This window comes from Schistocerca americana, chromosome 2 (genome assembly GCF_021461395.2).
Source record: "Schistocerca americana isolate TAMUIC-IGC-003095 chromosome 2, iqSchAmer2.1, whole genome shotgun sequence".
Lineage (NCBI taxonomy): Eukaryota > Metazoa > Arthropoda > Insecta > Orthoptera > Acrididae > Schistocerca > Schistocerca americana.
In genome coordinates, this window is record NC_060120.1 from 268,436,376 (window position 1) to 268,580,554 (window position 144,179).

Below are 144,179 nucleotides of genomic sequence, written 5' to 3' on the forward strand. Positions count from 1 at the left end.
TCGACAGAACAGTCAGTTAACGCAATAAATACATATGTAACGGCTATGGTTTAGCGCGTTGTCTGTTACGCGCATTAGAACCAACGTCATCGGTAAAAATTTTAATTATAACGTATCAAACAAAAAAATAATGGCGATATCTGTCAGATCGGAAAACTGGCATGAGGTATTACATTCGCTTGAATACTTCAACATCCATCCAGAGGACGAGGAATAATATGTATAAAAGGCAGAAAGAAAAAAAATATCAAAATATTCCATAATTAAATGACAAAATAATATATCAGCTGCTACAACCGCGAAGAAACATTATTTATAGCTGCTCTTTGAGCAGGACGTTTATAAGTACAAGCGCTTTATGACGTACATCCCAACCGATTCAATGTATCCATCGAGGCTAGAGGTCGTGCTGCGCCATACTCACAAAGGGAGCTCAAACCGCGATATTATTCATCAATTTGACTCAGCATTATCATCACCGAAATAAGATGACATACCCCCTCAACGCAGTAAGTTTCATTTAGTTTCCTCCTCCACTTCTTTTGCCCGCATCTCGTGGTCGTGCGGTAGCGTTCTCGCTTCCCACGCCCGGGTTCCCGGGTTCGATTCCCGGCGGGGTCAGGGATTTTCTCTGCCTCGTGATGGCTGGGTGTTGTGTGCTGTCCTTAGGTTAGTTAGGTTTAAGTAGTTCTAAGTTCTAGGGGACTTATGACCATAGCAGTTGAGTCCCATAGTGCTCAGAGCCATTTGAACCTCCTCCACTTCTGGGTTTTTCATTTTTCTTGTCCGGTAGTGTATCTCTGTCCTAAACAGTCTTTTGGTTTTGGTAATATTTAGGTATACATTCTGGAAAAATGTAATCTAAACGTCATTTATCGACTGCTTCTCACGTATAACGTTGTAAAATAACGTTATAACTTCCACGATATGTACTCCAGGTTGGATGTAAGATTCTAGATTTAAATGTTACAGAAGTAAAAGAACAATCTTCCAATACTCTTGACGGAGATAATCGATATTTTTGTCTCATCTACATCTGTTGTTCCTTCTGAAATGGCCTCATTAAATTTTAGACATACAAAATCCCGCATCCTGCTATAAAACGTATAGGCACTGGACACTGGAGCCTGGCAAACACTCGTTTATAGGTGTTCTTGATCTTCCCTTTTCTATGGCGTGTCGGTAGCATCATTCGTGAAAAACACCTGCGTTGTCTTCCGTGGCGTAGTAGCCGATGTTGCTTCAGTGTTTGACACTTTACGTAGGAGTTTTCCGTTAGAAATATCTTTCGTTCGTCCTCGATGAATTTGCTGTGCTGTCTGGTCGGGTGTGAGAACGGAGCGTTTACGAGGCTGCGCTGCTCACGTAAGACGTATTAACAGCTTCGCTCTGCTTCACCTTGGACCGCTCGCATGTTTCCGCGGTCACGCGACGAGGCTTTTTTAAAAGTCCCATTCGCCAAATGATCCACTTACGTACATGCGGGACTTGCAAAGTAGTAAAACACACAGCAGCGTCAAAACCGGGTGGCGTCTGGCACGTGACAGTCGCCTGGGGCAACGGTGTTTGATGAACAGCTCGCCTCGCGATTACGCTACGTCACCGCCCCGCTGAAGGTCGAACCACTCGGCGCGACTTCCTTATCTGCTGTGTCTGTGCTGGTCGCACATCAGACGCAGTAAGCAGTAACGGCTGCGGCTGCCGTGAGGTCAGTTCACGGCTGCGGCAGCCGAGTAGCTTGCGTCGCTGGGACGGCGCGGCGGCGAGTTGGTGAGTGAGAGACGCAGACGTTGCCCCGCCATGTGGCTGTGGTACAGTCTGGTGCTGCTCGCAGTGGCTGCCGCGTTGTTTCTCCTCTACCTGTACTCCGTCAACCAGCACTGGAGGAAACTGGGGATCGCGCACCCCAGGCCGCAGCTCTTCTTTGGAAACACCCGCCGCCTGTTCCTCCTCAAGGAATGCCTCCCAGAGGCGCTGGACCGCGTCTACCACCAGCTGGAGGGACTGCCGTTCGGAGGCTTCTACCTCATGACGAGGCCGTGTCTTCTTCTGAGGGACGTCAACCTCATCAACAGAATCTTTGTCGGAGACTTTGGACATTTTCACGACAGGTAAAGTCTCGACCAACAAATGAGCGACTGTAAATTAATAGTTTTTTTTTTATTTAACCAGTTTCCTGAACAGTATAATTCAACAACCTCTTACGATTTCCTTCCTTGCGTCAACCTCTTCATCTCAGAGTAACATGTCTACATCTACATACATACTCCGCAATCCACCATACGGTTCGTGGCGGAGGGTACCTCGTACCACAACTAGCATCTTCTCTCCCTGTTCCAGTCCCAAACAGAACGAGGGAAAAATTGATTGCCTATATGCCTCTGTACGAGCCCTAATCTCTCTTATCTTATCTTTGTGGTCTTTCCGCGAAGTAAGTTGGCGACAGTAAAATTGTGCTGCAGTCAGCCTCAAATGCTGGTTCTCTAAATTTCCTCAGTAGCGATTCACGAAAAGAGCGCCTCCTTTCCTCCAGAGACTCCCACCCGAGTTCCTGAAGCATTTCCTTAACACTCGCGTGATGATCAAACCTACCAGTAACAAATCTAGCAGCCCGCCTCTGAATTGCTTCTATATCCCCTTTCAATCCGATCTGATAGGGATCCCAAACGCTCGAGCAGTACTCAAGAATGGGTGGTATTAGTGTTTTATAAGCTGTCTCCTTTACAGATGAACCACATCTTCCCAAAATTCTACCAATGAACCGAAGACGACTATCCCCCTTCCCCACAACAACCCTTACATGCTTGTCCCACTTCATATCGCTCTGCAATGTTACGCCCAAATATTTAATCGACGTGACTGTGTCAAGCGCTACACTACTAAAGAAGTATTCAAACATTACGGGATTCTTTTTCCTATTCATCTCCATTAATTTACATTTATTTATATTTAGAGTTAACAGCCATTCTTTACACCAATCACAAATCCTGTCCAAGTCATCTTGTATCATCCTACAGTCACTCAACGACGACAACTTCCCGTACACCACAGCATCATCAGCAAACAGCCGCACATGGCTATCCACCCTATCCAAAAGATCGTTTATGTAGATAGAAAACAACGGCGGACCTACCACACTTCCCTGGGGCATTCCAGATGATACCCTCACCTCCGATGAACACTCACCATCACTCTGGGTTCTATTACTTAAGAAGTCTTCGAGCCACTCACATATTTGGGAACCAATCCCATATGCTCGTACCTTAGTTAGGAATCTGCAGTGGGGCACCGAGTCAAACGCTTTCCGGAAGTCAAGGAATATGGCATCCGTCTGATACCCTTCATCCATGGTTCGCAAGATATCATGAGAAGAAAGAGCGAGTTGCGTTTCGCAGGAGCGGTGGTTGCTAAAGCCGTGCTGATGCATGGACAGCAACTTATCTGTCTCAAGGAAATTTGTTATATTCGAACTGAGAATAAGTTCGAGAATCCTGCAACAAACCGATGTTAAGGATATTGGTCTGTAATTTTGAGGATCCGTCCATCTACCCTTCTTATATACAGGCGTCACCTGCGCTTTTTTCCAGTTGCTCGGGACTTTACGTTGGGCAAGAGATTCGCCATAAATGCAAGCTAAGTAAGGAGCCAGTGCAGTAGAGTCTGTAAAACCCAATTGGAATCCCATCAGGATCTGGCGATTTATTTATTTTCAACCCATTCAGCTGCTTCACAACCCCAGGGATGTCTATTACTATGTCCTCCATATGGGAATCTGTACGAGACTCAAACGGCGTAATGTTAGTAAGATCCTCCTGCGTGAGGATGTCTTCAATTATTTGTTGAAAATATTCCAATCTCCGTCTTTCTGTCCTTTGTTTGCCCTCTACGCACTTCCTAGTAACTGCGACGTTATCGTCTCACACATTAACTAATGTCTTTTCATTCTGTCACGTGTTCTGCAGTTGTATTTAAAGTAGCTGCGATTCGAGGCCGTGCATGCTGGATTACTCCCGCCAGCGATGCACTAGCAGCTTTGCTACCATTGTCGATTCCCACTTTGTTGCCACTTCGCTGCGCAGAGCATCATGCTTGCTAACTCTCTAGTAGAAAACTTTCCCGGATGCGAAAATTTCTCCTGTTCCGGCAAGAAACGGAAATAGAATCCTAATTAACATTAAGAACAGATCTTTGATCCTCTTACACACATTAAGATACGTTAGTCGTGCATTATTTCCACAACGCTTTTCACAGGTTCAAACCTCCATCATCAGGATTATTTATTTATATTAATATGACCTACGTGTGTAGTCTTAACGATTTTGGAGAAACCTGTGGCACTGTGCAGCACAGAACCAAAACATTGCTCCAGAACATGGTTCTATTGATATATTTCACCAAAAACTGAACATTAATGTAAAATTGCAATTAAAAGGAGTAAAATAGAATACCTCCAGTGATCACAGGATCCTTTCACAGTCTTAACACATCACTTATAAACTGCCACTCATTGTCGACAAAGATGGTGTCGAAAGAATGACTTGCGCAAGGAAACAGCATAAATAGAAATATAATTTCAAACTAGGAATAAAATAAAGCAAAAAGAAAACCATTATTGCGGAAGCTATTGGGAGATAATGGTGTCTCAAAGCATTGAAACGTGTTGTGGAAATAAATTAAACAGTAATCTGTTACAAAAACGTTTTGTTTCATTCGATATCAATAACAGTCCTGCCAAAGCCTTAAAAATATTGATTTAAAAAATAAAATAAAATAAAAAAGTCCATTTTCCGCAGCTGGTACGTAGTAAACACAATGCGATAGGAAATTTTGGAAAGATACTTTGTCTATCTATGTAACTGGAAATTAATGAAACGAAAATTATTTCAGTGGGTTCAACAGTTTGTGATATATAAAGTGATGAGCTTTAAGTTATTTACCAGACAGAAAAATTTTCTACGTTAGAAAAAGCAAAACTTCTGTATCTTCCTCTAATTAAAGTGAAGGACATATATTTTATATGCTAGGAAACACAGTAGAAATCTGTAACATGAATACGTCTTGTTATCTTTGTTTTGTTTTTGTGGCACATAGAGACTTTAAAGCGATTTTTATCCCCGCAGGGAGCGAAGTGCTGTGCCGACAGGACGGTGCTCGCAGATACAACGTCACAACTTTGTTCCTTAAACGTCAGATGCAAACTAATTTAAATTACAGTGTTCTCCACGTAAGAGTTTCCTCGACGATGCTACATAGCACCATGCCATTTGTTATCTTATCAGTCTACTTAACTGTCACAATAACTCGCTAACACCACATTTCAATCACTTAAATATCTCGATTCACTCCTTCAAGTTTTTTTGCATACTCTGTCATGGACTTTCACATAATGCTGTGGACCAGAGGTTCATTCTCAGAGAGTTCTTTCTCAAATCAAGGCTCATGCATTATACCAGCAGACTTCTGCTGGTGACGTATGTTCTCTTCTAGTGTGCGTCTTATGTCCCCCACGGCTTTTAGTGCCTTTTTCTGTTTATCACTTTACTTGATCGTCAGCTTAAAATGTTCGCTTACTGCTATATTCAAAATCTTATTACCAAACGAAAATCGTCGCCTTCATTATTCTTATCAATTGCGAAACAGTGATGGAGATATACAGCATCCTTGCCTATCTCCTTGACTCCCTTGTTTATGTCATCTCTGACGGTGACTGCTTCAACTATTTACTCCTTTGATATCAATTATGGTATATTCGTCTTTAAATAACGTATCACTGTATCAGGAGAGATTTGTTTCACGCTAATCGTAATTCTCTCTTTTGTATAACTAAACGTTGTCCTTCATCTGCCGCTTCCCTACGGTCTGTTCCTGTCTTACCATCTCTTCCTCAGTCTTCCCATACTTCTCTTTCCTCACTGCTTATATGCCAACCCTAGTTTAGGAATTCTTTGTGACGGCCTAAGAAGTGCTTGTTCTCTCTGTTTTTCTTTTTTTCATTGCATTTCCTTTGGCTTAAGGGTTCCATCCCTAATTCTTTCCTTATTGTTTCGTTTTTAATTTTGTCTTATTTAGTGCAGCCTTTCACAAATATTAGAAATTGTATATGTTTCTCAGCTTCTCAATTTCCACATCTTGTAGTAAAGTGTATACTGTCATGACTTTCAAAAATTTCAATTGTTTTCCTTTCTTGTTTTATCCTTAAGTGTTCATCTTGTTGCGCCACATATACGACGGTGAATGTTAATTTCTTTCTGTACATCGATATTTTGCTCATCTGGTAAGTCACATCCTAAATAATGGGAACGGGCTACACATTCTACCGCTTCATTATTGAATACTATTTTTGTTTGTGTTGAATGAAGATTGTAGCTTGCGCTTATTTAGTTTAGTTTATGCAAGCCATTGGTAATTTATCTTCGCTGTCTTGTATAATTACTTGATTATCTGCAAATAACATCGCACTGATATGTTTACTCCTCGTTATAGTTATGCCTTATGATATTCTGTCTGTTTTCTGTTCTCTGATCATGTCATTTTCAAAGATATTGAATAATGTTGGTGAGAAGCTACGAGTGTGTTTAACTGCTTGATTTCCATGTATTTCATGTGCTATCTCTTTATCTGTGACAGTTCTAATTCTTGTGCTCATATACAGCCATGTTTCGAAATGGGTCGGCTCTTCAGGCATTCCTCGTTTTTCCGTTATCGCCCATAGCTCTTCTCTGCGAATTCTGTGAAACGGTTGTTCTTGGTTCAGAAATGCTAGGTGAGTTTCTAGATGAGATTCCCGTCTTTTCTATATTATCTGTTACGTTGCGAAAACACCATCTTTGTGTGACCTTCTATTTAGGACACCTGCTTATTCCTTCACTGAAATTATATACAAGGAATTTCTGAGCCTTTCATTTATTACTTTACTGCAGATTTTGGAAGATTTTTCCAAAAAAACGTATACCGCTCTAGTTGGATGTATTACTTCTTCCGTTTTTCTTATGTGTGCTGAAGTGACCTTGGTTATTTTCCATTCCTGTGGTATCTCATATTTTACCCAGCGCTTGTTAAAGGTATGTAGCATTCTTAATTGTAGCCAAATTCCTCTGTGGTTGATTAATTCTGAATTTGGTCTTTATTTTCAATTTTTTATAACTGTCTTCAATTCCATCAGGTATGTAAGTCTATTCCTTGGGACAGTTATTTTTTATCTTGTTCTTTGGCTTGTGGATTGTACCCTAGTCCTTCATAATATTTAATCCAGTCAGACTGTTGTATTCTTTGCTAGTCTACATGCTATTTCTCGTCTCCCATGGATATCCATAGATATTATGTTCATCTCTGCTTATAAATGTGTATACTGATTTTTGTATCGCTTCCTCTTCATTCTTTCCAAGTGTTATCGCGCTTTACCTTTCAATAATTTCTTTAAGGGCGGCATGTTAATCTCTTAGAAAAACCAAAGTTTTATGGAATTGATGGCTTTACACATCATACTTAACAAAGAGAGTGCAAAACGGTGTGCCCAATAATTCAGATTATGTTGAAAGGTAGAATATTTTAATGACTGGGAGAAGAAGTCCACAAAGGGGGTCCCACAGGGTTAAATTTTGGGTCGAAAACTGTTGATTGCACAAAAGCGAGCAGTAGTATCTGGTGTTCACCCAAGTGTGTCATGTAGGCACCTTTTCAAGGAGCTAATCATTTTAGCTAGGCCGTCATAATAGATATAATCACTAATGAAATTGGTCAGAAATAATCCAGCACAATTTGAGATGATCAAAAAATCCTTACCTACAACACTGCAGTGAAAAATAAACTTTCTAATCCATTGTTAAAGCTTCCTGCGGCTCAGAAAGAAGTTCAGTTTGCCACCACAAAAATATTTGATTATTTGCCCAACGACATAAAATGTCTAAAATCTTTTGAGATGTAGCAAAGTAAGTTTAAAATATAATTTGAAATCATTTCTCCAGGACAACTCCTTCTATTGCATTGACAAGTTTCTTCTTAAAATCTGGTATCCACTACAAAAAAGGTAGTTACATGAGTAGACTGCAAATGATAATGTATTCATTAATGTTTAACATTAATCATGTATACACACCCTGTAAACTGACTCGTTCCACGCCACTTCGATAAAAGAATCGTTCAAATGGTCTATGATACATGTAATTAACAAAGTCCTCACACTTTCATTGTGAAACTTCGTATTTCTGCTTTTTCCATAGATTTGTAGAACTATTTATTTTACTCTGTATCAGGCGCGGCTCGTACCTAAAATCTCTGTGGTGGAGCTGCTCCAAAATATACGTTAAAATACTCAGCTTCGTATTACGAAGTTTGAATTATCAGAACGTATTTCGCATATTTTCCACACGGATTTTAATATCACCGGTCAACGTTTTTGAACCTTGGACATGTGATATCAAGCAATGGTTTTCAAAGAGGTAGTAGCTATGGTAAAGGTTGCTCCTTGAAGTGCCGCTTAGTTCTGTGTAGAAGAGGATCGGCGCGTGCTTCTAAAGAACACAGCTTTTGCGGGCTACCCGTAGGCTGTTATCTTTCAGCCTAAAGGTGTGCTACCAACCTCCACACAATTTTCACGTGCAACTGCTTGCATTGATAGAGAATGAACAGAATTGATAAAACTTTGCTAACTAACCCCTGTCTCTGCATATCTCTCTTAAGCTTTGACGAATAATTAATCGACGTTTAGTATTGTTGTTTTGATAGTGTTTCAGATGGTGTTTTTTGTTTCTGCTATTGCCTACTTAATCCCCTGTTAGAATAAGTTTGAAAATGTCTCGCTAGAGTTAGATGCGGTAACATAAGTTTCACCAACTAATGAGTGTTTACGAATGATTAAAGGAAAACAAGCGCGAAGTATGTTCCTTTCATTTAGTTTCTACTATGTTGTGAATAACTGTAATATACTACGAGTCAGAAAACAGCACAATAACAGTTCATTGTGCAAATTATGAGAAAAATATTGAACATGAGCATTGGATGAAAGTGAAGGAAATTGGGGCACCACTACCCCATCTAAACTTCAGTCAAGTACTGGAACAAAATTCAGGCAAGGCTATACAGGCAATTTTAACACTGCAATGTACAATGCAGTTGAGCGATGCTTCGGATGTGAAGTGAAAAAAAGATTTTTCTGTTTCACTTGCCCAGTTACAAATAGTACTGATAGCACCTGGACTGAGAGAGGTATTAAAATCTTTAAAAAATTTCAAGCGAAGCTAAAAAAACATAGTTTCAGTGAAAAACAGTTAAATGGTTTAAGTCAAATTCCAATGCTAGGGATAGTGGACATTAAGTACCAACTAGTAGCGCTTATCGCCTTAATATAAATATATATAATGAAAATGTGTAAACAATCCGTATTATATTGAGTAAACTGACAGACTGCATTAAATTTTGCAGCCAATTCCAGCTTGCCTTAAGGGCACTGACGGAACAGAAAATCCCGAGAACCCGGGAACCATCTGTATTGTAATTAATCTAACGTCAGAACAAGAGCGCATTTTCTAGCTGCACCCTGAAAAATCATAAAATAGAGTTATCTTAGGCCTGCCCAAAACAGTTCAACATGAATCCCCTCAATCAGGTTATGAGGTATGCCTCAATCTTATCTGAAGTGGTCGAAGACGAATTTCCTCGCTGTCGAAGTTGATGGAAAATTTTGCATATCTCATCCTAATAATTCGGTATGAGCTACAGACGAAAATAAACGAAAGATTTTATATCCATTGTACGACCAAAACGTTACAGTGCAGACGATGTACCGGCAGCTGTTCTCTGAGAGCTAGAGGTAATAAAGCCAATGAGACGCCTGAAAAACGATCTCAGTGTTACGATAGTGGTCCTGTTATGAGGGGCCACAAAAGTCGAGTTGAAATAAGAATTAAAGAGATGTACGTAAATGCTTCCTGGATTCACTAGTATGCACGTAAGTTAAATTTAATTGTTGCGTGTTGTGTGATGGGCAATGAGCAAGTGCGTATTTTCATCAGCAACTCGGAAGGAATTTCTTCCCTTTTTCCTCATCTCATAAACTCAAAGCCGTTCTTGGTTAGACAATGAAGAATCGTATTCCTACCTGCCCTCAGCACATCAGTTGGAATTTAAAAGCGACGAGCGTAATCACAGTATTTTAAATACCAAAAGAAAGTTGTTGAGTGCATGGAAAATATTATTGATGATAAGGCCAACGGCTATAGCACTCCAAACAAGGCTATGGACCTGAAGAGTTTCCTACACGACGAAGATTTCCTTTTACTTACATTTTTAAAATAAAGTCATGGCTCATTGTGACATTCTGTTGAATCAACTACAGTAAGAGAATACTGATGCAGTGAACACAACTTAATATGTATCTCACTGTGCAATTTCCGTCCTGACTGTTAGGTTCTCACTTGACACTGACGATCACTGGGAACAGGAAGAACTAGCAATAACACGAGAACGTTTCCCTGAATCAAGAACGATGTGTGCAAAAGGGGTATGCGACCACATCATGACAGATCAGTGGTCGATAACACGAGAACGTTTCACTGAATCAAGAACGATGTGTGCAAAAGGGGTATGCGACCACATCATGACAGATCAGTGGTCGATTCAGTTTGGTGTTCACTTGTCACTTGTAAAGCTGTTTGAACCAAGACTGAAAGAGGGTCGTTCCCCACCACTGATCTTACAGCATACGCTCCATTTGTAACTGACACACTTTGTGGGAAGTGAATACACTTAGTAGATTGAGCAGTGCCCAGAAGGAATGCGATGAAATGGGTGCTTAGAAAGGCCAGCCACAGTGTCCAACACCACTTCGCAACCCCTGATAGACTTCTTGAAAATCCGCTGCAGCGTGTCAGGCGTTACTTGTTCAGTTGCGAGTTGGATTCCGGCTCCCTGACCTCCTACAGAACAGTCTAAACCTGACATTTTCCTTCACGGTGTAATCACGACTAAGTCTGTAAGTCTTACGAATAAGATTGGACGAATTTTCGAGGCTGTAGAGTACTTTCTGATATGCCCTATAGTTTGGCTGAGCCTTCCCATTTTCCTTTTTAGATTTTATAGCTTTATTATCGCGTCGAACTCCTGTCATTCCAAACCAAAATCTTTTGTCAGCAAATGACCATTATAATCATTTCTTAATTATAGGTCTCCTGTCTTGTGAATACAGATTGTATGCTTTTAATGTAGTGGTCTCCGTTGGTTTCTACGTCCTCGTGCCGCTGATCACTGCAGACTCTTCCATCAATTAGAGGCAATTTCCTGTCCCAGAGGGTAGAAGGTGCCCCGTACCTCTGTTCAACTGTGTGTGAAGTCTTATGGGACTTAACTGCTAAGGCCATCAGTCCCTAAGCTTACACAGTACTTAACCGAAATTATCCTAAGGACAAACACACACACTCATGCCCGAGGGAGGACTCGAACCTCCGCCGGGACCAGCCGCACAGTCCATAACTGAAGCGTCTTAGACCGCTCGGCTAATTCCTCGCGGCCCCGAACCTCTGTTCGCTCCTCTGCTCTCTTCGAGAACACCGGTGGCAAGAGTAGGGTACAATGGAAATCTTCGTTCACCAATGGTAATGATTTTCATTTCAAATTTAAGCACTGTCTTGGCTCGAACTCGGAATTCAGGAGGTACTGATTACTGATCAGAGATGCTACCTCTAGACCACACGACCAATGTTGAAGAAATGACACTGTGAGATATGGCAAATCACCCTCCTGTCTGGGTTCTCAAATGCAGGCAATTTCTTAATCTTGTCCGCTGCTTCATGAAATACAATTCTGTTGTAGGAAATACGAACCTGCTGAAGATTGTAACGCATGCATTTATATGCACCAAATACTTCATAAGAGTATTTTTAGATCTGTGGAAGTCCTATGAACCTACTTATAGCAATAAAATCCTCGGATATGTCCATCAGTGGGTGTTCTGGGGATAGCTACTTACCATTCTACAGCCCTTCACGTAAGGACCTTACTTCAGGTACCAAATTGGGGAATTCGCATCAGACCAGTATTAGCTGGAGAACGACATGCCTGAAGGAAGCGTACTCTTATTCTGTTTTGTAATGATTAACTGTATTACTTCTCAATAAGGAGAGAGCGGTAGGAGACTGTAGACGTGCAAAGAGTGTCGATGGAATTTCGTCATTCGTGATACGTATATAGCAGTAGTAATAATAGGGTACAATGTTATAAGCGTGAGATTTTAAACTTTAGGAACCTAGTTTTTAACAAAAGGATTTGTGGCTACCACACCTGAGAAACCTGGACGCACAGACTCTTAAAGCACACATAATGTTAAAGAGCGCCGTCCACATTCCTCGGGGCTTTGACAGAGAGAACATTAGTCCTTTATGGCTTCTGCGAAGTTTAAGCTGGATTAAGGCCGCCAGGTTTGTTGGTATATAAACGGCATGCCACGTCAGAATTTTTCTTGGGACACGATTGTAGCTACGTCTATGTCTGTTGATGACTATCCAACATAACATGCGGCATTGTCGCCACAAAGACTTCGTCAATGCAGTCTCAGCTCTAATTTAATTTTTTAAGTGCTCATACATCCATTAAACCACCAGTATACCTAGACGAACATTAACAGGATGGAAATAAAGGTACTAGTGTCACAGCGTAGTGTAGGGCTGGAAACCTATAAAAACTTATGGTTTCCTAATGCGAAAAGGAAAAGAAAATCAGATCCCAAAATTTCTTCCTGAAACTGCCTCACTCTGCCCTGTAAACCTCTATTAGTGGCCGGCTCTGAATGCAAAGTGCCCCAAATTCTCATTACAATTACAACAGAGTAGCTGCCCTATAAACCCCTATTAGTAACCAGCCCTGAATGCAAAGTGCCCCAAATTCTCACTAAGACTACAACAGCGTAGCTGATCAAGGCTCAAACCAGCTTGCTGTCTATCCCGTCATGTCCACCAACAGTAACACGGGACTTAAACTCAACCTTGCTCAGTATAACAAATGTGGAAAGCGTCTCAGACACGTGATACCTCACAAACGTCTCTTCGCACTGTTTCAGGATGAACTTCCCGCAATACAAAAAGGACCCGATGATGCAACACTTGTGCACCATGGGCGGCTCCATGTGGAAGGAGATGCGGCTCCGCATGTCGCAGGTGTTTTCGGTGGGCCACACGCGCCGCGTCTTCTTCATGGTGCAGGAGTGCTGCTCGCACCTCCAGAAGTCCGTGGAGGCGGCCATCCGGCGCCAGCCCGGTTGCGAAGTGGAGCTCAAGGGTCTGGTCACCTCGTTCACCACTGACGTCATCGGAGTGTACGCCTTCGGAATCGAGTGTGGCGCAATTGATGACGCCAACTCGCAGTTCCGTCGCATCAGCAGCATGGCGAGTATTTTACTGTGTCTTTCGACGTAGGGGTACAATGAGACCACAAGCTGCTTTGGGCCAGACAGGGGAAGCAGGGAATGTACACAGTTAACGACGGTCCAGGACAGCCATGAAGCGCTATTGTACAAAGGCCTTTAAATGAGTACTGCAACGCATTTTTTCCTCGAATAGTTCCGGATGAAAAAATGAGGAATTTGCTGTGGGACATTGTAGAATATTCCTTCTTCAGCCCCCATAGTTCCATGAAGTTCCAGTGTATAGTAGCGCTATAGGTAGCCCCTTCGAAATGGCATCTGTTACGGAGGTTCGTTCCAAGCAGAGAGCTGTTACTGATTTTCTTTTGACGGAAAACCAGAGCATCGCAAATATTCTTAGGCGTTTGCAGTGTGTCTACGGAGACCTACTAGAGGACAAAAGCACGGACTGGCGTCTGTTGTAATCGCAACGAGATCGCGCAAAACCTGTCCGATCGTCCGTGTCCCGGCAGGCCGCCCACAGCTGTGACTCCTGCAATGTTGCAACTTGCGGACACTCTCATTCGAGTTGATAGACGGATCACAAAGACCTCCCTGCTCAACTGGACGTCTCTATTGGTAGTGCCGACACACTCGTCCGCCAGATGGGGTACTTAAAGATGGCGGGCCGGTTTGGCCGTGCGGTTCTAGGCGCTTCAGTCTGGAACCGCATGACCGCTACGGTCGCAGGTTCGAATCCTGCCTCGGGCATGGATGTATGTGATGTCCTTAGGTTAGTTAGGTTTAGGTAGTTCTAAGTTCTAGGGGACTGATGACCACAGATGTTAAGTCCTGTAGTGCTCAGAGCCATTTGAACTTACATATGTGTGGCCGCTGGGTTCCTGGTCGCCTAACAAAAGACCATAAGGAGGAACAAAGGAACATCCGTGTGGAAGTGCTTGAGCGCTACGAGTTGATCGTGACAGTTTGCTGTCGAATATCGTCACAGGCGACGAAAGAGGGGTTCATCACTTCGAACCGTAAACATAACGGCAATCTATGGAGGGTCAACGGACGACCATCTTGCGGAATTGTTTGCGAATTACGAGGCTGATAGCAACAATTTTTGACGAAAATTGTCACTAGTGATGAAACACGGGATCATCACGTCGAAGCAGAAGTAAAACAGCAGTGCATGGAGTAGCACCATACCATCTCGCCTGCGAAGAAAAATTTCAGAACCGAACACGCCGGTAAACTCATAGCTACGGACTTCTGAGACTCTGAAGGGGTTATTTTTTTGATGACCTACCTCATGGTGCGACGAGCAACTCTCAAGGGATCCGGAGAAACGGCTTCAGCATGTTCATTGCCACAAAAATGCAAACTAACTTTTCGTCCGCCATGACAACGCAAGGCCTCACACAAGTCTGCATAGATGCTCACAAAGCGTCACTGGACTGTTCCTCCTCATCCCGCATACAGCACGGAGCTCGTATCTTCTGACTTCCAACTGTTCGGCCCAATGAAAGATGCACTCCGCCGGAAGCAGTACGTGGATGGTGGGGGCGTTATTGATGCAGTAAAGACACGGGCTCTGATGTCGCCTAGTAGAGTAACAGCCAAAAGAGTGGGGAATAATTTGGAATCCTGAATAAAACCAACTTGCTTTCAGAAACGCTCCTCACAGTAGCTGCAGAAACGAGATACGTATTCAGGGTGTTTCTGTGTGTAAATTAGGGTAACTGTGCAAAGGTCATAACGGAACGTAACATATATCTAGGGAAACGAATTGTTCAGTGTCAGGTACTGTCGTTACACTCAAAGATGATACGAAAATTGATACAGAAGTGGAAACTGACGGTCGCACATGCCGGCTGGGGATTTTGAGTGCCGCAATAGCACTCTGTGAATGGACAGATGGAATGCGACCCAAGGGAAGTTGCAGTCTGTTCTGTGCCAGGCTCAGCTATTGTCGCGTGATAGGGAAAACCGAACGCCCAAAGATGTACTGTAGCCCACCAAAAGCTGAGCCACGAAACATGCAGCAGCGATGCAGTGGCGACTTTGGATAGAAATTGACCTCTGGCTTTTGGGTCGCCAATATTCATGTGTAGGGGAGATTGTATTGACGACATGAGACCCCCACTACCCCACCCTCCCTGCCCCTCCCATTCTTCCCTGCCGTTTCACCTCTACCTTCCCTCACCCCATTCCCTCGCCAGATTCCCCTATCCTAAACTAAGCCACGTACTTGATGATACACGACTAGGAAAACTTCTAAATCAACACAGACACACACACGCGCTCAATTCTGTTACATTCCCAATCGCGCACAGTATTTTATTGCAATGAGATAGCTTATAGTGGTAAGGACGGACTGTGAGGTACAAAATCAACAAATCTGCTGCTTTTAGGTTTCCATTTTCACTATCACTGCCCATCTATAACATGTAGCTACAATATTGCTTTCATAATACATCTACAACTTGTAGGCTAAAGTAGATCTCAATTATATTTCGTCCAAAATCAAAAGGTTACTGCTAAATCAATTACAAATTGCCCCGTCTTGCAGACACAGATGCTGATTAGCCCTAACTTCTCTAAAACAACCCCACGCTACTGGATCCACTTCATCACCGAGTATGAAGCGTTTATCGACTTTTGCGATAATGGCGATTTACAATACTCGCCATTAAAATTGCTACACCACGAAGATGACGCGATACAGACGCAAAATTTAACCAACAGGAAGAAGATGCTGTGATATGCAAATGATAAGCTTTTCAGAGCTTTCACACAAGGTTGGCGCCGGTGGCGACACCTACAACGTGCTGACATGAGGAAAGGTTCCAACCGATTTCTCATACAAAAACAGCAGTTGACCGGCTTTGCTTAGTGAAACGTTGTTGTTATGCCTCGTGTAAGCAGGAGTAATGCGTACCATCAAGTTTCTGACTTTGATAAAGGTCGGATTGTAGCCTATCGCGATTGCGGTTTATCGTATTGCGAGATTGCTGCTCGCGCTGGTCGAGATCCAATGACTGTTAGCAGAATATGGAATCGGTGGGTTCAGGAGGGTAATACGGAACGCCGTGCTGGATCCCAACGGCATCGTATCACTAGCAGTCGAGATGACAGGCATCTTATCCGCATGGCTGTAACGGATCGTGCAGCCACGTCTCGATCCTTGAGTCAACAGATGGGGACGTTTGCAAGACAACAACCATCTGCACGAACAGTTCGACGACGTTTGCAGCAGCATGGACTATCAGCTCGGAGACCGTGGCTGCGGTTACCTTTGACGCTGCATCACATCACGCCGGTAAATGCCAAACGACGCCCCACTTGGTGTAGGGCGCGTAAACATTGGACGATTAAAATGTGTTCAAACGTTGTGTCGAGTGACGAATCACGGTACGCAATGTGGCCATCCGATGGTTGGGTGTGGGTATGGCAAATACCCGATGAACTTCATCTGCCCGTGTGTATAGTGCCAACAGTAAAATTCGGAGGCGGTGGTGTTATGATGCGGTCGTGTTATTCATGGAGGGGGCTTGCACCCATTGATGTTTTGCATGGCACTACCACAGCACAGGCCTACGTTAATGCTTTAAGCACCTTCTTGCTTCCCACTGTTGAAGAACGATTCGGAGATGGCGATTGCATCTTTCAACACGATCGAGTACCGGTTCATAATGCATGGCCTGTGGCGGAGCGGTTTCACGACAATAACATCCCAGTAATAGCGTGGCCTGCACAGAGTCCTGACCTAAATCCGACAGAACACCTTAGGGATGTTTGCATCTCTGATTTCGTGCCAAACCTACCGACCGACATCGATACCTCTTCTCAGTTGCAGCACTCCGTGAAGAATGGGCTGCCATTCCCCACGAAACCTTCCAGCACCTGAATGAATGTATACCTGCGAGAGCGGAAGCTGTCATCAAGGCTAAGCGTCGGCCAACACCAAACTTAATTCCAGCATTACCAATGGAGGGCGCCACGAACTTGTGAGTCGGTTTCAGCCAGGTGTCCGGATAGTTTTGATCACATAGTGTCTTTTGTATTGTCTTACATAAAAAGAGTAGGGTGCCGTGTCCGAAATAGGAATACCATTCATCGGTAATTTTAATACTGAAAGACGAAGAAATCATTACTGCAGGCGAATATCTTAATTCATTATGACTGGGGAGATATGATACTTATCTGATTTTATCACATTTTGGGTGTCTTATCATTCTGAATGTTGCAGTCGTGACTGCTTGACTAATCTACACTGTTACTGAAAGTTCACCTGAAATTATATGTGATCAGTCTGCACTGTTACTCGTAGTTCACCAGAACTTACATTCTCAACGGTTTCCATTTGTCATATACATAGCATAGTTCGTCATTGTAGTTTAAGCATTACAGTTTCTTGTCAGAAGATACACTGCCGGAAAGAGAAATTAGTACACTGGGAAAGACGACGTGGATTTTGTTCCGATGGCGGTGCATGCCAGTATGGGGACTAGTAGATGTAGTGATAATGGTATCAAAGTGGTCCGCCAATCAGAGAGCTAATTGGTACAGCTACCAGAGCGCCATCTATGTCTACCTTCAAAATGGAAATCTCACAGCCAGAAGGCTCAGTGTGGTGCAGACATGTGAAGAAAGCAGACAACCATGTTACGGTGATCCACTCATGCTTGCTACAGCCAACTGGGTGAGTCGGAAAGAACAAAAATTGTGGCCGTCCAAGTGGCGCAATACTCCATTCGGCCACAGAGGTTGGAGGTGATGCGTCGGTTGTGCAACGATGCTGGCCTCAATGTTCACTTGAACATTCTTGGGTTCTGGATGTCCACCAGCACAGACAATCTCCAGGATTTTCGTATTGTAAGAGCAGCATTGGCAGATCGTGCAGCTACCACAGCACAAATAAGAGTACTTATGAGCCCAAACGTGTCAACATGGACTGTTGAAACTCGGTATTAACAGTGGGAGTACGGGCACGCACACCTCTAGCTGTTCCACTCATGCCACAGCATAGACTGCGTGGCTGGAGTGATGCCATCAGAGGTTCGCTTGGAAGATGGAATGGCGCGCGCTGGTCTTCAGCGATGAAAGCACATTCTGGCTGCACTTATGTCACCGTCGATTTCACGTACGATACAGACCTGGTGAGCGCTGTCTCTTAGAGTGCATTCGTCCGAGACACACTAGCCCCATGTCAGATATCATGATCTGAAGTGTGACAAGCTACAACTCTCGTTCAGCTTAGGTGATTTTTGAGGGGACGCTAACCAGCGCTCGGTAGGGGAAGAATGTTGCTAATCCCGTTCCTTTCCGTTTTTGCAACAGTAAGGTGATGTGTTGTTCCAGCAGGATAATGCTCTCCCACACACACTGCCGGTGAAACTCTACGTGTTCTGCAAGGCGTGCAGCAACCTCTATGGTCAAAACGAACTCCGGACTTGTCGACAGTCGAGCACATCTGGGATATGATATGACGAGAAGTGACACGTGCGACTCGTCAACGAATTTACAGAACAGATGTGAAAACTACCGAACTATCAGTTTAATAAGTCACAGCTGCACAATACTAACGCGAATTCTTTACAGACGAATGGAAAAACTGATAGAACCTGACCTCGGGGATGATCAGTTTGGATTCCGTAGAAATGTTGGAACACGTGAGGCAATACTGACCCTACGACGTATCTTAGAAGAAAGGTTAAAGAACGGCAAACCTACGTTTCTAGCATTTGTAGACTTAGTGAAAACTTTTGGCAATGTAGATGGGAATACTCTCTTTCTAATTCTGAATGTGGCAGGGGTAAAATACAGGGAGCGAAAGGCTATTTACAATTTGTACAAAAAGCAGATGGCAGTTATAAGAATCGAGGGGTATGGAAGGGAAGCAATGGTTGGGAAGGAAGTGAAACAGGGTTGTAGCCTATCCCCGATGCTATTCAATATGTATATTGAGCAAGCAATAAAGGAAACAAAATAAAAGTTCGAAAGTTCGGAGTAGGTATTAAGATCCATGGAGAAGAAATAAAAACTTTGAGGTTAGCCGATGACATTGTAATTCTGTCATAGACAGCAAAGGACTTGGAAGAGCAGTTGAACGGAATGGACAGTGTCTTGAAAGGAGGGTATAAGATGAACATCAACAAAGCAAAACGAGAATAATGGAATGTAGTCGAATTAAGTCGGGTGATGGTGAGGGAATTAGATTAGGAAATGAGACACTTTAAGTAGTAAAGGAGTTTTGCTATTTGGGTAGCAAAATAACTGATGATGGTCGAAGTAGAGAGGTTATAAAATGTAGACTGGCAATGGAAAGAAAAGCGTTTCTGAAGAAGAAAAATTTTTTAACATCGAGTATAGATTTAAGGGTCAGGAAGTCGTTTCTGAAAGTATTTGTATGGAGTGTAGCCATGTATGGATGTGAAACGTGGACGATAAATAGTTTAGACAAGAGCAGTATAGAAGCTTTCGAAATGTGGTGCTACAGAGGAATGCTGAAGATTAGATGGGTAGATCACATAACTAATGAGGAGGTATTGCAGAGGATTGGGGAGAAGAGGAGCTTGTGGCACAACTTGACTAGAAGAAGGGATCGGTTGGTAGGAGATGTTCTGAGACATCGAGGGATCACCAATTTAGTATCGGAGGGCAGCGTGGAGGGTAAAAATCATGGAGGGAGACCAACAGATGAATACACTAAGCAGATTCAGAAGGATGTAGGCTGCAGTAGGTACTGGGAGATGAAGAAGCTTGCACAGGATAGAGTAGCTTGGAGAGCTGCATCAAACCAGTCTGTGGACTGGAGACCACAACACAACGTGAACGAGGTGAGAAGGCAAGTCACAACGTATCCCAGGACAGTATTCGCCATCTGTACAATCGGCTAGATGCCAGAGTCAGCGCCTGAATTGCCACCCGTCGAGGGTACACTAAGTACTCTTATATGTGTTTCAGCGTGGATCGATACATGGCACCTCAGAACCGCTTATGCTATGTGGTATGTAAATGTAGTCATTTCATATACTCCATATGCCCAGTTGCAACAATAAATAGTGAGTGAACTACAAAACTCTGAATGGGTGTATTAACTTTTTTCCAGCAGTGTATTACGAGCTTGTATTCCGACAGGAAAACTAATTATTTTTCTTTCTCAAAGGAAGGGTACGCAACGATTGGTTGATATCATTTCTAGGATAACTGATAAAGGTAATTCGAGAATCTGATTGATGTATTTATTTTTTTTCCAGGTGTTTGACACTTCGGCCACCAATGCATTTCGGCAGATTCTCTTCCTGATTTTGCCAGCACTTGCCGCTCTCCCCGGGATGAGCTTCTTTTCTACGGCCGTGACGGAGTTCTTCGACAGAATCTCAGCGGAAACTGTGCAGTACAGGGTGAAGAATAAAGTCCTCCGCGATGACCTAGTTCACCTGATGATGACGCTGAAACAGAAAGGGCTCCTGGTCACGGAGGAAGGAGAGTCTATAGGTTGGTCTTTACTGTGTGTCACACTTATGAGCTCGCAGAAGTGCCGTCAGCCTTCAGATAACTAACACTCGTGGGATAGCGATGTACTGCTGGCGGTATGGTATCGCGTACGTGACGTATTTAAGGGCTGTTCACTGGCGGAGCTGTCCTATTTACTCTGATAATTCATGTGAAGAGGTTTCCGACGTGATTATGGCCGCACCACGGCAGTTAACAGACTCTGTACGCGGAATTGTAGTAGGAGCTAGGCGCACGAGACATCCCATTTTGGAAATCGTTAGGGAATTTAATAATCAGAGATGCACAGTGTCGGGAGTGTGCCGAGGATACCATATTTCGTGCATAACCTTTCGCCACGGACCACGCTGTGACTGACGGCCTTCACTTAACGAGATAGAGTAGCAGTGTTTGGATAGAGTTATCAGTGCTATAGCGCGTAATAACCGCAGAAATCGATGTGGGACGTTTGTCAGACGTATCGATTAGCACTTTGCGGCAAAATTTGGTACTGACGGGCTATGGCAGCCGACGACCGATGCGAATGCCTTTGCTAAAAGCATGACATCGCTTGCAGCGCCTTCCCTGCGTTCGTGACCACATGGGTTGGATCCTAGACGCCTGGAAGACTGTGGCCTCATCAGATGAGTCCCGATTTCAATGCATAAGAACAGGGTAGGTTTCGAGTGTGGCTCAGACAGCACTTATCGAGATACCCAGGTCGTCAGCAAGCCATTGCGCAAGCTGGTAGTGACTCCACAATGGTGCGTGCTGTGTTTACATGCAGTGGACTGGTTCCTCTGAACCGATAATTGACAAGAAATGTTTATGTTCCGTTACTTGGAGATCATTTGCAGTCGTTCAAACAACGATGGAGTTTTTATGGATGACAACGCGCCATGTCACCTGCCCACAATTAGTCTTGACGGTCCGAGAGAATGATTTGGTTAACCAGATGGCCCGACATAAATATCATCGAATATTTATGAGACATAATCGAGATATCAAATAGTGCGTAACACTGCATGGGTCAGTATTTATGCGGAGGACTTTCAACCACGTGATGAGTCCTTGCCGCATCGAGCTGCTGCACTACCCGGGGTAAAAGGAGGTTCGACACGATATTAGGTGGTATCCTATGGCTTTTGTCACCTCAGTACGTAAGCAACAACTTAAGTCAGAATGTTTTATGAATTGTAATGTTTTATTGTTTTCCATCAATACTAAACACTTTGATTAATGATTTGGAAAATACTTAAACTGCTAAACAAAGAAATAAGAGCTGTGTCGCTTAAAACTGAAATGCTCACGGAGTCATCTTTTACGTCTTTTGGGTTTTTGCACTGAGTATTAGGTGGTATCCCATGACTTTTGTCACGTCAGTATGTAAGCTACAACTTAAGTTTAAATATTTGATGAATTTTCATGTATTATTGTTTTCCATCTAAACTAAAAACTTTGATTAATGATTTGGAAAATACTGAAACTGTTAAACAAGTTTTCAGCAAGACGCGTCATTCCTCCATTACAAACAGTATTAACATTTCAGGTTTGTAACTATTGTATTTAGGCGTAACTCGAAATTTTATAAGTACTTGGTTTCCTCGAATACTACTAATTAATTTTTCGAGTAGGTCTTTTACAGAACACGTTGAATCAATACTTCAACTCTTGCTGAATGGAGTCCTGTTGCACTTACTCAAATTCGTTTCGCACGTTCTGATGTCTTCTTCCGGAGCTATTTGATGTTATGGGTTTTCTTCTAGTGTCTTGTTCGTCCCTGAAGAAAATTTTCTGAACTTCTTAATAAATAAATTCTGTATGGTGTGTCCATCATGCTGATATTTGCTTTTCTGAGGTCATTCAGTGTGGGTAACAGCCATTCCCTTGTTTTTTAAGCTTCAGAACCTACTAGATAATTGCTTCCTCAGTACGTCATCATTCATTCTACTTCATTTTTATGCAGTGGGTTGTATTTGGCTTCCTAGCTGATCCTAGATTTCTTTTTTAGGTATGGCGTGTTGTATTCTATTTATGCCGTCCTTGCGCCAAGTAAGCATCTAACCAGTTTTCTTTCTACGTTCATAAGTTTGTTCATACCATTTTCCTGCACCAATTTTAGTTTTTAGACTACCTTAAAACTTCTTTATGCTTTGCATTTCTGAGCCTTGACCAAATTTCATTGTTCAGTCTGAGTAACATTTACGCGCAGGCTCCAGAAAGTGGGAGTACGAACCCCTCTGTCCATCAGCGTGTGTGGCGAATTATCGAGTTGTTAGTACACTAAAAGCACGTTTACTTGTGTGACACCTCTGTGCGTTTGGTGTCCTCTCTGAATTCCGTGCGGTAAGTATTCTATGGGAGGACGGACTAGCTTAGTGTAAGCAGTTTAAAGACTGGTTTTGGTGCACATTACGGGTGTTCCTAATTCGAGTCTCTGCTGCGCACAGAGTTTTACTTTTCTGTGCCTTCGATGTGTGTCACTCCCAAGTAAGGAGGGCCCTCCCTCAGGTGTTGCGCTTACTAGAGATATGGAGAGCACACCCCTCTGCTTCAGAAATCAGCGACAAGTTTATGGCAGCGCAGCTGCACATAGTGTTCGCACTCGGCTTCGAGATGACTTCCACGGCGATGAGCTTCTGCCTGCACGAGCTGGCCATGAACCCAGGAGTGCAGACCAAGGCGCGAGTCGAGGTAGACGCAGTACTCAGCCGACACGGTGGCGAAATCACGTACGAAGCACTCCAGGAGATGCGGTACCTGGACATGGTGGTTGCTGGTAAGGAATTCGCCTCCCCACAGCAGATAGCATTCTGTGTCTGATCTGTTACTTTAGTATAGTAGTGGTTAATCCTGAATGTCCCACTGTGGGTTCTATATTATGAACTCTACCCTCACATACCTGGCGTTTTAATAACTGCTGGGATTCGAGCAGAGAAGGCAAACTGCAAAAGGTCGAATATTTAAAGCTAGCAAAAGCTTACGTGAAGGAATTGCGAAAAGAGACGAATGACATACATAAAAAACAAACAAATACTATATTAATTGGTACTGCACATTGAATAACAAAATTATAGAGTTGTTCAGCACACCTCTGTGCCGCCTAGCCTCGGTGACAGACACATCGTGTGTTAATTATTCTATTTTTTGTGTCATCGTTTTGTTTAAACGTGATGTACCACGTCTTCCTCTCTTCTGCCAGCTTCTTCAACTCAGAGTGGCATAATTACTTGTTAGATATATTGCAGTCTGTGTCTTATCCTATCACTTCTATGATTCCTCGTCGTACAAAATTTTTACTTAATGTCGAGTACATATCTTGTCGTACGGTCGCTTCTTCTAGCCAGTGTTTTTCACATCTTCTACTCCAACTCGATTTACTGGAGGATCTACTTATTTCTCACCTTATAAGTCCACTTAATTTACAGCGTCCTTCTGTGGCAACAAACTAATCCATTCTCTTCACTTTGACTTTTTCCGTAATCCATCATTCACTTTGAAACAACATCTCTAAATCTGTATTCCCGTGAAACTGAACTCTGTCTTTGTTACTGGTGAGCTTCTTTCTTTAGAGAATGATGTCCACTTCTGCTGGGCAAATTTCTGTTCTTATATGTCTTTGCTTTACATCAGCTTTACTGTATTGTTAAATGATGATGGCGTCCGCTTGGGTAAAATATTCCGGAGGTCAAATAGTCCCCCATTCCGATCTCCGGGCGGGGACTACTCAGGAGGACGTTGTTATCAGGAGAAAGAAATCTGGCGTTCTACGGATCGGAGCGTGGAATGCCAGATCCCTTAATCGGGCAGGTAGGTTAGAAAATTTAAAAAGGGAAATTGATAGGTTAAAGTTAGATATAGTGGGAATTAGTGAAGTTCGGTGGCAGGAGGAACAAGACTTTTGGTCAGGTGAATACAGGGTTATAAATACAAAATCAAATAGGGGTAATGCAGGAGTAGGTTTAATAACGAATAAAAAAAATAGGAGTACGGGTAAGCTACTACAAACAGCATAGTGAATGTTGTGGCCAAGATAGACACGAAGCCTACGCCTACTACAGTAGTACAAATTTATATGCCAACTAGCTCTGCAGATGACGAAGAAATTGATGAAATGTGTGATGAGATAAAAGAAATTATTCAAGTAGTGAAGGGAGAAGAAAATTTAATAGTCATGGGTGACTGGAATTCAAGAGTGGGAAAAGGGAGAGAAGAAATCATAGTAGGTCAATACGGATTGGGGCTAAGAAATCAAAGAGGAAGCCGCCTGGTAGAATTTTGCACAGAGCATAACTTAATCATAGCTAACACTAGGTTTAAGAATCATGAAAGAAGGTTGTATACATGGAAGAACCCTGGAGGTACTAAAAGGTATCAGATATATTATATAATGGTAAGACAGAGATTTAGGAACCAGGTTTTAAATTATAAGACATTTCCAGGGGCAGATGTGGTCTCTGACCAATATGTATTGGTTATGAACTGTAGATTAAAACTGAAGAAACTGCAAAAAGTTGGGGATTTAAGCAGATGGGACCTGGATAAACTGAAAGAACGAGAGGTTGTACAGAGTTTCAGGGAGAGCATAAGGGAACAATTGAAAGGAATGGGGGAAAGAAATACAGTAGAAGAAGAATGGGTAGCTTTGAGGGACGAAATAGTGAAGGCAGCAGAGGATCAAATAGGTAAAAAGACGAGGGCTAGTAGAAACCCTTGGGTGACAGAAGAGATATCGAATTTAATTGATGAAAGGAGAAAATTTAAAGATGCAGGATATGAAGCAGGCAAAAAGGAATACAAGCGTCTCAAAAATAATATCGATAGGCAGTGCAAAATGGCTAAGCAGGGGTGGCTAGAGGACAAATGTAAGGATGTAGAGGCTTATCTCACTAGGGGTAAGACAGATACTGCCTACAGGAAAATTAAAGAGATCTTTGGAGGAAAGAGAACTACTTTTATGAATATCAAAAGCTCAGATGGAAACCCAGTTCTAACCAAAGAAGGGAAAGCAGAAAAGTGGAAGGAGTATATAGAGGGTCTATACAAAAGCGATGTACTTGAGGACAATATTATGGAAATGGAAGAGGATGCAGATGAAGATGAAATAGGAGATATGAAACTGCGTGAAGAGTTTGACAGAGCACAGAACGACCTGAGTCGAAACAAGGCTCCCGGAGTAGACAACATTCCATTAGAACTACTGACAGCCTTGGGAGAGCCAGTCCTGACAAAACTCTACCGTCTGGTGAGCAAGATGTATGAGACAGGTGAAATAACCTCAGCCTTCAAGAAGAATATAATAATTCCAATCCCAAAGAAAGCAGGTGTTGACAGATGTGAAAATTACCGAACTATCAGTTTAATAAGTCACAGCTGCAAAATAATCACGCGAATTCCTTACAGACGAATGGAAAAACTGGTAGAAGCCGACCTCGGGGAAGATCAGTTTGGATTCGGTAGAAATGTTGGAATACGTGAGAAAATACTGACCCTTCGACATATCTTAGAAGAAAGGTTAAGGAAAGGCAAACCTACGTTTCTAGCATTTGTAGACTTAGAGAAAGGTTTTGACAATGTTGATTGGAATACTATCTTTCACATTCAGAAGATGGCACGGGGTAAATACAGTCGGCGAAAGGCTATTTACAATTTGCACAGAAAGCAGATGGCAGTTATAAGAATCGAGGGATATGGAAGGGAAGCAGTGGTTGGGAAGGAAGTGAGACAGGATTGTAGCCTTTCCCCGATGCTATTCAATATGTATATTGAGCAAGCAATAAAGGAAACAAAATAAAAGTTCGAAAGTTCGGAGTAGGTATTAAGATCCATGGAGAAGAAATAAAAACTTTGAGGTTCGCCGATGACATTGTAATTCTGTCAGACACAGCAAAGGACTTGGAAGAACAATTGAACAGAATGGACAGTGTCTTCAAAGAAGGATATAAGATGAACATCAACATAAGCAAAACGAGGATGATGGTATGTAGTCTAATTAAGTCTGGTGATGCTGAGGGAATTAGATTAGGAAATGAGACACTTAAAGTAGTAAAGGAGTTTTGCTATTTGGGGAGCAAAATAACTGATGATGGTCAAGGTAGAGAGGATATAAAATGTAGACTGGCAATGGCAAGAAAAGCGTTTCCGAAGAAGAAAAATTTGTTAACATCGAGTATAGATTTAAATGTCAGGAAGTCGTTTCTGAAAGTATTAGTATGGAGCGTAGCCATGTATGGAAGTGAAACGTGGACGATAAATAGTTTAGATGAGAAGAGAATAGAAGCTTTCGGAATGTGTTGCTACAGAAGAATGCTGAAGATTAGATAGGTACATCACATAACTACTGAGGAGGTATTGAATAGTATTGGGGAGAAGAGGAGCTTGTGGCAGAACTTGACTAGAAGAAGGGATCGGTTGGTAGACATGTTCTGAGATATCGAGCTATCATCAATTTAGTATTGGAGGGCAGCGTGGAGGGTAAAAATTGTGGAGGGAGACCAACAGATGAATACACTTATCAGATTCAAAAGGATGTAGGCTACAGTAGGATCTGGTAGATGAAGAAGCTTGCACAGGATGGAGTAGCATGGAGAGCTGCATCAAACCAGTCTCAGGACTGAAGACCACAACAACAACAGCATGTCTTTGCCGCTACGTCCATGATTTAATTAGCTCCCGTGATAATGAAATTGCTTGCTTTCGCACCGAATGTCGATCTTAAATTTGTCCCTAATCTCATTTCTGATAGTACTCACAACGTCCATTGGTCTCTGGTTTTCTAGAAATACTTGTCTTACTCTCATGAGTCTACAGATTCCACACAACATATCCTGCAGTTTTTTCCCACCTTCAATGTGGATAACGTCATCAACATATCTTCCATTGGCCTTCTTTCATACTAAATTTTATTCCTAATCCACAAACTGTTTTTAACAGATTTTGACTGCACATGCTTCAGTAAATGCAGTTTCATTGTCCCATTACGATTGTTTGGAGAACATCTGAGCGAGGTGTGCTGCTGGTTTCTGTGTCGCCAATCTGGTAACAAACGATTTGCTTGGCAGCATAAAGGGCCGATCAGACGTGTGTAGATAACAAATGCAGACTTCATAAATAACTAGACTGCAGAAGAAACTATACTTCCGCAGTTTGTAATCTTAAACGTCTGTTTGTGTAGCTGGTTTTAATTATTCTGTTCCACATTGACTCCACTTTTCCTCTCTTTCGTGTCATTGACCACAACTGATATTTAATTCCTGTAACACTGCAAGATGTTATTACTCGTTCAGATTTCCTACTTCCTCTCAGTTGACGAGCGATACTCATTTGTCTCTATAACTCGTTGTATTTCATTTGAGCTCTACATACCACCGTAGCCGGTTTACGTGTGTTTCCAGGCGTCATATTGAATATCGTACTCCAGTGTCGATTACAGTAAGAAGGGCTTTAATTGTAGCCAACAGCGTCTCTTATACAGATATCTGCTTACAGTAGCGGTAGGTTTAGGGGACTAGGGAATTCAGGAGAGTGTTGTTTTTCTTTAGAAATTGTGGAGATGTGTAGGTTTAGGTACTTTAATATGTTCTGAAGACATTAAGGCACCATATCAAAGGTGAGCGAGCTGATACCTGCTGAGGCTAGTAGCATAGGAGGAGGGAAATGAAAGTAGCAAAAGTTTTTGGAAATTTGTGGTACGGTCTTACGAGACCAAACTGCTGAGGTCATCGGTCCCTAAGCTTACGCGTTACTTAATATAACTTAAACTAACTTACTCTAAACACACACACTCGTGCCCGAGGGAGGACTCGAAGAACATCCGACGGGGGGAGCCGCGCGGACCGTGACAAGACGCCCAGACCGCGCTGCTACCCCGCTCGGCTAGCAAAAATTTGCAACTGCCTTCGAGTTCACAACGTCGTGAAAATCTAAGACGAAGAGTTTATCGATGAAAATGTTGACCGGCAAGGATTGATCGATAACCGACTAACAGGAGTACTCACGCAATATAACGGTATCCTGTCACTGTCGCAGCAAACGCCATGGTAAGGGGTAACTGATATTACTCCAGAGTTGATTAACAACTGGTGAATTTTCCTTAACCTAACAAAACACTGCTAAACTAGCCCTTCCTTCATGAAACTACATACGCTGCTGTAATTTGTTGACGTAATTGAAAATGTGAAATATATTGACACTGAGGGTAACTGATTAAACTCCAACCATGACACTGTTAACCTCATTCGTTAAAACTGTATAACTAATTACTTACTGCGAAAGCTGTACGTTAAAATTATCGCTATAATGTAAAATCCGTTCTCACTTTATTATTAAATGAATATAAGCGCATTGTTCCATCGGAACAACGTACGCTCTTTATAGAGGATCACTGTGTAACCCACACAAGCAACAAGTCTGGTTAAGACAAACATTATATTTACGTATCATCTAATCGTCTACCACATACACACAGGCTGATAACTTCTCTGTCAGTACACTGTCAATGAAATATGTTAGCACGTATATTAGGAGAGAGTGTGACATTTGCTGTCTAATAGACAGTATAAACGTTTCAGTTATGTACAGCAGTCACCGTAATGGTGCCAGTATTACTCACATTATGAGTAATTACATGAACCAACAAAAGAAAAACGAGGATAGTGGAATGTAGTCGAATTAAATCAGGTGATGCTGAGGGAATTAGATTAGGAAATGAGGCACTTAAAGTAGTAGATGAGTTTTGCTATTTGGGCAGCAAAATAACTGATGACGGTCGAAGTAGAGAGGACAGAAAATGTAGACTGGCAATGGCAAGGAAAGCGTTTCTGAAGAAGAGAAATTTGTTAACACAGATTTTTTCTGGAAGTGTTTTATGGAGTTTAGCCCTATATGGACGATAAACAGTTTGGACAAGAAGAGAAAGGAAGCTTTCGAAATGTGGTGCTACAGAAGAATGGTGAAAATTAAATGAGTGGATCAAATAACTACCGAGCGAGGTGGCGCAGTGGTTAGCACACTGGACTCGCATTCGGGAGGACGACGATTCAATCCCGCATCCGGCCATCCTGATTTAGGTTTTCCGTGATTTCCCTAAATCGCTTCAGGCAAATGCCGGGATGGTTCCTTGGAAAGGGCACGGCCGACTTCCGTCCCCATCCTTCCATAATCGGATGAGACCGATGTCCTCGCAGTTTGGTCTCCTCCCCCCCCCCCCCCCCCAAATCAACCATACAATCACATAACTAAATAGGAGGTGCTGAGTAGAATTGGGAAGAAGTGTTAGGTTGGTAGGACACGTTATGTGGCATTGAGGGACGACCAGGTTTGTACTGATGGGAAGCATAAGGGGGGGGGGGGGGGGGGAGAAATCGTAGTGGAAAACTGAGAGATGAATACACTAAGCAGATTCAGGAGGATGTAGGTTGCAGCAGTTACACAGAGATGAAGAGGCTTGCACAGGATAGAGTAGCATGGAGAATTGCATCAAACCAGTCACTGGACTGAAGACCACAACAACATGGATCCTCCACCTGGCAATGTAACACAATCTTTGTTACTAAAGAGGCGGATTCTTCATGGATATAATCTCATCAATTATTTTCGCACTTCTTTGTAACTGCGACAAATAAATTTTACTCAAATGTGCAAAAAGACTCCTGCCCAGCATCAACCGCATCACTTAAATTGAGTTCTCCAGGATCCAGACAGATGGTCAGAGGCTGTGACAAATCTCAAGACTGCAGCAGGTTTGTAACCACATCCGAATGAAACAATGAACTTTTTCAATAATGGCGTATGGTGTATTTGATCCTGATGACCACAAAGCAAGCTACTCCAAGGACAGGCAGAATGACAATGGTTGCTTCGTACTGGATGATATTTATGACAATCATTCCGCTATGGGTTGTACCGTCGGATCAAAAGGAAATATTTGGGAACCATCAAGACTAGTGACCCCTCGAAAATACTGTGCTGTATACATCACAGAAAATTTACACAACGACATTACACACAGCAGTCGTAGAACTTGCCTGTCGATCATACAGCGAACGTCGGAATTAATGTATAGCTAAAGCAGCCACATGTCGCTGAAAATTTGATTTCATAACCAGATTCGCTCGTCAAACCGAGCATCATTAGATAGATAAATGTTGTCCTGGTGGCAAAAAATTAGGGTGTCAAAAGTAACGTTCGGTGGCTCAGTCAAACACAAGTTTGAGTCTGACTGTGCTACTGAATGTTGCTTTTGACATCAGAATGTGTTGCCACCAAGACAATAATTATCTGATGTTTCAAAAACAAAACAGTCTTGGTTGCAAAAAAATGGTTCAGATGGCTCTGAACACTATGGGACTTAACTGCTGTGGTCATCATTCCCCTAGAACTTAGAACTATTTAAACCTAACTAACCTAAGGACATCACACACATCCATGTCCGAGGCAGGACTCGAACCTTCGACCGTAGCGGTCGCGCGGTTCCAGACTATAGCGCCTAGAACCGCTCGGCCATTCCGGCCGGCTCTTGGTTGCAAAATAATGATTGTTTAATAATACTTTCCGGCCTTTTGGAGCATCATCAGATTATCAACAGAGAAAGAGAAAAAAGAAAAATATTAACACGAAAAGGAGGCTTCTATCTACCCTCCGACCATCCACCTCTACAACAAGTAAACAAATAATTTACAAATCGTCGTAAGAGTAAACTTATGTAGTATTCCGCAAATAAGCATTCGTCAAAATGTACGAATTGGGGCATGGACTTATTAGGGACGGCGGTTATCACTAAAACATCAGGTTATATCGGTTTTTTCCCACGCCATTTTAACCTAGCTGTTAAATTCGCTCAAAATAACCGGGTTTTTATTTGTGGTATGTCCTGCAATAAACGTAGAAATCGAACAAAGAATGAAAAACTTAGATTCACTGCATTTCAAGGTAAATAGAATCACTTTATTAAATTTAATAGGCACACAAGAAACTTAGTCCGCCCACTGTTTGCAGCTTTTCTCGAAGAGTGATAAGTGACTGTATACTACAAAAATCACCAGTATGCTTTTACTGATTCTTGTTTTCTGAAACTCTGCTCAAAATTATATTTTAGTCGGGGATTATACCACTATTTGGGCATTACAAACAGTCGGTGCTAAAAGGTGAAGACTGAGGTAGCTTTTTTTCTGTATGGCACCTTCAGGGGGATCTAGAACGATGCATTTTTGTTTTCTTATGTGTTATTTTTGGTTATAAAACAGTTTACTTCGGTTCATTAATTTAAATACGTAGTTACAATTCTTTGCATTCTTGGTTGCCATATGTGTTTCCTCTGATCTGGTCTGGAAGTCGCACTACCACTTCACTTACGAAACATAAGTACATTTTTAAATACCGAACTTTTCCCTTTATACTGTTCATCTTGTTAACCCCTCTTTTCGTGGTGCACAATTACTCTTATGACAAAAATATTTGTTCGAAAACTGTGCTTTCAGATGCGAAAATACTCTGAGTTCACTGTGTCTCACAGCCTCTTTGGTTTGGTTACCTACATGTCGCCAACCTCATGACGTATACGCTGAAAGCTAGGTCTATCCATGATGTTTATATCAGTGTGTGTGTGTGTGTGTGTGTGTGTGTGTGTGTGTGTGTGTGTGTGTGAGTGTGTGTGAATGAGAGAGAGAGAGAGACAGCGGCTACATTCGTATTCAACACTCTACGACTCACACTGAACAACCGCCTCCTCCCCACACTGCACACACACACACACACACAAACACACACACAGATACAAACATAATGGATAGTTGTTAGTTTTCAGCAAATACGTCGTTAGATTGCCAACATGTAGGTAAGCAAACGAAAGAGGATGAGACACTGAGAACTCACAATATTTACGCCTTTAAAAGCACAGTTTTCGAACAAACATCTATAACTTGGGCACCACAAAAATTAGGGTAAACGGGATGAACAGTGTGAAGGAAAAAGTTCGGAATATAAAAAGTGCTTATGTTTCGTAAATGTACTGGTAGTGTGACCTCCAGACCATATTAGGGGAAACGTATATGCCAACCAAAAACGCGAAGAACTGTAGGTAACTAGATATTTACATAAATAAACGTTACTTGAACTGAAACTGACACATATCAAAACGAAGCTGTGTAGTTTTAGATCCCACTGAAGATGTCTTAGCGTAAAAAAAAGTCGCGACCCATATCTGGTCGAAATAAATTACAATGCAGCAAGAAAAGACGGTTTTTATTTACAAAACAAATAAATCTTGGCAATGTTGCCAAGTGGAATAACTGTGACCACAGCGTAATTACAATAATGATTTCTCATCTGTATGAAATTACGTATATATTTTCGGCAAATGCTGCCTTGCCACTTACAGTTGTTCCACTTGTATCTAGCAAATAGTTTTCTTTGTATTTACACAGTTATCTCCAGCAATATAAACATGTACACGAATGTATTAACACCTGAGGATGGAAAAAAGCCCGAAACCGGTCGTGTAACGAATAAATAATCTTTTAATGTGACTGGTAGCGGAAATTTTTCTCCGCCCTATAAAGGAACAGTCACGGAGTTCAACTATAAATAAAATTCACTAAAAGAAAAAAGATGAGTAATTTCAAAACTTACCGATTTAGCGCATTTTGGTTGCCACAGTGAACTGCTATTTTTTACTGTTGTCTTCGCTAATTTTCTTGCCTCTGTTGCTACTTGGATGAGAGTGTTCTTGCATACTTGTCTGCGTACAATGGGGGCTTTGTATTTTATATCTGATTTTTCGATATCTGTTTATTTACAAAAGCAAAACGAGGACAATGGAATGTAGTCAAATTAAATCGGGTGACGCTGAGGGACTTAAATTAGGAAATGAGACATTTAAAGTAGTAAAGGAGTTTTGCTATTTAGGGAGTAAAATAACTAATGATGGTCGAAGTAGAGAGGATATAAAATGTAGACTGGCAATGGCAAGGAAATCGTTTCTGAAGAAGAGAAATTTGTTAACATCAAGTATAGATTTAAGTGTCAGGAAGTCGTTTCTGAAAGTATTTGTATGGAGTGTAGCCATGTATGGAAGTGAAACATGGACGATAACTAGTATGGACAAGAAGAGAATAGAAGCTTTCGAAATGTGGTGCTACAGAAGAATGCTGAAGATAAGGTGGGTATATCACATAACTAATGAGGAGGTATTGAATAGGATTGGGGAGAAGACAAGTTTGTGGCACAACTTGACTAGAAGAAGGAATCGGTTAGTAGGACATGTTTTGAGGCATCAAGGGATCACAAATTTAGCATTGGAGGGCAGCGTGGAGGGTAAAAATCGTATAGGGAGACCAAGAGATGAATACACTAAGCAGATTCAGAACGATGCAGGTTGCAGTAGGTACTGGGAGATGAAGAAGCTTGCACAGGATAGAGTAGCATGGAGAGCTGCATCAAACCAGTCTCAGGACTGAAGACCACAACAACAACAACAACTCTTAATCCTCCTCAAAATTATTTGCCTAGCAGATTAATAATATCTTATCTGATCTGGCTGTTCATGATATTCTATACGCTGTATGTTACAAAAATCTATGCCAGGACTCTTGCAGGTCACTATGTTTTCCGTTTATTCATCTTCTTTCTTTTATCTGTAATTCCGCTTAAACATTTGTAGATTTTATTGTTGTTTATTGTAACTGTTCATCATATCATAAATGTAGTAATCTCTATGTTATGTCAATCCGTGTCAAAAAGTTGAAGTTACCCTTACTAAACTTCACGTAGCGTACAGTTGTCCTACAATTCGACGTATATGGTTACATGTCTGTTTTGAGGAAACTAATGCTACACTTTTAACATTGGTAAGCGTGGTCCTAATTATGCGCTTCTACGTCTGCGAATGCTGATGTTTTCATGATAAGGTTTACGATTATGCTCCGGCGGCTTAGCACTTTTTGTCCCTTCTGTCTACAACTTTAAAATATTCGTATCGCGATATTTCCTTTATACGACCACGCCCTATCACGGACGTTTCGACGAAGACAACGTAAGTTCTCCCTACTTATGCCTCAAAGGATGAAACGTGTTATTAAATTATTACTGATTTGCCACCAAGACTGTTTCCCTGTTTAAATAAGTCGTAATAGTTGTTATACCTGGCTGGTAATTAAGTGGAAAAGATTTTAAATTATTCGATGTTGCTCGCGTTTCATGGGTGAAACTTGTTATAAAATCAAAATGTGTACGGCCAATAGGTAGTTTACCTGTATGTTAACAACAAAAGGCATCTCGATCCTAAATCGTAGTGTTAGTTCCCTTTAGAAGAGCTGTAGAGTCAAATGACTATTTTATTTAAATCCCAGTCGTTCTGGTAGCGTTGATAGCGAATGTTTTGATAACCTTATTTCCTGTCAACTGCCATGTCGTGAGGTTCTAACATTCTGTGTGGTGTCTGTTGTTCTATGTCGCGTCTCCCTACCACTTTCGCGCAACGACGCTCTGAGCGTGTTTTTTAGGGAATTGACTAGTTTGAACCACGGACCTGTTGCTAGTAAGAAGACACCAGACCACACATGACATGTATGGTTCAGAAGAGTTCAGTGAGACTAGCGATGATATAACTAAATACTTAATGATTTCAACGTCAGCTCCACTGCACTCCCTGTAAAAGAATCTTAATACTAACTAAATTTAGTGGAAGGGGTTCAAGGCTTTCCTATTTTTAGTTAGCTGGTAAAATAACGTCGAAAAAGCAGTTAAGTTTACCATTGGAAATTTTATTCTACTCACAAAACATTGTTTATAATTTGCACTTTGATAAAATGAAATATGTTAATACAGGATGATAAAAACCAACTGCGTTCAACAAAAATGTGAACGAATATTCCCCAAATGGGTTTCCAAGTTCTACGATGCATGTCACATCATAAAAGAGAAAACTATCAAAATGGTCTACAGTGATCCTCAATTATCTGTAATTACTTATCTAACTTGTCGTAAATTACAGTGGCTGATGTGGCTTCTCAATAATTATATAACAGAAAAATCATCGCGTTTCAGATTTTAACTTACGTAGCAAATGTGAATACCATGAGCTTCAATTGATGATCGACACTAGTATTACGCCAAAAGGGGATGTAACAGACGAGACTTCTGCAGTTCTGAGTGAAGCCTTATGCGCTCAAAAATGCGGCATCTTGTGCGTTCATTACCTTGTCGGTGTTCGTCAGGGGGCGGCGGCCGGCGCAGCTCCATACAGCTCTCTGTCTCGGAAGCAACTCTCCACTAACTTCTCCATACTACAATTTACCGAAGTTGGTTTAAAAAAAACTATCTGGCTGTGTTTTCATCTGACAAATCAGGGTATCAATGTTAACCTTAAGCTCCGCCTACAAAATTTCTGTCTATCCAATGAGAAACGTTATATTTTTCGTGGTGGGGCAATGTTTTTAACGTTTGCAACGTAACAGAGACTCGAAAAAGTCTCACGCTAAAACATGCAACTGGTGTGGCCCTTTTAGTGTTATCGTAAGATATATACTGTTCTTCTGGAGGGCTCTAGCTTTTAACATGGGCTGGGGGGTGGTCCTGGTGGTTAGCTGGCGACGTGGGTGTCCGTCCCTTATCGTAGGGCCTTCTAGGTTAACAGGGTTCTGCTCTCGGCTTCTGTTCTCGTTTCTCCCCTCGGAACTGCATCTGTCTCACGGTGGGAAGGTATGACATGCATTTAGGCATTCTTGTGTTAGTCTGTGGTATTCCATTTGCTCACTTGTTACTCGTATTACTTTGGTTACTTTAATGTCACGATTTATTTGGAGCTATGTGACATACTACTGGATTTGCTTATCACGTCAGGGATTTCATGGAAGGTGTTGGATTTGCCTGACACCTTACATATCACCACCCTTGAAACCTAATTTTTGCACTGAAGTTAGGCAATGATTGAATCGTAGTCTAAGTCAGTCAAAAATTATTCCTTTATCTAAATGTTGTTTCCTACTGTTCAGCTACATTATTCTGGTTCTATGCTAGTTTGTATTACTCAGTTATATTTCCATATTCTTCCACATTATTCTCAAAAATATGTTTATATTGACAAGAGAAGAATATTTTTATGCTATTATTATTATTGTTAATTTTTGATTATTTCCTTTCTTTAAGTGTGAAGTTTGTTTTTTAAGAAGTTTGTTATCGAAAGTGAGGAGTCTTTCTCATCGATTTTCTTAGAAATATTTATTTTTATAAATGTAGTAATTTAGTAAAATCTATTCCTAACACATTTTCAAATTTTATGTACAAGTAAATTGTTCCGTGTTCCGCCACTCCGTGGTTCCGTGTTCTGTCTCAGCAGGATTCCGCCACTCTGTGGTTCAGCAGATTTACTGTCCACTTCGGCTACAAGGGCCCTCTGTTAGTCTCACTGTCCTTTCCCTTCTCTCGATGCTTCTGCTTTGTAGGAATCATGTCTTGCTAATTATGTCCTTTTCTTTCTTGATACTTCTCGCGTTGCAACTTGTGGGTCGTTGCACCTGGTCTTTGCTGGAGTTTTTACAATGGTTCTTACAAAAAGTTTTACTTATAATCATCCAACATATGTCTAGTACCTACATTGTCTTACGCCTTCTTAAAAAGTTTCACAAATTTTGGTACAATTTCCGTGTTACAATTCTAAGATATTTTGAGTCTTAACTTCTACAAGAATCCTCAAATTCGTTTTTTAGTTTTGTGTAGTGTCGTGGTGTTCAGCATTAGTATTTCATGCTGTTGGACTATCTACGCTTTATCCCTTCACCTTAATCTATGGTACTATTGGTGTTATTTTTGTTTTTATTGAAACTACTTTCTTTTTCCCACCTTTCTCTCTCTTCATTCTTCTTTCTCCTGACGATCTTATCTGCAACCTAATCTTGAAATATTGTGCTGATTATTTACCAGTAATGAAGTTAATCTTCAAACTTTTTGATATGGCTCACATGGTGAAGTCCTAAGGTTTTGCTTGTTTTTGGGTTCATTAGTTCCACAGCATTATCATGAGAAATTCGGCTAATTATGACAGGTCCTTTGTATGCAGCGTAAAACTTATGTATTTTGTGTTTCTGTTTGCTGGAGAGATGGTGTGTTTTTACAAATACTTTCTACCCTTCTGAGAATGTTCTTTTAATTGCTGTTCTATCTCCTCTTTCTTTCCTTTTATGGCTGCCTTTCTGATGTTGGAGACTGCTGTTGCTGTGACTTGTTTGTGCTGTCTACGTTGTACAATAGGAAATCTAACATTTTCTCTGGATATGTTTGGGGATTCAATATTTTTAAGTACAGTAACTGGATGTAGTAGTGTAGTGCTATGTGGCATTTCATTTATTACTTCTTGAAAATGTTTAAGGTATATATCCCAAGTGATGTGTCTTTTGCCGGCATATAATCGGCTGAAAGTGCCTAAGCCCTTCATAGATTCTTCTGCTGGATTTACGCTAGGTTTGTACCTAGATTTGTAGATGAGTTTTATTTTGTGTTGTTTTAACGTGTTCTGCCATTGCACTGATTTGTATTGTAGGACATTATCCGAAATTATTCGTTCCACTCGACCTACTTGTCTGAGAAAATCTTGTCTAAATGTTTTACTTATAGTAAGACCTGTTGCCCGTTTTAATGGTGTCAAGGTAACATATTTAGAAGTAAGTTCCAAAACGACAAATATGAAAATATATTCATTTTTTGTGTGTGGGAGGGGCCCCATCAAATCTGTTGCAGCTATTTGTTTTAATTTTTTTGGGATTATTGGAAACATAGGTGGTTTGCTTTGGAAAGTGACGTGTTTAGCCTTCTTACATTTTTTGCATTTGACTAATACTGTTCTAATTCGTCTTTCCATATTAGGAAAATGGCTTGTTTGTTTTATTTTTAAAAAGCATTTCTTTGGTCCAAAGTGGCCATTACTTAAATGTGTATACCACATGTACTTATTAATTAGTTCATCTGGGACATAAATTAAACATTCATTCGTTTCAACATTTCGTCTAAAAAATAAAACATTGTTTTTTGCGGGATAGTGCTGTCGAATGTCTGGAAAATCCTTACTTCTCCACGTGTGTTTGATTCCTACTATTTCGGGATCCTTGCCCTGTTCTTTGCCTATGTTTTTCAATGCTGTCGTAATGTAGTTTTCGAAAGGTACTTGTTTCATGTAGTACAATGTAAACTGATCTTCTGCTGCTTCCAAACCTATCTTATTGGATGCACCCTGTGGACATTGTGATAAAGCATCTGCTAATACATTCGCTGGTCCTGGTATGCGTGTAATAGTGAAGTCAAATACTTGTAGTATTAACATCCATCGGGCTAGCCTCCCATGAGGTCGTTTGGCGGATAACAGAAATTCTAATGCTTTGTGGTCAGTGTATACTTTAGTTTTTCTTCCGAATTGGAAGTATCGAAAACGTTGGAAGCCCCATACAATGGCCACTGCTTCCAGCTCCGTGACTGAATAGTTTTTCTCGCTTTTTGTGAGTACCTGACTGGCAAATGCAATTGTTCTATATGATCTTAGCCCTGCCTGTTTCTATTCTTGGAATAAAACAACTCCTAAACCTGTTTTCGCGCTATCAGTGGCCATACAAAAATTTTGTGTTAGATCAGGATGTGCTAAAATCGGTGCTGTTGTTAGTGCGTTTTTCACTTTTAAAAATTCTTCATTGGCTTGTTGATCCCATACCCATGGCGTGTTTTTTCCAGTCAATGCACATAGGTGTGGTGTTGCGAGAGAGTCGATCCAAATAAATATTTTATAGAATCCGGTGAGACCTAGAAATCCTCTGAAAGTTTTCTTATTATATGGAGTCCAGAATACTTTGATTGCCGCTAGTTTTTCTGGGTGAGGCATTACCCCTTTCTCTGAAATTATGTGTCCTAGAAATTTGACCTCTCGCCTTCCAAATTTGGATTTTGTTATATTTACTGTGACCCCATGCTCTTTCATGATCTGTAAAAACTTATTTAATGTGTCGTTGTGATGTTCCCAAGAGGGTTTTGCTATAATCACATCATCAACATAACAATGTATTTTTTTGTAAAATTTCAGGACTGAGTATGGTATTAAATCCCCTAATAAACGCTGCTGATGATATGTTTGAACCAAATGGCAATCGTTTAAACTGGTAACATCTAACGAATACGAAATTTTCTGTAAATTTTCTACATTCTGGGCCAATTCTATTTGCCAGAAACTACTCCATAAATCAATTGATGAAAATATCTTAGCACCGTGGAAGTTTTGTATCAATTCCTCTAATTTTTCTGGGCGATCTGTCTCAGTGATTATGATTGTGTTGATCTGTCTGGAATCAGGCACTAACCTGATGCTCCCATCTCGTGTTTGTACAATATGGAGCGGGCTGTTATATGTGGAGGTAGCTGGTTCAATAATATCATCATCTAACATTTTAGATATCTCCTGGAATACTTTATTCCTGTAGCTGAATGGGATTGTGTAGGGTGGCACTCTAAATGGTTTGTGCTGTTTTAGTTCAAACTTGTACTTAAAGTGTTTAATACTGCCAGTCTTAGGTAAAAATACCTCTGCTTTATCTCGTAAAATACCCTCTAATTCTTTTTTACTGTGTTCCAAAATACATTGAACGTCTCGCAATTTTTCGTCGATTTCTTTATGGACTTCTAACAAGAGTTGAGGCGATTTCCCCTTTTGTGCATACCATTCTAATTCTTCATCCTCTTTATCTCGCGTCATTCTTAATTGTTTGTTTATAACTGGTATTTCTTCTAATTTTAGCTTTTGCTCAAAGAGAAGTGTGACATTCCCGAATGTTACGCTACATTTCCCCATATCTATTATCGCTCGTCTCTCATTTAAAAAATCTGCACGTATAATCAAATCTACAGTTAGTTTAGGTATAATCACGAAGTTGGCTTCGACCTTTTGACCTTGGGACAAAAGAGTTAACCTTGTTTGTCTCGTAACTTCCGCAGCATTGTTTCTAATAGGACCTCTTACTTTAATCTTACGTGTTTTCAGAACTGGCAATTCCTCATTGGCATTACACTGCATGAATAAATTTTCTGAGATAGCAGTCAGTTCACTTCCGCTATCAATTACAATATTGACTGGGATATTCTTTACCATGGCCTTCACAATTGGCTGAATTTGGAAGGGTTGGTTCTGTTCTTCTTCTTCTTGCATCAATGAATCCTCCACTGAATCATACATGAGTCTTTTGAGGAATTTCCCTTGTGAATTCGAACTTTCTGTAGGATAAGCTTCGACTGCTACTTCTCTCTCTTTTATTTCCTCTTCTCTATTTCTTCCTTCATTTGCCCTTTCTTCAACATCCTCTACTTTTTGCTCATCCTCGTCTATCTTCTCCTTCTTCCTAGCTACTTCCACATAATCGCATATAAATGCGCTAATTATCGCTTCATAACTTCCTTCATTATATACTTTGGGTTGTGTGCCAACTAGTAACTTATTTTAACCTTCTGTCGACTGCGCATTATCCTCATTGAATTCGCTTTCCCTGGTTTCCATTTCAAATAGCTCTGCAATACTCATTACTTCGTCCTTTCCTCCTACATTCGTTGTGCATGTCTCTGGTAATTCATCTTCCTCGTCAGTATTCTCCCAATTAATTTCTTCCCAACACGATATTGTTATTTTCCTGTCTTCGTTTTCATCTGGTCCCTGCGGATTTGTTTCTTCCTTCTTCTTTTCTCGTGATAAGGTATCTACTTCTCTGTTCAAGGTGCTGCAATTGTCCTGGGTCGGTGCGTTATTCTCTTTGGCATGCGGGCTTCGCTGTCAATTCGAACGTTTATCGGAGTTTGGTGATCTTACCTCCATCTCTTCTATCTGTATTCTCTTTTCTTGTTCAGCTTGTTGATATTGGTTTCTTTGTTGATAATTGGTCGCACTATTGGTTCTCCAGTACCCGTTCCGGTTGTCGTTATTCCCTCTGTAATAGTTGTTGCCGTTCCTGGGTGAATTTCAGTTATTGCCGTATTATCTTCTAAATCCATAACCGGTTATTTGTTGAAATCTATTGTCGTTTCTTGGTGCGAAGTTATCTCGTGGTTCGTAATTATTGTTTCTTCGTACTGTGTCTTGTGGATTCCACTGCTTTTTGCTTTCGTTTTCACGTGCGCTTCGTCTTTTCTTGCGTCATTTTCCGAAAATATGAACTCTAGTTCTCTTAGAATACCTTTAAATGCTTCGACGTCATTGCCTCCGCGACCTACTAATGATTGCTGGTGTTTGAATGGTAACTTCATCGCGCGTAATTTAATCAACTCTCCGTCACTGCATGGTACATCTAAGCATTGATTTTTCTTTGCCATTAATTCGAAAAATTTCACGGGACTCTTCTCTCCAGAATTTTCAAAATATGGGTTCTGTAATAATTCGTACGTCACTCTGTTCTGTGCTTCGCTGGACCAATATCGTGAGAGAAACTTCTCTCTGAAATCTTCGTACGATCGGCATGTCGCTGCAACATTCTGCAAAGTTTCTGCGACTGTTCCTGACATGTGTGCAGATATAAAGTCTAATTTGTGTGCTAGCGTCCAGTGTTCTGGTAATCCTACCCGGAATTGATAAATAAAAGTTCGTGGATGTCATGAGATTCCTTCTCGAAAGCGTCGAAATTTTCTGACTGTGAGGAAATGATCGTTGTCGTACTTCGTCATAGTTCCATATGAAATTCGCTACTCTTCGCCATTTTTGTTTCTGATCATTTCTCCCGTCGTTCTTTCCGGTTGTGGTAGATCCATTGGATATTGTCCACTGCAACTTTCGCCTGCCCTTGCGTAGTATCGTTGGAGTGGTACGCAGTAATTTTCTTCCATCGGTTGTGAACGTGTAGCTGTATGCATTGCACTGTACTCTTCGCGACCTGGCTTTCCATTGTCAGATACTGATTGTCTGGCTAACCTTGCTGCTTCATTGCACGATCCAAACTGTCTTGACACATACATTTGTGGTTCTGCATGTGTTTGTGGTGCCGCTTGTTCATCAAGAATTTCGAAACGTATTTGTTGCGGTGCAGGCTGTCTGATTTCACGTATGTTATTTTCCGCCTGTGATTGGAATCGAAAATGCATGATATGTTCGTTAATTGCTTGTTTTTCCGGTGCTGTTACAGATACGGATGTGGTTGCAGACTCAGCGCTTGTTCGATCCTTTTCACTACGCTCTTCAATTGTTTGCAACAACTCTGTTCGCAATTTCTGAAATTGTCGCTTCGTTTGCGCTTCTATTTTGACTATGCGGTTATCATATCTTTTCAGCGCTGCTTTTGTGGTACGTTTGCGTAACACACTGTTTTCAACAATTTCACGCGCTGTACCTGCTGCTTGTCTAGTAATTACTTTTATCTATTTCTCTAGTTTCGTGACTTCTCCCTGGGTGTTGTTACGTAATGTTTTTATCTCGTCCTGAATGTCATTACGCAATGTTTATACGTCCGCTTGTACCTTGTCAATGTCTGTTCTCAATTGATTGTCACCTGTTATTAAATTTCCTATCACTTCTCGAGATTCTTTTGCCTCGTCTTCAATATGACTTAGGTGTAAGTGAATTTTTTTTTTTTTTTTTGTTCTTTAATCGGACGCATTTGTTTCGTGGTTTCTGGAATATGTTTCGTCGTTTCTGCATTCTGAATTTTAATTTGGTTCGCAATTTCTTTATTTTGTCTTGTCATGGTTTCCGTCATTAATTGTAATAATTCTGCCAGATCGGAGGGTCCTATTGCGTTTTCTCCCGACGTCCTACGCTCTTTGTTTTCGCCCAAGTGTTGGTTTGCACAGATTGCATTGAACTGTAAGGTGACACGTTTCTGCTCGAATTTCTTGTACTCTGTGGTGAGGGAGCTCTGGTTACTTGTACTATGGGTTCTACGTATTCAAGACGCAAGTTAGAATCCTCATCGGCTGTCTCTCTACTTTCCTGCTCCTCTGTCGTATGCTGACCTAGGTTTTCTGTGCCTTGGCGTACATTATCCTCGTTATGGTGCGTTTATTTCTCGCGAAACTGTTGTACTGTCTTCCATTCTCTGTCCATCTTCATGTTGGGTCTCTACCTCAATTCGGTCAAGGTCTCGATCTTCCATTGCTAATCCTTACGAATCCTTTATTTTCTGTTTTAAAAGCAATTCACGCGCCCAACTTCGCGTCAAAATGCGCTCATACGATCCGATGCGTTTCATAAACTTTTTGCAGATACGACTTGACAACCCATTCACTTACTTGTTGGGTCAGAACCAACTTGTCAACGATTTATCCGCCACCCATGCGCATGCATTGGAGAGAAAACTAAATTCTAACAATAATAAAATTCTGCTAGAATGTCTCACGTTCTATTGAATACTTTCTTACTATCTATCGCTGCAGCTACTGTTTTCGACTATTTATAACTTAAGGAAAAAAAATTTTGTTACAAAAATTGTTCAACAAGTTATTTTTCTGCCCTAGTTAGGCATGTGGTCGACCTTCCATCATAGTATTTTACCATCCTGGCAGGGTCGCCATTCTCTAACATTCTGCACAGTGTCTGTTGTTTTATGTCGCATCTCCCTACCACTTTTGTGCTACAATGCTCTGAGTGTGTTTCTTAGGGAATTGACTAGTTTCAACCTGGGACCTGTTGCTGGTAAGGAGACGCCACTGCACTCCCTGTAAAAGAATCTTAATAGTAACTAAATTTAGTGGAAGGGGTTGAAGGCTTTCCTATTTTTAGTTAGCTGGTAAAATAACGTCGAAAAAGCAGTTAAGTTTACCATTGGAAATTTTATTCTACTCACAAAACATTGTTTATAATTTGCACTTTGATAAAATGAAATATGTTAATACAGGATGATAAAAATCAACTGCGTTCAACAAAAATGTGAACGAATATTCCCTGAATGGGTTTCCAAGTTCTACATTGGATTGAAGGATGACCTACGCCATATCACATCTATAATCTAGGTTTAAATTAAGTTTCACAAAAGAGAAAACTATCAAAATGGTCTACAGTGATCCTCAATTATCTTTAATTATTTATCTAACTTGTCGTAAATTACACTGGCTGATGTGGCTTCTCAATAATTATATAACAGAAAAATCATCGCGTTTCAGATTTTAACTTACGTAGCAAATGTGAATACCATGAGCTTCAATTGATGATCGACACTAGTATTACGTAAAAAGGGGATGTAACAGACAAGACTTCTGCAGTTCTGAGTGAAGCCTTATGCGCTCAAAAATGCGGCGTCACATGCGTTCATAACCATGTTGGTGTTCGTCAGGGGGCGGCAGCCGGCGCAGCTCCATACAGCTCTCTGTCTCGGAAACAGCTCTGCACTAACCTGTCCATACTACAATTTACTGAAGTTGGTTTAAGAAAAAACTATCTGGCTGTGTTTTCATCTGACAAATCAGGGTCTCAATGTTAACCTTAAGCTCCACCTACAAAAATTCTGTCAATCCAATGAGAAACGTTATACTTTTCGTGGCGGGGTGATGTTTTTAACGTTTGCAGCATGACACAGATGCGAAAAAGTCTCATTCTAAAACATGCGGCTGGTGTGGCTCTTTTAGTGTTATCGTAAGATCTATACTGTTCTTCTGGAGGGCTCTAGCTTTTAACATGGGCTGGGGGTGGTCCTGGTGGTTAGCTGGCGACGTGGGTGTCCGTCCCTTATCGTAGGGCCTTCTAGCATAACACGGTTCTCCTCTCGGTTCTGTTCTCGTTTCTCCCCTCGGAACTGCGTCTCTCTCACGGTGCGAAGGTATGACATGCATTTAGGCATTCTTGTGTTAGTCTGTGGTATTCCATTTGCTCACTTGTTACTCGTATTACTTTGGTTAATTTAATGTCACGATTTATTTGGAGCTATGTGACATACTACTGGATTTGCCTATCATGTCAGGGTTTTCATGGAAGTTGTTGGATATGTCTGAGTCCTTACAACGTACGTAATTTTGTTTCACGCACTTCCATCCATTGTGTTGGTTCAGAGTTTGTATGCTTTCACCCCAATCATATGTACTTATTGTACAATGGGTGCCGTGACATAGTATACTGTGCACATACAGATTCCAGAGACCACTTTGTCGAGGCACATATCTGCCAGCCGTCGTCATTGATTACTTGCCTAGAAAATAAAACCTGTTGTGATAATTTTTATTTGATATGAGGCTACAAAAGTAAATTTTAAGGAACTGTATGATTATCATGCTGACCAGAGCGCCATTTCTGTACTTCTACATTTCGTACTTTTCCTCCAGGTATTCCCAAAGCATTGACACTTATGTGATGTATGAACCCACCAGTAACGTAGCAGCCCGCATTTGAACTGCATCGATCTCTTCTCTCTGTCCAAAGATTAGGTGTTATAGTCACCTGTTCAGGTTTGTATCATCCTCTTATCAATTCTACCTAGTTCTCCCTTTCATTCGACCGAAAATTAATCATTTTTGGTAGTCTGTTCTCTGTCATTCTATCAACATTTCATTCTATTCTCTTCCGTCTTGCCGTTAGCTGAAAAGGTTTAGAAATCTGTTTAAACATTTATTATATCCATTTTATTACAACCCCTCACATATCTCATGAGCTTAATCTCTGCTGCCTGTATACATAACTTTTCATTTTTGTTGTAGTCCAGTATTTGAAACCATATACAAGTATAGGTAGAGCCATAACTACGTTTATGACCTGTTTCTTGTTTTCCTTTCGTAAGCCCTTCTAATTGTTCTCCAGATAGCTTGAAATTTATTACACTCGTTGTCAATGTCTTGGTAATTCAAGTGTTCTAAAATAATTTCATTTATTATGACTTCTGAACTGACTGGAATTTCTGTCTGAAAGCCATTATCTTTGAAGTGTTTGATTATACAGCTAAACTGTAGTATATTCGATTGTGGCTCAATTTTTATACTGCTCTTTCTACGTTATCTACCGTTTCCTTCACAATTATCTGATCATCAGCACAAATAGATTATTTAATGTTAAGCTAGATTGTATTTTATTTCCTTTCTTTCACCTTTTCAGCTTGTAACTAGGTCACCAACAGTTAAATCAATTAAATTTGGGATAGACTATACTGTTGTCAAACATGTTGGCTTATTAAAATTTCATCCAATATTTTTTAACCTGTAATTGTAACCATTTTCGAATTTTTATAGACTATAGACTCCTTATTGTATTAATAATGTGTAAGGAAAACTCTATATTTTATATTATTTTTGCAGAAAGTGTCTTTTTACCGTATCAGAGGCTTCCTCACAATCAGTACATGCTGAAAGCCTTTCTAAGCCAAATTACTGAAGTTCCTCAATAATTGGTCCTATTATGAGTATGTTATCATAGCGTGAATATCCCTCCACAAAAATTCATTGCTTCTCGGACAGTGATTGTTCTCATGAAATTACTGCATCAGTTATAGTTTGCAGTCTTCGATTAACAATTTTTCGATACATTTTGTATCATGTACTTAGTAAACTTATCCATGTGCAATTAACTGAGTCTTTCCTGTCACCGTTTTTTAAATACAGAAATAACTTCAGTAAGGTATAGTTCTTCTAACCCATATTCAGAAAACTGAGAAACCAAAATTCTAATCTGATTTCTCTATATTTGCTTAATACAGCATTATTTCCATCCAGGTCAGTGGCATTCCTATTTTTTGGTACATTTAGGGGCCCTTTTAGTTCTTTTTTGTCTATTCAAGCCACAGTGCTATTACCAGTTTTTATTTACTAATTTTCTTCAATATCTTCTTCATTCCTTAAACGTCCATAATGCTCTATGCATTGATTTTCTGTTGTTATAATAATATTTGCTGTATCTTAATTCATTTCATAAGTTTAAATGTTATGTCCTGTCTTCCATAAATTTCATGTTAACCATTAGCAATCTGTATGTTCCTGGATTCAGCATGATGCCTTTTTATCAACATTTTTGTACTATTTATTGCCTATTTATATATATCCTAGGCTTCACTGGTGTTTGTAAATAGGCATTATAAGCATTTTGTTTTTCTTTAATATTGTTGGCTATTTTTTCGTTTCATGTTTTCAGACCTCTTTTCCGGTCTGATACTTCCCTTTTCCAGTTTTCCTTCAGTACTGTGATTAGTTTCAACCATTTGGAGTTTGCATGTAAATCTTTTTTGATGTAATTTCCAAGTTCTTTCTTCCCATTGAAGATAAAATTTTGAGTTTTGCCCCTGTATTTTCTTTACATTGGTTTGTTTCCTCCGTTTTTTCCATATTTTAGTTTAGTAATTGGGAAGTGGCCAGAGCATGTATTATCTCTAATATTTATTTATTAGCTATCACAAAGTCAATTACAGAGTGTGTGCATCTTGTGCTAAAGGTGTATTTCTCTATGTATATCCTTCTAAAGAGCGTAATAGTAATTTTTAGTTGAGTAAGCATAGAAAAATTCCTTTTAGGCCTTTTCATTAAAGTCATCTAACCCATTATGCCTACTATATCCTCTACCAGTACCTCTTCTGTTTCTGTATGTAAGTCTCCTAATGTCAAAAAATGGTTTTTCTAGATTTATAAGCTTGATTTGCAGTTTGTCATAAAATATTTCAGAAACTTGATATTATCTTTCTTCCTCCTATGATGTGTTAATGTCCTCTACCAATTGTAAATGTAACGTTTGCTACCCTTTCCATCATATAGTCATAAAAAAAATCTTTATTTCTTTTCCGTTTACCATCTATAAGAATACCTCTTTCACTCACTTCTAATTGCATTTGTTCATCTCAAGTGTAAATTAGTGAATAATTATGTAAACCGTTTGTTCCTCTGTTTCCTCTTTCTGTGATTACATCACCATTTATTTTTCTTTATTTCATATTTTCTGTATGTTCTGTTTGCTTTGCTTTAAAAACTCCACATGTATTCCAGGTATCTATACATAAACTGTCTTTAGCACCAATTTGTTTTCTTGTACCATGGTCTTGTTGCCATCTTTGAGAACTTTCTGGCATTTTCTTAGGAAATGATGATTTCCAATTCTTTTTCTATGGATGGGCAGCCAGAACATGGCACGCCCTCCATTCTGAAGGACTATATGTTAAATCAGAATACATTCTCCTCGGTAGATAGCCGACCAAGCTTTCAGAGTCTTACCTCACATTTTAGTCTCTGTTTATTGAATTACTGCAGAGAAGGTTACTACTTTCGCTCTTTGAGTCATTGTAGAGAGCGCCTGGTCGCTGGTGAACCTCCTGCTTTCTCAGTCGGTGTTGGGACTGGCTACAGTGCCTATGCCTTGGAAATGTATAACACTACGTGGATACAACCTAAAGCGCACACTACTTCCCTTTATCGATTTTGGTAAATCATCATTGCAGTCTTTTATGAACTACAACTATCTCTCAGTTAGGCCATTTACAGATTTCAGTTTAAGAACTGGTGTTGACAAAATTTTCACTTTAATGCTACTACGAAGGGTCTGGCTTAAGAAATTACTCACCAAAGTGAAACCTACTAGAAAGACACTCAAATATTATTAGAAATACAGTGTTCAACCCCCTTATCGAAAATTTTGGAGGCTTTTAATATTTTCTTCACGGTGCTGTCAGTTTCCAGTTTGGATTCAAGAGAATAATGGAATCAAAGGTAGCCATGGGAACAGAACAAGAGATAGGTGGAATAAACAGAAACATTAGCCCAAAATATATAGAACTGAAATAAAGGATTTCAAAAGTATTTGTGACTGGTTGTATTATTCACCAACTATCATTAACAGCCGAAAAGTGTACGAGATCCAATTTGCATAAAATAACGTAAAGGATTTTTCGGAATTGGTAAAGACAGATTGGAGGCATTGTAATCATTGATTCCATTGACCACCCTAGATCTTCTTTTCAGTCGTGGATCTGCCTATCTTCTTCAAAAAGCAACGATCTCCAAAGCATTAGCGTATGCTGTTTTGACCAGTTTCTATTCGCTTGTGATACAAAGCTTTTAATTTTGGTCTGGATTTTTCCTGCTCCTGTGGCGAGAAGCGTCAGATATTCCAACAAATCATCCGCCCTTACCTGCCCAATGTGATTCTTCGATGTACAGTTGATTAATACATTTGCAAATTGTAAACTTGTATTTGACAAAAGGTCCTTTTCCATAGAACTGAAGAACAAGTACTGCGTGATATGATTGCTACCTTTCTGCAAAAGTTGAAGACCGCTGAGGTAGTCCACGTTAAGTTGTAAAAAGAAAAGAAAGCTTAGTCCCTACTCTTACTTTCTGTGTGCGGTCCATTTACCCATCACGTCACTCGAACAAAGAGGTCTGTGTAAACAACAAGAGATTGAATTAAGCAAACTGAACGAAACAATCGGTTCGCATTAGGTACTGAACGAACTTACGATGCAAAAGTATTATTTTACGAAGTTTATTGCAGTCTTCCTTTTCTCATTATGTCTGTTTTTAAGCCCCAGGGGCACACTTTCCTTTATTCTACTGAGCCCGTATCTTATGCAGCTAATTTTCACATGAAATGGAACAAAACTGGCGAGATATCTCATGAAAAATTATCAAAAATTTTAAAAAGTGCCATATAAGAACCACCATAATTTTGATTCATTTCAGGCTTGTGTACCGTATTCAGGGTTGCATTTATGGTAAACCGGTGAAGCGCATGTGCCATAATTGTGTGAAAAGTTGGTTACTTCATTGAAGGAATTACACTGAGCTTGCAGCTGCGGGAGCCTCTAACAACCCTACCAAAACAAAGGTCAAAATTTAATAATGATTGTGGTGTTGCTCACGCTGCTAAATACTGCATTTTCGGGCAACAACAAAGTTATTATGTGGCAGGTGTCATTAGAGCACAGTTAATAAAGTCATTCCATGTACTAATGAATAAACTAGGCACTCACCTTTTCGTGTTTCCCACGCTGGTCTCGTTGTAAAATCATGGCTCAATCGTCGAAAATCTAGGTGTTGATGATTCCAAGCTCGGATGCAAAGAGCCCTAGGTTTTATTATGCGAAATTCGAAAGTTTTGTAGATGCGCTTCACAAACGATCCTTGAAGATTAAACCTTTGAAAGTTAGCACAATGGTGATGTAAAAATTAATCAGCACTCCGAATTTAAGTTACACTTCCTTTTTATTTCTTTTGTTGCAATATCACGTCACACACAAAACATCACTTCACAATATAAAACATACTTGAAAACATCTTCCTCACTGTTAAAGTTCACATTCTATAAGCTGACTACACTATGCATCTTTTCAACATGACGTCCAAGACTTTACTTTTTCAAGGTCCGACTCTCTAATAACCACGCCCAAAAATTAGAGTTACAAGTATGTCAAAGATCATAGTGACAAAAGAAAGAACACACATAAGAATAATATCATTGCAACATAAACATATCGATGTATAAATGTACCTCTACATTAATGAAATCAAATCAAAATGTTGTCTCAGAAATACGTTACCTACTTTACAGAAACACATTAGAATATTGCTGGCATCAAGAGGTTGAGCTGAGGTGCCGTAATGGTTACGTAATTCAAGTACCATTACAAGCCCCTGACTGTTTTCCCTTCGGCAGAGACTCTGCGCCTGTACCCGCCACTGGGCTTCCTAATGCGGCAGTGTACTGTGCCGTACCAGGTGCCGGGCAGCGACCTGCGCCTGCGCGTGGGGGACGTGGTGTACGTGCCGCTGCTGTCGCTGCACCGCGACCCGCGCCTCTTCCCTGAGCCGCTGCGCTTCAACCCGGAGCGCTTCAGCGGCGGCCACGCCCGCCCAGCCTACCTGCCGTTTGGCGCCGGACCAAGAACCTGTCTCGGTGAGTGACCTAGCATTACAGACAAGTCGTGGTTCATATAAGTGGACGGCAATCAATACGTATACAAAAAGGAAGAACGAATTGTTTTTGTGGAAATCGATATACACTACCGGCCATTAAAAATGCTACACCACGAAGACGACGTGCTACATACGCGAAATTTAACTGGCAGGAAGAATATGCTGTGATATGCAAATGATTAGCTTTTCAGAGCATTCACACAAGGTTGGCGCCGGTGTCGACACCTACAACGTGCTGACGTGAGGAAAGTTTCCCACCGATTGCTCATAGAAAAGCAACAGTTGATCGGCGTTGCCTGTTGAAACATTGTTGTGATGCCTCGTGTAAGGAGGAAAAATGCGTACCAACATGTCTCCAACTTTGATAAAGGTCGGATTGTAGCCTATCGCGATTGCGGTTTATCGTATCGCGACATTGCTGCTCGCGTTCGTCGAGATCCAGTTACTGTTAGCAGAATATGGAATCGGCGGGTTCAGGAGGGTAATACGGAACACCGTGCTGGATGCCAACGGCCTCGTATCACTAGCAGTCGAGACGACAGGCATCTTATCCACATGGCTGTAACGGATCGTGCAGCCACGTCTCGATCCCAGAGTTAACACATGGGGACGTTTGCAAGACAACAACCATCTGCACGAACAGTTCGACGACGTTTGCAGCAGCATGGACTATCGGCTCGGAGACCATGGCAGCGGTTACCCTTGACGCTGCATCACAGACAGGAGCGGCAGCGATGGTGTACTCAACGACGAACCTGGGTGCAAGAATGGCAAAACGTCATTTTTTCGGATGAATCCGGGTTCTGTTTACAGCATCAATTTGGCCGCAACCGTGTTTGGCGACATCGCGGTGAACGCACATTGGAAGCGTGTATTCGTCATCGCCATACTGGCGTATCACCCGGCGTGATGGTATGGGGTGCCATTGGTTACACGTCTCGGTCACCTCTTGTTCGCATTGACGGCACTTTGAACAGTGAACGTTACATTTGAGACGTGTTACGACCCGTGGCTCTACCCTTCATTCGATCCCTGTGAAACCCTACATTTCAGCAGGATAATGAACGACCGCATGTTGCAGGTCCTGTACGGGCCTTTCTGGATACAGAAAATGTTCGACTGCTGCCCTGGCCAGCACATTCTCCAGATGTCTCACCAATTGAAAACGTCTGGTCAATTGTGGCCGAGCAACTGGCTCGTCACAATACGCCAGTCACTACTCTTGATGAACTGTGGTATCGTGTTGAAGCTTCATGGGCAGCTGTACCTGTACACGCCATCCAAGCTCTGTTTGACTTAATGCCTAGGCGTATCAAGGGCGTTATTACGGCCAGAGGAGGTTGTTCTGGGTACTGATGTCTCAGGATCTATGCACCCAAACTGCGTGAAAATGTAATGACATTTCAGTTCTAGTATAATATATTTGTCCAATGAATACCCGTTTATCATCTGCATTTCTTCTTGGTGTAGCAATTTTAATGGCCAGTAGTGTATTATTTCTGAAATTATACCTCCTGACAAGAACAGTGAAGCACGCAGATGAGAGGAGGAAACGCAATGAAACTTCACGATTTGAGAAGGTATGTGATGTTATTTCAACAATTACAAAATCGAGTCATAGCTTGGCGATATGAGCTCACTTATCAGTATGTCGTTGCAAATACTCTGGACTCGATGCATTCACTGACTCGTTTGTCAAGAGGATCATAAAGAACTTCAATTTTCTGCTATGGCAAGATGGGACACGTCTGTAGTACAACTCTGAAATATAGAAACGTCTTGGTGGCACAATTCTTTTGGAGATGGATAACACGACAGAGAAATAAACTAGCAGAGGAGAAAAGCAGGAGAATTTTGGAATAGTGTCAGAAGCCTGATATGGAGAAAGGATGTAATCCAAATCAGTAAACAGGTTATACAGGGTGGTCCATTGATAGTGACCTGGCCAAATTCCTAACGAGGTAAGGGTCAAACGAAAAAACTACAAAGAACGAAACCTGTCCAGCTTGAAGGGGGAAACCAGATGGCGCTGTGGTTGGTCCGCTGGATGGCGCTGCCATAGGTCAAACGGATATCAACTGCGTTTTTTTAAAATAGGAACCCCCATTTTTATTACATATTCGTGTAGTACGTAAAGAAATATGAATGTTTTAGTTGGACCACTTTTTTCGCTTTGTGATAGATGACGCTGTAATTGTCACAAACATATGGCTCACAATTTTAGACGAACAGTTGGTATCAGGTAGGTTTCCTAATTAAAATGCAGAACGTAGGTACGTCTGAACATTTTATTTCGGTTGTTCCAATGTGATACATGTACCTTTGTGAACTTACCACTTCTGAGAACGCATGCTTTTACAGCGTGATTAACTGTAAATACCAGATTAATCCAATAAATGCTCAAAATAATATTCGCCAACCTCAATGCATTTAGCAATACGTGTAACGATATTCCTCTCAACAGCGAGTAGTTAGCCTTCCGTAAGGTTCGCACATGCTTTGACAATGCGCTGACGCATGTTGCCAGGCGTTGTAGGTGGATCACGATAGCAAATATCCTTCAACTTTCCCCACAGAAAGAAATCCGGAGACGTCAGATCCGATGAACGTGCGGGCCATGGATGGTGCTTCGACGACCAATCCACTTGTCATGAAATATGATATTAAATACCGTTTCAACCGCACGTGAGCTATGTGCCGGACATCCATCATGTTGGAAGTACATCGCCATTCTGTCATGCAGTGAAACATCTTGTAGTAACACCAGTAGAACATTACATAGGAAATCAGCATACATTGCACTATTCAGATTGTCATCAATAAAATGGGGGCCAATTATCCTTCCTCCCATAATGGTGCACCATACATTAACCCGCCAAGGTCGCTGATGTTCTACTTGTCGCAGCCATCATGGATTTCCCATTGCCCAATAGAGCATATTATTCCGGTTTACGTTACCGCTGTTGGTGAACGACGCTTCGTCGCTAAATAGAACGCGTGCAAAAAATCTGTCGTCGTCCCGTAATTTCTCTTGTGCCCAGTGGCAGAACTGTACACGACGTTGAAAGTCGTCGCCATGCAATTCCTGGTGCATAGAAATATGGTACGGATGCAATCGATGTTGATGTAGCATTCCCAACACCGACGTTTTTGAGATTCCCGATTCTCGCGCAATTTGTCTGCTGCTGATCTGCGGATCAGCCGCGACAGCAGCTAAAACACTTACTTGGGCATCATCATTTGTTTCAGGTCATGGTTGACGTTTCACATGTGGCATAACACTTCCTGTTTCCTTAAATAACATAACTATCCGGCGAACTGTCCGGAAACTTGGATGATGTCGTCCCGGATACCGAGCAGCATACATTGCACACGACCGTTGGGCACTTTGATCACAATAGCCATACATCAACACGATATCGACCCTTTCCGAAGTTGGTAAAGGGTCCATTTTAACACTGGTAATGTATCACGAAGCAAATAACGTCCGCACTGGCGGAATGTTACGTGATACCACGTACTTACACGTTTGTGACTATTACAGACCCACCTATCACAAAGCGAAAAAAGTGATCCAACTAAATCATTAATATTCCTTTACGTACGACACGAATATGTAATAAAAATGGGGCTTCCTATTTTAAAAAATGGAGTTGATATCCGTTTGACCTATGGCAGTGCCATATAGCGGGCCAACCATAGCGCTATCTGGTTTCCCCCTTCAAGCTAGACGAGTTTCGTTCTTTGTAGTTTTTTTTGTTTGATACTTATTTCGTGAGATATGTGGCCCGATCACTATCAATGGACCACCCTGTGTACCGGTCACACTATGTCCCGATCCTGACGTATGCATCAGAAACCTGCGTTATGAAAGGAAGAGAGAAGAGCAAAGTATAAGCTAGTGAGATGAAATTCTTGAGAAACAGCATTGGATTGACAAAGGTAGACAGGTTAAGAAATGAGAGGATCAGAGATGTAATGAAGGCGGAACCATTACAGAAGGAGATAGAGAAATCAAGGCTGAGATGGTATGGACACGTTAAGAGAATGGAGGAGAAGAGGATACTCAGGAGGGTCCACGAGATGGAACTTCAAATGGTTCAAATGGCTCTGAGCACTATGGGACTTAACTGCTGAGGTCATCAGTCCCCTAGAACTTAGAACGCCTTAAACCTAACTAACCTAAGGACATCACACACATCCATGCCCGAGGCAGGATTCGAACCTGCGACCGTAGCGTTCGCGCGGTTCCAGACGAGAGCCTCTACAACCGCTCGGCCACTCGAGCCGGTGAGATGGAACTGGAAGGAAAGAGACCAAGAGGAAGACAGAGAGACAGATGGCTGAAAGGGCTAGAGGAATGCATCAAGAAGAAAAGAGAAGCCCGGACCAAGATGAAGACAGAGGGATGGTGGCAAGACGGAAGATGATGGAGAGGCCTATGTTCCACACAGACTCGGCCAGTGACTGGAAAGTGTACAAGATGATGATGATGATGATGACATAAACTATTAAAAATGTTAACATGCTTTACACAAAGCCCTATAATCAATTTTACTGTACATTATTTACTTGTGTGAATTGTGCGACCAAGACCTTTCTATATTTCAGTTGTACCTAATCCTCGCCTATGGAAGTGTTTCTACATCACATAATGCACATCTGTAGTAATTTGACCTTCTTACCTTGCGTACCGGCACTGGGATGGAATATATGTCGAATGTGGAGCCAGACACGTTATATTAGGAACATATTTGGCCATCTTTTTGACAATGGGAGTACCTCAAAGGCACACAGACAGTTCATAAAGAACCTGCCATGTGTGAATGAGAATTGTCCTGTTGAAGAATAGTAGCTCAATACTGTCGCATCTGGTGTAACATTTGAGGACACACAATGTCCGTGTGACCTATTGCTGTGCTGTCAGCATTCCCTCAATGACTACCAGTCGTGACCTGAAGTCATATCGTGCGTTTCCTAACAGAAATACACCAGGAGTATTGAATTTCCGCACTATAAGAGGATTGAAGGGCGATCTGTTTCAGTTGCTAAAAACTATTGAAAAGCCAAGACGGCACAAAATATTTTGTATCCAACACAACTGGTTTAAATAGTCTTTCCTGACATCTTCAGGTCTTAAATATCTTTTTGTAGTGAAACATGTTCATTTTACGCTGAACCTTATGCACAAGATGTCAAGTGGATGACAAACGTTTATAATGTGCTGAGGTTTATCCCTTTGATACGTCGTGCGTGAGTTTCAGCGTAAAATGAACATGCTTTACTACAAAAAGATGAGTAATGACTGAAGATGACAGCAAAGGCTGTTGAAACTGATAGTCTTGAACGAAAAATATTTTTTGTGCTCCTATCTTTTGAATGGTTTTTGGACATCAGGAATAACACCACTGTGTCTCCTCAAAGCAGTGGAAGCATGGGACCTCTTCCAGGTCACCGCCATCCTCGCAATCCAAATCTGGATCTATTGGCCGCGCAGCATTAGCCGAGCGGTCTGAGGCGTTGCAGTCATGGACTGTGCGGCTCATCTCGGCGGAGGTTCGAGTCCTCCCTCGAGCATGGGTGTGTGTGTTTGTCCTTAGGATAATTTAGGTTAAGTAGTGTGTAAGCTTAGGGACTGATGACCTTAGCAGTTAAGTCCCATAAGATTTCACACAAATTTGAACATTTGAACATTATCTATTCGTAACATTGTCTATTCATCAACAAGCACCAAATGGAGATCTTGAGTTTTTGCAAACATTTTCTGACACATCTGGCGTACAGTTAACGCACCACTCCAGAACCGTCCTTTGTGTTTTGATGTGAACGATAGCCTGCACTTTAGGCAGAAGTTCCCTAGTTCGGATGCTGCTCTTCTCTACCCAGTGATGCATAGCTACACAGAATGTTGCTCGGAGTCTATTACTTGTCGTCGGGTGACAGCTGAAGATGTGAAAGGGTTGCGATGTAGCTGGCGCACAATACGGCGGTCCTCCCTCCTGGTGGGCAGACGTGGATGACCAGAACCCTGACAATGACTATGCTTGCTCTCACGTTCCCATGAACTCCAACAGTGGGCCACTGTTACACTTGCATAATACACCTCGATATTCCACGACTCGACCATCTGACTAAATGGAGATCCACAATGACGCCCCTTTGATTGCCATCACCTGCTGATAACACCGTCTCTTGCGAGAACGGGATGACTTCATCTCCTACGCAGTGATAGCCCAAAATCAGACCCCGTTCATGCCCCTTGTACATCTTACGAGGTCTGGTAACAACACTAAAACTGAACAGCCCTAAAGCTGCCTGGTACCCATTCCACCCGTCAGAGAAATTTTCGACTCTACTCGCTTGCATACCTTCCGATAATGTGTATATGCACTAAAATTGACATCCACTCTCGTCTTCGGAGTACTTCAGTTTTTGGCAGGCAGTGTAGTTTTCTTTAAAAGATGTAAACTTCTTCATGCCCTCGTAGTATTTCAGGAAACTATTTTCCGTCCACGTTCTTGTTGATACTTCAAAAAAAATGTACTTTGATGGTTTCAGTAGGTTTTGAAGTCATCAAAATCGCTATGCACTTAATTCTTGTGTACCATAAGCGATCAAAAACAATTCCTCAGTCGATACATTATGTGGATACTGACAATGACGCATTAATTCGATATTTTTCTCCGTCAAGCACTTAATAGTCTGACGCGCTCTTTGTCAGATAGCACTGCAACCACGAATAACAAGTGCTATGATTACGAGAGTATTTCGCATTTCATTGGTGCTTTCTGACAAACAAATTATTGTATATCATTCAGAGTTAACTATTTTTTGGTCCTTGCTAGCAAAGGTCGTCACATGTGTGGTGCAGTTAGCGAAACAGACGATGATTACGTTAGAAGTACATCGCAAAGAAACTGTTTTAATTGTTTTCAGTTCATTTGGACAACCCAGAACACCAAGTGAAGCTTAAATTTCTATTAACGCGTTACATAATGTTTCTCCATTTCATGAGAATTTCCTTACTGCAAACGACATTCGGCTATATTTGAACTTCGATCAAATGTCTAAGATATGTTTACGTATGACTCCATCTTGTACGTAGTAAGGCACATGCCGATGCTCTCCAGTCTCCAGTCTTCAATGAACGTCGCAACAAAACCCAATTTTGGTTAAGCTTCACGAAATTCATCGTAGAAACTAGCACGATCACAATGAAATGTTACAAACCAATTGTAAGTGTAAACAGTCTTTCCTGAGGATGCTTCATTTGCAGCATTTTTATATTTTCTATTTTTGTCAATTACATTCAATATCTCCTGTATTATCTAAGGATTTCTATGAGGCCTTGCCGTTTTACCTACTTGATCCTGTTCCACTCTCACTATTTCATATCACAAGACTACCCCATTCATCTTCTACTGTATTGCGATCCCCTATTCTAGTCGACCAGTGTCTACTGCTCCCCTGGTATTCTCAGCAACTAATAGCTCTTTCAACTTATCCAGATGCCATCTATTTAATTTTCTATCTTTTTGCAGTTTTTCCGTTTTAATCTACAGTCCACAAACAATAAACTGTGTTCGGTATCCACATCTGACCCTGCAAATATCTTACACTTTAAAATCTTTTTTATAATTCTCTGTCTTATCACATCTGACCCTGCAAATATCTTACACTTTAAAATCTTTTTTATAATTCTCTGTCTTATCATTATAGAATGAATCATAAACCCTCTGGTTTCTTCAGGTCTCTTCCAAACATTCAATCTTAGCTCACAATCCTTAAATCAACTATCAGCGATTATTAAATTATGCTCTGTGCAAAATTCTACCAAGTGGCTTCCTCTTTCACTCATATCCCCTCAGTCGCCATACACATAGGACTATTCTTTTCTTCCTCTTCCCACTATCAAATTCAAGTTCCCCATCACAATTAAGTTTTCGTCTCCCTTAACTATTGGAATAATTTCTTCAAACCCTTCATCTTTGGAGCTACTTAGTATATAAGCTTGCACAACTGTGGTTTGGTGTGTCTATCTTGGCTATGACAATGAGTTCACTATACTGTTCCTAGTAGCTTACATTCATCCCTATTATCTTAATCACTATTAAATCCAGCCCTCCATTAGCCCTACTGGATATTGTATTTATAATCCTGTAATCACCAGACCAGAATTCCTGCCGGCCACGGTGGTCTCGCGGTTCTTGGCGCGCAGTCCGGAACCGTGCGACTGCTACGGTCGCAGGTTAGAATCCTGCCTCGGGCATGGATGTGTGTGATGTCCTTAGGTTAGTTTGATTTAAGTAGTTCTAAGTTCTAGGGGACTGATGACCACAGCAGTTGAGTCCCATAGTGCTCAGAACCATTTGAACCATTTTTGAACCAGAATTCCTGTTGCTCCTCTAACCAAACTTCACTAATTCCCACTATACCGAACATCAACCTATCCATTTCCTTTTTTAAAATTTTTAACATATCTGCTCGGTTACAGGATCTAACATTCCACAGTCCAATCCATTCCTGTAATGACGAAACCCCCAGAAGTAGCTCCCACCTGGAAATCTGAATGGGGGCTGTTTACGTCTGTACTAATGGTGCCTTGCTGGTGACGCATTTATAACATAATCGTGTTGTGACTGGCACACACATAATCACCTGACGGGAGGAGAGCAGTGATTGAGAGGGGAGCACGACAAGAGTGCAGCCTATATCTCATGATATTCAATCTGTATATTAAGTGAGTAGTAGAGGAAAACAAAGAAAAATTTGAATAGGAATTCAAGTTCACAGAGAAACACTTTGAGAATTTCTGATGACAATGTAATTATGAGAGACAGCAAATAACTTGGAATATGAACAGAATGGACATTGTCTTAAACACCAACAAAAGCACAACAAGGATAATATAATGCACAATCAGGTGATGCTGAGGAAATAAGACGCAGACTAGTATATGAGTTTTGCCATTTGGGTAGCAAAATGACTACTGATGGCCAAAGGAGAGAGGATATGAAATGTAGACTCGCAATGGCCAGAAAAGTGTTTGTGAAGAAGAGTAACTTGATAGTATCGAAGATAGATTACGAAGTATATTCTGAAAATATTTGAATGTGCGTAGCCATGTATGGAAGAGAAACGTGAACTATAATTAGTTTACACAAGACGAGAATAGAAGCTTTTGAAATGTGGTGCTACAGAAAAATGCTGATGTGTGAATGTGTCGATCATGGGTACTGAAATGATTTGGGGAGGACAGAAATTTGTGACATGACTAGAAGAACACATCGGTCATAGCATACTTTCTGAGTCATCAATGGATCAACAGTTTACCATTAGATGGAAGTGTGGAGGATAAAATTCATAGAAGAAGACGAAAAGATGAACACAGTAAGCAGATTCAGAAGGTTGTTGTAGTTACATGCGAGTGCAGGCTTTCTCGGGGAATTTCATATATGAAGTCTTCACGGGTTGTCAGCAGAGTAGCATCGTCGTCTCGTAGCAACGTTTCGATGCAATGCGTCTCCACCATCTTCAGGCGAAGATGATGGAGACGCATTCCATCGAAACGTTGCTACGATACGACGATGCTACTCGGCTGACAACCCGTGAAGACTTCATATATGTTGTTGTAGTTATTTGGAGATGAGGAGGCTCGCACGTGATCGAGTACCACAGTGAGCGGCATCAAACGAGTCGCCGGACTGAAGACTACAAAAACACAACGTACTGATTAAGTAATCACTCCTGTTGTTAAAAATTTTTTGAGACTCCTTTGTGTAATTCTCGTTATCTGTTATGGTATTAATGTCTCCTATTACATTAATGTGCCTGTCGTTTTGTCGGTAGAACAGCTGCAAGTTGTTGAGTTGTACTGTTCTACAGGTCAGACGTTCTCTCTGGTCGAGGTGAAAGCTGGGCTGGCGGCTCTGCTGTCGCGCTTCGAGTTCTGGCGGTGCGCGCGCTCAGCTGGCAGTCCAATCCCGTTGGAGCCTCGCAAGATCATCCTGGCGGCAGCCAATGGGCTGTATGTCCGAGTCACACCCAGAGCGTGGCTGCCTGTCAACTGAGCGCCTGAAGATACGCAACAGTTCAGAAACGTTGCGCTGCTATTTCGGGCATCTCTGTTACGTCTGTCCTAGTAGTCGGAGGCAGGTGACACATTTGTACCATAACCAGGCTGTTACTGGCGCTTACATAATAAACTGAAGATGTGTTATAGCACAGGTATAAGCTGTTATGGCATACCTGTCCCCCTAGAGTAATTTGAGATTGTACTAGCATCACAGAGGGTGAAACTTACGTATGTAGGTCCATGAAGTGAGCGTCTCACAACGACAAAGCTGGAGAAATGCGTATGTCAAAAAAATACAACAGCTGGTGCCACTCATTGCTGTACTCTTTCTTGCTAAGTCCTTGCTAATTCAACCTCACACTGGTTATACACATCATGTTCCTGACACAGACAGCTCTACACGCAGCTGCCGAAGATGCTCTGGGGTATGCAGCTGCTATAATGCAAGCGATAAGTCGGCTCCTACTCTTGCAGTGCCCCAGACCCAGCTGAGTGGCATGAGATAATTCCTCTTCACTCGCCCTCAGTTATGCAACTGAAGGTAAGTGTCTGTGCAGAAACTTTAAGTCTGGTGTTGTGATAAATCATCTGGAAACACCGCCCCACAGCAGCTGCACGGGCTTTTCGCCATAGCAGACGGAGGCTGGACATTGTGAAACATCTTGAGTACTTTTGCCTGTCAAACGAAGAGATGCAGACTTTCTGGACTTCAGAAATGGTGAACTGATGTTCTGTTCCTGGTCTCCTGACAACAATGCAGCAGGCGTAAAGCTTATTTTATGGAATGTCTACAGACCTGTCTCCTAGACTCACATGAAATGGGCCGCCTCGTCATAAATGAACACTGTAGTGCAGGTATCTATTATAGATCAGTCCTGACATTCTTGTCTTATGCAAATATAACTGAATGGGGATCCTCTGTTAAAGATTTTGTCTTTCGTTTATGCATTTAGGAGGATCTGACGGTAGCGCAAGGGTCTTGCTTGTTTCAGTTACGCGAATTCTGTCCACTGATATGTTCGTTATACTTCAGTTCAAAAGTGGCTTAATTATATATGGATATAGTATCCGTGCACTCATATTAGAAAGTTGTATCCTGACACAATAAATCTGCCGGAATAGAGCCGAAAGAGTAGACGAAATAGTCAAATGGATTTGAGATAATTATATTTCAAAGTTGTGAGACATTACTTCGTTCAAAGGGCATTTCCAGATAAAATTTACTCTTCTAATAGTTGTTGTAATTTTCCAAGTTGTAAATAAGAAATTACATTATTTGTATGCTGTGTTTTATACTGATTATATGTAACCATGGTTTTACAATTTTCATTTTTATCTCATTTAAATGCATACCCAGTGTCATGTATAATGATTTCTTTTTGTACATTCATTTCTTACGTAAATTGTTTTAGTTTGTTGTAACGTTACACACACGCAGGCGAGCGATTTGGCCGCTTAGGGTTGGTACTTGGAGAGGTGAACCTGATTGCATGGCTGAGTGCGAGTCAGTGGGGCTAGGAAGTCATGCGGGCTCACCAGGTAAGCTCAGATAAAAAGGCAATCAGCCTCAGTTGCTGGAAATGGGTACATCCTAATGGAGATGAAGACGACAATGGTTACTCACATGGTTGGTGTAGGAGATGTAGGAAAAATGGCGAATTTTAAGAGAGTCTGAACTAAGGCAGCTTATTGCTCATAGAAATACTACAGTAAATGACAGTTACATAATAAAGCAAATCTGAATACAGCAGCTATGTCAGAAAAATGAGGCACATCCAGTAAAACAATAATATTTTCAACAACTTAAAAACTGCAAAATGTAATATTTTACAGTCACTAAATATTTTCACAATCAGCATTTGAATTAACAACTTTTAAATGGTTCATGCAGTTTCAACAAACGATACTTCAGATAACAGCTTTGCACTATAGCTACCATTCCTGAATTTCAATCGTCTGTATCTGCTTTGTTTATTGATTTATCATGTTTTGAGATCTCTTAATTATGCAGTTGTTTGTCCAAACATCATATCCTGTACATCAACCCAGCATTAATACGTCATATCTTGTCGTATTTGTGTAATTATTCAAGAAATATTTTTTTCCATGTTTGCCAGTAACTTAATTTAAACATAATTACAACCGTATAAAAAAAATAAACCGGTCGGTCACATATGTTAGCTGACACTGCTACTGAAAGGAGTACCAAAAGACGTTTCTTCCTACCAGAAATCAATAATTGTGTAAGCAATATGTAACTAAAAGCAGTTGTCATTTAATGTGAGTGCACTTACGTAAGAATAACCGTCAGTTTATTTATGAACAAACTTAAACTTATATTTATTGTAAATGATCTGAATGTTACTGACTGTTTATAACTATTTTTTATTTCAATATTGTTGTTAATAGTTTAGTTTAGGGCAGAAAGTCTGAGTCTGAGTCAAAACCATGTCTCGAGAATTTAAGAAAGATGTACTTTTGGTGGCGACAGCCTTTAGCCAGTGGAGAAGCAACCAGTGGTGGAACACTAATGGAGTCAGGTCAAATAATTTTAGAGTGGGGCGCTCAACAGAACGATTGGCAACATTTACACCAGTTCTTAAAGGAGGAAGACCTGCCCGTGAGTTAGTGAGATTTTCGTCCGTGTGGGGAATTGATATTGGATGAGGAACTGCTGCTAAAAAGCCTTAACTTTTAGTCACTTTCCATTGCGATCTGGTGGAAGACAGAGCTGTCTGTGTAACATGGGCTATTTGATGGTTTGGGTAATTGATTCTGGGTGGTGAACGGTCCTTACACTACTTTCAATATTGATGGGACACTGACTTTCATGAGGAACAAATGTGCTTCGGTCCAGAATTTTAACTTATCCGCTTGCATTACAGAATTGAGAATATAGAGGGTGTAAGTTCCTACTCGTTATCTCTCACGTGGTATTTTGTAGATCATCGTACTGAACTCTGAATTATTTTGAGTGGGCTAATATTTCGTGTACTGTTATCACGATAAAGATTTAGTTTGTCACATGTCTTGAATGACTAGTTAGCTTGGAGATTTTGTTACCATTCTCGTAATGCTCTCAGCGCAACTTTACTACATTTTATAAGGATAACTATGTTATCATAAGACCCTTTTCTCTTTACTCGATTTACCTTCATGAATAAACATTAGTTAATATACGTCTCGTCTACATCAACTACAGGCATTAGGGCAGAAACCTTTTCATTAATTATTAATTTATCGTTCATTTAATATTTCAGATTGTTTATTAATTCGCAGTTCTAGCCAATCCATAGACTACTCGACTGCAGGATGACAGCTACAGGTAATTATGTGCAGCAAGTTAGCTGCTCGTAAAGAAAGCAGACGTGTGAGGCTTGACCCTACTACGTTATCCAGGTATTCCTTTTAAAAGGAGCCATAAATTGCCCAATTACGTTAAGGTATGGCTAACCACAGGCAAAATAGCAACTGGTTTGCTCGTAAGGGACTCTGATTAGAGAAGCCACTCACCAAAATATCCCATTAGGTAACGTCACAGTGTACAGGGCGCATTGTGATAATGAAATTCTTATAGCTTGTGTAAGATCAGAATCAATGTTTAGATACGCAAAACTTGTGCATCACAAGTAACTAAAACCTGTGAGATGGTATTTTATAGATTTGGAACTATTTATTTATTGAAGAAGTATCAAGGATTTGTCGCTCTACAAAAAGGATCCGACAGTAAGTAGTACACAACGTTCAAAATTAAAAAAAAAAAACAAAACAGATGTCAGCTATAGGGTAATACGGTTTTCCGCCGTTAGTGTTGAATTTATACATCGAAGAAACATTGGCGGAAATAAGAGATAGGTTCAGGAGTGGTATTAAAATTCAGGGTAAATGAATATCAGTAATATGATTCGCTGATGACATTGCTGTCTTGTCTGTGAAAGTGAAGAAGAAGCAGATGTCAAACAAAACAAATGGGGAATCTGGACCGAAACTAAACCGAAGAAAGATGAAAGTGATGAAGAGTAGGAGAATTGAGATTAGTGATAAAATTAACATCAAAATTGGAGACCACGAAGCTGATGAAATACATAAATTCTACTAACTTGCAAATCAATTAGCACCTGATGGACGAAGCAAGAAGAACATGAAAAGCAGACAAGCACAGAAGGTGGCATTCCTAACATAAAGAAGTCTCCTAGTATCAAACATTAGCCTTAATATGAGAAAGAAATTTCTGTGAATGTAATTTCGGAGTATGTTAGTTGTGATGAGACAGATGATTGATGGCAAATGTTCATGTACGAGACTAAGTGTATACTACAGTACGGATAATAAATGAAGAGAGATAGAGAGAGAGAGAGAGAAGCTAAAACTTGTAGCTTCCAGAAAATTGTTCTTAAGTCAGCAGCTTGTGAGCCCCCTTGAACAATAAGGGTGTAAATCAGAAAGACATTGTATGTATGGCATCCAGAATTAATGGTCAGATTTTCAAGTGTTCGCTACTCCACAGTCTAGAGGTCAATCAATGCAGCTGTGGCATCAACCCAAAATAATCCAGTCGCTAAGTACAAATACACGCAGGCAGGGATTTGTGGTGAAAACAATGCTCAGTTCTCACAGTGTTTAAATTTGTAACAGAACTAGGATTATATCGGTGAACGTAACTCTTATGATAGTTCATAACTATTCATTGTTGATATAATAATTATCTTAGCCAGGACTTAAACGAAATTGAACAGTAATTCACATTCCAGTAAATTTCAGATTAAATTATGGAAATATAATCAAAGCTCCTTTACTGCAATTCCAAAGTGTAAATTCTACAAACGCTAAATAATTAAATTCTGTGTGTTGATAACCGACAGATATAACTGAAATAAGCTTTTAGAGTCAGACAAGTTCTCCCAACATGAAATATTAAAAGTCGACATGTTAAAACTACGCGTATTTCGGAATAGTTACTATAGATACACTTGAGTATCACATATCTACTACACAAACACTTAAAAAGAGATCACCACACTCGAAACGCTACCTAGTGCGGCACGTACGTTACTCACGCTCCAAGATATCTGAACAGGTGCAAAGTGAAGAGCCGAAAAACCACGTGCAAAGATTGCCATCACTATTTAAATCATCTTATTGACGAGAGTCAACAAACACACTTGTGACTTCTTTAGCACGCATATTTTTTGTTTTTATTTTATTTTATTTTTTGCTGTCCTTATTTTTCTCTAACTTAAATTTTTTGTCATAAACAATGATTTTGTCCAGGTAAACACTACGCTGAGGCGACAAAAGTCGTGGAATATCTCCCTATATCGTGTCGGAGCTCCTTTTGCCCGGCATAGTGCCGAAAATGGACCCCACAAGTCACTGGAAGTCCGCTGCAGAAATAGAGCCATGCTGCCTTTATCGCATTCCATAAACGTGGAAGTGTTACCAGAGCATGATTTGGTGGACGAACTGACTGACCTCTCGAGTATGTCCCATTTTTTATTTGAAATTTGGTATTCTCGGCACAGTCCTGGCAATGTGGATCGATGAATATTGAATTTCCTGACGTTTTCCGAAACGGAATATCCCATGCCTCTAGCTCCAACTACCACCTCTCGTTGTGTCTTAATTCTCGTCGTGTGGCTATAATCACATGTGAAACATTTTCACATTAAAGACCTGACTACAAATGACATCTCCGCCAATGCATGTACACATTGTATACGTGATACTACCATCATCTGTACATATCACTAGCTCGTGATTTTGTCACCTCAGCGCACTTTGCATTTTCCTATAACTAATAAATATAAACAATTTCAAATAAGTATGCTGATGAATTCCTAACTATATCTAATCAAAATAGGTAATTATTAAAGAATACATCTACTATGTTGATCCGATAGCGTTCAATGAGACGTTACCATAGATAGTTTGTTTGTAAAAATCACTTAAGGAGTTGTTGAGATATAATTTTTTTATTTAATTATAAACATAAAAGATTCAACATCAAATAACTTATAAATTACACATCCTACGGAAACCTCGTTTTCACCTACACACTCGTCTTACGTTAGTCTTGTTTTTAAATATATTACTGGATTTTCTGTCACTATATTGGTTCAGGTTTTATTTGATTTAGTCTTATTTGCTATTTTCGCCTACACACTCGTCTTACGTTAGTCTTGTTACTAAACATATTACTCGGTTTTCTGTCATTATATTGGTTCAGGTTTTATTTGATTTAGTCTTATTTGCTATTTTATTCTGGACTCTGAATCCAGCCATGACGGTTACCCCTCCATGTTCCACACCAACAGCTGGAAGCCCCGGTTTCCACGCCTATGGGGGCAAGAACATGCGTTTACCTTACCAGTGTACTAAAATACTCATTTTCAGAGCATCAGCCAATCGCTGCGGCTCGAAGGGTGCCGCCAGCTATTGATGACACGGCGAATCTCGTGCGGCCCTGCTCGCCCTTCACACCCTCTGACCCGACTGTCTGCGCCTGCTTCTATTGTCACAACAGGAAGCGTTTGAACGGCCGTCTTTAAAGTTTATCGTCACAGTTACAGGGATTTGCCATCTCAAACTAAACCGTGGGTTGTGGGAAAACCTGGAAAGGAGAAAGACGAAGCGTCTGAGATGTGGTGCTATGGAAGGATGTTGGAAATAAGATGGGGTGACGACATATATGGCGATTGTCCACAGAGCACACATAGAACACTGACGTAAAAGGGGACAAGATGACAGAAAATCTGTTGAGACATCAAGGAATAACTTGCTGGATACTTAGGTAAAACTCTAGGGGAAGTGTAAGACAAAGATTCGAATACGAGCGAAAAGTAACTCAGTAAGTGGGTGGAAAAGCTAAACTAAGATGAAGAGTTTGGCCCAGGAGACGAATTCGTGGTAGGCTGCGCCAAACCAACGAGGGGACATACAACTATAAGAAAACGTGTTTAAAACAACTGGTAAGAATTATTTGAGTGATTCGGGTGTAGATTTAAATTGTAAGTTAAAAACATGCCTTTTCAGTGCATAAATGTATATGCAACAATTAATAACAATTTTTGTTTGAGAATATTTGTTTGTCTTTCACTGCCATGCTAAAAGCCATAAACGTCTGCTGCTCACAACGATCTACGAATGGTTCAAATGGCTCTGAGCACTATGCGACTTCAATTCTGAGGACATCAGTCCCCTAGAACTTAGAAATACTTAAACCTAACTAACTTAAGGACATCACACACATCCATTCCCGAGGCAGGACTCAAACCTGCGATCGTAGCGGTAGCGCGGTTCCTGACTGTAGCACCTAGAACCGCCTGGCCACACCGACCGGCAACGATCTACACATAGGTTTGGTGTAGGGGACGTGGGTTACATCCGAATGACTCAATTCATTTTTACAGGTTACTTTATAAATACAGACAAGGTATAGTCTTGAATACACGGAGAAGTCCTTGAAGCTTGCACCACAAATGTTGTGGAAATGGAAAGTGCTATTGATGTGCGCCTTTCACAGATTGGATTAGTAGTCAGAGGCTCGTATTGTTAGCAAATCAACAGATTATAATAATTCTTAAAAAGCGCATTTATTGTGCTCATATACACTTTCTTAATGGAACAAGCGTATTGGCATTAACAAACTGAAGCTAGGGTAAATTAGAATGTCAGAGGTGTTGGTTGCAGGATTCTAATGTGAGTCGTCTATGAGATACCGTATTTTAAGAAGTTCCCACAGTCACACTTGTACAGCAGCTGTGGTAGCACACACTAAAGAACAACATGCAGGAGCACACAGAACGAACTGAAGCTCTACACTGAGAGAAGAAGAACTTGCAACCTGAAGAAAGAAGAGGTACAAGGTGTCAAGAACACTTCCAGGAGCATATTGGTACTGCCTGCCGATAAGGTTGGTTCAAATGGCTCTGAGCACTATGGGACTTAACATCTGACGCCATCAGTCCCCTAGAACTTAGAACTACTTAAACCTAATGAACCTAAGGACATCACACACATCCATGCCCGAGGCAGGATTCGAACCTGCGACCGTAGCGGTCACGCGGTTCCAGACTGAAGCGCCTAGAACCGCACGGCCACACCGGCCGGCTGCCGATAAGGGAAATGCAACCGCCGTAATGAAGACCGAAGATAATGAGCAGAAGATCCGAGACCCATTAAATCCGACGACTTACCGAAAACTAAGCGGAGATCCAACGGAGCGTATCAGACGGAATACGAATCGATTAATCAAGACGTCTTCTCTGCCGACTTACTTACAGAGGAGCCTGCTCAACACAGAAGCCCTGCCGCCTCGGCTGTGTGTATTAGGTAAGATCTATAAGGAAAACATTCCACTAAGACCGATTGTTAGCGCTCCTGGTTTACCGACGTATAAAGTGGTGACAAAACACTGGCCTCTCAGCTCCAGCCGCACGTGGGGAAGACTGACTCATACATTAAGGACTTAGGACATTTCTTTGAGAAGCTGAAGAAACTAAAAATTACGCGAAACGACATCCTGGTCAGCGTTGATGTTGTTTCTTTGTCTACAAAAGTGCCACTCAGGGACCCTCTGGAGCACATTGGCTCCATCTTCACGCAAGATATCACAAAGCTTCTTCATGGATGTCACATCTTGAGCTATTTATGATGGATTGGCAACTTCTACGAACAGCTGGAAGGCGTCGCCATCGGTAGTGCTCTGGTGGCCCACTTCTTCATGGAACACTTCAAAGCACAGGCATTGGACTTGGCACCTTGTGAGCCTAAAGTGTGGTATAGATACGTCAATGATCCTTTCGTTGTGTGGAGCCATTGTGAAGAACAGCTCGGTGACTTCTTGAGACACTTGAAAATTTCTCATGCCAACATATAATTTGCTATGGAAGTAGAGAAGGACAAAAAACTACCTTTTCTAGATGTACGGGTACAAGAGATGGTGAAAACCTGGGACACATCGTGTTTCGAAAACCGACACACATGAACCAATACATGCACAAACTACCAAATCACCACACGAGCCAGAAAAGAGGCATGATCAAGACGCTCGTAACGCGGGCAAGACGATTATGTGAGCCACAGCACCTCAGACGCGAAATACAACACTTGGAAAGCATTCTGTTGAACAATGGATACTCCACAAGTTGTATAAGAAGTGTAACAGAGTCAAGCAATTGGCGATGTGACACATAGGAAAAAGAAATGTCGGCTGCGGTCTTTCTGCCATATATTCCCAGAGTGACAGCCAGAATCAGCCTTATATTGCGCAAACACGGCGTAAAGACTATTTACAAACCGACAAAGAAAATCAAAGAGTGTCTCTGATAGGCAAAGCAGAAAAGGGACCCACTTGCAATGCCAGGAATATACGGCATACCATGCACATAAGGAAAAGTTTATTTTGGAATGACTGGACGATCAATCAACACCAGGATTACAGAACATAAACGAAATTGCAGGTTGGGACAGATGGAGAAATCTGCTGTGGCAGACCACTCGCTGCGTGAGACCGACCACGTAGTAAAATTCGCCAACACGGAAGTACTGGCTGTAGAGAAGTACTATCACACCCTCTTATTCAGAGAAGCTGTAGAAATACACGAACACGAGAAAAGCTTCAACAAGAAAGAGAAAAGCCTCAAGGTAAACGGATCCTCTCTTGTAATTCTTCACGCTTTCCCGGCGCTCTGTTGACATCTTGGAATTCGGGAATCCAGCCGGATATCAGCGTCGTTCTCGCACGATATTTCAACAGCGTGCCTCGCTGTCTTCTTCAGGTGTTACCTGAGACTGGTCCTTCGGTACTGCACTGCAAATCTCTGGTGACATCAACTAGGAGTGAAACAGGCTAAGCAACGAAGATGCTGTTTGTGGACCTCAATAACGATTTGTGGCCTCAGGGGTGGGATTGGCCTAAGTGAGCGGCCGCGTGGGAGCGGACGCTTCGTCGAAATCGTCATCGGGGCTGCGGAAGAAACTACCCCCGCAGCAGATCAGGCCAGCGCATGGTCGGCCTGTGGTGGACTTGGTGTCCCAGTCCACGAATAAGACGACTGCCAGAGTGTTCGGCGGAGGCATATAACACACTGGCAGACTGCCTGAAGCGATCCCACAGCAGCGGGACGCCTGCTTCTTCGTGAAGGAGACTCGTCGATTAACGAGGCGGCTTGTGTAGAGCGAGTCAGAGCGCCCGATTCTGGATGCGCTGGAGCATGGCGGCTTGCGACGGGGTTACATTCCCCCACACTGTGGCGGCGTACTCGAGCACTGGACAGACAAGGGCCAAGTAAACAGTCAGGCCGTGCCGAGGTGGGAGGGTGGATTCGGGGTTCAGCAGCGGGTAGAGAGCCCGGAGACGCCCAATCACTCGCCCCCTGATGTCTCGGATGTGCGGCAGCCAGGTGAGATGCCTGTCCAGCGTCACACCGAGGTACATGCCGGACGGTGACCACGGGATGGGGCCTCCCAAGGTCGTGACTGGCGGCAGGGCAGGAGGCAGTCGTCTCCGAGTGAAGACCGCCTGGCTCTTGGCAGCGTTAAATTTGAGTCTCCACTTGGTGGACCACGCCCCCAGGACGTCGCACGCTAGTTGGAGTCGGCGGCACATCGCGAGCACGTTCATGCTGCGGATGAACAGCGCAGTGTCGCCGGCATAAGGAGCCAACTCCACGCGCGCCACCCGCGCTGCGTCAGCGGTGTACAAGGAGTACAACAGGGGGTGGAGAACCGACCCCCGCACGAATCGGCCCGTCGGTGGAGGTGCCTCTGGCAGCCCGGACGTGGAAGGTGCGGTCCGCGAGGTAAGACTGCAGAATGGCGTGTGACGTCGGGACCCCGTGTACTAGGAGCTTGTACACGAGGCCCTCGTGCCACACACAGTCGAACGCCTTGGAGACGTCGAAGAGTACCGCCCCAAGGCACTCTCGCGTCTCCAGCGCCCGCATCGCCTGTTCCACTAGGCGTAGTAGCTGTTGTGTGGTCGAGTAGCCTCTCTGGAACCCGAACTCCTCCTCCGGAATGAGCCCTTTGGCAGTGAGGTGGCGCAACAGCCACTCCACGTAGCGCCTCTCAAAGATCTTGGAGAGAGATGGGAGCAGGCTGATTGGCCGGTAGTGCTCTGCCCGGCGCGGATCCTTGCCGGCCTTGGGGATAGCCACCACTTCCGCGTGTTTCCATGCGTAAGGGAAGGTCCCAGAGCGGAGAACGCAGATGAAGGTGTCCGCTAGCGATTGATGTAGTTCCGGCGGCAGTAACTTCAGGAGGCGGTTCCTGACACCATCGGAGCCACCCGCTATCCTGCGGTTGAGGCAGTATAGCGGGAGTCCAACCTCAGCGGCTGTGATAGGTGCGATCACGTCGTCATCGGCCCTGGTGGCGAGGAAAACTGGCTGGCGGTCTTCCACGAGACGAACGTGGTCGGCTTCGAAGACGTCCGCGATGGGGCGGAAGTTGTTGGCGAACACGTCGGCGAGGGCGTTGGCTTTGGCAACTGGGACACAGACAACCTCGCCACCGACGTGGAGCGGAGGAACCCGCTGATGGCTGCGGGGGAAGCGCTTGGCGGTCCGCCAGGCACTCCCATCTCTCGTGTCCAGGGTGGCCACAAGGCCAGCGCAGTCACAGTTGTGGTGTTCATCGATAGCGGCCTGGATTTCGCGACGTGCCCTATTGAGGCGGCACTTGGTCGCAGGCTGGCGATTGAGCTGCCACTCACGGATGTGTGGCGGAAGCTGCTCTCACATCTCTTGAGGCCTCCGTGGCTGTCTGGGAGACGCAGCTGCTGCAGCGCTGAGAGTGTGCTACTTGAAGAAGGCCAGCGCAGCAGCGGCCCCCTCCAGGGCAGGGTCGGCAGCACTGTCGAAGCGATCGAGCAATTCAGCCCGAAATCGGGCCTCGTCAATGCCATGGAAGTTGCAGCGGTCAGTCGGCAGGTAGATCACCGGAAGGTGGTCAGAGGACAGGGCGCATCGGATGGTAGCCGACGTAAAGTGCCCGACACCTTTCAGGACGGAGGCGGTAGTTCGCCACCCTGACGTCCACACCAGGTTTCAGGAACGTCTCGCAAACGAGACAAATGTCTATTGCCTCGTCACGGAGGAATTCGCGGAATTCCCCTTGTTGAGGAATCAAACTGTGTATGTTAAAACTACACACTGTGAGTCCATGGACATGCGCATTATCCATGGCGGGCAGCAAGAAGAACGCCAGCCTGGAGGGCGGACGTGGCGGCGGTGACGAGCACCGGGAACTGCTCGAGCAGCTGGCTCAACGAACGCAGGAGCGAACGGAGCTGAGCCGCATCGTGGGCCGTGGGGGCCTCTGGGGCAGCCTCCATGGCAGGAACAGCAGGTTGGGGAGGGACCACAGGAGGCGGTCGCCGCGGCAGCTCAGCCCGGGGCGCGGACTGTTGCTGCGCCAATGGGGCACCAGTGGTCGGCTGATCCGCCGCGGGGGCGACCCTGTGCGGTCGTCGGTGATACCTGCGGGGGGCGGTAGCTTGTTCGGTAGGCGTGAGTGAAGGGGCAGCAGACGCCTCGGATGAGGTAGGCCGCTGCTGTGCTGTGCTATCGGATGCAGCAGGCCGCTGGGGAGAGGGGGCGGGCGCCCCCCTCCCCCCTTGGCGGTATTAGCGAAGCTGGTGCCAGGCTCCACCTCGTGGGAAGTGCAGCCCGGCCACGGTGCTGAAGTCGGCCACGCTGAAAGGCTGGACACCCTCGGTAGCTCGCGACATGCGTCGGTTTGTCCTCTCAGGGGAGTGTGCACTCCTTGTTCTGATGCTGGGACCTGCACTTGACGTAGCAGAGCTGCATTGAGCAGTAGCGAGACATATGGTCGTGCCGTTGGCAAGAGATGCACTGGGTCCTCTTGCCTTTGGCCCGCAGTGGCTCCACTTCCACCCACCACACCTGCCGCACCTGAAAGATCTTGCAATTTTCCAGGTTGTCGACAAGAACGACCTGGTACAGCGGCATGGCGCAGTGGGTGCACGGGGAGTTCATGAGCCCCATGTGGCGGATGCAGAAACCCATGTCCTCCAGTTCTTCACGGAGGTAATCCGCCCCAAACTGGAGGGGGAGGCAGCGGAACACCACCTCCAAAGCCTTGAGCGGATCCGACGGTTGCGTGTAGCAGTGGAGGCCATCTTTGCAGATGACATCCATTACTGCACGGTAGTCCTCGACAGTGGTCACGGAGAGTCGGTAAAGATCATTGCTGGCAGTCCTGACGCTGGCAGTGGGCGCCACCCGAGTGATCTTCTGCTCGAACCGCTTATAAGGGCCGTCCCACTGGACCACAATCGGTGGCGGGCGCGGCGGTGCTTTCCGGGGGGCGCCCCGGCGTCATCAGTGACGTCATCAGACGCATCCTGGAACGCGTTGGCTGTCGGCAGTGGCAGAGCAGGCTGTAGGACAGCCGCCCTTGCCGCGTGCCGCCTGGCAGGGGTGATGAACCCGTCCTCGTCAGGGTGGCGCACGGGAGCAGGCCCTGTGGTGGACTGCTGCTCCCTCGCGCGCGGCTTCTTCGCTACCGTCTGGGCCGCAGTGGCAGCGGTGGCGCGAGAGGCCTTAGGGGCCATCTTCCGCGGCCGAGCAGTGTCTGAGGCTTGGGGGCGGACGTCAGAGTCCTCAGCCGTGTCAGCCCGGTGCTTCCGGAGTGCACGGGCATCGTCAGCGTCACGTCTGTCAGCGTCGGCAATTGCCTCAGCGAGATTTGCGTCTGGCAATTCGTCGTCATCTTCGATCACGGCGGCCTCTTGAGCTGGCTTTGCACACGCCCTGACCGCGGTAGTGCCCTTCGCGCAGGGCGGGCAGAAACTGGCGTGACTACGGGCTCTTGCTGTCGCAGGGCCGTAGGGGCAACCACGAGCGAACCGACCTCTTGCACGGACGGCCCCTGTATCGCACCCAGTGAGACCGCCGTCGCCAGGGACGCAGACTCTTGCACTGCACCTGGCGAGGCCCCCGCCGGCTCACCTGCTGTTTGTCGCCCCGTGCCCGGCTGTGCAGCAGCCTTCCGGATCCTGCAGTATGCAAGGACGGCTGCTATGTCATCCTCACGACCATGATAGTCGCCCCCATGAGCAAGCTTGTGCATTCGCACGAGCATGCGCTCCTGGGCGCGAGAAACGTCACCAGAAGAGTCATCCAAGTAGTTGTCAGGTAGTCGGCGCCGGTTCATCATAAGTGGGGGGCCGGATGGGGCCGCCGATGGGAGCAACTCAGTCGCCTGAGCTGACCCCGCGGACAGCGATCCGCCACACCCTTCGCTCGATCGTCAAACACGTCCTTTCGCCTTGACATCGCAACTCGGAGTGCGTGCGTCGTGTGTGCGTGGTCCTTGGGTCGGTCGAGTCCAGTATTTATGCCTGGAAGGAGCAGGGCGTTCCGTCTTCTGTCCGCCCCGAGTCGAGTGTTCCCTATGTGGTCCGCGCCCACCAAACTCGGCTTCAATGGACCCCTCCAGTAGCGGATGTTCCGACTGCCGTCCGCGCCCGTTTTGGCCGTCCCCACCGGTTGTGGACGTCATCTGTGGTGTGTCAGACCCGATCTGAGATGCTGGGTACTCTGTCTCATGACAGTTACTATGATTTCCACTTCTTTTTCGTGCTGGGCGCTCCATAATCAGTCCGCGACGTGTTGTGTGTTCCGTCTGTGGTCCGCGTCCGCCATACGCGGCTACATTGGTCCTCTCTGGTCGCCGGTTTTTCGATCGCCGTCCACGCCCGGCCTGGCCGTCTACTGAAGTCGAGTTCATGATCTGGGATGTGTCAGATCTGGTCTCTAATGTCCGACACCTTGTCTCACAGCTGTTTTCTCTGCCTCCGCGTCTATTTCTCGTAGAATCCCGGAGTGTCCTGCGTTGAGTTTTCACAAGCTCAAGTGCTAGATTCCAGGCAGTGCTGAGTTGGTATCCCGAGTAACGTTTGATTAGATTATCTGTGACCTTAATCTCAATGGCTTCTTTAATGACACTGTCCCAAAATCTTGAGGTCTGTCCCAACAGATAGCAATGTCATCAGCGAATCCTGTCACTGATATCCTTTCACCCTGAACGTTAATTTCACACCTGAGACTTTTTTTATTTCTCATTGCTTCTTCGGTGTACAGATTCAACAGTAGGGGCGGAAATCTACATCCCTGTGTTACGGCCTTTTTAATCCGAACACTTCGTTCTTGGTCGCCCATCTTATTATTCCCTCTTGGCTCTTTTAGATATTGTGTAGGATCCATCTCTCCCTATAGCTTACTCCTGCTTTTCTCAGAATTTCTAACATTCTTGTACCATTTGACATTGGCGAACGCCTTTTCGAGGTCATCGAATTCTATGAACATCTCTTGATTTTCCTTTGGTCTTACGTCCATTATCAACTTGGATGCACGAGTTGTTAAGCAAATTGTGTATTTGTCAGCTCTTGTTATCCCCTGTTCTGTGTGGATGATGTTCTTCCGTAAGTCAAATGGTATATCGTGAGACATACATTGTACACATCAAAGTGCATATTCGTTTCGTTGCTACTTCCCACAACAATTTTTTAAATCGACACCTGTTTCTTCTCCTATCACATCTGACAAATCTTCCCCCCTCCCCCCACCCCCCATAGAGGTCTTCAATGTATTGTTTTCACTTATCCGTTCTCTCTTTTGCATTTAACAGTGTAATTCCCATGGCAGTATTAGTGTTACCAAACTTCTTTTTCATCTCACCGAAGATTGTTCAAATGGTTCAAATGGCTCTGAGCACAATGGGACTTAACATCTGTGGTCATCAGTCCCCTAGAACTTAGAACTACTTAAACCTAACTAACCGAAGGACATCACACACATCCATGCCCGAGGCAGGATTCGAACCTGCGACCGTAGCGGTCACGCGGTTCCAGACTGAAGCGCCTAGAACCGCACGGCCACACCGGCCGTCCCGAAGATTGTTTTGACTTTCGTATATGCTGAGTCGGTCCTTCCGACAATCATTTCTGTCTCGATTTCTTCACGTTTTTCAGGCAGCCATTTCATCTTAAGTACGCTACAAGTTCTACTTATTTCATTCCTAAGGAACTTGCATTTCCTAGGGGACTTGTATTTCCTGAACTCTCCTGAACATTTTTGTACTTCCTTCTTTCCTCGATCGACTGAAATGTATCCTCTGTTACCCAATGTTTCTTCACTGTTACTTTCTTAGTACCTATGTTTTACTCTCCAACTTCTGTGATTGCCCTCCTTAGGGGTACCCAGTCTTCTTCAACTGAACTGAGTGCTGTGTTACTCTTTATCAGAGTATCTATAATCTTAGAGATCTTCAAGCGTATTTCCTCACTACTCACTACTTCCGTATCCCTCTTATTTGCTATTGGTTCTTCCTCATTTGTCTCTTAGACATCAGTCTGATCTTCATCATTGCTGAATAGTGACCTGAATTAATATCTGCTCCCGGATACGCCTTAGAATCCAATATCTCATTGCAGAATCCCTGCCTGACCATGATGTAATATAACTTAAATCTTTCCGTACCTCCTGGACTTTTCCTAGCAAACCTCCCCCTCTTGTGTTTCTTGAATGAGTGTTCGCTATTGCTAGCAGAAATTTATTGCATAAATCAGTTAGTCTTAATCCTCTCTCATTCCTACTACCAACCCCAGATTCTCCTGTATCCGTTTCTTCTACACCTTGCCCTACAACCGCATTCCGGTACCCCACGGCTATTAGATGTTCATCTCCATTTAAGTACCGAATAATCATTTCAATTTGCTCATATACTTTCTCTGAGTTTTCGTCTTCAGCTTGCGACGTCGTCGCGTATACCTGAACTATCTTTGTCGGTGTGGGTTCCCTGTTGATTCTGATGAGAACAACCCTATCACTAAAATGTTTACAGCAACACTCTCTGCCGTACCTTCATATTTATAAGGAATCGTTCTTCAGTTATACCATTTTCTGCTGCTGTTGATACCACCCTATACTCATCTGAACAGAAATCCTTGTCTTCTTTCCCTTTCACTTCTCTGACCCCCACGATATCTCCAGTGAGCCTTTGAATTTACCTTTTCGGATTTTCTAGCTTGCCTACCCCGATTCATAAAACCTTCTCCGTTCGATGGTATTCAATCTTTTTCTCTTGGTCACCTCCCCCTAGGCGGTCTCCTCACGAAGATACGAGTTGGGGAATGTACAGGAATTTTTTTCTAGTGGTTAGATCACGAAACGTCTGCAATTACACCACACGTGTCCTATGGATATGCATGGTGTCTTTAATGCAATAGTTTACACTGGCTACTGCATCCTTATGGAATTGATCGTCTCTGATTCTTCCATCTTTAGTGGTAGATCCTCACACCAAAGGCAAGAGAGAGCCCTGAAACTCTGTCCGCTCTTCCGCCTTCTTAGACAAGGCCGTTGGTGGAATGAGGACGAATTCTTAAGCCGAAAGTCTTCGGCCGCCAATAATGATGTTATTGATTCAAAATTGGTGTTTCATACTGCATTCCTATATTTCTAAATGAAGAGTTGTCCCATTCATTTTATGCTTTCAGTTTTAGTTCATTTACTACATTTGTTAACCCTCATACAATAAGAGGCTTACTTTTTATCTCATGCTCAACATTGAAGTATAAATTCTATATCTGTGTCACACTGAGAATATTGTGTACATTGATTTCCTCCTTCATTCCCCCCCCCCCCCTCCCTCCCCAGCACTGTTTTCTCCATCCACTTAATCATAATATCCCACCACAATCGCCACCTTCTACATCTCCCACAATCCTCCATCCCTTGCCTATGCCTTACTTGTGATTTATTTCCGTTAACTGCAACCTTCACTTTACCTTTGCCCACTATACTTATTTCAGTTAACTGCAACCTGCACTTTATCTTCGCCCACTATGCCCCCCTTCCCAACTTTTTCCTTTGTTCTTCCTGAATGCTTGGTCTTTTATACGAATCTTTAAGGCTTTTACGTAAAGAGGGTTGTAGCATTTAACGATGTTGATAACAATTTGTTTTATATTATGAACCAGGTATCAGAATTCTGTTGTATAAGGAGATGTTATTTTAACTATGTTTATAACTATTTTTGAACCGACAATTTATCAAATACTTAACTATCTCGCAAGGCTGAATTTGTATGTCTCTTAAATGATGACGGTTTATGTCGCGGCCTTGTGAAGTTAGTTCTCCGTGCCATATATTGTACACTCTGGCATCTTGTACCTATAGCAGAGATAATGTAACCAGCTTGTTAAGTAAATATTTCCACTGCCTGGTTCCCTGGAGCACCATAGATTGCGTGGTGCAGACTTTGATGTCTCTGTGACGATCTTTGACGATCGTTTCAGTTACGTTTATGTTGGTTGCTGCTTAGAAACAGTGAAACGAAGTATGAAACTGTGATCTATTCATCAGTTTTACTTTACGGCCTTGTTAATAAGACATATAAGTCACCAGCCAATTAACATACCACAAAAATGTTATCACTTTCACTTGTGAAACATCAGGTGTATAGAGTATAACCAAAGATATATATTTTAAACAACTCAAATGATTTTTGCCGTTTAAGTAAGAAAACAGATCATGTAATCCATACATTAAATATATTTTGCCCTGATTTTCTCATACTTTCCTCCTATTTGTACTTTTAGTGTGCATTTATTCCAGTCGTAAAATTTGAAAATGGTCGAAGGCTGATATCTAGATCGCGTAATAAAGCATATCTTACAGTCAAATGGCGGTTATATCTTTCCGTAAATACAAAGACACGTTGCTTTGTTTATTTGCAGAGCCACACGAGATGTGACAGTGCTGTTATATTTCCGTACCCACAATCATTCCCGAATATAAACTCTCGTTAGAATCAAATAAGTCGTTTCCTTCCAAGTCAATTTCAAAGGTAGCGGGTCGGAAAAATTCCGAGACGCACTAGGAGCCATGTTTTCCATTCTTCCGAAAGCCTGAAGAATTGATGTGCTGGCGGACATGCTGGCGTAATATGTTGACGTGACCGGAAAAGGTTCCACTTGCAGCTGCCAACACGGCTCCTCGAACCTTGAAAAAGGCGCCGTCTGTATACACTAGCAGTTTAAATAGATGTAAGACGCATTTTAAATGATAGGAACGACACAGGTGCAGAAGCGTGTTCTCCTCCACTTCCATGAAATGGGGTAGCTATAAAGTACTGCGTCGGGAATTGTAATACTTGTAAAATAAACACATAATAAAATTTTCGTCATGCTTGAGTCAATTGGGAAGAAGGACTCACCAAACTTTATATTAGTCAAGTTGTTGAGATTATGTCGAGTAAAATAACTGACAATTAAGACGTCACAGATGGTAGACAGATTGCTTACAGGGATAGCAGCCCATTGTTGATAGGAAATCGTGATGGTTTCGTCCTAGAGCAGATTATTTCGCCGGTTTCAATCTGTTCGGAGAAGCGCAGTAAGCTGCGATACAACGAATGAAATACGAGGAACATTAGGAAAGTAGGAACGTTTTGTTTTGACATATCACGACGTCCCCCTACAACCAGCGCCAACCAACCAGTGACCTAGGTACTCATCCGCTTCTGTTTGGTGGCAGCTGCATTCCAATACGGTTGGTTACTGCTTAGCTGCGCGACTTTAAAATGTGTGACAAAATTGGCGATACTATCAAGTGTGAGGTGCGAAATGTTATCCGCTTTTTAAACGCACTTAACGTCCGACCCATCCAGATATATAGACATATAACCGAGGTTAACGGTAATGTGATAAACGAAGCGTCAGTTTGGAAGTGGAGTATCATCAGTAGAACGCAGAACCAGACCAGATTTGCAAATTTTACTTTTTTTAATCACTCGATGAGACCCATTTTCAAATCGTCGTATGATAGTCGAAAATGGGATTTCCGAAAATATGAAAACTTTGTCAAAAAGTGCGACAAACAGTTACATCTCATACAGATAACTTTGGACTGGCTTTTCGTTCCACTGATTAACAGGAGTTTCTGACCCACGGTTACTCCAGCATGCTGTACTGATTTTATAGTGTGTTTCACGTTGGTGTTTTATTTTAGGTGTTTGAAAATGATGTAATCGGCGAATTCGACCGACCACACTTTTAATAATGACTAATACAGCATAGTATGGACCATGTTTTCCTTTATATTAATACCATTGACTGCAGTGAGAAGAATCCTAGCGATTATGATACCTCACAGTTCCAAATTTACAAATAAACATTACACGGCAGCCTTATCAGAAATGATGATTGTCTGATAGATGAAAAACGTGGTATTACTTGAAATCAAAGGAAAAATTCCTGCAAATTCGTAGCCGAAGAGATTTTGGTACAATAAACGACTTGAGTGTCTTACCATAAAAAGTTTGAAATTTATATTCACTTATATTTTGTAGGGAATCCGCCAAACGCATCGCAGCTGCACTGGATTCGGCAAATGGGATTCTGGGAAAACTTGCTTCATCTGATTTGCACCGTAAAGGCTTGGTAGACTGCATTCAGAGGGATGAGGCGCAGTTTGCTCCTGAAACAGTTTCTTTCACGTTTCCTTAGCCGAAGACACAGTAGTCTGATGCCACTTGCTGACTCTGGAAACTTCTAGCTTAAAAGTTCCTCACATGTTGTGCCTGACGTATTTCTGAGTAGAGGTCGAGGAGAGTTTGCATTGCGCCTAGAAAAACTGCAAATCACTTCAGTTCCTGTGGAGACTTGAGTAATATCTCACCAGAAGTTTGAGAATATTCTCACGCCATATGACACAAGCGTTCTATAGCATATCAGAAAACGCAACGCAGGGAGAATGTCATGGTGACGATCTAACACGTGTAAAGGCAAAACACATATAAAGAATCTGCATAATCCAGAAATAACTACCTCATTTTCGTTCGATTCAATTCAACAATTTCGCTTTTGCAAATGTCGCTTTCCTGAAGACATGAAACGGGTTTGGCGAGTAAAAGGTACCAGTGACTTTATCGCAGGATAATAACTGTCATCTCGTAATACAGTCACTTATCTCGAGATTGCTTTGAAATATTCATTAGTTTTAACATCACGAGATATATTATCACACCCAAAAGCATCTGAACGACCTGAATTGCGTTTCGGCCGTATTTTCATGCACCGCACAGAACGTAGCTGTCTTGCAGGTCCTCTAATCTCTTTGCAGTACAAAATAGGTATCACAAGAGAGAACACTGCTCTTTAATGTAACCAGCCCAGATGTAAATCAAAACCAATATGTTATAGTTACTAGGAAATGCTTTCTTAGAGATGAGACGGTTCGTAACGCTTGTGAACTCAATTCCACAACAATAAGTGACATTTAAAAATCTCTACCACACTCGTTGGAATTTGAGTTAACTAGCTACGTCACGTAAGGTATCCCTGCAGTCTTTAGTAAATTAAATATTTTTATGAATAAGAGATTATGAGGCAATACCTGGACTTTTCTACGACAATTTGAAGTGTTTTTCCTCTTTAAAAGGATATCGGCGTCTGTGTAATGACGTATCTGATGCGAGTGCTTTAAAATAAATTGAATGTTGAGCTAACCAGTTAAAAGCAACGCGATTCACAGCAGCAAATACCCCATGGAAACGACAAAAATAACAATTGTTTGACCAGCAATTTTTCTGTATTCATGGTTGAGCAAATATTTGTGCACATAATTGAGCTTTAAACGACATGAACTTTTTTCTTCTGTAACTGTATTGAAACCAAGCACTCATAACCACTGGAAGTAAGCCAAGCTATTGTTCCTGACCGAGACTAGATCATAGCAACGTTCAGCATTGGTGACTTAGCGTAAAAGGTCGTGAAATACCTGCCTGGAATCCTGTCCAGACCAGTATCTCACTGTTAACTAACTACGAAAAGCGTTTAGTATAGTAAGTGACAAAGTTTGCACATGTTTAAAACGAAGTGCGATGATCTAAACTTATGTGACAGGGTCTCGAACCTAGCAAGTAATCAGACTGCTAATTAAGTAAAATCACATGTTAGAGATCGAATTTTTCACTAGCAGTGAGACGTCTGCATTTCAAATGAGGAGTCAACTCTTTTGCCTGACCGGGAATCGAATCCGACATCTGCGGCCATTGTTTTCTGTCCACGAATTGTTTGCTCAGCAGTAAGGGATGTGTACATGTTTGCTGACAACACTTGACGTTAGTTAAAATTGAAAATTCTTTGTCAGTAGTAGTTTGGTGTGCATACGACAGGGCTTTAAATAAAACCAAGGATGTTTTTGTGCTGGACCAGAATTCGAACCTACATAAGTGCCTTTCGTTGAGACCTAACGGAGTTTGTAACTTGGGGAAGACAACGAAATGATCAAACTATGTCGGACTGTGTGTGTTAGATACCACGAAAGAGGAGATTCAAATTCGGATCTCAGTCCAGCACAAAATTTTTCTACATCATAAGTTCTAATAAAAAATTGCTCTGTGACATTAAATGACCATTGGCTCATTAAATAAAGTTTCAGATGTAAGGAAGCTCACTGCCAACAGAGTTTCTGTTTTCTGTGACTTCCGCTTCTGTTATGGCACAACGTAATCCGGCTCTGCCCCATTTGGTAACGAAGCTGTATGATGGTTACAACGCTGAATCTGAACGATGGTGCAACCTGGAGTTCTTCACTTGGCATTACTAGAGCTGACGGAGATCTGTTCGCGTGTTTTAAAATAAAGGCCGGTAGTGAGAATCGAACCCATATCTCACAACTAGAAATCGGGATGAACACTCCAGACCTCTGAATCCCACAGTTATTACAGTCATGCTTGTGTCTTAACGCATTATGCGCTTAGTTTACAAAATAGACACGGTGAAACAATTAGGTTCTGTATTAACTAGTTATTTATCAGCAGGCTCTTGACACGGAAACTATGCTAACCACATATCAGCCGGATAAAATGATGATTTTAGCCATCTTAGCCTCGATTCGACGCTATTTTGAAATTTTCGGTGTTTCAAGGAATCTCTTAGATTGATAAACACTGTTCATGAGCATGAAGTTAGCAAATACTGCCATTGTCGCTACTGGCTTCTTCATTCTGCTGCTGCTACACTCGTGCTTGAAGGAAATATTTAATTCTTCTAGGTCATTTTTAGAAGCAGTGGCCCAAAACAGCGACTTTTTGTTCGCAGCAAATGGTTGTGGCATTCTGTGGGAACTGGACCGTCCTTTTTGCAGTCATTACTACTGCGAAATAATGGAAACCGTAATGCTTCCTTTTGTTCTTTAGAGAGTTTCCGGTGGCAGATTAATCTAATAACATGACCGTTTTCCTGTCCATACAGAAAAGTGTGTAAAACACTGGTTTGAGGTGAACAAAGACGTTGAGTTATTGGCCTGGCCTCTCAAAAAGTGCTGACCTTAATCCCATGGAGCACTTATGGGCAGAGATCGAGAAAATTATTAGGCACAGAAGACCAGCACCGACAAACAAGACAGCGATGTCCGAAGCAGTTCATGACGCATGAAAGAGTTGTCACAGAGTGACAGATTTATTCGGAAACAATGTTTACATGTGCTGGACACATAAGAACATAAGGTTTCTGAAAGTGACACAGTAAGTATTGTGCTAGATTTCATCAGATCTGCTTATTTGCGATATGCTGTGTGTGGGAGAGTGTGAGAACTTAATAGCTGCTAACGCAAGTGTCATAAAATTTAGGCACAGTGATGGCGAAGTTACTTTGTGGCCACTGCACGTGCAGAAAATTGCTTGAGAATCTTTGACGTATATATTTTCTCACCATGATTGAAATGTATCAGAAAATGGAGTTGAGTTATGTACTTATTGTATCCATCTTACGACGAAAGTTTTATGTAATGAGAGAGAACTGTTCGCTTCAGTACAATCGTGAATTGCTTCAACCATATCACACAATAATCAAAACGTATATTTACAAGGAAAATGTATCGCATCCGATGTAGATACAAAAAGGAAGACATGAAAAAGCGTCCAATTCTGCTGCTCAATACGTTTTTCATATCCAGATTCACCTTAGTATGTCCACAGCTTCCATAACGTTTGTCTCAGGAAATGATTCCCTAAATGATACACGACACACATGAGTCTTTCCTGAGTCATTTTTTGAAGTAACTAAGTATGTCAAAAACAATCACTTCTCCTCAGTGATTGAATAAACTTTGTGCTCTGTAAACGTATGGTAGCGCATTCGAGTTTACCCCATTCCCTAGCTCCATCAACTCGGATATTTGCTAAAGTTATCTGTGTTGTGGAAGCTCATTGCTGCGTCGAGACACATCAGTTTTCGCTCTAGAGTTTCCTTTGCCCCACAGCAGCTACCAGCCAATGGCCATACGCCGTCCGCCACCGTGCCGCGGCGCTGTGAGTGGATTTATAAACGGTTATTTTCTTATTTGTAGGTCTCGTACTCCCGTGTGGAGTTAGCTGGTCTCCCATCGGGCGCCTCCCCAGGTGGTGGATTGGGGAATGCTCACCAGATATGGTGGGTGGAAATGGAAATGAAGTCCCATGCTTCTTTACAGAGCGTAGGGGAACACCGGGCAAATAAAATACCCGGGGTGGACCAAAACTAGCAACTGCTGCCTTGTAGTATGATATTGGCTTATCAAAGGCTAAAGGAAGAAAACCTTGAGTAAAAATTGTCCCCCATCTGGCGCCTCCCCAGGTGGTTGATAGGGGAATGCTCACCAGATATGGTGGGTACCGGGCAAATACAATACCCGGGGTGGACCAAAACTAGCAACTGCTGCCTTGTAGTATGATATTGGCTTATCAAAGGCTAAAGGAAGAAAACCTTCAGTAAAAATTACCTGGTCCTCCGGGTTGAGGGTTGTGCAGCGGGCCAGCTCCTCAATCACATAAAAACATAAAAATGCTAAAAAACCTAATAATATGCCTCGGAAAAATTGGAACTTTGGACGACGAACTGGGGATGAGAAACGGAAAATGATCTTTGGATGGTGGAATGTGCAAGGTATTTCCACTAAAGTAAATTTACTACCAGCAGAACTTGACATGTTCAACATGGATGTGGTCGTACTCTCTGAAACAAAGAAGAAAGGCCAAGGAGAAGAAGAACTGGATAATTATGTACATATCTGGAGTGGGGTATCAAAAGCAGTAAGAGCCAAAACAGGAGTCTCCATTATGATAAAGAAATCATGGAAAGAAAGAACCACAAATTGGACATTCATCAATCAATCAATTATAACTGTGGAAGTGACATTATTTGGTAGGGAAGTTGTGATTATTGGCGTATATGCACCCACGAACGACACAAAAGATAAGGAGAAAGATACATTTTGAGACACCCTCAGGGAGATCATTGAAAAAATCCCAAGAAGAAAGGAACTGATTATCATGGGAGATCTGAATGGAAGGGTAGGAATTAGAGAATCTTGTAGAATAGTAGGAAAACTTGGAGAGGACGAACATAATGACAATGGGGAACGCTTGATTGCAATTTGTGAACAATTTGATCTAAAAATTACCAACACGTTTTTCAAACGTAAGCACATTCATAAATATACTTGGCAACAGAACACCAAAGAACTTCGTTCTATAATAGATTATATTATCATTAGGCAAACAAGTAGTTTCAAAGCAGTTGACGTCAGATCTTATAGAGAAGCCCAGTGTGGCTCATACCACTATCTAGTTAGAATGAAGTCTTTCTGGCCATGGAAGAATGCAAGGAGTGATACAAATAACATAAATAAAACGAACCAGACTGAGAAAGATGAAAATTTACCTTTTAATATTGACAGCCTACAAGACGAAAGTATCAAAACACTCTTTGCGGCCAGGATGGAAAGGAAACTGGTTGAATCATTTGAAGGAAGTACAAAGGAAATATATGACTATATAAAAGCTAATGTGAAAATCATAGCAACGGAGGTGTTGGGTAAAAAAGATAGCAACGATAACCGTGCAGCAGAGGAACGAGAGGTCCTCGTTAGAGAAAAACGAAATGCGTTCCTTCAGTGGTTGAATGATAAATCAGAAGAAACAAGATCAATATAAAAGGAAAAGAAGATGAAGTGATGAAAAAAATAAGGATGGCAAAAAATGAAGCATGGGAAAGAACATGTGCCCAGGTGAATGGCAAATTAGGATTTGGGAGAGCAAAAGCAGCATGGTCAGTACTGAAGGGGCTTCGACAGGATACAAAAAGCAAAACTAATCTCCAAGTGATAACAAAAAAGGAATGGGAAGAGTATTTCCAAAAATTATTAAATGAGGACAGAGAAGAATATCTAGAAGAAGGAACAGGGGAAGATAAAGGACATGAAGATGATGAGATCCAGATTTTAGAAAGTGAAGTGCAAGGAAAAGGATGCTGGTAGACCTCCTTAATTCATATAATCTTATGCAAACCGTATTCTTTCCAACGAGAGTGCAAGGGAACAGTAGAACAACCATAGACAATATTTTTGTTCATTCGTCATTATTAGAAGGGCATTCTGTTAGCAAAAAGGTGAATGGCCTTTCAGATCATGATGCACAAATTTTAAGTCTAAAAGTTTTTTGTGCTGCAACACATGTTAAATATAGTTACCAACGTTTTAGGAAAGCTGATCCAGTTGCTGTACAGACTTTTGTAAACCTTATCAAGGAACAAGAGTGGCAAGATGTTTATAGTGCTGATACAGTAGACGATAAATATAATGCTTTCCTCAAGACTTTTCTCGTGCTCTTTGAAAGTTGCTTTCCGTTAGAACGTTCAAAACAGGGTACTAGCACAAACAGGCAGCCTGGGTGGCTGACTAAAGGGATAAGAATATCTTGTAGAACAAAGTGGCAATTATATCAAAACGTTAGAATCAGTCAAAATCTAAATGCAGCAGCCCATTACAAACAGTATTGTAAGGTGCTTAAAAAAGTTATTAGGAAGGCAAAAAGTATGTGGTATGCAGATAGAATAGCTAAGTCTCAGGATAAAATTAAAACCATATGGTCAGTCGTAAAGGAAGTGGCTGGTCTGCAGAGACAGGTCGAGAATATAGAATCAGTGCGTAGTGGGGATGTCCGTGTTACTGATAAGTCGCATATATGTACAGTACTTAATAACCACTTTCTGAATATAGCAGGTGAACTAAATAGAAACCTAGTCCCAACAGGGAATCATATAGCGCTCTTAGAAAAAAGTGTTCCGAGACTGTTACCTGAAATGCTCCTCCATGATACTGACAAGAGGGAGATTGAGTTAATAATTAAATCACTAAAGACCAAGAACTCTCATGGATATGACGGGGTATCTAGCAGAGTACTGAAGTATTGTTCCACGTATGTTAGCTCAGTACTTAGCCATATCTGTAACTTTTCCTTTAGGAGTAGTCGGTTTCCTGACCGATTAAAGTACTCGGTAGTGAAGCCACTTTATAAAAAGGGAGACAGGGATAATGTTGACAATTATAGACCTATTTCTATGCCATCAGTGTTTGCTAAAGTTATTGAGAGGGTTGTATATACAAGGTTACTGCAGCATTTAAATTCACATAATTTGCTGTCAAATGTACAGTTTGGTTTTAGAAACGGTTTAACAACTGAAAATGCTATAGTCTCTTTTCTCTGTGAGGTTTTGGACGGATTAAATAAAAGGTTGCGAACGTTAGGTGTTTTCTTTGATTTAACGAAGGCTTTTGACTGTGTTGACCACAAAATATTACTGCAGAAGTTGGAACATTATGGAGTAAGGGGAGTAGCTTACAATTGGTTCGCCTCCTACTTTAAGAACAGAAAGCAGAAGGTAATCCTCCGCAATATTGAGAGTGGTAATGATGTTCAGTCCCAATGGGGCACTGTTAAATGGGGCGTTCCCCAAGGGTCGGTGCTGGGGCCACTGCTGTTCCTTATTTATGTAAATGATATGCCTTCTAGTATTACAGGTGATTCAAAAATATTTCTGTTCGCTGATGACACCACCTTGGTAGTGAAGGATCTTGTGTGTAATATTGAAACATTATCAAATAATGTAGTTCATGATATAAGTTCGTGGCTTGTGGAAAATAATTTGATGCTAAATCACAGTAAGACTCAGTTTTTACAGTTTCTAACCCACAATTCAACAAGAACTGACATTTTAATCAGACAGGATGGGCATGTTATAAGCGAGACGGAACAGTTCAAGTTCCTAGGCGTACAGATAGATAGTAAGCTGTTGTGGAAAGCCCATGTTCAGGATCTTGTTCAGAAACTAAATGCCGCTTTATTTACCGTTAGAACAGTATCTGAAATAAGTGACATTTCAACACGAAAAGTAGTATACTTCGCATATTTTCATACGCTTATGTCATATGGTATTATTTTTTGGGGTAATTCTTCTGATTCAAAAAGGGTATTTTTGGCTCAAAAACGGGCTGTTCGAGCTATGTATGGTGTAAGTTCGAAAACCTCTTGTCGACCCCTATTCAATAGTCTGGGAATTTTGACATTGCCCTCACAGTATGTATTTTCTTTAATGTCGTTTGTTGTTAGCAATATTAGCTTATTCCCAAGAGTTAGCAGCTTTCACTCAGTTAATACTCGGCAGAAATCAAATCTGCATGTGGAATGCACTTCCTTGACTCTTGTGCAGAAAGGAGTGCAGTATTCTGCTGCATCCATTTTCAATAAGCTACCACAAGAACTCAAAAATCTTAGCAGTAGCCCAAACACTTTTAAGTCTAAACTGAAGAGTTTCCTCATGGTTCACTCCTTCTATTCTGTCGAGGAGCTCCTGGAAGAGATACAAAATTAAGCAAATTCCAGTGTACATTTTTGATTTTCTTTATTTAAACTAACGACTTGTCGCCTGAATATGTTTCTTATATTTCATTTTATCTGTTTCTACAATCGTGTTATAATTTCATGTATTGACTCGTTCCATGACCATGGAGACTTCTCCTAAATGTGGTCCCACGGAACAATAAATAAATAAATAAATAAATAAAAAAGTACTTCAGGCATTGAGAACAGGAAAGAATGGTAAATCACCGGGACCAGGCAATATCAATCTGGAGTGTCTGAAATATGGTGGTGACAAAATTGTGAAACTGATAACACAGCTCTTCAATAAAATGATACATGGAGATTCAATACCCAATGAGATGAAGCTAGGTTACATTGATACAATATTTAAGATAGGGGATCGCAAAATTTGTTCAAACTATCGAGGAATTTTTGTTACAAACATATTAATGAGAATTTTTGCGAAAGTTATTAAAAACAAACTGGAAACAAATTTTAGAACCCAAGAAGAACAATGTGGATTCACGGCTGAGAGATCATGTGTAGACCATATTTTCACATTACGACGGATTTTGGAGAAACATAGGGAAAAATCAAAAAATATAGGATTAATTTTCATAGATCTAGAAAAAGCGTATGATACTGTTCCTAGAAAATTACTTTGGAGAGTACTACATATGGCAAAAATAAACCCTTCCTTGATTAAAATAATACAACAGATGTATAAAGATAACATTTGCCAAGTGAAAGTTGGTAATATACTTTCACAGAAAGGCCTTTTACAGGACTGTCCCATGTCACCATCATTATTTAAAATGTATATAGATATTAGCCTTAGAACATGGTCTCGTAAATGTAATAGTATGGGATTAGAAATAAGAGATGGAGTTTACCTACATCATTTATTATTTGCTGATGATCAAGTAGTCGTAGCACAAGATGGGGAGGGTGCTAACTATATGTGCAGTCAACTACCAGTAGCATACAAAACTTGGGGTTTGAAGATTAATTACCAAAAAACAGAATACTTGACTAATGATTCAGATGAGCTATACATTGAAGGAAAGAAAATCAAAAAGATAAACACTTTCTGTTATTTGGGATCCATTTTAGAAATCGAGGGAGAATCAGAAATCAATAAAAGAATTAGTAGCGGACGGAGGGTCATTGGGATGCTTAACTCAGTCTTATGGAGCAGTAATGTAATGAGCAGAACTAAAAAAATTAATATAGAAATCCATATAAGAGAGTGTGGTTCTGTATGGAACGGAGACCTGGACAATTAACATGAAGCACATTAGAAATTTACAAGCTCTAGAGATGGACTTTTGGAGAAGATCGGCAAGAATCTCCAGGAAAGAAAAGATAAGGTACACCGAAGTAATAAGGAGAATGGAAATAAAAGAAAGAATATATGACGTAATGGATAGGAAGAAATTACAGTGGTACGGGCATGTACGACGAATGGAGGAAGCCAGAATACCAAAATTGATACTGGAGTGGGAACTGGAGGGGAGAAGAAGAAGACGACGACCTATGACCACCTGGCTCCAGAATGTACAGCACACAATGAGGAGAATGGGCGCAGAAGAAGAGGACACACAAGATCGAAATACCTGGAGAAATATTTTGAGAACATAGTTTAAGAACGTTTATTGTTTGTATTGTAATTTCCAAGTAAATTATTATGTGGGAGATAAGCCTCTGTAATGAGGAAAAGCTCAAAATAATAATAAATAAAAAAGTTCTCGTACTTATCTCGCAGTAACGATTTGGTAATTATATGCCTGAAACTTATAAATGTAGTTCAAGTGTGATAAAATATAGTCACAAATGAAAAATGGCCAAACTTTTGCGACATATTGTTCGCTTTGGGTTTAGTAAAGAGGTAAAGATAACAGAGGCAGCTCAAAACCTTTGTATTGCGTGTATGGTAAGTCTTTTGGGCAAAACACCATAGAAAAAAATTTTTTACTTCAAGAAACATTTTGGCAAGAATGATTTTGCACATTCAGGACGCCTCGATTACAGACATATGTGATGGAGTGCAACCATTTAAACGTTGTGTGACGTTTGAATTCAGTAAGCGTGGTTCAGAGGTTGAGAACAGCAGTACTGCATGGTATGATTCAAAAGGGGTTACTATTAATGCATATTTCCTTGCTCGTCATGAAGTGGTTCATTAAAAATTCCAGTGCTATATTCCTACTGGGGACTAGGCATGATGTTAACTTCATAAGAAGAAACGATGGGTCATCTCTAACAAGTGACATATTCTCGAGCAAAGGGTAGTGTGAAAATAATATTTTGCCCATGGTGGCACAAAAAGGATACTGTGCTTTTTTAAAAAAAAATTCCCAGAGGAGACTATACTTTAGTTGGTATTTTTTTCTAACGGCTAAGATACGGATCGGTCGCGGTGCGAGAAAAACGACGTACAAAACTTCATCACGTCTTGATACCACACGATAACGCACTTTGCTCACTTCACTGACAATAATGTCCACGAGTTTGAAAAGTCACTCTTATTCTTCTTATCTTACGCCCTCACTTGTTTACCTTTCGAGCTCCTTATCGAAAAACAGTCAAGATAATTAATCTCTGGACCAAAATGTACTTCAACTCTGGTTTTACAACATTAACTCAGATCCATTAGGTTTCTGCAGGCGTGGAACTTTAATGAACCATAAGGTGTCTGTGACAGGAATATCCCTGTATAAGCACTAATTACTAAGATATTACTTATTCGTGATTTCGAAGCTGTCTATGTTTGCTTGTTGTCCTGTATCGCAATGAAAGAGTATGGAATGTGGCATTTCATAAATAAATAAAGTTCCCTTATTGATTCTCGATCTGTCTGATTGTAGCTATATCAGGAAACGGCTAAAAATATATTATTCAGCGAGCCAGGAACCAGGAACCAAACGATACACCAGTTTACTGGTGACGACCTTAGCTCAGAGTTGGGGTAACGCTGTGGTCTTCAGTTCTGCCTCATCGCTGTAGTGCAGGCTAGGACAGATAAGCCCAAAACGTAAAAGCCGAGACTGATGCAGTTTACACGTTTAATGACTCACCTGAACTCAAAACCAAACATTGATATTTTTATTTCACACCTTATGTGAAAATCAACTCATTTTGATGGAAGTGATGCCAACACATCAAATGAATTTTGTACGCTAACACTGTGTCATACACATAACTCTTCGATCACAGGGTTGCCAAACATATCCTACGCTGTTTAAAAGTTTCAGTTATACTTCTAGCAGGAAATACCACTTTTGGATGGTCTAGGACGTGACTATAGTTTGTGTCTCAAAGACGTGGCGGCCGAGCGCCGAAATACACAAAGTACAAGTCAGTGAGTCTTATTCACGTTTCTGTAACTGGGTTTAGGGCTACGGGGTCGTCACTAATAAAACTCAGAAGCGCCGACTGCAAATTGAACAACATAAATCATAAACTGTCAGATTTACTTGTGTTGTTCTGTCTTAAGCGTACTGAAACTAGAAAGCTCAGCCCGTCGCCAGACATGTTTCTCATTTTTAGAACATCTCCAGTAGTTATGCTGTAAGCGTTATGAGAAGGAAACACATCTTTTTTATAACGCTTGGAAAATATTTTCCTTGAGACCGATGCCAACGCCAGTATTCATGAAAGACTGGCACACAAATGAAGAGTTAACAACACAGCATCGATCGCAAAATGTAACATCCACAGAGACATTTCGTGAGCTATGATTAACGTGAAGTTCCAAATAAAGAAAGGCTGCCATGCAGCAAACCATATGAAATGACAGAAAATATGGGCTTGAAGTTCCGTTGACATTTAAACTAGCGAATGTAGCAGTGCAATTTCTATTCCAGCTTCCAAGAGAAGTAGTGTTATCAGAAAGTGGAACAAGGAACACAAAACGCTGACAGTAATGTCTAGAATAAGTCATCTTTAAGTAAAACTGTCATTTAATGCGTAAATACCAAAAGAATGGTAAGTTTGATCTATTCGTTGTCATTAAAATGTATCGGCTGCTGAAGCTTTGTCAATTAAAACGAAAAGTGCCTATGTTGAAGAGCTTTTCAAAGCGCTGTGTGCTAAAGACAGATAGAACCCGAAATAACAGCTAGCCCTCCGAGCTGAATATTGTGCTGAGAATGTATGCGTTGCTTGCGCTGAGTATTATTAATTTTGCCCCTAACGTTTCAATACTAACGACGCCTCTTGGCTATGACAATAGTCATACGAGAATCATCGAGTTCTGTTGCGGCGGCACAATCGAGCCGACGGCTTTCGAATTTATAGAGACTATCTTTCACAGAGACTATCCATACGCTGCTGAATCATAAGGTCAAACTACCACAACATTAGATTATAGGCCATACTTAATTCCTACTTACGGAAGAATTGCTCAACAGTGCCTGAATAGCGTAAGATTTTCTGAATGGATATTCTACCAATGCTCTCAAGAGAAATATTTCAAGGAAATGCGAATATTCTCTATGGTCATCATCCAATGTTTACATTCTTCCAGGTCCTTTCCGCCAAATATTGTGAAAATAAGTGACGAAGAAGAACCTATGAAATAATAAATAATAATCAGTGTGATGAAGCATACTCCAACAGTCATCTGAAGATTGTGGAAAACTTCTTATTGACCTTTACAGCACTGTAGTACAATCTTAAGGATTCCGTAGGAATCTGTTACTTACATTACATTCGTTGCGGTCTTTATGACTTAGGATAGAGGAGGAGGAAAATATATGGCCTTAAATATACTATTCCAGCGGGGTTTGAGCCTACGACTTTAGCACTCTGCTACTCAGAAATCAAGAATATGAAGAACGTCCTCTCATTGGAGTAGTACAGACTACGGCGGAGAGAACCGTGTTTCGCTCGTTATCAGGGACTTACGCATACAGAAAACTGTAACATAAACATAAATACCTAACCTGACATAGAACCGTTTTCTTCACTGTTCGCTGCTGGTGCGGCTATTAGAGTATTTGGGTGTGGGGGCGTCAGTGGGTGGCCAGAAATCAACATCCAGTGGTGCCTTATGCTGGCATGGAACTGTGCCGTTCTGACTGACGCCGTAGGCTGGGTGGGAAACATGATGTTCCAGCAGTTATTGTGGTTCAGTATCGCACGGTGATAAGAAACCAGCTGTCTGTTAATAAATTATTGAATTTAACTTCTAAGTCAAAAGATTGAAACTTATCTTTAGGACGAGAAGACCCCATGTATCACTTGCTCATTTTCGAATTAGGCTTCTCAAATTTCATTTGCTTTCTGGTACTCTGGAGGAGCTGTGTTGTGACATTACACTGTTGCACTGATTAATCGGACTCTGATTTGAGCGTAATTATTCTACAGAGTCTTGGTTCCTAAATCTAGCAAGTGTGGCAACAATTAATGAAGAAAGAAGCAGCTTTCTTACAGAGTTCTATATGCACTTAGCCCAGGTGAACCTCTATTCGCATATCGGACGGAGTAAGTCAAACCACTATAATGGATAAGATGTGACAAAACATGACGTGAGCGTAGGGTAATATCAACAGCAACAGGAAATAATATAACGGGAGAAGTATTCCTTATGAATAGGTAGGAAATGTAGAGAGAGTGCTACTGGGAAAACTTCAGTGATAAGGTTGTTCTCATCAGAATCGACAACAAACCAACAGCTGCAACGATAGTTTATTTATGCATGCCGACATCGCAAGCTGAAGACTAAGAGATAGAGAAACTATGTGAGGACATTGAACGGGTAATGAGGTACGTAAAGGGAGATGAAAATCGGTCATGGGGGACTGGAATGAGGTTGTAGGCGAAGGAGTGGAAGAAAGGGTTACGAGAGAGTATGAGAGAGGAGAGAGACTAAATGAGTTCTGTAATATAATTCAGCTAGTAACAGCAAATGCTACATGCAAGAACCACAGGAGGAGGAGGTATATTTGCTAAAGGCCGGGAGATGTGGGATGATTTCACCTAGATTACGTCACAACCAGACAGAGATTCCGACATCCGATACAAGATTCTAAGGCGTTCCTAGAAGCAGCTATAGGTTCAGATCAATGTAGTAGTGATAAGAGGAGACTGAAGTTTATTAAGAGATTATTCAGGAACAATTAATAGGAAGACAAATGGGATACGGAAGATCTAAGGAATGAAGAGATACGCTTGAATTCTTTAAGGCTATAGGTGCTGCAGTAACAAATAGCTTAGTAGGCACCACTGTTGAAAAAGAGTGGACATCTCTAAGAAGGGCACCCAAAGAAGTCTGTAAAAAAATATTCGTACAAGGAGGATAACTGTGAAGGAACCATGGGTAACAGATGAAATACCGTTGTTGATCGATGAAAGAATGAAGTTCAAAACTGTTCAGGGAAGTTCAGGAATAAAGAAATACAAGTCGCCGAAGAATGAAGTAAACAGGAAGTGCTGGGAAGCTAAGACGAAATGGCGGCATGAAAAGAAAATGATTATCGGAAGGACTCAGTGAGCTATAGGTAAGTCAGAACAACCCTCGGCGAAATTAAAAGCAAGGGTGGTAAAATTAAGAATGAAGTGGGAATTTCCCCGTTAAATGCAGAGGATAGAGCCAGTACGTGGAAATAGTAAAATGAAGGGCTCTGTGATTGGGAAGATTTTTCTAATGTTTCAGTAGTCGATTTAGAACAGGTAGGTGATCCCGTATTAGAATCGGAATTGTAAAGAACTTTGGATGACTTAAGATCAAATACGGCAAAAGGGATAGATAGCATCTCGTTAGAATTTCTATAGTAATTAGGGGTAGAGGCAACAAAACGACTATTTATGTCGGTGTGTAGAATGCATCAGACTGGCGGTTTATCATGTGACCTCTGAAAAAATATCACCCACACAGTTCTGAGACTGCAAGAGCTGACAAGAATTATCGCCTAGTCAGCTTAATATCTCATGCATCCAAGTTGCTGAAACAAAATAATATACAAAAGAATGGAATAGAAAATTGGGGATGTGTTACATGAAGATCAGTTTGGCTTTATGAAAGGTAAATGCGCCAGAGAGACAATTCTGACGTCACGGTTGAAAATGGAAGCAACACTAAAAAAATCAAGAGACGTCATAGAACCTGTCGACCTGGAAAAAGCGTTCGACAATGTCAAATGGTGCAAGAAATTCGAATGTCTGAGAAAATAGGTTGCAAGAACAGAGAGAGACGGGTACTATACAAGACGTACAAGAGCCAACAGGGAGTAATAAACAAAGTAGACCAAGAACGAAGCGCTCGGATTAAAGAGGATAAAATAGGATTGTAATCTTTCGGTCCAATTGTTCAACCTATACATAAAAGAAGCAATGATGGAAATAAAAGAAACGTTCATTAGAGGAATTAAAACTCAAGGTGAAAGGAGAGCGATGACACTATTGGCGGTTCACATTGCAATCCTCAGTGAAAGTGACAAAGAATTACATGATCTGCTGAAGGCGATGAAGGGTCTAATGAGTACAGAATATGATTTAAGAAAAAATCGAAGAAAGACAAAAGTAATGTGAAGTAGTAGAAATGAGTACAACGAGAAACTTAATATCAGGATCGATTGTCACAAAGTAGATGAAGTTATGGAATTCTGGTACCTAGACAGCAACATGACCAATGACGGATGAAGTTAGGATGACATCAAAACGAGACTAGCATTGGAAAGAAGGCGTTCATGGACGAGAGAAGTCTGTTAGTATGAAACATAGGCCTTCATTTGAGGAAGACGTTTCTAAGAAAGTACGATTGGAACACAGCATTTTATGGTAGTGAAACACAGACTGTGGGAAAAGTGGAACAGAAGTGTATCGAAGGATTTGAGATGTGGTGCTACAGACGAATGTTGAAAATTAGCTGAAGGTAAGAAATGCGGAGGTTTTGCTCAGAAACGGAGAGGAAAGGAACATGTGGAAGACACTGACAAGAAGGAGGGACAAGATGATAGGACATCTGCTAAGACATCAGAGAATAACTTCCATGGTACTAGATGGAGCCACAGAGGATACAATCTCCATAAAATGACTAAAACTGGAATATGTCCAGCGAATAATTGAGTTTGTAGGTTGTAAGTGCTACTGGGAGACTGAGATGAACAGATTGGCCCAGAAGAGGAATTCATGGTGCTGGATGAAACCAGTCAGAAGAGTTCGAATCCTGTCACATCCACAAATTTTAATTGGTGGTAAGAGTTATTTGTTTAGGGGTCTAGCAGAATTATTAAGTGTTACGAATACACTACTGGTCATGCGCCTCTTTTCCTCTTTATGTACTGTGATTTCTGCTTCGCATTAAAAGGAAATGATATCTACTTCCTGCTTTCGTCCGTATTAGCGTTCCGCCTGCGTGTAAACAAAGAGGAGTCAAATTAATATGATGCATTTTCTCGACGTAAGAAAACTATTCTTTCTCTGTAGTATCTTCATAGGTATTGATGTCATGCGCCAGGTGGAAAAAAAAAAAGAAAACAAGGAAACCAAAAAGAAATAGTGTCATGATTGTTTCGTGAAATAATTTAAAATCAAGAGTCTATTCAACGACTGAAAGAGTGAAACGGACGGCCTAGCTCTTGCATCTACTGTGCTCAACGTTACAATAAGAGAGATAAGACAATCTAATACTACTCTTCTTCCAAGGAGAACAAAACATACTTTTCTCATAAACAATTTGTAGCTAACAACACAATAATTCAGTGCCGTGTCTAGTTTTCAACCTGCTCTACAACTGCATTTAGCCCACTAGGAAGAGAGACAACAAGTCTCCGGATGAATCTGTTATTCTGTGACAACTCTTCTCATGCACCCTGACTGCTTCGAATATTGCTGTCTTGGTTGTCGAAGTTGGTCTTCTGCAGGTAATAATTTTCCCCATTTCTGCCCATAGGTGCTCGATGAGACTGAAGTCAGCACAATTTCGAGGCCAGTCCCACAGCCCAACGTCTTCGTCTATCTGAAACCAGTGTTTTACACAGCTCGCTGTGTGGACAGAAAAACGGTCACGTTGAAAGATTAATTTGTCACCGAAAATTTCTAACGAACAGAAGGGAGTATCACGATCTCCATTATTTCGCGGTAGTAATGACTAGATAAAGGACGGTCCAGTTCCCACAGAAGGCCGCAACCATTTGCTGCGGACAAAATCTCCCTGTATTTTTGCCAATGCTGCTAATAATGACGATGAAGCATTAAATGTTCGTTTCAGGCACGCTTGTGGCAGCAGCAGAGTGAAGAAGTTAATAGCGAGAATTGCAGTAATAATCGAAGTATTTGGTAACTTCAACGGTATTTCTCGACCTAAAAGTTTCTTGAAATAGTGAAAAGTTCAAAATGGAGATCTGTTCACATATTTTAAAATAAAGGCCGGCAGTGAGAACTGAACCCAATATAATAAACGTTTTCCGTGGTTAGCTAACAGAGAAGTAAAGGTCTTGACAGGATTCAAGGCAGATATTTCACGACTCTTTACGCCTGACCACCAATGACGAACGTTGCTATGATCGAGTCTCGGTCAGACACGATAGCTTAGCTTAGTCCCAGTGATTATAGATGTTTGGTACCATTACAGATACAGAACAAAAAAAGTTCGTCATTTCGTTTAGAGCTCAATCATTGGCACAAATATTCGCTCATTCATGAGTGCTAGAAATTGCTGCGGATGCGATATTAATTCTGAGGTTTCCATAGAGCGTTTGCCGCTGTTAATCGCAATGCATTTAACTTGTTAGCCTAACATTCAGTTTATGGCTAACCACGATTATCAGGAACGACATTTCACATGCTCTGGGAAACGTTTCAAAGAGTAAAAATACTTCGAATTGGCATAGAACTTCAGGAGTCCTGATATTGTCTCGGAATCTGTTGTTCACAAAAATTTTAATTTTGCCTAAAGATTGCTGTGACGGAATTAGTTCACTCAAATTCCAATGAGTATAGTACTGATTTTGAAATGTCAGTTACTGTAATAAAATTGAGTTTACAAGCGTTAAGGACTTCATCATCTCTAATGACGCATTTTCCAGTTGGTGTTGACTTACATCTGGAGTGATGACGTTAAAGAATAGTGTTCGCTAGTGATCTCTTCTGGTACCCATTTTGTATATTCAAACGACTCTACTGCAAAGACATTATAGGACTTGCAAGACAGCTAAGTCATGTGGGCTGCATGCAAATCAGACGAAGCACAATTCGGGTTGTTCGGATATTTTTCGATATGCTAGTACACTGGTTTTGGTATAGTACATCACTGAATTATGCTTCTGTTCTATGTTTACGATAAGCATATCACGTATTTACCATTTTTTTGGAAAATGGAATATCTTACGATATTATTAAAACAAAATAAATAGACGTAGCTGTTAACGATTTAAGAACTTTATTATGTTACGAGTTTCCACAGCTGCAAAGCTAGTTTGTCATTTGTTCCGTTACAACAAATAAAATGACAAATGCTTATCATTATTGCTTTGTCACGTGAGGAACAACTCCCTGATTATTGTTGTAAATGTAGCAGGCAAGAAATGCGTTATTGTTGTTTAAGTATGACCTTTATTGAATAATGTGAATTGAGAGGGAAGACAATATTGAGGACAATTTCGCCTGCACCGAAACATGAACCCACCAGCATGAATGGCACAGACAAAGACAACAAATTATACCGCAAAACACAAGCTTTCGAGACTACATGTATTTTACGTTCACTCCATTTTCAGATGTTTACATTTTATTACGCGCCGCAACCTTTGTTCCTTAACTTACGACGTTTAACAATAGCTGTCTTGAAAACTTTCGTTGCAAATTCTGCAACGCCGTTACGGAAAAATTTCCACAACACGTACATAAATGTAAACATCTGCAGATGCAAGATCAGGTCTCTTGAAATGTCATCATGGAACAATAAAACTTCTACAAAAACAGTTGGCTACCACTAATTCACTATAAATTACCCTCAGTTTCAACAGTTTCCATGTCCTAATACGTTTACGCTCTCTCTCGCACGAATTTCTTCGGCGGGCCGGACACAAAGTGATCGCGGAATCGATACAATCCGTGGGTCGCCTGTTTTCCGTGCATGCTCTACAGTGACTGGTGTGAGAGAAGTTTGCAAGCAATATGAAGAAGATGGGTGAAGTGAAACTGCTCGAAGAATCAGCAGGAAGCAGATATTGACAAAACCGACATTGACTGTTCAAGACTGTCACAGAAACTGCCATCCCTGCAAGATCGTCAGCGTACCGCTAAAGAAGTAAATGCCGTTTTCAAGACTTAAGAGCCTGAAGATTCTGGTGACAAGACCTAGATCAGCATCTTTGGAAGCGATGGAGTTAAGGTCTCTCGATATCGACCACATGAAGACTTGTTGTCTGAGTACACTACTGCTGTTTGGAGCTTTCCATCAGCGTCATGGTGTGGGGCTGTATGCCAAGAAATGGAATTGGGCGACTGTGGGTGTTACGGGATAAAATTAACGGCAAAACAGCACCAAGAATAAGCCTCAGTGCTGTATTTGTTACCATCTGTATTTGATTGCTTTGAAGCTAACAACAATCAGTGCATCTTTCAGTAATACAGTGCTCCATGTCATAGCCCTCGAATCAATCAGAAATGGTCCTCAGCCAACCGCATTAGTGCGCTGACTTGGCCTGTCAACAGTCCCGACCTAAAAACGAGAACATGTGATCAATACGGAAAACTATGATTGCACGACGGAATCCCGGTAATGAGCGTGAGCTGCCAGAGCCCATAGTCAGTTCATGGTCCAAACTGATCGGACCAGAAGATCTCAGACTTTGACACACTCGATGCCGTGAACACTTGAGGCAGTGATTAAAGCAAAAGCATATCAAACTAAATACTGAGAAACATCGCATTAACTTCTGTATCAAATAATTACTCAGCAATTTTCTGAAATTATTCGGTGTTAATTACTGTTTGATTTTTAATTAGGATTATTTAAATTTATATACTTTAACTCAAATTCTCGAACAGTGGACATTAGGACATGTTTCCTCGAAATTTACAATAAATTATAGTGTACGAGGTGCGTTCAATAAGTAATGAAACATATTTTTTTCTCATGGTAGGTTGGTTTTATTCATGATTCGAATACACCATATTCTTCCCCATCCTTTCCGCAAAAAAAAAAAAAATAAAAATAAAAAATAAAAAAAAAATAAAAAAAATAATAATAATAATAATAAACATATTTTCCTATACAATCTCCGTTCAGTAAGACGACATTTTGGAGGCTACTATAGCGCTACCTCCTGTCGGAACTTCATGAAACTTTAGAGGTTGAAGCGGGAATATTCCACACTAAATTACGCATTTTTTCAACCAAAAATGGCCAAGGAAAAAGTATGTTGCTTTGCTTATTGTACACCCCTTCCATATTTGAACCCAAATCAAGTCCTGAAATGAATAATAAGCGTCAAGAAATAATGCGAGTACTACGTAGACACATTGGAGGTACGTCTTCCTGCTCAGTTCTTCAGTGTTGGCTGTTAGTTCTCTAACAGAAGGCTCTTGTTCACATATCAACAGAAAGTGTGCATTGGTTGGAAATAAACAATCTACTACTTCGAGTTGCATTAACTGCACCCCACACTCCCGTTTTCCAACCACGTTGACGTTTGCGACGAGATTTTTCGAACCTCCAATGTGGACTGATCTGTGGGTTAATGCAGCACAATCAAGTGCCGCTCCTTGCTCGTTCAATTTGGGTGAACGAGATTCGACACTTGCGAGAATCAGAAGGAGAGGCCGGAGAGTTTGTACTGTAACAATGAAAGCCTGTCTCCCCATTATTGACTCCAAGGCAACGCCAGGCATAGCGCTTCTGACGTGCGTGGAGCACAGTAGCAAAACAAAAATTAAGAATGGTGTTGCCGTGTTTATGTGAGACGCACACAAGCAACTGCTCAGCATGTTACCGTATTTCTTAACTGTCGACTCGCAGTACATTTGAGACTTAACAGCAATTTCCAACACTTTAGGAAATTGTCACAATTATTTTCCATGGAACGTGTAAGCAGGTGTCATTAATTCATCCACCAAAACCCTATAACTGTCCATCATCAATTCTCTTCCAATTTCCTCCACTATTTTTAATTAATACCCAACGTAATTGTGACAAATGCTTCCCAAAAATATTTTTGTGTGATCAAAGGGGTTCGGAAAGTCCTATGTAACGTGGAACTGGCCATTAGTAGTATAAAAGGTATGAAAGGAAGCGGGGCATATTTTGCTTTCATTAGTGATATCGTAACAGTAGAATGGATCGGTCAGGAGAGCTTAGTGATTTCGAATGCAGGCTATTTACTGGATGTCAGCTGAGTAACAAATTCATCTGGGACATTTCAACCTTTCTAAAGCTGCCCAAGTCGACTGTTGCTTATATGGTTGTGAAGAACAGATGCACCTCACGTAGCGACGGAAACGACCATCGATCATTGCTGCCGGTGGCTATAATAAGCCTCATGAAATCGGCGGAAGGACTCACTCGTGAGTTCTAGAGTACTACCAGCGGTACACCTAGGACAATGGCTGTTGAGTAAGGAGTTATAAAGAATGGGATGCAGTGGTCGAGAAGCTGCCTGCAGTAAATGCCAAGCGACACTGGCGGTAGTGCAAAGGGCGACGTGACTGGACGGTGAACGACAGGAAACAAGTGAACCGGAGGGGGTGGCCGATCGGTTCTAGCCGCTACAGTCTGGAACCACGGTGCTAACACGGTCGCGGGTTCGAATCCTACCTGGGGCATGGATGTGTGTGATATCCTTAGGTTAGTTAGCTTTAAGTAGTTCTAAGTTCTAGGGGCCTGATGACCTCAGAAGTTAAGTCCCATAGTCCTCAGAGCCATTTGAACCATTTGAAACAAGTGAATAGAGTGATGAATCAAGTTGTCAAGTTGTACTGTGTAACAGTCCGATGCAAGGGTTTGGATCTGGTGAATTCCTGCAGAGCGTTACTTGACATCACTTCTTGCGCCAGTATGGATGAGATGGGCTTATTGCACTGCGATGTAAATGACCGTGCTCGCATATTTTACAATGAGTAAGGTTATCGTTACCGAAGGAAAATAATATCGGTTCTTAGGAGAAAAGTGTACGACAGACCCTTCTGAAGGAAGGTTCTATTCCTAACCTAATCTAAATACCGGCAGCAATTTCGAAATTTAGTGCAATCGCTCACGAATCACAGAGGTGGGGGGGGGGATGAAGGAGGGAGGGGGGAGTGTACCACGTAATATTTAATACAAAAATACTGATTAGCAAAACGTGATAATAAAACACACTAGGGCAATGAATGTCCAGAATCCTAAGAAAGTTAATGGCAAAGGAAATTGAGTAAATGACGATTGTCGTGTGGCAACCGAAGTCTGTAATGCTTTTCCATAACACAACAATTCACGAGAAAATAAATGACTTAGTGAGCACTGATTGTATAGTTACTTAATCTGAAATACTAAATTTTGAAAGCAAAGTTAAATGAAGTTGACGGCTATATAAATGACTGACTGCAGCTGAAACTCTGTTACGTACGATTATCAGTAACCTGAGCGTGCCTTAATGAAAAATTCCGATAAAGACAAGCAATTTACTTTTAAGAATTTAAAGACTGAATTGAATATACTTTACGAAAATGAGAAACTAATTTACCTTTAACACAAGAACAATAAAGCACATACGAAGCCAGCAGAAGTCACTCGGTCGGTAATCTAAATGTAGAATAAATGAAATGGCGCACTTTTAATTTGTGCTGTATCTTTAGTTATTAGTTTTGCCAGTGAAATCTTACGTTGCTTCAAGTGAGTGAAGTTAATTCTCAAAATTGCAGATCAGCTAAGTCTCTGTTATGCAATGCTAGAATAAACAGTTACTTAGGCAGCAAAATTTAGACTGAAACTCTTCTTTATCATACAAACAAAACTGGCAGTAAATAGTTAACCAATTTTCATATTTTTACGACATTCCGTGACTGCATGGAAAGGAAAGGGACCCTCCTTGGTAATAGTGTCTGAGAACAATGACATCTCATCTGCCCTACAAAAATGAACTATTGCAAGTTATTACTCCAGAAAGGTATTGGGTAAAGCCTCTACTGTACCATATCTGTCAGTTAACAGTCTTATGGTGCTGTAGCTATGGGGATATCGAAGAATGTAGCCGACGACAATGCCTAACTGCTGCTATTGCTGCTGCTGGTTGAGAACCACGAGTCGTTTCCAGAGTCGCGGATGATTATGAGACAGTCAGTGGTTAGAGTTGCAGCTTCCTCTGCCTGTCCAGTACTACGGTGCGCTCAGTACTCGCGGAGTAACAAAGTAGGAGCGCCTACACTGGAGCGATCACAGCTGCACACCTCGTCTGCGGGAGCGCCGAACAAACACTTCCGCACACTTTCATCACTCAAGCCGCTCTGTTTCTTCTCTGCTCGCAACGCGACACAGACTCTCCATACGCAAAGATAAACAACGGCACAACTACTGACATTTCATCATTGTTATCGATACATTTGGACACAGTTCCCATGGCCATTAACCAGGAATTTTAAATATTAACATTATATTTACAATCAATTATATATATTCACAAATAAATACACTATTACGTCCACAGCACGTTAAATACAGTCCTTGTACTAAAGCTTACAGATTCAGAATCAGCAGAGTATTATAATTTAACACCAGATTGTAAACGGCGATATTTTGGATTGTATCGAAGCTATTTTATCTGCCTTTTCTGTATTACAAAGGTACAGCGGTGTTTTTCGTGAGCAGTGTGTGGTCTCCTTACGCTAAATGTAGAACGAGTGTGTGGTCTCCTTACGCTGTAACGATATGAAAACATTTCACAGCATCCTGTACTGCATAGACAGGAGGTACATTTTGGGCACGATGTTTATTTTAACTGCATGGAAGTCACAAAGCAGCGTCTGTAATGGTAAGTGGGCAGTAAGGTTCCCGAAATGGACTGGACTATCTAGAGTCCCGACATTAACCCAGTGGTACACCTTTAGCACGATTTATAGCGTCGACTCCGCTCCTGACCTCAGCACCCAACGTCACTACCTTCTGTGTTTCAAGTTCTTGAGGAAGAATAGGTCGCCATTCCTTCACAGACTTTGAGATGCCTCTCTGAAAATATCTTCAGCAAACTTAAGGCAGTCGCAAAAAGTAAGCGTGGACACACCCCATATTGTTGTTCACTCGCAGGTACCCAGATACTATTCATTCCATACAAAATATAATGCATTTCTTCCTCCCGTCATGTTCAGAGCATGATTTCTCGAGAATCAGAAGGGAAATTTATCACCTATAAATGACAATAACGTTCTGTATTTCTTGACAGGAGTCGAGTGAGGATCTCAGTTGTGACCATATGACGGTATGACAACACTGCACTCCTCAGACTTGGCCGATATATAGGCCTTTCAATTTTATTCTGGTGGTACAAAATGAAGACAATTGTGATATTGAAACCGTTACTACGTAGTGTTATATAGGGATGAAAACTCATCAGTAAAATACTATTTCAAAAACAGTCATTCTCACAGTTAATAGCTACGTACCAGAAATTTTAATTCAGTGCCGAGCCATAAACTACTGATCTGACTCATATAAATTTATGAGTAATACAAGTAGTTGATGGAATGTTGCATGCCTAAGTAGCAATTTTTCTTGTGTGATGAAAATTGAGCTTACGCTGCTCTTTAATGAATCTGTAATGAAACTGTCTTTTATTCAATGTTGTATTAAATTTAGTCCGGTTACATGGAAAACAATTACTGGGACAAAAATTGGCATTGTGTGAATAGACAGTATGCATCTGACAGCTGACAGGGCTTTATAAGCGAGATTTTATATTCCTTTCTCTCCTTGTGTGACCATTCATGTGCAGGTTTATTGTTCCAACCTCCCATGCTGCCCACGTACTCTATAGCGAGGACAAAGGGCAGGTCGAAACAATGTACTACTGCAGGCGGCGTTAATTACCTTCATGCCCTTAAACGTGATCTTTTGTCCCCTGTGTTTGCCGCCGGGACGCACTTCACTTTGTTGGCTCAAGAAGCAAAGCGAAACACCGGAGGTCTTGGGTAAATTAAAGGCAACTTAGTCTCTACTTTTCTATTAGAGATAAATTCCAGTACTCGACGTAATGTCTACGTTCGCAGTTTCTTTATTTTCTCTACTAGCTACGCCACCATCCTCAGGTCACCCTAGAGCAACTCTCACTTCGCGACTCTTAAGAGGTCAAAAATAATAATAAAAATAAAATAATAAATAAAATACTCTCTGTACATAGAGGGCACTCTTATGCTCAACATTCACGTTTTCGTTTTGTGTTTGACACACCCGCTTGCGAATCAAGCACTTAAAATTCCTCTTTAAAAATGATTTTCCGTCCACACTGGACGTAGCTTGAAAGACGTAATGAGCACCGTTTGTCTGGATCGATTCCAGCTACGCAATGCTAAAACGAAATTGCAAACATCTGTCGAAATAGCGATGAAAATGCCACTGTTGACACATAGAAGTGACCCTCAACATATCATGAGTTAGCTGTCATAAAATATTTTTAAATTGCTCTTGTACCGCTGTTTTAGTATGGCCTTACGATGGTTCACTCTATCGAAACCGGCGTCAGGAATATGTAAAAGAGCGTGTGTTGTTAATTCGGAAGCATTCTTGTTAAATACAACGTCTTGACAAGTAGCAAACTTGCAGCACACAAAGTATCCAGAAATCCATTTCTGACTGTAAGAACTGTAAGAACTAATGAGCCAGCAACTTGACATTATGGGTAAAACGACTGTTAAATACTTGTTGCTACAGTAATGAATACACCAGAAGACAAATCTGACATTCCGTGGAATCAGTCTCTCCACTAGATAGTTTCTTCTTACGAGGCCGCATGAATTTAATTTGTGATGCAAACGTTTTCCATATTTGGAGGTGAGAATATTATTTTTATAGGTATTAGAATTTATTTTACTGCTTGATACCTGCAGCAAAAGTAAACATATCTCCATATCTCCTTCCAAGAGATTCTTTGGTGTAATGTCGTTTAGAAATGGACTGGGTTTACATTATGATTTGTAGCTACAATTATAGTGTGATTAATAAGTTAGAACACTAACGTATGGATAGATAGACACTGAGACACATTCATTAACTCAAAAAGGTAAAAACTACGTTGTTTTCATTAGTTTCACAAATTATTTATTTCTGCGACCCTCGTTTCAGTTCATTAGTCCACTGTGTCATATTACTGGCAAATACAGGTGTGTTACTGTGTAGAGGCAAAAGCATACACAGCAAATAATTTACAGTAACGAAGGAAACTAACTTAGCACCCGCCGTGCTCGCTTTCGGGTAGTAATTACGACAAGAATAATTTTATAAACATGTATTAGGCCTAGTGAAAAATTAATGTATTAATGAGTCGATTCTTTTTATGCAATTCTGCCTAAGTCGGTTTGTCGTGGTGGATGGCCGTTAAGTAGCTTTCAATGATTTAGTTCACAAATTGCTAAACTTTTCACGCTAATTAAAGCTTCTCAGGCATGGTAATTTCCGGATGTACTTTCGATAAACAAGAGAGTCGGGTACCTGGAGACCACTGTTATTATTAATCATGACTATGGCATTCTTTTGGCAACTTTATCACAGAAACTTTCATCCCCTAACACGTGTTTCTTTAAATCTAACCGAGAAATGAAATTCCACTCTTCATAGACTCAGTTTTTTTAATATAATATTTTACATCCCCTATTTTTCCCTCCTCGGGGTTGAATTGAAAAAAACTGTAGAAAACACATCCAACAGAGATGCTAAATACCAGTTTTCAAAGATTTGAGTTTAAGAATGTTGTCACAATGAAACATCTTCATAACAGACTTGATCCTCTACTTCATCCCCTTAGAGTAGGAATTTCCAAAAATAATGAAACACGAGTATTTTTATTTTGAACTTCTTTCATAACAAAATGTTTTCATAAAACATTTCATCCGTTATTTTTTTCCCGTTAGAAGATGAATTTCCAAAAATAATCGATTACATGTTTTTCTTTTATTTCCAACCGATAAATGAAATAATAATTTTCATAGACGTAGTTTCACGAACACTTTAATAGTTTCTGAATAACGATTTATATTAAAGATAAATTCCACCCACTATTCCCCCCCCCCCCCCCCCCCCCCCCCCGATAGGGGTTGTTGTGGTGTTCAGTCCTGAGACTGGTTTGATGCAGCTCTCCATGCTACTCTATCCTGTGCAAGCTGCTTCATCTCCCAGTGCCTACTGCAACCTACATCCTTCTGAATCTGCCTAGTGTATTCATCTCTTGGTCTCCCACTACGATTTTTACCCTCCACGCTGCCCCCCAATACTAAACTGGTGTTCCCTCGATGCCTCAGAACATGGCCTACCAACCGATCCCTTCTTCTAGTCAAGTTGTGCCACAAACTTCTCTTCTCCCCAATCCTATTCAATACTTCCTCATTAGTTATGTGATCTACCCATCTTATCTTCAGCATTCTTCTGTAGCACCACATTTCGATAGCTTCTATTCTCTTCTTGTCAATGTTTCACCTCCATACATGGCTACACTCCATACAAATATTTTCAGAAACGACTTCCTGACACTTCAACCTATACTCGATGTTAACAAATTTCTCTTCTTCAGAAATGCTTTCCTTGCCATTGCCAGTCTATATTTTATATCCTCTTTACTTCGACCATCATCAGTTATTTTGCTCCACAAATAGCAAAACTCGTTTACTACTTTAAGTGTCTCATTTCCTAATCTAATTCCCTGAGCATCACCCGACTTAGTTCGACTACATTCCATTATCCTCGTTTTGCTTTTGTTGATTTTCATCTTATATCCTCCTTTGATGACACTGTCCATTCCGTTCAACTGCTCTTCCAAGTCCTGTGCTGTCTCTGACAGAATTACGATGTCATCGGCGAAACTCAAAGTTTTTATTTCTTCACCATGTATTTTAATACCTGCTCCGAATTTTTCTTTTGCTTCCTTCACTGGTTTCTGTACAAATTGTAAATAGCTTTCCGCTCGCTGTATTTTACCCCTGCCACCTTCAGAATTTGAAAGAGAATATTCCAGTCAACATTGTTAAAAGCTTTCTCTAAGTCTACAAATGCTCCAAAAGTAGGTTTGCCTTTCCTTAATCTAGCTTCTAAGATAAGTCGTAGGTTCAGTATTGCCTCACGTGTTCCGATATTTCTACGGAATCCAAACTGATCTACCCCGAGGTCGGCTTCTGCTGGTTTTTCCATTCTTCTGTAAAGAATTCGCGTTAGTATTTTGCAGCCGTGACTTATTAAACTAATAGTTCGATAATTTTCACATCTGTCAACACCTGCTTTCTTTGGGATTGGAATTATTATATTCTTCTTGAAGTCTGAGGGTCTTTCGCCTGTCTCATACATCTTGCTCACCAGTTTTTTCAGAACTGGCTCTCCCAAGGCTTTCAGTAGTTCTAATGGAATGTTGTCTACTCCCGGAGCTTTGTTTCGACTCAGGTCTTTCAGTACTCTGTCAAACTCTGCACGCAGTATCATATCTCCCATTTCATCTTCATCTACATCCTCTTCCAATTCCATAATACTGTTTCAAGTACATCGCCCTTGTATAGACCCTCTACGTACTCCTTCCACCTTTCTGCTTTCCCTTCTTTGCTTAGAACTGGGTTTCCATCTGAGCTCTTCATTTTCATACAAGTGGATCTCTTTTCTCCAAAGGTCTCTTCAATTTTCCTGTAGGCAGTATCTATCTTACCCCTAGTGAGATAAGCTTCTACCTCCTTCCATTTGTCCTTTAGCCATCCCTGCTTAGCCATTTTGCGCTTCCTGTCGATCTCATTTTTGAGACGTTTGTATTCCTTTTTGCCTGCTTCATTTACTGCACTTTTATACTTTCTCCTTTCATCAATTAAGTTCAATATTTCTTCTGCTACCCACGTATTTCTACTAGCCCTCGTCTTTTTACCTACTTGATCCTCTGCTGCCTTCACTACTTCATCCATCACGGCTACCCATTCTTCTTCTGCTGTATTTCTTTCCCCCATCCTTGTCAATTGTTCCCTTATGCTCTCTCTGAAACTCTGTACAACATCTGGATTAGTCAGTTTATCAAGGGGATACATTTCCAAAATTATTTAAACATATGTTTCGTGGGTCTATCAAAATGGTCTTAATAGCGACATATTTTCAAAAACTTTCATCGCATATTTCACTCTCTCAGGTGTGGAACTTTTTTTAAAAAATCGCTTCTTCAGAGACGCCTACAATATAAAATCAAAACCAACCCCAAGTTTCGAGTTTCTATCCTTAGTGGTTTGACCTGGCCGATGTTGAGTTAGTGAGTGAATCAGTCAGTCCGGACATTGACTTACATGTATCAGTGATTATTAAAATAGAATTTAATTGATTTACAATCATAGAAATATAGAATAAATAACTGGTGGCTATATTTATAGTGGCGCACAACTTAACGTAGATGGACTGGATCGTCAGTCAGCTTTGGGAGTTCCAAAGAGTGCATTTAACCAGATCTGTTCGTTCATTCAGTAGCTATTCGTGATGGTTCTTTATCACAGCATTTAAAGTACAAACAGTTTCATTTCATTGTACACAGATTGTTGTACACTACTGATCATTAAAATTGCTACACCACGAAGATTACGTGATACAGACGTGAAATTTATCCCGACAAGAAGATGATGCGGTGATATGCAAATGGTTAGCTTTTCAGAGCATTCACACAAGGTTGGCGCCGGTGGCGACACCTACAACGTGCTGACATGGTGGAAGTTTCCAACCGATTTCTCATACACAAACAGCAGTTGACCGGCGTTGCCTCGTGAAACGTTGTTGTGATGCCTCGTGTAAGGAGGAGAAATGCGTACCATCACGCTTCCGACTTTGATAGAGGTCGGATTGTAGCCTATCGCGATTGCGGTTTATCGTATCGTGACATTGCTGCGCGCGTTGGTCGAGATGCAATGACTGTTAGCAGCATATGGAATCAGTGGGTTCAGGAGGCTAATACGGAACGCCGTGCTGGATCCCAACGGCCTCGTATCACTAGCAGTCGACATGACAGGCATCTTATCCGCTTAGCTGTAACGGACCGTGCAGCCACGTCTCGATCACTGAGTCAACAGGTGGGGACGTTTGCAAGACAACAACCATCTGCACGAACAGTTCGACGACATTTGCAGCAGCATGGACTATCAGCTCGGTTGCGGTTACCCTTGACATTGCATCACAGACAGGAGCGCCTGCGATGGTGTACTCAACGACGAACCTGGGTGCACGAATGGAAAAACGTCATTTTTTCCGACGAATCCAGGTTCTCTTTACAGAATCATGATGGCCGCATCCGTGTTTGGCGACATCACGGTGAACGCACAGTGGAAGCGTGTATGGGTCGTCGCCATACTGGCGCATCACCCGGCGTGATGGTATGGGAAGCCATTGGTTACGCGTCTCGGTCAGCTCTTGTTCGCATTAACGGCACTTTGAACAGTGGACGTTAGATTTCAGATGTGTTACGATCAGTGTCTCTACCATTCATTCGATCCCTGCGAAACCGTACATTTCTGCAGTATAATGCACGACCACATGTTGCAGGTCCTGTACGGGCCTTTCTGGATATAGAAAATGTTACGACTGCGGCCCTGGCCAGCACATTTTCCAGATCTCTCACCAATTGAAAACGTCTGGTCAATCGTGGCTGAGCAACTGGCCCGTTACAAGACGCCAGTCACTACTCTTGATGAACTGTGGCGTCGTGTTGAAGCTGCATGGGCTGCTGTACCTGTACCTCTGTTTGACTCAATGCCCGGGCGTATCAAGGCCGTTATTACGGCCAGAGGTGGTTGTTCTGGGTACTGATTTCTCAGGATCTATGCACCCAAATTGCGTGAAAATGTAATCACATTTCAATTCTAGTATAATATATTTGTCCAATGAATACCCGTTTGTCATGTGCATTTCTTCTTGGTGTAGCTATTTTAATGGCCAGTAGTGTATTTCTGAATGTTCTACATAATTGTCCCATATTACCCAGTCTATATTTGTCAAGTTGTGCACCATCATGGATAATTTCGACAGTTCTCTAGTTTATTTTTCTCTGAAAGTGACTGTGTTATTTTGTTTATTGAGTATTTAACATTTCGTACTGTTGGTTACTATAAATCAGTCACTGTTTACTGAGTCATGCACGCTCGTGTTCATGCCATTTGTTGTTTGTCATTTTCTATTACGGTACTGCCGCCTTGTTTTCTTATTCCATTTACTGGCGTCCCTAACTTCCTGCCTCACTTGCCTGTGAGCGGCAGCAGCAGTGCGTATCGATAAGTGCATTGTCGTACCATCTCTGGAGCGACCGATAGTGTTTCCGGGTCGTCGTGTGTCTGGTAGTCAGTTGGAGACGGACCAGCAGTGCACTCGGGGCGCAGCAGCAGTGAGGTCGGGGGACGGAGCGCCGGTGAGGCGCCGACAGCCAGTGCTCGCCGACCGCTGGCGACACACACGAACTGTCCGACAGAGAGAGATTGGAGCGGGACGACCGTTGGTTGGCCGTTCGGTTGGTCGTCTCATCGGCCGACGTATATTTCGTCCTTTCACCGCTTCCGGGCCTGCGCAGTTGGTCTGTTGGTGTGGAGCAGCGAGGAAATCTCCGCAGCGCGTAGTTTGGCCGAGGCCGCTAGTGTGGTGCTGTTCCCATTGCCACGAGGTCCGTGGATCACCAATCCTGGACACGAAAGTTGGGTTTTGACTTAATCTACCAGCAGGTCACAACTGTTCACATTGTGTCGTTAGGATTTCTTTGTCGGCTGTTGGGACATTGCCGCGAGCAACAACGTGTGGTTTCAAGTTGGCAAATTTTAGCTACCCTCCGGTGGAGTTTAACTGTACTTGGTTATTTTGAATTGAAGTGCACCAGCGGAATCGTCTGCCTTGTGGCCGTTAACGTTCCGGTTACCTGCCCTAGCCGTTGACGTAAATTATGGCAGTGTATTTTCCTCATCTTGTTGTCGCTGTCCGGCACGGTGTGTAGTTTGACAGCTCAATGCATAATTGGTTGTGGGCGCCAGTACCTTCTATGTTGTTCCGTTAAACTCACTGTTGTGTGCTGGTCGGGTGGAGCGGACGTTATCTTGTCAGTGGGTCCGTTGACTGTCTGTCGGATGGGTTGTCGTCGGACCGAGAATGGTTGGGCCGACTGCCTGTCTCACCTGAGCGAGCGTTAGTGTTTGAATTCCAGGCAAACCCTCGGAAACTTCTGAGCGCCGTTGGGTGTACTGCCTTTCTTATTTGTTCTTGTTTTTTGTATTTCTATGGCTTCTAGCCGATTTTTAAATTAAGGTTGTTTTGCTCTTAAGGCGTAAGATTGTTTGAGCCTTCAGCCTAATTTAAAGAACTGTTTTAAGATAAGGTCTTTTGGCCTTTTAAAAATTTATTTTGGTTAGAGTCTTAAGAGATGGGTCTTCAGCCGATTGTTTTTTATTTGTAACTAAAGTTTTTTTGCTCTTAAGGTGTGAGTTTGCTTGGGCCTTCAGCCTAACTGAAAGAACTGATATAAGATAAGGCCTTCTGCCTTTTAAATTTCTGAATCTGGTTTAAGTCTGAAGTTACTAGCTTTCAGCCAGTTTTAAATTAAAGTGGTCTTGCCTATAAGGCATGAGATTTTATGGCGCATTCAGCCGCTAAATTAATGCTGTATTTTTTTAAAAAAATTTCTTGGCTCTTTAATGTTTGGTCAAATAAACAAAGTTGTATGTTCGAGTGTAACTGACAGCCCCTTATTTTGGCCCCTTTCCACAATTTATTTAAACTACCTGTCCTGCCCTACGGGCTTAGCAGGGCGTCTCATTTGCTTTTGTAACAGTACGAGCGCTACTACGTTTCAATTAAAATATTCCAGGTTACTTTGCCACGGTCGTCTTGAAACTCAACGTTTCGTCTCCATCTGTGGAATACGTTTTCAAGGGAGACTATAACTTTTTCTATGCACCCCTGTTCATTACTAACCGAAACAAAATTGCATGTCGTTCTGAAAACTCTAGCGCAGTTTCTTGTTGTTCGTTGCTGACATCCGCTGTCCCTCATCACACTACAGTGGGAGGACCGGTACACATCAGCAGGACCCAGATATCATTCAGTTCCACATCCTACTCCTTCCGATAAAAAATATCTACGCCTGTCTTTACAGCCTGCTACAATATCCTCTTATGGCACCGTCATTTGAATCTTTTTAAATCGAATCCGGTGTTCTCCTGGCCACAAAGCAGATTTCGCACAGTTTACAGTTGCCGCTGTGCTCTTGTAGTTGTTCTTTTAGTAGTACCCACGTGCACGTCCCCACAACTACACGATATCGTTCTTTTACCAGTGGCTTGCGAGCAGCCTTGAAACATTTTAGAAGTTTTTTTGGGTCTTTCGAGACGGTATGTAGATACAACGATTTTCTGTTTCTTATGCGGCCAGTAACGTCTATAATAAACGGCAAGAACACTTGCATTTCACAGACATCACTAAGAACTTTTAGAGGTTTTCTAAACACTCTTCTCTTCTTAGCGAACAATTATGCGTTTTTCAGAAAAGTCTCGGTAGTATATTCCAGTTCCGCTTCAAGCAGGTCCCGTACACGAAAGTTCCTCGCTATCCACCAATGATTTTACAATGCCTCGTTTTGGCGCGTCTGGTAATTTTCTTTCGTGACAACCAACACATCAAGGGAATGTTGCCTGTCGTCTACCCCTCTGCAACTGTGAATGCATTCTTCGGTTTAATCTCACGATTTAGTCTCTCTTTCCTATTAAGGCTCTGCTCGGCTCTGTGAAAGATGATTTGCGCCTTAGGCAACCCGGTGTGTACAAAATTGTGGGAAAGCTTACATTGGCCGTTCGATTCTCACACTGCATGACAGGTGTGTGGAATATCGCCGTGATACGTGGCTACAACAGCCGGAAAAATCGGCAGTAGCAGAACACTGCTTAAATGAGGGACACAGTATGAAAACTGATGAAACTGTGGTAGTTGCCAACATTTCCGGTTTTTGGAACAGTGTCTATAAAGAGGCGATTGAAATTAGGTTGGCTGATAATTTTATCAAAGAGACAATCGGTTTCCTCTTAGCAAGACGTGGAATCCTGTATTATCTCGCATCAAAACTGAACGTTCTTCGTTGCGGCCCTGAGTGCGATATGTCGTTGCCAGCAGTGTTTCACTAAGGGCGGCGCCACCTCCCTGTCTTGGAAGGCAGAAACAGTGATGGGCGGCGCATGCGCCGTGTACTGAACGGTGGCCTGTATAGGACGTCGATTTGCAACCATGACGATCTTCGACGATTAAGTCGAAGAGAAAATCCCAATACCCGATCCCTTAATCCTGTTTCTTCCTATATAACACCAATCATCTCGCCTACCTCAGGCAAGTACCAGACACAAACAGAGCAATCATCACATTTCACAGACACCAAAAATACTGCAGAAATAATCACACACACACGCACACAGGGGAGTAAAAACTGAAAAGCTACAAACTCCCCCTCACACTTCCCCAAAGAGGGGGAAAGTAAAAGATGAGAGCAGCATGAACCTAGCGTCAGTTCTCAGCGGGACTCATCAGCAGAAGCAGTATCTTCCTGAAGATGGCGACCAGTTGGATCGCCGAAATATCGAGTCAAGTTGATTTTACTATCCGGCAGCTAACCCGAAGACACTTTCAAGACTTATTACGCCGGGAAAGCCTACGTAATCACATCCATTATGAACTTGTCATCTTCGTAACGGAACCATATACTTTTCTTTTCGTTGGCAGGTCCTAAAGGCTGTTCTTCGAATAGTTCCACGAAGACGCTTCGTGTCATCACCCTTAAGGGACTCACTACAATACACGCTGTCCGTCTTTTAGTAAAACTCAATTTTCCGCTTCGAGTACGTCGTTGTAAGACAGTGTTCAAATAGTTCTGCAATGTAGCAGGAAAAGTCTGATACATGGCGCGGTGATTTGGGCGAGAGAGGGTTTAGTTGGCCGTAAGACTGCGCTGAGTCCATGTTCTTCGATTCTTTGAACAGCGGAAAGTTACAAGAAATACGGATACAGAATTATTTTCGATAGACGTCGAAATAATCTGAAAGTACTTACAAATTTTATTGAAGGTTCGTACTCTTTTGTGAACTGAGGGTTTCGCGGCGTATACGCTGTTTGAAGGGTTCTCGGGTGTCCAGCCGGATACGATCCTCGAATGCCCACGATATTTCGGCAGATAACCGTTCCGCCATCATCAGATGGTGGTGTTGCTTGTTTTTGGAGAGTTGCAACGGCTAGAGCAGCAGTAATTATGTGGTGCCAGCTTCTCCAACAGTCTTTAACTCCCCCGTGTGTGCTACCCTTTGGTTTTGAACAGTCACCGCGGGATCGGACTTAGGTACTTTTGATCAGACGTGTTTAAGTGTCACACTCTGAACATTTTCGTGTACATAATGTATCGTACACTGGAGATATGAATTAGAAAACGCCTTCAATCACAAATTTTCGTGTTTTATTAAATACACGATGCAATTCGTCAGGGGTAATTTGTCGTAATACATGTTTAATTTCTTCTCTTGAATGAGGTGAAATGCATATTCCACATAATCCAAGAAAAGCGTTTTAACGTTTTAGCACGAAAAGTTGTGACTGAAGGTGTTTTTTAATTCGTACCTCCACTGTATTGAATACAGTCACGTTTGAAGCTGCAAAATATGGATAAAATTAAATTATGTTTCGTGTTACCAAAGCAGCGTGGCACCACAAATGCGTCTCGGGCACTTGTTGATGTTTGTATTTTAAGACGAGTCAATGTGTTGTTGTGGTCTTTAGCCCCAAGTGCAAGTCGCCGAAGGGGCGTCGACTCAAAAGACTTGCACCAGGCGACCAGTCTACCCCACGGAGGGCCCTAGCCACACGACATTTCATTTTCACTCATTAAAAAAATACTGTTTAGCTAAGAAGGGGATAATTAAACGGTCACGAGCCCGCTACGAAACGCACTGGCAAGGAAATTTTAAATAAATAATCAGAAGGCAACAGAAGGTTGTCACGCTTTTCGACAACACAAGAGTTCAGGAGAAAATAAATGAAACAGAAAGTACTGAGTCTGCAGTTTCTTATTTTGAAATGCTAAATTTGTAAAGGAAAGTTAAATGTAGCTACTGGTTAAATAAATGACCAGCTTCAGCTTAAACTTTGTTACGTGAAAAATAACTTTTATTAACCTCAGTGAAACATAATGCAAATTTAGAAAAAGACAAGAAGTTTACTTTTGGCTATTGAAAGACTAAATTCAGTTTTCTCTAAGCAAATGAGCAACTGATTTTCCTTTTAATATAACAACAATAAAATTCATACCAAGCAAGCAGAAGTCACTCGCTAAGCTAAATACAGAATAAAATGAGATTGTGCAATCTTAATTTGTGCTGTATATTTAGTTATTAGCTTTGCCAATGAAATTTTACGTTAATTTAAGTGAATGAATTTAACACTCAAAATTGTAAATGCATTACAACCAATTATACACTTTCAGAAATAAATACACTATTACACCCAATACATATTAAATGTAGTTTCTGTAACAAAGCCTACAGATTCAGAATTAGGAGTACACTACATGTTATCAATCGCTATTAAACGGCGATAATTTTGTATGATGCAAAGGTATTTAATTTGCATTTCTGGTGTTACAATTTGATGTCTCTGAATGTGTCCTATCAGCCGATCCCTTCTTTTGGTCATGTTATTTCACAAATTTCTTGTCTCCCCAGTTCTATTCTTTCATCGTATATGTTTCACTTCCATATATGGCTACACTCCAGAAAAAAACTTTCAGAAAAGACTTCCTGACACTTAAATCTATACTCGACGTTAACAAATTTCTCTTCTTCAGAAATGCTTTTCTTGCCATTGCCTGTCTCCACTTTATATCCTCACTACTTCGTCCATCATCAGTTACATTGCTGCCCAAGTACCAAAACTCATCTACTGCTTTACGTGCGTCGTTTCCTAATCAAATTCCCTCAACATCATCTGATTTAATTCGACTACTTTCCATTATCCTTGTTTTGCTTTTGTTGATATTCATCTTATATCCCCCTTTCACGACGATGTCCACTCCATTAAACTGCTCTTCCAAGTCCTTCACTGTCTCTGACAAAATTAGAAAGTCATCGGGAAACCTCAAAGTTTTTATTTCTTTTTCCTGAACTTTAATTCCTGACGCAGATTTTTCCTTGGGTACGGTGACTAAATATCTTGTGAAATAACTATACACTCTTCAACTGATGATTTTGATAACTGTTTTCAGTAAGAACTGGCGCGATCTATAGAAAAGTATATTAACTATTTGACCATAAGGTGTGTTTAACGTTTGTGATATTATTGGATTTCAGACATTTTGCATATGAGAAAAGGACAGCCATCGAGCTGTAGTTTGTAATGATACTAAGCATGACAACGCGAGAGTAAAGAAACGAAATCTGTTTATAATGTGCGCCTATACCAAGACGCTCGGCCTGCGTTTAAAAGGTACTTTTAAACACTATGACTCGCTGGGCGCAGATATTTAAAATCATTGCCGCAGCGCTTCATATCAAGACGCTGCGAAACAGAAGAAATAACAATTTATCATTTGTTAGGAAAATTCTAGAGTCTTTATAGTTAGTTGTACTTCTGGTCGCCGATATGTTAACATGTACTTCATTACCTTTGATGTTTGGTCGCCGACTTGTTAAGACGTGTTGTGTAGCACCGCTACAAGTTATATTTCATTTTGTGTGAAAAACCACGTTATCATCAAGAAAGAAAACGCTTTTGTAAACCATGTGACGATAAAAAATACTTACGCGCACGCCAGGACATTTAATTTTTTACAAAATATCACACATACAAAAGCAGCGATTGTTGGACTGTTCCATGTATGAGAAAAACATAAAAATGTGTTTTGTATTCATTGTAAATTTGTTAATGTTTGTAGTTTAACGCCTTTGTTCTTTGAGAATATATTGATGCTTCACTGTACAGAAAATCTATGCTTATTCTTTTCTTTAAATTAATCACAAATAATGTTTATGTTTAAATGAACTTTGTTACAGGTTCGCTCTTTATCGCGGTGTCTCCATTGTATTTGGGAGACCATTAATGTGTTCAATTTTTGATCTGACAACCTTTTTTACAAAATTTCACTGTTTCGCATTCATTTCCAATTTTCCTTATTATTATTTAAATAGGTCCCTTAGGTAATTTCATTGAAGAGTCTGACTGCGTGAAAGCAATCCGGGTTAAGAGGTCATTTGAGAAACTATATTCACGCAATCAATCTGTACGTCTCCTGAACACAATCGAGAACCGACGCATCGGCGATCATTCATTAATTTTTCTCTCTTTTCAAGTCGTACCAAAAAACGGCCGAGGAGAACTGCCGTGAGTACGCAATCTAGTGTTAAAGGTTGCATTCTTTATCTTGTCGGCAAACATTGCCATAAATTATCATCATCAATGTTATATTTGGTTAAATGAGAAAAGCCCAAAAAACCTTTTAACGCTAGATGTGGCGCCCGAACAGGGACTTGACTAAAAGACTAATTTGTTCTATTTATTTTCATGCTACCATGTGGAGAAAATTGGAAGCCAAAACCAGAGAAAAAAAAAAACGAACGCTTATGCAGAAAATCGCACTAAGAATCCACAACAGCAATACATAGCAGCGCGCAAGACAACTAATGTGAGTACGATTTTTCATTACGTTTGAAGCTTTGCGTACCGAGCATTCAATCGGCTCGTGACATTCACTCTCTACGCTTTTTTCCTTTTCCTCAAGCAATCTAATTTCGAAATTTCTGTTTCCTTTTGCTATTAGATCCGCCTCTATCTCATCATTTCGCTTACAATACTTAGAAATAGTTAGCAAGAATTTCCATTGTTGTGCATTTTAGTAAATCACAATGGCCGCTATCTGTGCCAGTTTCAGTGCTCTATAAGTGTTTTTCATTTATTTTATCACTCCCGTTGCCATATTGGCATTTTCGTGTGTCAGAGTTTCAATTGTTTATAACGTGCAAGCAATATCTGAGAAATCAGGACGCGAAATCGTTGGCGCACCTGACAAGTGAAAATTATAATTTAAAAAAATTATCTTTTCTAGCTCGTGCAGTGTCACTACTTTAAATTTACGATGGCTGATGAGCGCGCGGGTGTAAACAAACCTGAATCTCGTAGTGAGGGAACAACAGACGACGAAGCGACACGTGAGCTGTCGGCGCCACAGACCGCGTCGCAGTCACGTGAATGCTCGCTGTCAGATACACTAAAATTGTTTGCTGATATGAAAACCAGTTTTGAAGCAAACATGGCACAGCTCACATGGGTAATCTTGGAACGCAAATCAGTCAATTAGGAAATCAAAGTGACAGAAGGTTCAACAGTTTAGAATCAAGGATAGAGGACATCCAAGCACAAATCAAAATTTCGAATGACACCATGGAGGAGAAAATTAAAGCCATTACCACTGCTTACGCAAGCGAGCTAACCGCAAGCGTACACGCAAAAATTGATAATGTTCTTTCGATGGTGGAATCCGCCGAGGCCAATATTGGTAGCAAGTTCACAGATATGCAGGCCCAAATAGATGTGTGTAAATCAACTGCGAGTGACTCTTTGAAACATTACAGTGATGTTTCAAAGGGAGTAAGCCAATTGACAGAAGGTGTAAACCACGTTGGCGAGCGAGTTGAAGACCTTGCTCAGCAATGGAACGACAGGCAGCGGATACAGTTCATCTTAGGCTATGTACACGGTGAAGGATCAATTTGGGGTACAGAAATAATAGACAAATGTGACACCTATGCAGATTTTGAAAAGCATTTTTTGAATAAATTCTGGAGTTCAGGTATACAACAAAGACTCCGAAAGGAGGTTTACAGCGCCGAACCTTTCAACACCAAAGGAGGAGGTTTGAGACGTTATTTTGAAAAATATCTACGTAAAATTCAGTATTGGGACACGCCCATTTCAACCAAAGATGTAATCATGATCCTAAAGTCAAAACTTCCTGTATCAATAAGAGAAAAACTAGTTAATGTGAGTGAAGAAGACCTAGAAGTCTTTCTTTCTGTTCTTGACAGTTTGGATATGATCTATGAGGATGTGCGTGCGAGTGCTGCTCCGCAGCAGCACATAACAAATTGCGTCAATGGAATGTCGTATCAACATAACACGGGACAACCAAATGCTCAGCCTTACGGCAATCACAACAGCTTCAACTGCTGTAATGGAAAACAATATAACAGATATCCACACCAGAATAGATACAATCCGATTTATCAAAACACACAGCAACAATACGGTAATTGACCGATAAATCACAACGGTAATTACCAGTACCAGAACAACAAGACGAATAATGGAAAACGTCACAAGGGAAAGAAATGGAACAATTGTAACAGACCACAACAGTACAGTCAGCCGAGTCACTTCACTCCCTCTCACCAAATGAATTTTTCACAGCCGTAAAATGCGACATTTTCTCACCAACCCAACCACCAGTTCAGGAACAATAGTCAGGACAATTCGTCGCATGCTTTTCCTGACACCGCCGGTCATAATAGCCAAGGAAATCCGACAATTTTCTACACACAGGCGAACAAAGCACCAAATGCGATGTCAAATAACACGCAATCAAGAGATGCACAAGTCGTATGGGATACGTATGCAAATTTTCGACCTGGTAGGTCGCAAAATAATATTCAAGTAAAAATAACTGACATTTCAGCTCCACCCCAGTCGGAAAACCATTAGCAGCTTCTTTAGGCCTCCACGGGGAAGCTGCGGAACCAATAAGCTCTCATATATTTAACCACTCATGCCAACCTTAGAAAAAAGGCGCATGACAAACACATTAGCAAAGTCTTATCGTATCGTATAAATGAACGAGTGCTATTAAAGACCCACTTGAAACCATCTTTGATTCGTCATAAGAATAGCAAGTGGCAGCACTTGTATGAAGGACCATATATTATCTTAAGAAAGCCGCACGTTGGTTGCTATCTATTAGCTGACCCTGTATCTGGACGAATAAAAGGATTGTTTCATCACGCAGACTTGAAGAAATACAGAGTCAACCATTGAAAATATCTGTTAAGTTAAGCTGCTAAAATAAAATATACACACACTAGAAGTTGTCATACTATGTGTGAAGTACCAACGTATGTAAGAGTAATGCACAGCACTAACATCCTGTCGACCTGCCACAACAAGATAAGTAATTTATATGAGCACCTTAAGTAAAACACATTTATTGTAGGAGAGCAAGATTTGCCTTAGATGTAAGTTAGTTTTAAGTTAATTGAGCCATGAACGGTCACAGCCGAAAGAGCTGACAAATAAATATTATAGTAGGGACGTGCTAAGTGCCACCTGCTACCACTAGTATTAAGTATAGCAAAGCTCTCTCCTCTTGAATGAAATAAATTAAAATGATCATTCAGACCAGAATGATTGCTCGTAGGAAAAAGAAATTTGATTAAGGTCGCTTACTCTAATGAGGTAAATGTTGTGCTATGCATAAGGAGTGTGTGACAACAAATTTTATGAGACCACCTATGAAACGCAGCAGGCAAAAAGCAGCAGCTTAGCATATAAGAATCAAGTAAGTCAATAACGATCCAGGTAGCAGGAATGAAGTGCGCAACTCAATTATTTTATTATAATACGAAGAAAACCGCCTTCGCTCTTAACAATTTTACGGCACAGTGCAGCTGAAATACCTACAAAGATCATTTATAAATAAACTAATTTAGTACTAAAAATATCTATTTCAGGTCTTCGAGATACGATGATTTCTTTTTTAGAAAACCAATTTTACGATGCATGGAACAGAAGATAGTTAACAGACACAGTTCACTGCTAATGCATGGTTTAAGTAATTTTAGATATACATAGATAATTGTTTAGAGAGCTGGATCAGACGACACTGTATCGATTTAATTATACTATTTGTCATGAAAAACTAAGGTGATAATAATTTATGTTAAGCTCATCATATCATACGTCATTAACACTGTGTATTCAAATCTCTTCACTCCATAAAAGTCTTTTGTGTTTTCCTGTAACCAGTATCCTTACCATCCTACCTTATCCAGTAGAGAAGTGAATTTTACGAGCTGGTTGCACGATTGATACATACAGGCTATACGAATGGATAGTCGTGACACATTGGTTGTCGACGGGCTTTGCTTATTCTCCGCAAATTGCGAGTTCAATTAAGATTTGTTATGTGCAGTTGCACGTCAGGGAACACCAAGCTTCCCAATTTCCCTAATGGTAGTTAGAACACGAACTGTTCATCACGTAAACGAAGCCACATTGACTATGTGTTCAAACTAACGACGTAATAGAGAGAAAATAAAAGAGCTGAACTTCAGAAAAGAGTAACTATTGTAAAAAGAAAAGAATAACAAGATTTCGAACAAAGTGTAAACCTAAAGTGCCTTGGAAGCACAAACTACGAACAAGAGACACGCTTTTCGTCAGGCCTTGTAGTCACAGAGACTAAATATTTCTTTGTAAATAATTTTTGGACATGATGTGTATAATAAATGTTAACTGTATTTTGTAGTAAAAATGCAGTCAGCAATAAATGGACACGTATATGCTGCTGCGTGTGAACCGACTATAGACAAGTAATTAATGGACACGTATAAAGGTGGTGAGTGTGAACCTTAACATGACCAAATAAATGTGAACACGAATTAATAATAACGAGTGACCTGAAAAGGTGATAACTCCAAGGACACGTGTGAAATACCGCGTGTGAAGTAATGTTATAAGTACTTGTACCACGAAACCACGATGTAGAAAGCCGCAGAGTAAAAGTGAAGAAGTGTTGTACTTACCACAAACGGTACTGTACGCCTTTTCACGGACACATTCTTCGAAACAGCTGCGGGAGTCGCCGCATCTGGCTGCTTCCGTAATCCAGAGTCGATGAAAAACTGTGTAAAAACTCACACCACGGCTAGTAGACACCAAACGCTCTGCTTCTCGCAGAATACTGCTGCTAGCGTTGTGGAACTGTCAAGTTATTGTCACGTGATTGTGACCAACGGACGTAACACTATGTACGCTGAGCACTCAACAATCAATTTTTCTTTGCACAACGAGCGCGGATGCCAAATGTGTTTGAAATGCATTCAAAATAAAATATGATAAAGCAATGAATTAAGCACTCGTGTACCTTGTAAAATTATAAAGACACTGATCGGAAGAGTCTTAAGCCCGATTTTGACATTTGTTACCGAATTTACTGACCAGGCCGAGTAATGACGAAAACGTGTCTAACCAAATAAAACCAGAAAAATAGATAAATATGAGAACTGAGCATTCCTAAGAGAATGAGACCTTATGTACATAAACAATTGTTATCCTTATCTAATCCAATTTTATTTTAGACTAAGTTATTAGTAAGTAAGCACATTCTAATACAAATTTTTTTCTGTATTTTTCATGTACGAAAACATAAATGGAAGCACGGACATGTGTCAAGTGAAATAGAGACCGCCACCATACGGCTCAACATGTTGCAGAACCAATCTTCCAGTTCCTTACCCACGGCGTATTTCCAACGCAACATCACACCCCGACAACTACTCCAACTTCCACAGTGGAAGTGATGCCCTACTTTTCCTCCACTGTGAAAGTGTAATCAATTTCCCCACTCAAGTGCAGTGCTATCAATTATACCCGAAGTTCTACCACTCCCAGTGCAACTCGTACCTACCCAAGTGTAGTGAAATATTTTTTTTTGCAGGCCATGAAAGCCACAAATAAGTAAAGTGCTACGTATTTACTGCAAGAAATCTTCGACGAAACAACGACAAGAATATTCCTGTAATATGTCATTGTAAAACAAGAATGTCAATTTTTTGTAACATATATTTTCCACAAGTGCACACAGCACCCAGACTTCTTGCGAAGTCAAGTAATTTATTTCTTTGTTATTTTTTAATATTTATTATGCCACGTATAATGTATCGATGTATGTGTATCATCATCTTAATTTCATTATCTTTTACCGAGAAATGAACATTTGTTATCCTTGTACAATACATTAGAAAGAGCACAGTTCAATTGTCATGTAGTTACCCTATGAACAAATTACTATCAATTTCAGTCGTACGAATATACTTACATGATGTTCTGTATGTTAACCACTTTACCTGATGTAGTGTGTAAAATCTATTGTAAAGAATTTTTGCAAGTAATACTAACTTGTCTCACGAAAGCTATAATATCATGACTACGCATGAGTCGCGATGATCCTGACGGAGTCATCGCTCCTCACGCGGGAAGCAATGTGATGTTATTGGATTTCAGACATTTTGCATATGAGAAAACGACAGCCATCGAGCTGTAGTTTGTAATGATACTAAGCATGACAACGCGAGAGTAAAGAAACGAAATCTGTTTATAATGTGCGCCTATACCAAGACGCTCGGCCTGCGTTTAAAAGGTACTTTTAAACACTATGACTCGCTGGGCGCAGATATTTAAAATCATTGCCGCAGCGCTTCATATCAAGACGCTGCGAAACAGAATAAAGAACAATTTATCATTTGTTAGGAAAATTCTAGAGTCTTTATAGTTAGTTGTACTTCTGGTCGCCGATATGTTAACATGTACTTCATTACCTTTGATGTTTGGTCGCCGACTTGTTAAGACGTGTTGTGTAGCACCGCTACAAGTTATATTTCATTTTGTGTGAAAAACCACGTTATCATCAAGAAAGAAAACGCTTTTGTAAACCTTGTGACGATAAAAAATACTTACGCGCACGCCAGGACATTTAATTCCTTACAAAATATCACACATACAAAAGCAGCGATTGTTGGACTGTTCCATGTATGAGAAAATCATAAAAATGTAAGTTTTGTATTCATTGTAAATTTGTTAATGTTTGTAGTTTAACGCCTTTGTTCTTTGAGAATATATTGATGCTTCATTGTACAGAAAATCTATGCTTATTCTTTTCTTTAAATGAATCACAAATAATGTTTATGTTTAAATGAACTTTGTTACAGGTTCGCTCTTTATCGCGGTGTCTCCATTGTATTTGGGAGACCATTAATGTGCTCAATTTCCGATCTGACAACCTTTTTTACAAAATTTCACTGTTTTGCATTCATTTCCAATTTTCCTTATTATTATTCAAACAGATCCCTTAGGTAATTTCATTGAAGAGTCTGATTGCGTGAAAGCAATCCGGGTTAAGAGGTCATTTGAGAAACTATTTTCACGCAATCAATCTGTACGTCTCCTGAACACAATCGAGAACCGACGCATCGGCGATCATTCATTAATGTTTCTCTCTTTTCAAGTCGTACCAAAAAACGGCCGAGGAGAACTGCCGTGAGTACGCAATCTAGTGTTAAAGGTTGCATTCTTTATCTTGTCGGCAAACATTGCCATAAATTATCATCATCAATGTTATATTTGGTTAAATGAGAAAAGCCATAAAAACCTTTTAACGCTAGACGTTAGAACCTTCCAACGTTGCCCGCAACCGTTTTAATAAATTTTAGTGCAAGTGACTTTTTTGCTAGGAATGGTGTTCTTTCGTTTTTTCTTACGCCGTTGTCGAAAATCATATGGGGAGATGAAAATGAACTGGAACGGATTGAACATTAGGCTAACTGCAAGCCCAGCACAGTTATGATGGATTAGGTAGATAGACACGATTCAGCTGAACGTTTTGTATGTCCTACACTACTTTACGTCATTTTATTTCAAGAAATACTAACATAACGCAACGCTTTTATTGACACATCTGTAAGGCGTCGATGGCTTTAATCCTCCCCCCTTTTTTTCGCTGCAGACCCATTGCATTTATTCAAATGACAGTCAGGAGGTGACATTGGTTCAAATGACTATCTGGCCATTCAGACTGAAGTTTCTCGTGGCTTCGCTACAGCGCTGAAAGGAGGTGTCAAGTACTACCTTTGAAATTAACAAGACTACTGCCTAACCCCTTTCTTCCTCAACCCCACCTTGTTGTCTGGCCCTAATGGCGTCATAGCAGACGGAACGACGAACGCTTTTCCTTCCTTCCCTCTTTAGTTTCTGAGCAAGGAAATATGACGGTGTCCACTCTATTCTTCATTGGCCACTCTCAGCACGGATAACTGGCAGCTCTCGCTAACCAACACAAATAGCTTGTACGGAAGTGTAGCTTCGGCTGCGGTAGCTGATATCTCAAGGTATTTGTTTTGCTCACCTAAGCTGGCGAGTGCTGATAATGCCACGGAGTGAATAACCACTAAGCTCTGTGTACTAGTCATATGCAGTTACTGCTAATTAAATTACTGGGTAATACTTTACGACTGTGTGATTCAGCTGTTTACGTATCGGAGACTGTTAGTGAGGCAAAATAATACAGATGTGAATACCAAAACTCGTCACTAATGTAGTGTCCTGTCATCGTGAGTTTCAGCTGCGAGTACATCTACGTTATCGTACAATGGAAAACCTTATCTTACAGACTTTATCCACAGCAAGAGATACGTTATCATCCAGCATGACAGTTCGCTCTTCTTCTCACGTGTCATCTCCAAAACGTAGTTTTCGTGAAGATCCAAGGCTTTATATCGAGTCCTATTTCATCTTAAATTACTTTCCTTTAAAAATCATTGGAAAATATGGAGACACTAAATTACTTCTTTCTGAAACGCAAAACTTTTTGAGCTGAGCCTGTTCATCAAGTCCTAGGGCAACTAAATTAGTATGTGAAATCAAGAATCGTTTCAAAGTTCATTCAGGGCACTAAACGCTCTTCGTTTCTTCACGGAAATGTTATCGGCCCTCACTCTTATTTCAAACCGTGTGCTTAATTTCCGTTGGCGTATTGGGTTTTGGTTTCGTCCCGGGATCTGCTACCGATATTTATTTAATTTTTTGTGATGCTTCTCCAGGTCCATGACAGACATCGTGCATTCCTCAGGGTAGCGGAGGGTGTATCTTTGCCAAAGAAAGTCACTCGTGCTGGCGGAACGTGAGAGAAAAACACGGTAAGTCGGGTGCAGATAACGATTCGAGAAGGCAATATGCACTCAGTCCGCCTCCCGAGTCTCAACAACTGTTGCGCTAATATCAAAACGTTGATGATAGAGATGATTAAGGTTCCATCTACGCTACAGAGGAAGCCTTAGCCCAAAATTACAAATCATTCCATCTTACGTTTCTTAATTACAATTATAAGTCACAAATTTTTTTTCAGAATTTGTTCGTTAACATTCATCTGACTTGTATAATAGCTCATATTGTGGCAGTGAGTTGTTTTGTTATTTATTGTTTTCTTTGTTTACCTTACACTGTTAGGTAATTTAATATATCTTCAGTTACTATAAGCCACTGAACACTTCACATTTCACGGTTGTTCCTTGAAACCTGCTTACCGTCTTCAATACACCTACTACGCGGGGCTTTCAGTAAGAAATACATATATTTTTCTCCGATAGTTATGGTTGAAAAAATGTAGAATTTGTGTGAAACACACTGGACTATTCCCTTTTCAGTCCTTATAGATCGTGAAGTTCCGATAGGTGGCGGCGCTATACGTTCCCTTGATATTGGCGTCACGAGCGGAGGTACAGTCTTAGACATAAAAACTGGGCGCCGGCCGGCCGCCACAGAGACTAAGTCCGAGTCGTTCACTTAAGGTGGCCAATAAAACTGACCACCCCTGACAACACTAAGTCCGGCTATCTGCACAATCTGGCAACACTGTAAGATGCGGGAGTGTTAGAAGGAAGAGTTGTCTACTTCCGAGCTGTCCTCGGACTGGGTGAGCCCGTGGTCTAGTGGTAATCGTCGTGCATTCTAAACTTGTAGTCGCATTTTCGCGTCCAGTGTATTTTTTTTTAACTGCATGTCGGACTGAAGTTATGAGTCTGATTAAATATGAAAGAAGATTCGCTTAACATTCCACCCACCAGCAACAACAAGTATTCCAGAAACAATTCCGCAGGACAGCTCGTGGCTGCGTCGCGATCATAACAACTTACGAAACTTCCTGGCAGATTAAAACTGTGTGCCCGACCGAGACTCGATCTCGGTCCCGAGTTCGAGTCTCGGTCGGGCACACAGTTTTAATCTGCCAGGAAGTTTCATATCAGCGCACACTCCGCTGCAGAGTGAAAATCTCATTCTGATAACAACTTACGCTCGAGCGTTTCCTCGCGCTGCAGAGGCTACCGGTCACCGGCCAGACGCCACCCCCCGCCTGAAATCCGGCGCCGCCCAGGTGAACGCGGCGCGACGCTGTCAGTGTATGTATCAAGTGTCATTTTCGAATTTGAAGTTCTCATTATCATCTCGCAGTTAAGCATTGGATTTTGCATACTCGAAAATCATGAACCACAGTTAAGCATTGTAAAATTGCAAGAGGAAAAAGGTTCAACATCTGCAACACAACGATTACTTTTCGTATAACAGAGGGGTGAACGCAGAGGAAGCAGCTAGAAAGATCTAAACTGTGTTTGGAGCGAGTGCTTTTGGGAAAAATACGCCAAAGACCGTTCTGGCATGAATGATTTTCCACATTAAGGAAGTCTCGACTACTGATATGTGTGATAGATTACCATTTTACCATCATGCGACATTTGCATTCAACAGGCAAAGTTCAGAAGTCTGGTGTAGGAGTACTGCATGCTCTAATTCGAAACAACAAAAATCAACGGAGTGACTATTATTGAACGTCATCAGGTCGCTCATTGAGCATTCCTATGCAGTACTGTTACTGGTGACGTGTTGTGATGCCTTTATCGTTAACTTCCTAAGAAGAAATGAAGGACTGAGCCCCATAAAAGTCGTAAACTCAAGCAAAAAGTAGTGTTAACATATTATTTTACATCTGATAGCTCCAAAAGTGTGTTTTGGGCTACGAATTCGGCCCCAAGGGGTGTGTGCAACACAGCTGGAATTTGTTGCCAACAACATCCAGGAGATTGATAGGAAAGTCGTCTCTCAGGCACTTGAATTGATAGGGAAGTCCTCTATCAAGCACTAGTCCCTCTCGTCATACATTCGTAAAAATTTAACTTTCCCGCTCTTGATCGATCAACCGTCGAAGCCATTTATTTCTAGACGAAAATACTCTTAAAACTACTCTGGTTTAATGACATCGTTAGAACCAATGGAATTATACGGGCGTAGAATTTGTAAACAACTTTAGCATTGTCAGATTGTTTTAGATATCGCGAAAGAAAATTCTGCTGCTGATTAATTTTTCTTTGATGATTACTGTTGCGTTTAGTAAACTAATGGAAAATGCAATTAAAATATTCACTGTACTAATACAAATTAAATTCAGCTTACTACAGAAACATCACGACAGCAGTCAATCTTAATCTTAATAAAGCGTTAAGTGTCTGTAAGAAGATAGAGCCTATTTTAACAGGAATTAGTACGATATTAGCGACTTTTAAGTCGTAAAGATTTGTATTTACTTCATTTCCTCTATCATTCGCAAGTATTATGAAAATGTGTCATTTCATAGATAAATTATGTATTCACAACAACAAAAAATATGTCGGCAGAAAACAAAAGTGACATCAATTTGGCAGTAGCGTACGGTTTTCGCTTTGACACTGAGGATTACTGAAAGTAGCAAGACGAATTTTGCTCGAGCGTTTTCTTATGATTCCCTTAGTGAGTTTGTATCTGCCTGCTTGTAGCTCTGCTACAAAAGAATTAAAAATCTGCCCTTCAGCTAGTCTCGAAAGGCGAACGTAAGCAGCTTGCACCTGGCAGCCAAGCATATTAGCTGGGAACTGGTTTTTTCCTAAAGTGGGAAGATATCCTTTTGTGGTTGAATTGTTGGTAGATGTCTATCAGACGTGTGCCGTTGGTCTAAGCGTTTTGGCGTGTTGAATTTGTACCACTGATTTTTCTATTGGTTTTTTCTGTCCCAAATAGAGAGTTGAAGTCTCCCCTTAGTATTATCACGTCATCTTTACCAGAGATCTTCGATATTCCTTGCCGTGATGACCTGGACTCTCCAGAATCCGAAAATCCAACTGCTGCCTGTCAACAGCCGGGTTGTGTACCACCTAGGGTAAAGCTGACATTGCCTGCATAGTTGATGTTTGGTTGTGTTTCATTGGTTTGGCTTCGGTGATACCAGGACTGGACTGGACTGGACCAGAGGATGTTGAAGCCTTTGGAAGCAAATATTTTCAGCCGAGCTCATTGAGCTAACAGACGGTGACCAGAGTAGCGCTGATTCTCACTCTGACGCGTCTGGATTTTGGGTTCAACGGATTGAGTAGCCGTTCAGGATTGTGTTAGTGTTTGGTTCACCCCAAGTGTTTGATTTTCTCTGTACCACCCATATGGGGGGGGGGGGGGGTTTCCCCTTTCCCCAAACGTGATTATTATTATTATTATTGTTATTATTGTCATTATGTCATCAGCAAATCCGGTATGGTTGATCTTCCCAACACTGAAATATATGTGTATTGTTCGATTCAGTATTTCCAACACATACGTACGGGTTGTAATTACGTTACACTGCTGCTAGTACACATATTTCTCACTTTTTCTTAGACAGTTGCTACCTGTTACTCCATCATAGGAATTTATGTGCGCAGCATTGTTGCAATACGGACGTTTAAATTATCCGTTTTCTGTAATTTCATTTTGATACCAGATCGTTCAATCGGATTCAGTCAGTCAGTCTTAATGTGCATATCCTACTACGACTCTCATCGTATGATGGATTTAGTAAACCACATTCTTAATCGGACTGTTGAATGAAAATCTAATACAGGGCCTGAATTCTTTACAATGTGGAAAATATTAATCCAATATGCTTATTACAAACACGTTATTTAAATATAAGTATGTGCACTAACGAGATAACAGTTTATTTACAGGAGCATAGCCCCATCCATCATAGCAGAGCAGTGTGAGATTGGTTTCAGGTCCAAGAGACCTGAATATAGAAAATGTATTGTGGGAAGTAAACCATCACGCTACACTGTCGACGGCTTAATGAAATCAATGGCCCTACGCCTTCGAGAAATCTTACGTAATGATCGTGGGTGGGGTGGTTACTAAAAGTATACTCGTCCACAAAACCCATGTGGACAATTATCTGATAATCGGTCAAGCTTTTCTTTGTGCAGCTCTTTAGCATAAAAGTCCATTTACTTTCAGTCCCCTGCTTACAATTCTTGCAATGCAAGGTAATTGAAAAATCTCATCCACTCAACGCCAGCTGAGGAATTGACTGGTGCATGTGTTGTTCAACACACAGTAGGTGTCACCCTCACTGGATACAATGACTGTTTGCGCGCGCGCGCGCGTTACCCATCCCACGTCCCGCATATGCGTTAAGTAAGATGTATTAACTCCATAGTATCGTTAGCAGAGACAGTGCGCTCTTTTTGTCGAGGCTCGCGACAAGTGCAGCGATTAGCAGCGCCCAATGCCGCCGCGATTTGTTTATGTTGGCAGAGCGTGGACACTGCAGCAGACGCTTCGCCATAAACAGAAAGAAATCACCTTGGCTCTGACTGCAGTGAGCGGATATCACTGCCTGCGTGTTCTTATAGTAACCAACGCGAGTCTCTACTCACAATTGCAACGGGTATTATGGCACAAAGGAATGTGAGGTGATATCAAGATTTATCCAACATACAAAAATTAACTGCAGGGCTTTCATGTATGCAGTAGTAGCACATAAGGGAATATTATGTCTAGGAAGCGTATATTTCATTTCCTCTTCTCATATTAACGCCCTTGTTTTAGTATGAAGTGAGAAAATAAACACGAAAAACAAAAGTTCCTGTGAAGCATATAAGTCATTTCCTCTTCTCATATCATCACTTTTGTTTTAGTATGAATTAAAAAAATAAACAGTTTAGGATTGTGAAGCATAATATGACACCAGATTCTTATCGCAGGAGCTATCGGAAACGCATAAAGCAGGGAGCTGTCCATTCTTTTGTCCAACAGTCTGTTTCCTTTCATGCATTACTCCCGCTAGGAGATTCTTATTTAAGTACTTGTGGGCATCAAGTTCTTCAGCAGAATAAGCCTAGTGTCATTGTGCTAATTACGGTGTGCAACAAAGACTAGTTCCCCTAGAGCAGCGAGGATATTTGCACATGTTTGTATTCAGCAATGACTGCCAGCTGCCACAACACTTCACACAATCCATGCGGCAGGCAACACAACTGTGCGTGCACTTCAGACTTCATTCAGTAAGACGTCAGGAGATGGATGGTAACGTCAAATTAACGTCGTTTTCCGAGTCGTATTCAATCCAGAATGAGGTGTTATTAAGGTAGTTGAGCGTTCTAGAAATTACACTTTTATAATTCCCAAGTGAGTATTTCGGTAGGCAAAAGAACCCGTCAGTGTGAAACCATCGGGAAATGCATTAGTATCAAACTGCCAGAACTTGAGACAATATGTGGACTTTTCTCTTCGATGGGTGACCTATTACTGTTATTTAGGTTTCTCTCCGTCCTAGTCGTAATGCAAATGGAACTTCAGAGGCGCTTTCCACTATTCTTGACAAACGTCAGCAACTTGTAATCAATACGAGTCACAAATGCGTGATGGTAATGGTTCAGGTTGTCAGTAGTTGTGGTGGTGGTGTGCTGTCAAACTGCGTTCAGTAGCGTTAATGGTGGCGCACATAATTTAGCACTGACTGCCTACTTAAGTGAAGATAGTGTTGTGGCGTCGTCTCTTCTCTTTATTTGGACTCAGCTTGAATAATCCGATTTAACGAACATAGTACTCCATTCGCGGGCTGCTAATGATACAGTAAGACGATAGAGATCTTCGTGGGGGTATTACACTAATTCTGCAATGAATTGCTTAACAAATATTACCCTCAGCTGTGTAGCTGGAATGATTCACTATCAGGTACTCTATGTTTCACTTTGTTAAGTGATCAGTTCGCTGCAATGCTGCTTCTACTGTTCGTAAATACGTGTATACTTCAAAAATGTTTCAAATGGCTCTGAGCACTATGGGACTTAACTTCTGAGGTCATCAATCCGCTAGAATTTAGAATTACTCAAACCTAGCCGCGAGGGATTAGTCCAGCGGTCTGAGGAGCTGAAGTCGTGGACTGTGCGGTTGTTCCCGGCGGAGTTTCGAGTCCTCCCTCGGGCATGGGTGTGTGTGTTTGTCCTTAGGATTATTTAGGTCAAGTAGTATGTATGCTTAGGGACTGATGACCTTAGGAGTGAAGTCCCATAAGATTTCACATACATTTTTTTTAGACTTAAACCTTAGGACATCAGACACATCCATGCCAGAGACAGGATTCGAACTTGCGACCGTAGCGGTCGCGCAGTTCCAGACCGTAGATCCTAGAACCGCTCGGGCACTCCGGCCGACATACTTGTATACTGACCATTCGTTATTTGACTAAATATGAACTACAATCTGATTCGCATATATATGACATGGGCTAGCGTTGGCACAAAGCAATGACTAAGGGTTGGACGCCGTTGAATCCTGTTACATGGATGACAAGAGAAATGTTCGCAAACCACCTCTATTTCCTCAAAAAACAATTGCATCTTAAATATCGAAGGACCGACGTCCACACTGTCACAGCGCGTTGAAATACACCAACGACGGCAGATGAAAATTTGTGACCGACTTGGGTTCAAACCTGGACCTTCTGCTTACTAGAGACACGTGCTGATCACTGCACTAGTATTTTTTGTTTTAAGTTGAGAAGGCTTTCAGCACCAGGTAGGCTGAGGCAAAGAGGGTAGGGGTTGAAGATCCGAGGCCTAGCCACAATGCCTCCTCCATACCTATTACTGAGCAGCGGCATTATTCTCATGTATTCCATGTGTGCACCCATATATTACTTTAAATTGTAGAACAAAACTGATGTAGTTACTAAGGTAAAATAAATTACAGACTGCAGCCTCCAATGGCGTGCGTTCCTTGTAGAACACAACTTATAACAGTGAGAAGGGTGACGGAAAAATACATAGCAAACATTCATTCAGAAATATATTCACAGTTTAAGTTATTATGCACTGGATGCATATGAGGTCTGTAACAAAGCCATTTATTTTTCAACCAATTAAAGAAATATCGGAGCCGGAGGGGTTTTACCAAATTAGAACAGTTCTGATTTTAGAATCAACGAAAAAGAATATTCCAGGGATACAAAAAGTAAAAGAATAGTATTCTGCTTCTAATAAAAAAACTGTCCACCTCTCTGTAGCCCACATACACATTAAAAAAATTAGAAACTATTCCTTATATTTGTTATTCTTCTTCAGCTAAAAATGTTCTTCTGTAATATAATACATGTACTCTTCTACGTTCTAAGTTTTGTTTGTTACGACGTAAAACAGAAACTGACCCAGAAGCCACGAATAACTGTTATTTTTAGCGGACGGTGTAACCTTCCCCTCACTTATCGACCTTAATGGCAGGGAAAAATTAATCCGCGTGTGTCTAATGGAAATTTGGAAAAAGCTATCGTCACCGAAGTTAATCTGTCGGTAAAAAGGGAGGAAAGGGCTACATCTAAATGAAAGGAAGAATGCAAATGAAACTGGTGGAAATTAATTTTGAAAAGGGGTAAAGTTAATAAAGAAAGTAAATGTGCGGCCGTTACGTTAACCATTAACTAGCGGTAATTAGATATTTGAGATTTGGGGGAAATGACGGTCGCCAGTCCTATGGACAATTACTATAGTAACTGAAAAAGAAAGATTATTACACATATAATTAGCACTAGAAGCGTGGCAACTGAAGGTTGACACGTGTAGTGTGAAAACTGAATGTTTGTCAGAAGTAATAAATTTCGCTACACTCTGACTTAATTTAGCAAAAGAATAATAAAACTGGAAAACTGAAAGTTAATTTAGTGACTGAAATTAATAGAGAACTTAGTTTCTGAAGCACTACAAAATTTAGTAAAGTAAGGTTAGTCTTGGGCTACCTCGACAATCATTTCAGAAGCTACTTGAATCTACGTAATTTAGAAATAAGAGATTTAACTTTGAACTTGAATTAAATGATTCTGAACAATTAACAATAGTAAAATTTAGTACGTACCAAGCTGAGCTGCAGTCACAGGTAAGCTAAAATATGGTAACAAAACTCGCACTCTTAATTTTTGCTTGTGTAATCTAAATATTGTAGCCAGCTATGAATACTTTAACTGAACTTTGAAATTAAAGCAGTGAAATGGAATGATATTACTTTAATGCTGGCGTTTGAATTTCAACGACACTCGGGTTCATTCCGGAAAAGGAAGGGACCCTGCTTGGTAATGCCATTGGGACGATGAGCAACAAAGGTTCATGCTACGTTGCTGTAATTTAGTGAGATAAATTTAACAGTTTGAAAAGCTGAGGACTGCCATACAGTTCTAAAACTTTACGTGCTTCCAATCTTCCTTGTTGGTTGATTGAAGGTTTGAAGCCGTCGATCGAGGAGGTGGCGACAGTCACGCATTGTCGGCCGTCGCTGTTGCAGAAGCTGGATGTTGGCGAGCCTTCTTCTCGACCCTGTCTCCAGCCGAAACGGGCTCTTGGTGTGTGCCAGCTAACGCTCCCGTCCGCGACACCGTGTCAGAAACTATCGTAGCAAGTCGAGCGCAGTTACATGCTGCCAAACCCTGAAAGCGCGGCAACTCGTGGGAGCGTCACACCACACACCTGCTCCACCGCCCACTACAGCCAGACTCTCTCTGCCCGCGTTCCATGCGGCAGAGTTAAAACTACCAAAGATCCTAAACACTTTGGTTCTCCACACGACCTATCGATGTATTCGTTCGATAGCATAGTTTTCACTATGCAAGACCCAGCGTAAAAATACAAATAGTATTTACAAAACAAACCAATTATACATCTACATAAATGCATGTATATACAACTAGTAAAACAATTACAATATACAAAGACACAGAAACGTCATATCTTCAGGTAACAAAATAAGGAAAAAAATTTATAGTACAATAGATGGAAATAGGAGGATATGCATTTCCGGCGTTACAACGGGTAACATTTCCAGTCGGGTTGTAAAGATTCAGTTATCGGTATATGACTTTCTGCGGTTCTGTTGATAGTGCTAGTTTCTTCCTAGTCCAGTTCCAAATTCTGATTCACATAAGAAGATGTGCGCTACAGTTTCTACAAGCCGACACTTGTCGCAGTATGGAGATGGTCTCAATTTGATTTTCCATAATCGTTCCGCTGTGGGTATGGCTTCGTTTACGTCGTACCATACGGCACTGACTCTAGTTGGTAGAATTTTATTGCTGACATTTTACCAGACGTTCCTCCAGTTTTTTTGTAGGTTAATTTACTGGATTTGGTTTGTGAAAACGATGTCTGGTAATGTAATCATAGACGGTTCTAGTGTTGGTTTGTGCTGGTGGAACTCTTATATAGCTCCAATCGCCATAGTACTTTCGGACGTAATCTAAGCTGGCACGCTACATTAACAGGAGCGTTCCTATCCCCAATGGCTAACGACAGGAAGAGAAGTTTCGTAATGCCTGTCTTCGTGGCCTGTATTAGTTTAAAAGTACGTCTTTAATTTCAAGTCCTCCGTTCTGCCTCTGCAAGGTCGCCGTGTGGAAGGATACTTTGAAGATATTTTGTTTCCACACATACCAAGAGGCTACAGCTAATATTTTATGTGCAGTGACCTGCGGTATCGGTAAGACTGCTATGACATGATATATTTTGCTAAGTATGTATGTATTTATAGAGTGAACTTTCCGCAGTCGGTCTAACGATCGCATGTCAAGGTCCTTCAACAAGGTTCCGATGACATTAAGTGTCCTCTCCCAATTGTTCGTGGCCATGCGCTTGGGATTCGCCCTTAACCACAATCCGAGTTGGAGTCTCTCATCAGTTACATCTAACCAGTGCGCACCTATTGCACTATTGTAAGAACCGAGATGCAGTATTATGGATTTAAAATTTTGTAAATTTGTAGTAAGAATTTATGATACCAACCTGCTTAGGTCATCGGTCCCTAAGCTTAGACACTACTGAATCTAACTTAAACTGACTTACGCTGTGGACAACACACACACCCATGCTGGAGGGAGGACTCGAACCTCCGACGGTGGGCACTGTCGGGACACAGCAGCCAACCTCTCTGCAGCACCTGTCTACACACGCTCCTCGTCAGACGCGAATTCCCGTCTTTGCCACATACGCAGTACCCCCTGCCCCCCCCCCCCCCCCTCCGACCATTATTTCACATTCAACTCGCTCGCGGCCACACTGTATTCCCGCGACTGTTCGGACGATGTCGTGCTTCTAGCACTGAAAACATTCGATGACTCTTTGAGACCCAAATAATCATACCGGGTGTTTTAGGAGGAATAGTAAATACTGTAGGAGGAGATAGTATAGACAAATTGCAGAAAAAAATGGCATATAATATCCTCTATATGAATATATGTGTGGTGTCTGTTCTTTCGGAAATGTCCGAAAGAAAAGACACTGCGAATCCGGGTCCGAAGTTGGTCAGGCACAAATTTTCATCTGACGCCGTTGTTCTATTTTAATTCCCATGACAGCCTGGACATCTGTCCTTCAATCTTTAGCTGATTAACAAGGCTGTCTATTTCGATTCGTAGTGTCTGTTCTTCCGGAGATGTCCGAAAGAACTGACACACACACACACACACACACACACACACACACACACACACACACACATTTTTATCTTAAGTGCTATTCGGAAAATGTTTGGCAACTCAGTGATACTGCCGGACTACAGCTACATCAACCTACTCATTTCACTAAATATAGATGTAGTTTTCTGAACAATTCCTGTTTAATAAGTGACAGCGACAGTGTCTCTCACCGTTTACTTTGTCGGAAACCTGCTTCTTTCTGCCCTAGCCTATACTATAGCAATGAGTGATTGCTCACATTCTTGATATCTCACTGGACGTGCTACTGCAACTGTAGCCAAAGATTCAAATTCCGCTGGAAAAATATGTTTCAAGTCAGATGGTTTTGCTGCTCCCGTACTGTCATTGAAAACGATCACAACGAAATTAAGTATAGGTATCCTATGAAACCGCTGAGCTCATACTGCGGTGCTGTGAAGATGAAAAAAGTAGCTTTTCACAATTATCAGATGACAGATGGAATTTGTCAGATTCCACTAATTACGCATGGATTATTAACTCTTGGTTCACAGGCGATTTTCTGCCGCTTATTGTAACTGTTATTTGAATGTTCGAGATGGAAGAATAGAAACATCAAACTTTCGCCATATGGAATGTTCGAATTCACCTTAAGTCTTCACGTTTCGAACAAAGGCAGAGTATCAGTCAGGAAAGCTGACAACAATAAGCCATGCCAGGCTTGTCTTCTGGGGGATGTGCCAATGACAGTGATCTCAATAACAATATTGTACACCGAAGATACATTGCCAACTCAACCACTGTAGAAGCTCCAAAATTGTGAATTGCGTCTGGTGAATACGCTTTCAAGGTTTCGGTCCGATTAAGACAGTAAAACACACATAATTGTCGCAGTTATTTATTTATGACATTTAGTTTGTATTCAGTGCATCGATGTATTACAAGTAATTGCACTCTAGCCCCTAAACCTACTTACAGAAATGCGAATAAGGTTCATTGACATACATTGATGATCTTGCGGCCCTTGCCACCCGCAACTTTGAGACGAAGCTATATTCACTCCTGAGGTAACTCACAGAACACATCAGCTGGTATGCTTCCTGGCAGTATAGCTGTAACTTGGAAACAGCGCAGAATATGTTTGGCAATTCTGTGACCGACGAGTTACTTCCTTGATGGCACCGAACTATCCTGCTAAATTCACTGGATATTATCGTGTCATTTAAATTGAATACTGTGAGTGATTTTCTCTTGAGATGTGACATAAGGATATCAGTTAATGCTTTTGAGTCAACGAAAGTGGTTCCACACGGGAAATACAACTACTCTCGTCTCTTATGTTGCGATTTATGTGCCATAGCGGCTACTGAGCCAATAAGTACGTCAAAGACCCGCACCTGTTCGCTAGCTCCTAGGTAACGTGCTTGCCTGTCAGGTGCACGCTGCCTCTGTTTGCCTTTCGAGACTCGCTGAAAGCCAGATTTTTAACTCTTTTGTAGCAGAACTACAAGCAGGGAGATACAAATTCAATGAGCGAATCGTAAGGCAACGCTCTAGCAAAATTCGCCATGCTCCTTTTAGTAACCCTTAGTGTCAAACCGAAAACCTTACGGTACAGCCAAATTCATAGTGGCACTTTTGTTTTCTGTCGACATATTTTTGTTGTTGTGAATACGTAATTTTATCTATGAACGCCACATTTTCATAATACTTGCGAAGCAAATCATGTGAAGTAACTCTGTGGAAAAAGCACTACCCTTTCTGGACGCTCTCTGTGTCTTCCTGGATGTCGAGGGGGTTCTAGTAATACGACCTTCGAGTAAATGGTTAGAGATGAAGAACCTAGTGGTGAATGAACTCATAGATGAGATGAATGCGAGAGACTACTCTTGAAAACAATAAGTAGACGATTTATTCACAGTAAGACTTAGAAAATTTGCTAATACTGTTAAACCTATGTGCGCTGAACATTGTGTAAAAGTATTTAAAGACGAGCCCCACGAAAATTGGTGTAGTATTATTTATGGTGAAGCATATCCAGCACACAAACTGAAAAAATATGTCTCTCGAAGAAACTTTAGAGAGGGTTGTAGTGTGTCTAGAGGTAGCCGTGGATGGAAAACTACTATGAACACCTAACATAAAGAATATGTTCCACAGCGAAAGATAATCTTATAAGCACTAGAAGCTGCTGTAGGGTAAACTGGGGTCTAAACCCAGTACGTACTGAATATACACCTCAGCAAAAAGGCCAATGATAATTTATTGGGCTATAATATGAACAAAGTCGAACAGAAGGTGGCTGCTAGAGAGTCTGACAAAGTGCGGACACTGGCCTACTTTCACAAACAGAGGGAATTAGCAGGACATCCACTCTCGGAATGGATATTATGCTAGAGATGCCCTCCTTACACATGTGGCTTAAAATGGAGGCAGCGGCAGGGACATAAAGGCTAAAAATTGGAAAGAACTGGATATAGTTAGAATGTACGGAATCCCAAATCAGTATGGCGATGGCTGGGGAAATGCCGACTAACTATATAATAACTTCTAGCTGTTTCAATAAACCTTGCTATGTAACAGTTAGAAGCAGGGAGCAGTGGAAGAACGAACCACTAAACCGTGCAGGAGACGTAATATAGTGGTTTACTGACAGGTCGAAAACAAATGACAGTACTGGGTCTGGTGTACTGCCTAGAATCTCTTTAGGGAAGATGGCCACAGTATTACACGGTATCTTCTATCAGCATGTGCACGGAGGAGAATTAGAGTGGACCCTACAAAAATCGTAGCATCTACTTTTATTGAGACAGCCAAGCAGTTCTGAAATCTCTATCAGTCCCTGCAACTAGATCGAAGGTCGTTGCAGACTACCATGAAGCATTTTCTCTCGGACATATCGGAAAGAACAGACACCACACATATATCCATACACAGGGTGTTTCAGGAGGAATAGTATATATTTTAGCAGGTAGGTAGTACAGACGAACTGCATAAAAAATTCCATATAAATGCGTCAACTTTTTATTGAGTGCACAGATACAGCTGTTAGTGCGTAACCCTAACAAACTCAAAGAAAGGCAAATGAGGACATTCAAAATTGATTTTCAAAAATTCCCCCACCAACTTTAATGCACATTGGACTTCTCTTGATAACACCACGTGTAGCCCTTCTGAGGTAGTCTTTGCGTTCTTTTATGAGGACTGCACTATTCATAATCCGAACGATCAAATCGGCTCTTGGGTTTACTTTCTCTTTGTAGAATTCGCCTTTAACCATCCCCGAAGGCAAAAATACAAAGACCTTGAAGGCCAAGAAAAGTGCCAATATCTAATGATCCATCTTCCGGGAAATGTTAGGTTTGGATAATGTGTCACTTGACGACTAGAATGCGCAGGAGCACTGTCATGCTGGAGGAACATACGCATTCTTGTAGCCCAATGAACCTGCATCTCGGTTCTTGGAATAGTGCAATAGGTGCGCACTGGTTAGATGTAACTGATGAGAGACTCCAACTCGGATTGTGGTTAAGGGCGAATACCAAGCGCATGGCCTCGAACACTTGGGAGCGGACACTTAATGTCTTCGGAACCTTGTTGAAGGACCATGACATGCGATTGTTAGACCGACTGCAGAAAGTTCACTTTATAAATACATACATACTTAGCAAAATCTATCATGTCCCAGCAGTCTTACCTATACTGCAGGTCACTCTACATAAAATATTAGCTGTAGCCTCTCGGTATGTGTGGAAACAAAATATCTTCAAAGTACCCTCCCACACGGCGACTTTGTGCAGGCCTTGCAGAGGCAGAACGGAGGACTTGGAATTAAAGACGTACTTTTAAACTAATACATGCCACTACGACAGGCATTACGAAACTTCTGTTCCACTCGTTAAATCCTGGGTTTAGGAACGCTCCTGTTAATGTAGCGTGCCAGCCTAGATTACGTCCGAAAGTACTGTGGCGATTGGAGCCGTATAAGACTTCCAACAGC

At 41.4% G+C, this 144,179-nt stretch overlaps 1 protein-coding gene across 2 annotated transcripts; it reads left to right on the top strand.

Annotated features, from left to right (window-relative positions):
- The first annotated feature begins 1,678 nt into the window (after nt 1-1,678).
- LOC124593687 (cytochrome P450 6k1-like) lies at nt 1,679-62,030 on the top strand. 2 transcript variants are annotated; one of them, XM_047131988.1, is made up of 7 exons: nt 1,679-2,111; nt 13,049-13,373; nt 20,596-20,836; nt 23,391-23,612; nt 51,381-51,620; nt 61,526-61,758; nt 61,921-62,030. In XM_047131988.1, the coding sequence occupies exons 1-6, from the start codon at nt 1,801-1,803 to the stop codon at nt 61,708-61,710; spliced, it is 1,524 nt and encodes a 507-aa protein (XP_046987944.1). In that variant the 5' UTR covers nt 1,679-1,800; the 3' UTR covers nt 61,711-61,758; nt 61,921-62,030. The 2 variants fall into 2 exon arrangements, with proteins under 2 accessions (XP_046987944.1, XP_046987945.1); XM_047131989.1 differs by having other exon boundaries at nt 61,526-62,030.
- The last annotated feature ends 82,149 nt before the right edge of the window (nt 62,031-144,179 follow it).

Coding starts and splice junctions, on each gene's coding strand:
- LOC124593687 (XM_047131989.1), top strand. CDS start 1,801: ATGTGGCTGTGGTACAGTCTGGTGCTGCTCGCAGTGGCTGCCGCGTTG. Junction 2,112..13,048: donor TTTGGACATTTTCACGACAG/GTAAAGTCTCGA, acceptor GCACTGTTTCAG/GATGAACTTCCCGCAATACA. Junction 23,613..51,380: donor CCTGGACATGGTGGTTGCTG/GTAAGGAATTCG, acceptor TCCCTTCGGCAG/AGACTCTGCGCCTGTACCCG.